We start from the raw sequence: 144,179 nt of genomic DNA on the forward strand, positions 1-144,179 counted from the left end.
AATCAAAACCACAATGAGATACCACCTCACACCAGGTAAGAATGGCTAAAATTAACAAGTCAGGAAATGACAGATGCTGGTCAGGATGCAGAGAAAGAGGAACCTCCTACACTATTGGTGGAAATGCAAGCTGGTGCAACCACTCTGGAAAGCAGCACGGAGGTTCCTCAAAAAGTTGAAGATAGAGCTACCCTATGACCCAGTAATTGCACTACTGAGTATTTACCCTTAAGATACAAATGTAGTGATCCGAAGGGGCATGTGCACCCAAATGTTTATAGCAGCAATGTCCACAATAGCCAAACTATGGAAAGAATCTAGATATCCATCAAAAGATGAATGGATAAAGAAGTGGTATGTATACACAATGGAATATTATGCAGCCATCAAAATAAATGAAACCTTGCCATTTGCAACAACGTGGATAGAACTAGAGGGTATTATGCTTAGTGAAATAAATCAATTGGAGAAAGACAATTATCATATGATCTCCCTGATATGAGGAATTTGAGAAGCAACATGGGGGGTTTAGGGGATGGGAAAGGAAAAAATGAAACAAGATGGGATCAGGAGGGAGACAGACCATAAGAGACTCTTAATCTCACAAAACAAACTGAGGGTTGCTGGGGGGAGGGGCTGTATGAAGAGGGTGGTTGGGTTATGGACATTGGGGAGGGTATGTGCTATGATGAGTGCTGTCAAGTGTGTGGGCCTGATGATTCACAGACCTATAACCCTGGGACTAATAATACATTATATGTTAATAAAAATTTTAAAAAAAGATTTTGGTGAACTGTGGTCAAACAATCTTCAACAAGGCAGGAAAGAATATCTAGTGGAGAAAAAGCCTCTTCAACAAATGATGTTGGGACAATTGGAGAACCACATGCAGACGAATGAAACTGGACTACTTTCTTATACCATACACAAAAATAAACTCAAATTATATGAAAGCTCTAAATTATGAGACATGAATCCATCAAAATCCTAGAGGAGAACACAGACAGCAACTACTTTGACCTCAGTCACAGCAACATCTTGCTAGACATGTCTCCAAAGGCAAGGGAAATAAAAGCAAAAATGAACTAATGAGACTTCACAGGATTAAAAGCTTTTTCACAGCAAAGAAAAAAAATCAACAAAATTAAAATGCAACCTATGGAATGGGAAAAGTTATTCATAAATTATATATCAGATAAAGGGCTAGTATCCAAAATCTATAAAGAAGTTATCAAACTTAGAACCTGCAAAACCAAAAAGACCAGTTAAGAAATGGGAAGACATGAATAAACATTTCTCCAAAGAATCCACACAAATGGCTAACAGACACATGAAAAGATGCTCAACATCACTTATCATCAGGGAAACACAAGTCAAAACCACAATGAGATACCACACTTGTCAGAATGGGTAAACTTAAGAACTCAGGAAACAATAGATGTTTGCAAAGATGTGGAGAGAGTAAGTAAATAAAATCTTAAAAAAAAAAAAAAAGATGTGGAGAGAGGGTAACCTTCTTACACTGTTGGTGGGAATGCAAACTGTGCAGCCACTCTGGAAAACAGTATGGAGTTTCCTCAAAAAGTTAAAAATAGACCGGCAATTGCACTACTAGATCTTTATCAATGGATGCAAAAATAGTGATTCAAAGGGGCACATACACCCCAATGTTTATAGCAGCAATGCCCACAAAAGCCAAAATATGAAGAGAACCCAGATATCCATTGACAGATGAATGGATAAAGAAGACGTGGTATATATGTGTAAAGGAATATTGCTCAACCATCAGAAAAAAACAAAATCTTGCCATTTCCAAGATGGAACTTGATGGAACTAGAGAGTATTATGCTCAATGAAATAATTCAGTCAAAGAAAGACAAATATTGTATGACTTCACTCATTTATAGAATTTAAGAAACAAAACCAATGAACAAAGAGGAAAGGAAGGAAACATAGAATAAGATTAAAAACACACAGAGAGGCAAACCATAAGAGAATTAACCCTAGGAAACAAACTGAGGGTTAAAGTAGGAGATATGGGTGGGGAGCTGGGCTAATAGGGTGATGGGCATTAAGGAAGACACTTAATACAATGGGCACTGGGTGTTACATGCAAATGATGAAGCACTAAATTCTACCTCTAAAAGTAGTAATATACTATATGTTTAAATTGAATTTAAATAATTTTTTAAATTGTGATGAAAATACATGAAAACCACCAAGGGATGACTAGGTAGCTCAGTTCGTTGAGCGTCTGCCTTCGGCTCAGGTCATGATCTCAGGGTCCTGATATCCAGTCAACATGGGGCTCCCTGTTCAGTGGGAAGCCTGCTTCTCCCTTTCCCTCTGCAGCTACCCCTGTTTTTTCTCTCTCACGCTCTATCTCTCAAATAAAGAAATAAATAGAATCTTTAAAAAAGAAAAGAAAACCACCAAAAAGGGCAGCCCTACCATCTGCCACCTGCCAAAATGTCTGAATTTGCCCATAGAAATCTACATATTTTAATATTTAAGTTCCTCAGGCTTTCAGAGCCCTCTTGTGAGAATGAGAACATTTGTTAGTGTCAAATAGTCTTCAAATTGGGTTTTCCAGGCATATGACACCTAAGACATCATGGCATTATCATTCTTTGTTCTTCACCCTTAAGCACCTGATACAGCCTCAGAATCCTCAGGACAGATTCCTGGATAGCCATCACAGTGGGATTGGAATTGGTTAACAAAATGACACCTATTTGCTCTCCCAGCTCTAAGGAGATTTAGTAAGAGCTGGCACAGATCATGATATTCATCTGTTTGATCTCAATATAAAATAAGGCAAATAATCAGAAAAAAATCCCTATGACAATTTTGGTATTATTAATGATCCAAATTTTAAAGTCACTCTAAAGAAAAATATAGGTGTAATATGGGCTTCTTAACTCTTGAGAGAAATTAGTAATATAAAATTAAAGAAAAACACAAATAAACATTCATCTTCATAGGAATTGATTTTGTGAATAAACGCTGCATATCCATTTTGAACATTGTCATACAAGACCCCAAGGGAATTGAAGAAAGACATATGCTCTGTCCTAATTGAAACTCCTAATCATAGAGAAAGTTCTGCTGTTACGTTTTGGTACACAAAGTACCGTTAAGAAACTCCATAAAAATATAGACCCAGGACGGAGAAATTAAGAATTTTTTTTCAAGTAAATTGGCAAATAGCATGGCATAATATAAACACTTAACTGTCTTAATGAAGTGTTTCCCAAACCTCAATTATTCCCATACTGCCTTCATGATTTTATCATTTATACATACTACCTACATAATTATCTGAGGTTTAAAATGATTAAAGTATTTTATATTTGAATAGTTTTAGCTTTATAAGAAAATTGTGAGGATGTACAGAGTTCCCATATACCTCAAACCCAATGTCCCCTATCATTGACACCTTTTATTAGTATGTAATTGTATCTGTATATATATACATATATATGTATATGTATATAGTATGAAACTAATTATATTACTCATATATTACTATTAACTGAAGGCTTTAGTTTATTTGCAAATAGTTTTTACTTAATGTTCTTTTTATGTTACAGTATCCCATCCATAATGCCACAGTATGTTTAGTTATCATATCCCTCTAGGCTGCTCCTTTTGGCTACTGTAGTTTCACAGACTTTCTTTGTTTTTGAGAACCTTGACATTTGGGAAAAGTATGAATCAGGCATTTGGTATAGTGTCTCTCAATTGGAATTTGTCTGATGTTTTTCTCATGATTAGACTGGGGGTATAGGTTTTTGTCAGGAAAACCACAGAGGTAACTTGCCTGTTCTTGTCACATTATATTATCATATACTATCAATATGATGTCTCTGTTGGTATTAATATTTATTTTTCTCTGCAACCTTATCTAACTAGTAGAATTTGGATCACACATTTGGTTGGCTGTTTATGCTTTTCTAATTCATTTATAACTATTTTGGTGTTTCAATTTGGGCAATTTCTGTTGACCTATTTTCAGGTTCACTGATTTTCTTCACTAATTGGTAGTAGGTCTACTGATAAGCCTATGGAAGACATTCTTGTCCCTACTACTGTAATTTTACTTCTAGCATTGCCATTTGACTTTTCACTTTACTTTGCATCTCTCTGCTGAAATTGTCCATTCATTCATCCTTATTGACTGACCTCTCCACTAGACCCTTTAATATATTAATCATGATAATTTAAAATTGCTGTTTGATAGGGGATTCCTGGGTGGCTCAGTTAGCTAAGCATCTGACTCTTTTTTTCTTTTTTAAGATTTTATTTACTTATTTGACAGACAGAGATCACAAGTTGGCAGAGAGATAGAGAGACAAGGGAAAGCAGGCTCCCCACTGAGCAGAAAGCCTGATGCAGGGCTTGATCCCAGGACCCTGGAATCATGACCTGAACCAAAGGCAGAGCCTTAACCCACTGAGCCATCCAGGTGCCCCAAGCGTCTGACTCTTGACATCAGCTCAGGGCATGATCTCAGGGTTTTGAGATCAACCCCCATGCTGGGCATGGAGCCTGTTTAAGACTCTCTCTCTCTTTCTAGCTGCCCACCCCCCCCAAAAAAAATTTAAAAAAGGAAAAATTGCTGATAGTTCCAATATCTAGTTTATATATAAATCTGATTTTATTTATTGCTTTGTCAATTAAAACTACATTGCTCTTTGCTTGGTTTTTTGTGTGTCTTGTAATTTTTACTGAAAATGTGTCATTGTTAGAGGAGAGTAAAGACTGAAGTAAATAGAATTTATTTTTGAAGTGGGCATACCTGTTCTTCTGCTAGTCTTTTAGTGAATAGAGACAGGGAAAGGATTTTATTATTGCAGTGGTGCACTTTTAGGACATTGCTGGCTTCAGTTTCCTCTCCTGCCACTGTTTACGGTGTGGGCTGACTTGCTAGAGGGGTTTTCACTATGTTCCTCTTCATTCTTCCACTGTAGGCCTTCCCTGTAACTACATTGTAGAGGCTCTCTCTCCATGCTTTGTCCCTTCCCCAGCAGAAGATTGCTAGTGCTTGTTATTAAGTGCTTGCTAGTCCAATGGGTGAGGGGAGCTGAGTCCACTCTTCACTTGATTCAGCTTCAGTCTTAGGCAGACTATGTATCACGACATCTCAGTGATCTTTTCCCTCCCTCACAGGGAAGAAATTTCTTATGATCTAGGCCTAGGAGATTTCCTGTCCCTGCGAAGATGTAGAGTGTTTCTCTTTTCTGTTTTCTAAGCCATGAAGAATCTTGGCCCATGTGATGGGATTTACTGCCCTTCCCTCAATAACATAGGGATTTTTTCTTTTTTTTCCCCCACAGAGAGTAGCATCTAGGTGGGCTCTCTGCCTTTCCTGTAGTAGTGACTCCTCCCCTGATCCAGAACTAGACCATGAGGCATGTTTGCTTTCTCAATTGCCTCTCATCTTCTAACCTTTCTTGTGAGCACCCAATGGAGAGCTACAAAGAAGAAACTCTGAGTAGGCGCAAATTCCCCTTGTATCTTTAGTTTCTAGGGGTTCTATACTCTCACACTTGTCTACACTTCATCTTTAGAAACTTTTAATTGAAACTTATTTTATTTATGGCTGAATTCTTCCTGCCAACTTGCATGGAAGCCCCTTCTACCCATGATATTTCACTTAGGGTCAGGGTTATGACCTCTAATACCTGAAAGCACTAGTTGTTCCTTTAACTTCAGGTTGGTTGATTGACTTGCAACCTTATCTCTCTGACAGATTCAAGAAAATTTATGATTTTGCAGATTACTATGCTTCTTTTGATTGCTGGGTTATAAGCAATGCCTTTCCTAGATTTTTATATCCTAAGCAGAAATCACAAGTCCCCAATATGTTTGAAAATGAATGCATAATAATTTTCTAATTTTCATCCATATCCACCTGGGCTCATCTACTTTGCCACCAGCATTATAGCATAAGACTTTGTGGGGCACCTGGGTAGCTCAGCCAATTAAGTGTCTGCTCTTGGCTCTGATCATGATCCCAGGGCCTTTAAATTGAGCTTTGCTTTGGGCTCCCTGCTTAGATAGTCTGCTTCTCTCTCTCCCTTTGCCCCTCTCCCTCACTCAGGTTTTCTCTCCCTCTTTCTCTCTTGCTTTCCCTCTCTCCCTCTCTCAAGTAAAAATAAAACCTTTTTAAAAAAGAATCAGACTTTGAAAAATGCTGATATACTGAAAGAAAAATGAACTGGATATCAAGAAACCTGCATTATACCCATTCTTTTTCAATAATTAGGTACACAGGATATGGAAAGTTGAAGTATAGTCTTCTCATATGCAAAATAAAAGTACCATATCAGATTGATCTCTAAGATTTTTCCCAGCTCCAACTTCTGTTATATTTCATATTTTTTGTATGGAAACATATTTTTACTTGTTTATAATTACATATATGCTGTTTATTGAATAGGGTTGAAGTCAGAACTCAGAAAGACAAATTTTCCCTATAAGCAATCTCCTGGAAGCAAGTTAGGTACTTGATAAATTACCCTGAATGCTAAGTGTTACTTGAGGAAGTGAAGGTATTAAGCAGACCATGAAGGTGCCTGTGCTTTACTGGCTGAGGAGTCCATTAATTTCAACAATTGATTAGATTACTGGCAAAATGTAGATAATAGTAACTCAACATATTGAAAAATTATTTAAAAATTAAGTTTGCAGTAAATATTATCCATAGAATTGTACCTCAGATTTCTAAGAGGAAGATGAGTTTATAATTCACATGAAATATCAAATTATCCAGAATATTTTAATAAAATATAGGTATTTATGTATTCTTTTTATTATTTATTTTTTAAACTAAAGAGAATATCCAAATAAATACTGCACTAATGTCAGTGTTAATATTAATCTTTCAAGATTTCTATTTGTCTTGATTTAAAGCATAAGTAAAAATTAGTTGTTGAAGTTTTATTAAAATAGGAAAACACAAGATTTAATATAGTTTATCATAACAGAAAGTATTTGCTAGCATATATATTCGTGGGCTTGCCATCTCACTGGTTCTCTCCAGAAGCAATATCTAATTTTAAATCTACATAGACTCTCTTTTTCTTCAAGTAAATAAAGTAACTTTACCTAATAAATTTTGACATAGAATTTATGTGAATGTCAAATATTATATATTAGGAATATTTTCATTTATCCAAGTAAAATGCAGGTTTTTATCTGACCATGCCACTCGCCTGTCATCCTAAACATTCCTTAATTATTTAAAAGAGTACTGCTCCTGATTGATCTATTGGTGGTTTCTAGGTGAAATGCGAGGCTGGTCCCTCAGTTTCCCAAAGCCAGACTTGAGCCTTCCAGATGTGCTGTGTTTTAAACCCCTACCCTCTCCTTTGTGGTGTGTCAAACCCAGTCAAATTTGTCTTGTGCACACTGTTCACAAAATATCAAGTATGAGGATACAGTGAGGCATATACACATATATGAAACAGTTGTTGCTTTTAATATGCTAGCAATTTCAGGGAAAGGAGAGATAGGCAGGTACAGGGTATTATAAGGATGACTGCCAAACACAATACCAACACGCTCTGTGGCTTCACATATTTTGCCATACCTTTACAAAGTGCTTTTTAGCACTGATTCTGAAACCTAACTGTCAGAATTACCTGAGGAACCAACTAAATCATAATCACCAGCTTTGGGCTTAGGAATCTGAATTTTTAGAAGCTCAACAATGATTCTGATGATCAGCTAGGTTTCACAGCCAACATTTAACAAGTGGAAAACATATCGTTTAACCTATTCCTTTCTTCTGGTAAGATAACATAACAGTGTGGAGGGAAATTATTAATGCTAGCATAGAAAAGAAAGGTGAAACTCATAGCCAAGGCTGGGGCTTGATGTTACCAGTTCTGTAAAGAAAAAGAAATGATGCTTAACATTAGCATTAGCATGGACAGATGTGTTGATTGCTTTGTTCCTTGTTCCCATGAGCCTCCAGCACCTGGCACTCTCCTGGTCATAAGACTATGACCAGGGTGGTCCAAGTTCTGTGAGGTGAAGGCTCTTGATCATTGCTTTTGAGTGAAATTCCTTCCCTTCAGATATATGTGGAAGAAGCCAGTATGCTACAATCATGGGTAAAGACAGCCTGTGGACAAAGACAACTCATTAATAAAAGTAGGTTTGAGAGAATCACTGAGAACTAATACAAGAATTCTAAGGCTCCTTTTTATGGGAAAGGGTGGTCTAAATCTCTCCAGTGTGAGAACTAATCACGTGAGAAGTAATAGGTTCACTCTATTATCTAATCTCATTTGAATTAAATTTTGTCTTACTTGCAATCTAAACTGACTTAATTGATCTATTCTTTAAATACTTATAGAGCACCAATGATCAATCATGTACTGCTTTTCGCACTTGGGAGATATAAATTAACAAAAGAGAGAATCTCTAGGTGTTCTGGTAACCAACTGCCCACCGCTGAACCACAAGTTAGTAACAACTGGAAATAATTATCTAGTTGCTTCTCTGAGGATGGGACTGCTATAGTGTTCACACCTGCCCAGTAAGTCTAGTCATTGGATTAATGGGATCCTCCATTCAATAATGATTTACGGGAGCCTAATGAACCAATCATATTAATTAATCCATATTAATGTACTTTTTAAGTACTGTGCTCCTTTTCCCAGGTACTAGATTATTGTCACACAGTTTAAATACCTCTGCTTCCAGGAGGAACTGCAGATGAGGATAAAGAGAATGAGGATAAAAAGTATTTCAACTCCCTAGAGAAGATGTCCGGCTATATGTAGAAAAGAACAGACATTATTTTCACTCTTAGTCTTGATTTTAGATTTGTCCGTGGTTACAGAAAACATTACTTTGAAGTAGATGCTCTTTCCCATTGGCTGACATGTCCTTCAGTCTCCCATTTAGGTCACCTTCCCCTCAATTCCATCAAAACTTCCTTTCAGGTAAGGACTGTAAAGACACGTTGCCCTGTGGGAAGACTGCATCCATGGCACTTTTGGCTTGAACCTCATTTGAATAAAATCCAATCTATCTCAAACTCCCGTATTGCCTAACACCATGGGGGTTTGCCAGTGTGTGGCTTTCTGTTGGCAACGATTCATATGTTAGTGAGAATTTTGTCCAATGTATTACCCCTCTGAAATATTTGTATTTTGTCTTATTTCATCTTGCAGTAATAACAGCAAGTGGGTAAAGAGACTTGCGGGACAGGAAAGCGAGACCCTGGTAGGTCGGCACTTGCCACAGGTGTGGTCACCGGCTCAATCCAAATGTTTCATCCTGCTTCCATGAAACCTTGCTATCCACCAAAGATACCGAACCTTTTTTAAAACTTTAAATCATTCATGTTCACTGTTTGATATTTTTTCTTTGTTCTTCATATTAGTTCCTGTCAATGTAGATATTCTTAGGAAATTCCAAAGGCATAGACAGCATAGTCACTAATAGGCTTTGTGTATATTCATAATCATGTTCTTTTTTTTAAGTATTTTTTTGAAGATTTTATTTGAGTGATTTATTTGAGTATTTATTTGAGTGATTGAGTGCTCACACAAGCAGCAACACAGGGAGAGGGAGAAGCAGGCTTCCTGCTGAGCAGAGAGGCCCTACTCAGGGCTTAATCAATCCCAGGACCCTGCAATCATGACCTGAGCCAAAGGCAGAGGCTTCACCAACTGAGCCACCTAGGTGCCCCATAATTATACTGTTTGGACTATAAATTCCCTAAGGAAAATTGTTTTGGTTCATCACTCTTTTTCACTCTTGAAAATGAAAGATTTCAAAGTGCTTCTTTCAATGTTAGTTTTAGCTAGCTATATTTATCATATTATAAATAAAAATAAATTTTTGATGTATGTATTGACTAATTCACTTAAAACTGCAATTATAAATCCATTGTATGTTAACCTAAACAACATTTTCATTAAAAGTAACTCCATTTTCCCAACAAAATAGAGAACTCTGGCATTGTTTAAATTATAACAAATCTTTTTAATATTGGGTTTTATTTTAAAAAATACAGCTGGACTCTCATATCTGCCTTTATATTCAATCACACATCACGTACCCTCTGGAGGATTCCACTGCATACTAATAAGAGAAAGAGAGTGAAAAAGGAAAACAAAATATTAGTTACATTACAGTGAGTGTTTACTTCACCTTCTCAGATCCCCTGGGAAAGTTTCAGGGATCTCACAAACACTAACCATTTTGAGACCATTGCTCTCAGTGATAGTTAAACAAAAAGAAATATCAGTGGCATTTTACTGTACAGCCATCTATAATAGAAAAATAGTATAGGAAAGGTAAAATTTAATATGTCGTTTGTCCAGTGATGTAGCTTAATATTTTTTTGCTCAGGGGCAAAGATGTTTAGAGATAGACTTCCCCCAGCACCTCCAGTCCTGTTGCCCCCAAATTCTTAGATTATGCTTATATAACCAGAATGGTTCTGATGGGTGGAATATGAGTTAAAGTCTTAAAGTCTTTATTATCCCATCTTTTAGGAAGGGAGTTCATGTCTCCTGCCAAGAACCCTTCAGGCAGGTCGAGGAAGTCTATAAATTCCATTCAAAGTGAAGTTTTCTGTGTTTAAAATAAAATACATAAAATTACAAAGGATAAAGTATAATCAAATACAGGCATCAATATATTTATATTGAAATATAATAATCTTTTAATAACTCATAAAGTAACAAAACCTAATGAGAGGAAAATAGGCAATATTATGTCAAAGTAGTGATATGCCTAAACTGTATTTCAAGAGATCTGAACAGTGGTAAGGTGATATGAAAATATCTCCAATTTCTATTAGGACAAAGTCAGTATTACTACTATTTTTGTGGTTTGCTGCCTTCATTCAGAGTAGGTTAGTAAAAATTCAAATGCAGTCTTTTAATTCATCTTTTGTAAACTCTCTGAATTCCTTCTGTAGATGCCATTGAGATCTGTGAGCTCTAGGTTAAGGAATATTCTTCTAGAGAGCAGTGGTTCTCAAAATGTGATCCTAAGATCAGAAACATCGCAATCACCTGGAAATTGTTAGAAATGAAAATTTTGGGTCCCATCTCAGACTTGCTGAATTAGTACTGGGGGTGGGGTCCAGTCATCTGTGTTTTGACAAATACTGATACACACTGAAGTCTTAGAAGGCCATCAACTCAGGAGCAAAGTATGACCTGCATTAAGGAAAGTGGAGATAAGCCAGATACATAGTCAAGACCTGGAGCAAAATGGAATTTTTTTTTAAGGTCATGCAAAATTCCTTGCACGGAGGGGCACCTGGGTGGCTCAGTGGGTTAAAGCCTCTGCCTTCAACTCAGGTCATGATACCAGGGTCCTGGGATTGAGCCTCATATCAGGGTCTCTGCTCAGCATGGAGCCTGCTTCCTCCTCTCTCTGCCTGCCTTTCTGCCTACTTGTGATCTCTCTCTGTCAAATAAATAAATAAAATCTTAAAAAAAAAATCCATGCACGGAAAGATGCGTGAAGGACTCATGGGATGCTAATAAAATAGAAGAGAACTTGGAGATCATCTCCATCTGTTCCAACAGTGGTCTCTCATTTCATGTGAAATGATAATATCTCTGTGTTAATAAGTATGTTGAAAACTTTTGAGTTTAAGCATGAAAATTTTGGTTGAATTTGAATGAATGAATGAATGAATGAACGAACAGTGTTACAATCAACTATCTGTTATGGATATACATAGGGATGGGAGGAAAATATCAACCCTCAAGCAACATATATCCCAAATACATCCAGGATTTTCATCTATAAAGCAAAAATCATTATGACTGAGATAATAAGGAACTTTCCAAAAGTCAATACTGAATGAGTTTCAAAGCCTGAAGGAAGAACTCAGGATATCTTACCCATTGTCTGATGCTGATGTTCTGACATGGATTACGGCAGTAGCTTCATAGCCTGTACTATGACATTTTTATACACTCTAATCCAGGCTCTTCTCCAAAGGACAGAGTTGTGCCTCAGCAAATGTTAGCTTGCAATCTCTGGAGATTCCCAAGTGAAATCTAAATCCCCCTCTACAGAGAGGGCAGGGAGAGACAGAAAGAGGTGGCCATGCCAGAGTGGTAGGTGGCAGGTTGAAAAATCAAGGAAACTTAATGACGCTAGTCTTGGGTGGTGCATGGTGAGTAGATCTCTGCATGTGCCCAATAATTTGGAAAAGTTTACATAGAACCCTTAACTGGGCTCGGCCATGTAGACCATGCAGAGGGTCTCAACCACCTATTTCCATCTCAAGTGTCCTAGAGCAGCTTCTAGTGCAGGGAAGGTAAGCAGAGCGTAAGTTCTTAAAAAAAGGGAAAGAGTAAGGAACTTCCATTGTTGGGTCCAGATCACAGTCTGTTGAGTGGATGTGACACATCCACTCGAGGACCTCCTCCAGCAGCAAGATTTTATCAAGAGCTCTAAATGGTAAACGACTTCTTTAGAGCTGCTTGCTGTATTCTATCCACTAATTGAGGACGGGCAATTTAAATTCTTTCTAAGTTAGTCTAAAGAGTGCAAACCCCAGAGAAGACATGAGCAATCCTTTTCTAGATAGACAACTTGAGACATTGAATTGAAACAATGTTACTGAATCTAAAGATAATTACATTCCCAAATATATAAGAAGAAGAAAGAAGGTGATTGTTTCCTGAACAGAGACATATAATTCAATGGGACAAGTTACAAAGAAAGTTAGCCTGGGTGGAGGGCAGCCTAGCAGTGTATACTAATGAATAATGGGGAGCAGTCTTCAAAGAAGACAGTGGAAGATTCATTACTTAGGAAGCTTTGAATAATTTCTCATGGCAAGATTTCATTTCACAAAGCTTCAGGTTGGATGATCCATTTGTAGCTTTTGTTCCTTATGAACTTAGTAAACTTTAAAGATCGTGTTGTTTAAGCCTTTTTGTATGGCATATTGTTCAAACCCCTCTAATAATACCAAGTAACATTTAACATAGATCTTGAAATAGGGAAAGAATCCTCTTAAAGGTCATTTATTTTCCATGTATTTTATTTAAATATTTTCTTATAGATACATATTATGAATAGGGAAATTAAAACTACTCATGAAGCTTTTGCTACAGAAGAATACTAAGGTTAAATTAAAAAAAAGATCTTGAACAAAAATTATGGGGACTTTTCAAAAATATCTCAAATGGTCAAAGAATATTTAACCTACACTACATAAGTAAGAACAGAGGGAAATCATAGTGAGGAGAGGTCAAGGTTAGTATAGGAAATACGTGCTTTGAAATAAAGACTATAACAGTGAAAGTGCCCTTATATTTGTTCTTATTATTCTCATGAGAAAAGCTTTTGAACAGACTTTTGAGTCTTACATGAAGAAAAAAATGGAGAGGTCTGATCCAACCACTGGTCTCATCCAGTCACTGTTACAAATTAGGCAGTCATAACAAATTTTTTAAAAATGGAGAAGTCTAAATTAAATGACTCATTACCCTGAAAAATATCTCATGTTCAAAGTCATTATATTTTGGTTGGGCCACCACTGCCACAACCATTCACCCAGAGTCAACAAATAACTCAATTAGCATATCTGGCAAAGTTAATAAAAACCCATAAAATAACTTCGAAAAGAAAGGACTAGAGAGGTCATGAAATCACAGGAAATATAATCATAAGTTCTGGATTTGGAAGGGAGTTTAGTAATCCTGTATTGTTTTTTAAAAGATTTTATTTATTTATTTAATAGAGAGAGATCACAAGTAGGCATAGAGGTGGGCAGAGAGAGGAGGAAGCAGGCTCCCCGCCAAGCAGAGCCCAATGCTGTGCTCGATCCCAGGACCCTGGGATCATGACCTGAGCCAAATGCAGAGGCTTTAACCCATTGAGCCACCCAGGCGCCCCTAGTAATCCTGTATTATAACCATTTCTTAACATTTTTCCATTTCTTCTTTTTTTTCTCTTCTTGTCTTACTCTCTATTGACTGAGCATATTTCTAAACTCTACGATCACACATGCCTACCTTCTCAAGAAGGAATTCTGAACATAAATTTAAGTTTTAAGGGCACCTGGGTGCTCATCTGTCTTTGGTTCTGGTCAAGACCCCAGAGTCCTGATCTTGACCCCATCATCAGGCTCCCTGTTCAGTGGGGAGTCTGTTTCTCCCTCTCTCTCTCCACCTCTCTCCCCGCCACCTACTCAAGCACTGTCTCTCTCTGTCTCTCTTTGTCAAATAAATAAATAAATAAATAAAATCTTCAAATAAATAAATAAATAAATAAAATCTTTTTAAAAAATCTGCTTTTATTAATGGCTCAAAGTTATCAACCTAAAGAGTGTACTGATTTTCTATTGCTGTGTAACAAATTATCACAAACTTAGTGACTTGAAAAATACTTATTTATATGCTCACAGTTTCCATGTGTCAGGAGTCCGTCACATTTTAGCTAGTATTTTGTGCGACCTTGGTTTCAGAAGGCTGAATTCAAGGTGTGGGCTGGCTGTATTCTCATCTGGAAGTTGATTAGGGATGTTCTTACAAACTCCAACAGGCTGTTGGCAGAATTCACTTCCTTGTGGTTATAGGACTAATGTCCCTAATGTCTTTCTGGCTGTCATCACAGACTTCTTTCTTCTCTAGAGAAAACACTTAGATCCTTGCCAGGTGGTCCCCTCTATTTCAGGGAATGAGAAGCTTTGTCATCTCAAATTTCTTTCATGCTTCAGTTCTTTCTAACTTCTCCCTCCAAGACCAGCTCATGAGATTAGGTCAGGCCCACTTGAATAATCTTATTTTAAAGTCAACTATGTCATGTAGCATAGCTTCTTCCTGGGAGTTAAGTCTATCATATTCATTATGTTCATAGAGTTTATGACAGGAGAGTGGGAAATTTTGGGGGTCATCTTAGAATTCTGCCTACCACGGTTTTACGAAATGGTGAGAACACAGACTTCGAAGTCAGATAGGAAGGGGTTTAAATACCTAACTTCATGAACTCTTACAGAATAGGTGCTTAATAAATACTTGTTGATTGAATTATGATTGAGCGAAAAAATGAACAAATTAACAAGGAAATTTATAAATAAATACCTAACCTTCAAAACCTATTTCATCATCTGGGAAAGAAACATAATGGCATTTAATTGAAGAATACTTATAAAAATGAAAAGAAATTATACATGAAAAGTTCTTTGTGAGTGCCTGAATGGTTCAGTCACTCAAGCATCTGACACTTGGGACACCTGGGTGGCTCAGTTGGTTAAGCAGCTGCCTTCGGCTCAAGTCATGATCCCAGTGTCCTGGGATCGAGTCCCACATCGGGCTCCTTGCTTGGCAGGGAGCCTGCTTCTCCCTCTGCCTCTGCCTGCCACTCTGTCTGCCTGTGCTCACTCTCACTCCTCTCTCTCTGACAAATAAATAAATGAAATCTTAAAAAAAAAAAAAAAAGCATCTGACACTTGATTTTGGCTCAGGTCATGATTGGACTCCACACTCAGTGGAGAGTCTGCTTGGGGTTCTCTCTCTCTCTCTCTCCCCATCTCCCTCTGCCCCTCCTGCTTATATATTTTCTCTCTCTCTCTCATGAATAAATAAAATCTTAAAACAAAATTCTCACCTAATTGGCACTCAATAAATCAGTATCTATTATTAATCTTTCTACAATGGCATAATATCTGGGTTTGTCATTTCTGTAATGGCTTCTAATTTCCCTACTTGCTGTGACGATCTGCTGCTAATACCACACTTTGAAGTTTTGCTGACCTTCTCATCCCTTTTTCTTCTTTTTGCTTTGTTTATAGAACTTATGACTCAATTCCTTTTCTTAAAGTCTCATAGAACTGATAGCCAATCACACTGTTTTTTCCTTATGTTTGGTAAATTAATTACATCAATCAGATAATAAGGAGCCACACCAACAAAAATATATGTTCCATATATCTTTTTCATGCTATGCATCACAAGTAGGCTCTGGATCTCTTTCATGTATCAGAATCCAGGCTGATGGAAATGCTTTCATTACAACATTGCTGATCTCAAGGCAGAGAGAGCGAAGACACATGATGCAACCATTCTATGGCTTTTAATGCACCTGCTCAAACATGGCACTCTTTTCCTTGGGCACTCTAAAACATATCATCAAGGTTTACATCAATGGGATGGGAATGTACCATTCTCCCTAAAAAAGGAGCAGCAAAACTTTTAGTGTACCCAATCACATTTCAGCGCTCATTTTTGTCTATTTGACTATTTCCGGTTGTGCTGCTCATTTTTGCTTTATATTCAGGGGCTCTTCTGTTGCTGTCACAACACTGTTGGTTTGCATGTTTGTGATGCTTTGTGGAAGAAGGACTATTCAGTTTATTTTAGAATTTGTCTCAGGAGATATATTATTTTAATAAAATCATAACTAAAACTAATATTCTGAAAACTATCACCTGATTATTTTTTATTTTTTTATTTTTTTCACCTGATTATTTTTAAATACAAATCTTAATTTAGAGATTTATTTTTAGTGTATGTTAGCCACTTTTATTTACTGACAAACCATAGGAACACTCCATTCAAAACCTTCAAAAATTAGAAGGCAATTCTTCAGAAATCACATCCAACAATAGCATTTATCAGAAAGTTAAGTGAATCAAAAGTACATTTACCCCATGGTACTATTAATCATTTATACTTTCAATTTCTATTCTCAGATAATTTCAGCAAAATTACATCCATCAGTTCCAATGACCCATAATAGACTGCATTGTTATTTCTATTGCATTAGTTGAAGAAACAGAAGGTGCAATATAACATAAAGACTTGGATAAATACAGAAATTTCTATGTACTTCATTTTTTCGTATCAAAAGGGAATTGGGTACTTCTGACTATTAGACCAGAGGTTAGCCCCCAAATTATGTACTATTAACTAACGATATATATTGACCATAGGTCAAATTATGCCCTTGAACCTAAGACAATTTTATTTTTTTAAACCATAGAAGACACTTCTTTGACAACATGAAGGGATTTTCTCTGTAGTCTTAAATGAGTCCTTAATTTTATCTGGGACACAGAGGCCCTCTAGTGGCAGGCATTAGGCATTTGCACTGACTATTTCTAAAGATTGGTTTCAACTTGCAAGACACAGACAGGGCCATTTAGGTGGACCAAACCTTGAGCCTCTTTGAATTTTTGAGGCCCTCGGTGTCCATAAAAATGACCAAAAAGAAGTCTAAAAATAATATAATCTAATGCAGTGCCTTTTAAGTTCTTTAGCACACACAAAAAAATACAATAGAATAGAGTTTTGCTCTTTAAAATGAAAGAAGAGATTAAAAAATATTAATTCACTGTAAGCTTAGTGTGCAATCTATTAATGGGACCAGATTTAAAGGGATACAAGAATCACTTCCAGAAAAGTCTGTCCATCTTTGTGATTGTGGCACAGCTTTTTTCACTAAGAAAGACTTTTTTAAAACTGTATTTCATGTTCCTCTGTTACTCTGAGGCCTGGGTCAAGGGCTCCTCCTTCCCAACAATTGCAGTTCCCTGTCTCAGCTCCCGACTCCACCCTGCTTCTTGTGAAGAGATAAATTGTCTTAAAATACGCCCATAAACTGAAAGAAAAAGTCTTGTATATTCAGCACAGAACAGAGCCTTCCCTGTTCCCCTTCTCTTTCCCTCCTATGCTACTCTGTGTTCTGTGCTGAGCATGAAAAATAAAAATAAAACTGACAGTGCTTAAGACAGGAAGTAAATCACCAGCAACGTCCTCAAACTTCCATGTGCATAAACATCCTTGAGGGATTCACTCAGAGTACAGATTCCTCAGTTCTGTAGCCAGTGGCACGGATTTAGGGGGCTGACCCATGGTTCTGTCAAACCGGGTTTTAACACCCCTTCAGAGTTTTCCTGCGGTCATTTGGCTAGAAAAATGATTCTTAGCCTTGGCTGCAGAATCAACTGGACACCTTTGGAATTCTGATTCCCCAGACCCACCCCAGACTACTTAATCAGAATTTCTCAGGATGGGGCCAGATATCCCCTACTGATTCTAACGGGCAGCCTATCTGAAAACTACTGGGCCAGTGCACGGAAGCAGAGATGTCTGAGTTTGATCAACCAAAGACTACCAGAGACTCAAATAAAGTTCAACAAAGTCAGGGTTAACTGACTCATTGCAGTACGGGAGATTGCTTGCCACAGGAACAGGGGTGTCTCAGTAAACAAGAGCAAAGATAGAGTTATTTTAAGACATAGACATAGGGTGGAGTTGAGTATTTGCATGGGCTTACAGCAAAGCAGCGTTTGTGTAAAGGGACTAACACTGGGTCCACACTGCAAACAGACCCAGGGTCCTGGTCCCTTGAAAACAGTAACATTGAGATCGACGTGTGATGTCGTAACCAGAAACCCTCTCTCTGAAACGCTGCACCTGGATCATCAGCGAAGACTGCGATTCTGTGTCTAAAGGCCTTAGGAACCTCCTGGCAAGAGAGGAATATTTCTTTCTTACTGATGTGATTTCAGAAGCAAAGTTTGTAAGAGTCTGTGATTTTGAAAAACCATGTTTCTCAGTGAATAAAAAGGCAACAGTTACTCAAAAAAAGGGACACGTTACAGCTACAGTATGTTCCTGGGAGAAATATTGAATCCTGTTAATTTTGGAGTGGGCTTCATCTCTGTCTGCTAGTATAGACTGATAAATGGCAGGTCAGATGTTCACAGTCCAAGCTCACTTTTATCTTTTTAGACATGACTTCTGCCCTACAGGGTTGCTTTCAGAAGGAAAACAGAAGAGGGTAGGAGGGTCATAGCCTGTCAGCACATAAATGTCACACAAGTATTAATTCAACAAGACTTAAGGAGTGCCTACTACATGCTGGGACCCGGAAGGGTATGAGAAATTCAACCATGAACAAAACTCAGTCCCTGCCCTCCGGATACTTGCAAACGGGCTGGAGAAAAACACAGGTAAATAGGCAGTTACAACAGAGTATAGAAGAGCTGTAACTAGACTTTGGAATAGCCATGAGCAATGAACCCAGTCTTGGGTTATTTAGGGAACTGGAAAAATGTTACCCGAGGTTATGGAACACAGAGGACTATGGGGGTGGAGTCTGGGGGTAGAACCAGGGGCAGAAAGTGATAGTAGAGGAAAAAAGACTTTGGAAACAGACTTATTTGGCCTCTAATCCAGGCTCTAGCACTGACTGGGTATCACTGTAACTCTAAGTTGCAGGTTGTCATCTGGAAAGTAAGGATAACAAAACAGAAACATGCATGGCGTGCCAGACAGAGGTCAAAGTAATAAGATTACATCAACGAACAATGGACAAGCTCTCTGACCCTTGGAGAGGTGCACAAAGCTGGGAGTTTACCAAAAGTCAATAGGAACCGTAATTGAAATGTAAATTATTTAGCACGTTAGGTCATAAATGCAGAGTGAAGGAAATTGGTCACATCAGCAGCAAAGGCCTGGGACAAGGGGCAAGCTGAGAATGTCAAAATGTCTGTCAAAGCGTCTGGACATGTCACAGAGGCATTCTCATGGCATTGAGTCCCAGAAGCCATGTTTGCTCAGCGAAAGGGGAAACGCACGCCTGCATGTCAGCCACTACTTTGACCTCACTCAGCATTTCTCTTTTCTTCCGAGCTATCACTGTTCTCTACCTTTCAGGGGCCTGAATTCGAACCTTCGACAAACTTCTCATTCTACAGCACAACTCTGGATTATAACTCAGAGGAAATTTCTCACTGAAAATATTTCTGAGCAAGTCATCAGAGAGTCATTGATCTTTCTCATAAACACTGACACCAGTTGGGGAATTTGAAGTTGGGCCCTCTTTTGCTGATGACGTGCTAAATTTCCTTGGGCTTATTCTGCCCCCTTTCTTTTATGCCCTGCTCCAAGCCAAAAGTGGATTGAAACAGTAGTTCTCAACACTCTCCCTTAAGGTCGATGGCACCCTATTCTAAAGTCCAGTGATAGCATTTCCATACTCTCCCAACACCCACCCCCTGACTGGAACCGTGTGGAAGGAATTTTGCTTCTCATATTTACTGGGGTGGGGGGGTGCTGTGTGCATTTGGTGGGCAGAGGTCAGGGGTGCTAAATGGTCTTCAGTGCATCACCAGGTTCAGGTTACTTAAAAAAATATTTTCCATTCAAAATGTCAATAACAGCACACCCCACAACAAACACTGGGTAGGAAAATAGAACTTTCCCCACAAAATTTAGATATTTTGAAAATTGGATTATGGTGCCTTCAAAGTCTATCTAACTTGTCTGCTACGAGGTTTCTATCTTACTCTAAAATACTGCAGAATGTACAATGTAATATTGTGTGTGTACATTTAAGCCACATTTTTTAGGAATAATCAATTGTAATCATGAATTTATGTTACAGATATAGTATGTATTTGATTAAGATAACTATGGCTTAACACCCTAAGTTTTGTTAATTAGAATAATAAATGTTATAAGCTTTTATTTGGGATATTTAGTGCTTAATAATTAGCAAAATGATGGTTATAATGGGTTTTCATTAGTGAAATTATGTTATTCAGATATGTAGATTGGTCTGAATGGTAGAAACATTCATACTCCTCTGTGGTATAAAACTATTTTTATTAAATTATTAATAATTGCTAAATAAATATCCTGTTTCGCAGCCACTACTTTGAAGGGTTGTTGATGTGCCTGATTAGCCAAATTGTGGCAAAGTAGCTCTAACCATCGGTGGCTACTCATAGCTACAAATAACCCAGTATTTGTGCATCGCCAGTCTTGTGTTTGGTAACTTTGCAGTATTTTCCTAAGCTGTCAGTCTCTTAAATAAGTCGAAGAGAACATTTAACCAACTGAGTTGGGACAAATATCAAAGAGGTCAACGTCACACTTTCCTCTCACCTCCTGCTCTTTTCCCCATTCCCATCCTTAAACTTCAAGACTATTTGTATCACTGATGTGAATTAGAAATGTTGCTTGGCAAAATATGAAGTAGGATAATGGGGAAACAGATATGTCCATTGCCTTTCTTTCTTCCCCTTCGCGTGGTGGCATCACGCTATGTTGGAAGCCGAGCCAACAGTCGACATTTGAATCCTGGCTCTGTCACTCACTTATGACCTCAGGCAAGGCTTTCAATGTCGGAACTCCAGTTTCCTCTCAGAAACCGGCGGCTCTGTACCTACCCCAAGGGGTAGTGGGAGTATTAAATAAGTCAGTGCTTGTAAAGGGCTGAGCATGAGGGGTCTGGTTCATTACAGCAGATAAACTAGGTGTTGATCTCATTCGCCGACTCTTTCTTTCTTTTTTTTTTTTTAAAGATTTTATTTATTTATTTGACAGAGAGAGATGACAAGTAGGCAGAGAGGCAGGCAGAGAGAGAGAGGAGGAAGCAGGCTCCCCGCTGAGCAGAGAGCTCCATGCAGGACTCCATCCCAGGACCCTGAGATCATGACCTGAGCTAAAGGCAGCGGCTTAACCCACTGAGCCACCCAGGCGCCCTCATTCGCTGACTCTTTCTTTACACAGAAAGCATATCCCCAGGGAACTGTCTCTTACTCATTTCTGTGCTTATAGTGTTGAACAGATTGCTAGAGCCAGAATTTGTGTTCAATAGATATCTATTGAATAAGTGAATTTAGCAATTCTTGCACTGGGATTTGGCTTTATTTTGACACTGTAAGCTCTCTGACAAGCTAGAAACTGTCCACATGTCTGATGTATTATTTCTCCTTCTGATCCTTTTAAAAATGGCAATGCCAATGGAATATATTCTATTGATTAGTAGAGAAATAACTGTAAAAAAATTAAGCCATATATTTTTTTTCAATTTTTTTCAACTGAAAACAATCCAGGTTTATCTTGCATGTAGAATTTCATGTTATGTGCCTCAAGTTAATTCCTTTTTGTGAATTCTTTAAAAATCCTGTTTTTCTAAGAATCTTCATAACCTGATGATTCGAATATAAAATGGCAATTGGCATTATAGAGCAAGAAGCTTTAAAATGCTTTCAGCAAGTAATCCCCATTTGAAAAATGTATCCTGATGAAATAACAATTCACATACTTGTGTAGAAAAATGGCCATTGCTGTATTATTTGTATGAAAAGAAAGAAGTCACCTGAGTCACCACAAAAGGGGAACATTTAAATTAATTATGATAAACAATCATTGAACTCTTGGGTTTATACCTGGAAGAAATAAATATATATGTTCACTAAAAGCCATGCACAGAATGTTCACAAAACGCTGTTCATGATAGCTCAAAATTGGAATCTACTAAAGTGTTCATCTGTAAATGGAACAGATATGCAATGTACTGTATATTCATATAATGGACTAGTGTGCATTAAGGAACTACTAAGGAGAAATAACAAAGTATTGCCACATGAAAAACATGGTTGGATTTTAACAGCATAAAGCTGAATATAAAAAAGCCAGGCATAAAAGAATATATACTGCTTCATTTTATGTTTTTAAATTTTCAAAAATTGCTAATACTAAAATGGCATGACTATGGAATGGGATATTCAGCAGCTATAAAAACATTTTAATATATTAGAAAATGTTCATAATTTAATGGACAGTAGTATTTAAAGCTGTATGCATAATATATAATCCCCATTCTGAAAAAAGTCACATATATATGTATACATGTATACATATTCATATATATATATGGCCATGAGAAGTATCAAAATCTTAATGCAAATCCTGATAATACTTGGAAAAATTAAAGGAGGCTTTATCTTAAAGGATGGGCAGGAGTGGGGGAGCCACAAGGTATCGATAGGGTGGCAATAAAGCTGTTGCTTCCCTTAGTCCTGAAGAGAGAAGAGGAGGAGCAGATCCCAAAATCCAGGAGACAGTTGCCTAGAAAGGAGAGGTGGCCTTTGGGTGAAAGATCCAGGCTGGTCCCAACGAATTTGAAGGGAGCAAGACAGGAATAATCTAAATCACTCTCCTCTCCTTGCCCGACTTCCTGCTGGGGCTTCCATTATCCAAACCCAACAAGAAGACAAAGGAACCGCTGATGTGGTCCATACAGGTCAGCTGACAGAGAGCAGGGGTGAGTGTGGCCCACTAACCCCATGAGGTACAGGATCCCTATCAGACCAATTCCTTTGATAACCTGAGTGAGTTAGTGCCCAAGAGATACCCCCCTTTTTTTTGTCTATAAACGCTTATATTATTTTACTGTTGCAGTAATATATGCCTGTGTTTTTTAAATTCTGGAAAGATGTGTCAGAGACTGTGTGTGTGTGTGTGTGTGTGAGAGAGAGAGAGAGAGAGAGAGATTGAGAAGGGATGAGCGCCTGTGAGGGTATATATGTGATGTATGTGAGTGGATTCCTGTGTGAGAAGAACGGGTATTTGCGAAAGTGAACAGGTAATACGTGTATTTTATTTATGTGTGTGCATGTCTGTGGAGGATGTATGTGAGTGAGCATATACCGAGGGGTGATTGTAAGTGTGTGTGAGAGGTAAGAGTGGGCTGTGTGCTCAGACATGTGTTGGTGACAATGTACGCATGCCCGTGAGGATGTACAGATGGACATGAGACTGTGTACGTGTAAGGGATAGTTAGATGTATTCAAGGGCGTTTGTGAGAGGTGTGTAGGAGGGTATGTGTACATTTGAGTGGAAGCGCCTAGGTGTGGGGGAGATGAAGACATGGACGGTGTGAGAAGACGTGCTTGAGCAAGGAGGTGCATGAGTGTGGCGGTATGTGTAAGGTGATTTATAGATAGTATGTTTGTGTGTATGAGTGTATATTTATACATCTATACACATAGCAATAGAAATATTTCCTTCTAGGAAAAAAAGAAAAACTGGAAGAAAATACCCCAAAATGTTCATAATAGTAATCTTGAGTGTTGGAACAAGGATCCTGGCTATGTCACTCACTTATGACCTTAGGCAAGGCAATCTTTGGAAACTCCTTTCCTCTCCTGTAAGTTGGAACAATGTACTACCTCATAGTGGAGTCAGGAGGATTCAATCAGTTCATGCTCGTAAAGGGCTAAAGGTAAAGTGTCTGGCTCACTCCAGGCGATAACTCTACTTCTCTGCTACTTTGTATTCAGAAAAACAATGAACATTTCAGTCTGTTTTCTTCATTCCAAGAGCACATGAAAAATATTGTACCTTTCTAGAAACATGTAAAAGTAATACATATCTTGATGACCAAAATGTGTCTTAATAGGAATATATTTGAAAATTGGAATCCTCTTTGTTCAATATGTAGCCAAATAGATATCTAAGACCTTGGTTAATTGGTAGAAGGAAATCTTGTCTTTGAAATTCAGGGCCACATGAGTGTTTAATTTTTCATGTGATTTCATTAAATTTTCTGGTATTCAGTAATCAAAATTAATACCACTGATGCTGACAAGCCAAGGCCGTGATGGTCTCACCTTAATGAAATGGTAATACGACTATAATAACCCATTCATATCACGTTGTTTTAGCTAATGCTGAAGTCCCAAAGTTTACACGCTAGACGTTAACAAGGATTATCAAAGATGAAGGGGCTTTTTTTCTTTCAGTTCTGTGTTTTTTACAGTATTTTTTAACGATGAACATATAGGGCTTATACAATAAGGTTTCTATGAAAACTGATTTAAAAGTACGTTGTTTTCCTACATTAAAACGCCCTAAATCCCTTCACTGGTCTTTCACTTTCTCTGCACTACCTCATTTTACTAATAATAAAATATGAGATTTTTCCCTACCCTGAGATTCTATTTTTTTTTAATAAAAGAAAATGTTGTGGCAGCAAATGGCCGATGTTACTCTATTTTTAATTTATTTCAAGCTTATTTGTTTCCTTACTGATTTACTATCATCAGCATCCGGTCTCTGCAACTCAATTTATTTGGTATTGTTAACTGCGGGTTCCACAGTATATGCATAACGTGAATTACTTGCTTGGAGTCCTGCATAACTGGTTTGCTTTTATGTAGATAACAATAAAAAAAGGGATTTTGTATATCATCTCTTTCCTTCCCACTTAGAAAACAACCTCTGCATTAAAATGGAAACACAGCAAACTCTATTACAAATGCTATTAAACTTGGCTGAACTCAAGACAGTAAGTCTTGCAGAAGGTACATCTCTGAGCCACGAAGGAGCCCTCAAACCCGAGAACGCTTTTTATGATCTGATTACTGCTCTTCCACTGTCTCAACTAGCACATCCATCAGAGTCTCAGCTCAAGCAACTTGACTTGGAAACTCGCTAGTAAGATGTTGACAGAAACCTCCTTCAAAGCAGCTATGGCCCTTCCCTAGGGCAAAAGAAAGAACGAGCGGGTGTCACTCGGCCGTGTCAAACCACTGCTGGGGCTCCGTGAACACCTTCTGTTCCCACTTGAATTTGAGCTCTTCGGCGAGATCCCTCCTGCCGATCTGGCAGAGGTGACGAGCCAGAAGGCGAACTTTATCGGTGGCTTTGGGGAGTGACTTTTTCCAGAAGCAAAGAAGCTCCTGGATCTGTTCTGTGAGGTCACCAGGGCTCTTGAGTCTGATGAGCTCAACGGTGCTGCGGCGAACCGGGAGGGACGAGGAGAGGCGCGCGGCGTTTTCTTCCGAGAGCTCCTCGGCCAGCCAGTGCAGCAGGTTATCCCACAGGGCACCTGCCGGCACACGCAGAACACGCGGCATCAGGACTCTTTGACCGCGGCAGTGCTGATCTCACCCTCCACACCTGCTCCCGGGAACGCTGAGGGCTCTCTGCTTCGGCCTCTGAACGGTGGAAAGATCTGGACCCACCCCCAGGGGACAAGTGAAAAACTTTGGATCCGTGGCATTTCTGGGGTCTTCGCCTGAAGGAACGACTGATTAACAAGGACTAGAAATGCTTCTCAGATTTTTAACTCCCCTGAGATCCAGGATGGTTCGTGAAATGAATTTTACACTCTACCCCAGATAGTCCAATTAAGTAAAACTAGGGTAGAAGTAAAATTGGGCATTTTAGGGGTGCCTGGGTGGCTCAGTGGGTTAAGCCTCTGCCTTCAGCCCACGTCATGATCTCAGGGTCCTGGGATGGAGCCCCACATAGGGCTCTCTCCTTGGTGGGGAGCCTGCTTCCCCCTCTTTCTCTGCCTACTTGTGATCTCTCTGTCTCTCTCTGTCAAATAAACAAATAAAATCTTTAAAAAAAATTGTGCATTTTAAACAAACTCTGAGATGATGCTAACACTGGGGTCCCCAACCATACTTTGAGTAGCACTATGTTAAAGGAGACTCCTGGGCTCAAAAAATGTTTTCTTAGTTAGTACTAATCTGATGCATAAATTGTAACCGCAACTACATAATGCTCTCACCACCAACCCCAAATATACACACACACAAAGTCACCAAGATTCAACCCAAAGAGCAGTTCTGTGGACAGTCCTTTAGACCAAAACATTTCCCCTGGCCTCTGGACCATTTACAGCCACAAACATCTCCTTTGAATGCATCCTGTATTTCAGTATACCTCTTCCCTTATCCTGTGACTTGTGTCTACCAACTAAACTCATGATGCCATTTTTCTGTTGTTTGGCTGTTAAAGTTTCTTTTTCATTGGGTAACTCTGAGCCATCACGCTCAGTCAAGCCCCTGAGCCTCCCATCCCCCTGCCTCTCTGCCCCAGCCTGCACCACTCTCCAGCTAACTCTTGCCTCGTCTGATGTGGAGCAAGAATTCTGCATCTGCCATCTTTGATTCCACGATTCCTTCTCCCTACCCATTCACAGAAATTGCACATAAATTTGTGAATCATGCCACTTTTCTAGGAAAGCTACTCAGGAAATAGAGTCCACACATCCTCAGGCTTCATTCTTCAAATCCCCATTCTGCTTCCACCCTGCACTATAGGCTCATGAATGAGGAGGCCTTCCTGTTCCCATCCACACCACCTCTCTCCTGCCATTGGCTGACGGCAGCATCAGTAACCCTATTGATACCCAGTCATACATCTGACCACATGGTTCCTTAATCTTGTCGACTTCAGTGACCTGTGCTGTGATTCCACATAAGAAACTGACTTTCACGGCCAATACTCATGTTTTATCTCCCTCCAAGGGATCAGTTTCTCAATATTATGGCTGACCTCTACTTCCTAAACTTCCACAGCTCTGCCCCTGTCACTTAATATGCTTCTTGCCCCTGTCATTGACACAGCGAGTCCTTGGATGCCCATCACTCATCTCTACTGAGTCTTGCCTCTTACTATCAGAAGCTCGGGCTGTTCCCCATGATCAGCTATGTACATCAACAACCGCCTTGCAGCCATCTTGGAATCTGTTGTCCGTTTTAGTTTTCATTGTTATTAATTTACCAACTGTCAATCCTGCTTTACTCACCCTGCATTCAACTACTGAGATCTCCAGGGTTATGAAACTATGCCAAATGTCATCAACTAGCCCTGTGTTCTGTATACCAGTCAAGCCTTTATAGCAGTGAACCCACCCATTAAAATTTTTTTTTTCCTAAATGCAATTTAAAATTTTCCCAGCAGTGACCAAAAACTTTTCCAGCATCTTTAAGCCCGAATCCCACTCACCTTCTGTTTCACTCAGCCAATGTCTGTTTCTCCTAATTCACCCAAATTCATTTGACGTGAGTTCTCTTAAAGCTCATTTTCATTTAGAAATCACCGTCTTACAGAATCTCACTCCTCCATGTTTGCCAGATTCCATTCCCTACAGTGTTCTTCTTTTTTTTTTTTTTTTTGTAAGATTTTATTTATTTGTCAGAGAGAGAGAGGGAGAGAGAGCAAGCACAAGCAGACGGAATGGCAGGCAGAGGCAGAGGGAGAAGCAGGCTCCCTGCCGAGCAAGGAGCCAGATGTGGGACTCGATCCCCGGACGCTGGGATCATGACCTGAGCCGAAGGCCGCCGCTTAACCAACTGAGCCACCCAGGCGTCCCCCCTACAGTGTTCTTCACCAAGTAATTTCCCTTCACACCTGTTCCTTCAGTCTCCTCCTTACCATGCTTCAAGCCTCCCCTTTCCTTGCTTCTGCTACTGTTTCAAGCCACCAGGCTTTCCCCATCTTCCCTTTAACCATAAGATATTTGTATGCCTAATGTAAACTCAGTGCCACAAGTTCATCATTTCGGCTCACTCCGCAAGCCCTTGTTTTACAGGTGATATGCTATCTGTTATAACCCTGTGGAATCCTCTTTCTGATCTTCCTAGTACCCTCCTGATTGTGACTCAGAGCTAACGACTCTCCGTCTGCAGCTTCTCTGATTTCCAGAAAGCATTTCGCTCCTTCCCCTGGGTTCTACGGCCTGTCCTGGTTCTCCTCCTCCCTCTCTGTCCCCTCTGTTGACTCTCATCCTCCTGATTCTGATGAATTACTACTTCCTCTCTCAGGCCTCTTTTTTCTCTGTCCTCTCCCCCCAATGAGTTTGTTCAGGTCATGCTCTCAGGGTCCTGGGATCAAGTCCTGTGGTGGACTCCCTGATCAGTGGGGACTCTGCTTCTCCTTTTCCTTCTACCCTTCCCTCCAACCCCACTTGTGCTCAGCCTTTCTCACATAAATAAAATCTTAAAAAAAAAAAAGAAAAGAAAAGAAAAGGAAAGGAATATCCCAGCTCGGCTATAACTTTATCTTTGGCTTTGTCTCCCTAAATCTTGGCGGGCATTTGCAATATCCATCTCCTAATTGTCTGTACCAGTATATATCACAGCCAATTCAAGCTACAGGTTTCTAAACTCAAAAATCAACTTTGCCCTTTTTCTAACTAGATTCTTCCTTCACCCTACGCACTTCTTAGTGAATGTGACCACTCTGCTGAGTGAGCTGAAACATGTTACATTATTCAAATTTCTCAATGCTTATTTCTTATCCCCACACCCATGTCCTAACTCTAAACCTACCTCAGATACTTCCCCTCCTTGCCAGCCTAACTGACAATCTCAGTCATGCTCCGCTTCTCTTTTCTGGGGTATCACAAACCAGGACTTTAACTCCTATCCCTGCTACCAGTTGCGACCCACTTCAGTCTTCTATACATTGAACAGTTTTCAAAGTCTCACCCATTCCTTGTTAGTAAGTTTCATAGCGGCTCCTCCTACTGTCTGAATGTCCTCTCTTGGCATTTAAAACTTCTCACAGTTTTGTCCTGCTCTGACCTCGCTTACCACCATCCTTCCTGCAGCGGCTTGGTTGTGAGAGACCTCACACCATCACAACCTAGGACTTCCTCTACACACAGGAGGGATGATTGCACTCTTGCGCTCTCCGCTGGTTGTTGGCAATGGCAAAGAGAGTGCTTTTCTGTAGACATCAAATTCTTCAAGAGGTAGCAACCCTACAAAACTTGCCAGGTTTTCAAATACTACAGCTGGGTTTTGTTTCCGTTTTCGGTTTTTGTTGTTGTTGTTGCTGCTGCTCAAGATTTTATTTGTTTAGTTGAGAGCAAAACAGAGTGAGCAGAAACAAGGGGAGGGGCTAAGGGAGAGGGAGAAGCAGACCCCCCCCACACACACATACATATCCATGCCCCACCCCCCACCTCCCGCACCAAGAAAGGAGCTGATGTCGGCTCCATCCCGGGACCCCAACACCATGACCTGAGCTGAAGCCAACACTGAACCAACTGAGCCATCCAGGTGTCCCACTACTGCTGTTTGTTGTTGTTGTTGTTGTTGTTGTTGTTGTTGTTGTTTCAGATTTGCTTTGCGGGGTTTTCTCAGTTTGGGCTTTGGTAGGTTTAATTGAGTTTTTCTACATCACCTGTTCTTTGTTTGAAATGGTTTTTATTGTTTCTGAGATGGGGTATAACACTAAGGTTTATGCCTATTCTCACATTTAATGTAATTGGGTAAAGCCTGCACATACAATCCATACAGATAACCCCTGAATGAAACTCTGTGCCATCAGTGGTGGCCCGACACTGTAGTCAAAGCAGACTCATTGGTATCTTTTGAAGACCAAGATCAAATAATAAATTATTTGAAGACCAATAATTATTTTGTGACCATTAACATTATGAAATGATTGTTTCAAAAGCTAAAATAGAATAAAAATGTCAAATTCTGGGGCACCTGGGTGGCTCAGTGAGATAAAGCCTCTGCCTTCGGCTCAGGTCATGATCCCAGGGTCCTGGGATTGAGCCCTACATCAGGCTTTCTGCTCGGCAGGGAGCCTGCTTCCTCCCTCTCTCTCTGCCTGCTTCTCTGCCTATTTGTGATCTCTGTCAAATAAATAAATAAAATCTTTTAAAAAAATGTCAGATACTACCTTGAAGTCCACATCATTGTTATATAATGGAATTATGTATACCCACAATCAACTATTAAATGTTTCTTTTTTTGTGATTTCATACCAACATACCTCTATTTAAAAGCTATTGGCCTTGAATGTAGAGTTGAAGTGACCACACTTAGATCCATGAATTAATTGTCAACATTTCAGAACAAACTGTAGTTGTTTATTTACCAAATCAAGCAATTAATATTATCTTAGCAGGGCTCATATTTCTTAGAGATTTTAACAATTTTAATTACACCCATATTTGAGAATATTTTGGTTTATATGTGTATGATTTCCAAAGGAAAACTCATTTATTAGGCTGATGAATGTAATTATTCGTTAATTGCAAAGTCACTCTCTCCACCCTTTTTTTTACACAATCCACATAGTATAAAATATAAGAGGAAAAACAATGCCCCTGTAAGGAGGACTAAGCAAATATTTCTTACCTACAGGATCAGTAGAAATTATTTTGGTACTCTGTGGGCGGTTGATCAATTTTTTATGCTATGGGAGAAAAAGGACACAGAATAAGCAGAAGAATTCATTAATTTGTGAACAGGCTACAAGTAAAAATCCATCTGAACCTCACCCCTATTTGAAAGAAGTACTGAATTGCACACCTTGCAAAAGTAGATTGTATATTTGTGTATGCATGCTTGGCAATTGCTTTTCCTAAGATAAGGCAAAATATATTAACCCAAATCTTTCAGCGAATTTAAATTTAAGACTACACGTTTAAATATTAGCATAGCAGTCATGTTAACTCAGAATAAATATTTTCCAGCTAAAATTTGAAACTGTGAAAACCAACGAACATAAGAGCAAGCTACCTGTATGCAGCAAAGGCACTATTTTATAAAAGCCCTGATGGGGAAGGCAACTTGCCCCAGCACTCAGCACAAGTCCTGAGTTCTCTATCAATAATTTTCAAGAATGAATGAGTGAGTCAATGTGCATACATCATGCCAAAAATAATCATGTTTTTGTGCAGATATTATTTTAAAGCCAGTATTTTGTCAAGAGTATTCAAATATATAATCATTACTTTATTTATTATAATTTATTTATCTCTCTGGTCTCAGCTCTGAAATGTGATTTATTGAAAGAAAAAATCTCAAAAACCTGTATACAAATGTTCATAAGAGCTTTGTTTGTAACAGCCCCAAAATGGAAACAATTCACAATTCCTGGAGTAGTGAATGGTTAAACAAACTATGGGACATTCACACTATGGGGTGCTCTTCAGTAATAAAAGGGACCAATCACTGATACGAGCAACAATTTCCTTGGTCCTCTCCCCAATGGTTGAGTGAAAAACTCCAGTCTTAAAAGATCTTATATTCTATGATTCCATCTATATCACATTCTTGGAATTACAGAATTATAGAGATGGAGAATAGATTAGAAATTGCCAGGAGTTATGGATGCTGGGAGATGACCATAAAGCATCAGATAAATAAATCAGTATAAAATTATAAAAATGATAAAATGATTAAAAAAAATCAACTATGTGCTTAAACCTCACAAAAAGAGAGGGAGAGAGAGAGAGAAATAGCAATTTAAGCAAGTAGCACAAGGGAGATCTTTGTGGTGATAAAATAGTTCTGTATCTTGAATGCAAGGGTTACACAATCTATACATAAGATAAAATGGCCTAGAACTATATACACACATTATATCCATGTCAACTTTTTGGTTTTGATGTTGTGGTGTAGTTATGTAAAATGTAACCGCTAAGGAGAATGTGGTAAAGGTTACCTCAGACCTCTCTGTACTCTATTTTCCAACTTCCTAGGAATCCATAATTATTTCAATAAAACCCTTTTTCTCCCCCATAGAGTAAGTTTAAATACCTTTTAATTTTTGGAAAGTTTTGGAAAATACAGATAATCCTGAAGGAAAAAATACCTTCTACAGATAATTTTCCAAATTTCAGGTAGGTTTTTAAAAGGTTGCCTACGAAACCTGACATAGATTTCCACGTATGCACATGCACTTGTGACAGAAAATGCTACAGTAGTAATTTACAGTGGAAACAATTTTGCATGTATGCACTGTAAAGAATATTTCAGTGATCCTACTTAAGGTACTGCTGTGAACAATAAAGTTGTTGAGGAGCTAATAGTTCTCATTAATATTGTCCAGATGGTCAAAATAATACACACATAAAAGCATATGAACTAATATATTAGAATCCATACAGAATTTCAGAAAATTAAGACTGGTAATCAAAGTTAATTTTTTAAAATATTTTATTTATTTATTTGAGAAGAGAGAGAGAAAGCACACAATGGAGAGGCAGGAGAGGGAGACTCTCCACTGAACAGGGAGCCTGACAGGGAACTCAATCCAGAACCCCAAGATCATGACCTGAGCTGAAGGCAAGCACTTCACCCATTGAGACACCCTGGTGCTCCTCAAAGTTAATTTTTTTTTTTTAAAGATTTTATTTGTTTATTTGACAGAGAGAGATCACAAGTAGGCAGAGAGAGAGAGAGGAGGAGGAAGCAGGCTCCCTGCTGAGCAGAGAGCCCGATGGGACTCGATTCCAGGACCCTGAGATCATGACCTGAGCCAAAGGCAGCGGCTTAACCCACTGAGCCACCCAGGCGCCCCTCAAAGTTAATTTTTTTTAAGATTTTATTTATTTATTTGATAGAGAGAGAGAGACAGCGAGAGAGGGACCACAGCAGGGGGAGCAGCTGGCAGAGCGAGAAGCAGGCTCCCCACTGAGCAGGGAACCGATGCAGGACTCAATCCCAGGACCTAGGGATCATGACCTGAGCTAAAGATAGATGCTTAAGGACTGAGCCACCCAGGCTTCCTTCAAAGTTAATTTTTAAGGACAATGTATTCATACAATATTTAATGACACCAATTTTTATTGTGAAAAAGTCATTAGCTATAAATGCCTCACTCCTATAAGAATTTCTCAAGCACAAATGCCTCTACCATTTAAGATAAGAGGTGAAATTTTTCTTACATTTGAATATTTTCCTCTCTAAACTATCAAATTGCCAAGTGCCTGATCAAAGATAGTCCTCACATAAGCTTCAATACTTTTCAAAATAAAAACTCCTTTTAAATCCTTGCTTCATAACAATGATACAAGAATAATCTGAGTGTGTTACCCTAACATGTAGCTCACTGGTGGTTCATAGGGAGATTTCAGTCTAAGTGGCTAAATCTGAATGTCGTATTCTGTAGATATTCCTGTCATAGACATCACATAAACATGTTTATACATTTTCTATTAAGAAGTTTTAATGAGGGGAAACAAGGAACTAAAATAAGAACCACAAAGGTTCAAGTATATTAATACTGTGGAATTGCAAAGTAAATACATGTAAGTTTTTAAAAATCAATTATGTGCTTAAACCTAAGCAAGTGAAGGAGAGTCTGTCTTTCCCATCAAAGGGCACATGGCCTGGATTGAGCCTGAGACAAAAGACACTGTGTTTCTTTTTTGTATAAATAATTTCCCCCTCAGTCCTTCTTTCTTCAAAAATGTCTCATAGAGTATGATTCTAGTGTTTAAGAACATGCACTTTTTCAAATACATGAAAATTCAAGCCCAGTTCTTCTGACACCGACCATAGATGTAGTGAGTTGGAGCAGCATGGAAATCTCTGCCTCTTAGACTTTTAGCCTTGAAGGCACTATGCTGGTCTCCCACTTGGCCTCTTCATCAGGGATGTTGAGTGCTCCCTTTCCCTCCTTTTTCTTCCTTTTTTTTTTTTGCACATGATTTTTGTCTGCACTATTTTTGCCTTGCACATCATCTTTCAAATCCCACTAGTTCTCAAGGTCAGCTCCAGGAAGAACAGGGAAGCTTCTGCTTGTCCTATGTCCCTCCCACAGATTTCCAGATTCGCAGTGGGGTGTTTGGCTTCCTGGATGCCTCCTTGGTGGCCCTGACTCTAATTGTGTCCTACTTCTCTCTTCCCTCTCTTCCCTGTTCTAATCCAAAGGAATCATTCTGTTGCTTCTTCTCAGCTTCTACTATTTGGTAAAGGAATGTTCTCTATTCTAAGAGTGCCTGCTTTTATATTAATAGTGTGTATTTTATTTTGCTGAATACAATTTCTTAAATGCCATGTTCGAAATGTCATTACTCAGGGAGATTGTTGGCAAAATCTAAACCTGGCTCCCTACTGCTCTATAAAACACACCTACCCTGTAAAAGAGTGTAGTGGGGTGTAAGTAGCAGCTTTCCCTTCACCATTAGCCTCGAAAAGGCATCAGTATAAAATGATAAGTAATTCAGATACATACAACTGTGTCTTATTTATACTGCTACATGCAGTGCAGGTCTCATTAACTTAAAACTGGTTAAAAAAAAAAAAATTGGAAGCCAAGAAATCCATTCACACCTGAAATGGTATTGTGTCTTGAGTTTTATAGGCCACTGTTGTTAAGACTCCTTCAATTATTAATCTTTCCATGTTGCCTAAATACAACCCTCTTACTGAATTCTTAAAACCAAGCAAACCATTTTTCTTAAATTTTATTTATTTATTGGACAAAGAGAGAGATTATAAGTAGGCAGAGAGGCAGGCAGAGAGAGAGGAAGAAGCAGGCTCCCCGCTGAGCAAAGAGCCCGATGTGGGGCTCAATCCCAGCACCCTGGGGTCATGACCTGAGCCGAAGGCAGAGGCTTAACCCACTGATCCACCCAGGCATCTCAAGCAAACCATTTTTTAGTTGAGCTCATATATGTAGCATCCTGATCTTTTTTGTGCAACCCCCCAAAAAAACAGGACTTGAGCATATTTATTATTTTACTCAACATTATTTCCCAAGGCACCTTCAAAAGTTTCCCTTCATTATGCTTTTTACCACTCTAAGAACCTGCTATGAACCTCTATTTATTATAAACCTCTATTTATTAGATTGGAATGTCTTTGAGAGCCAAAAAACATCTTGTTCCTATATTAATTCTTTACAGTGCTAGAAATGGCATTATACACATAGGGTAGTATAAACTGTTTATATGACGTTATCTTCTCTTGACGTGAATGATCTCCTACAAATCCTACCATATTTTTAAGGCAGCTGTCATATTTCACTTCTTTTATCAACTTCTCTAGTCCCTGCTTTCATATTTAGGAATTAGGTACTATCACTTAATTTATCTTTTAACATAATGTTGTCTTGTGTTGTTGCTAATACCATTCATATATGTCTGTTTTCTTTCCCCAGTTTGGCTTTCAGCACTCTAATGTATCCTTTTCCTTTTTCAAGCAAATGAATAGCTTTGTTAATATGGCAACCTTTTTTCCCTTCCTAGTAAGGTTTTGGCCCCAAATACTTATCAGTTCTGCTATGTAAATGAACTTAAGGCTGGACTACTCACAGAACGTTGAAGATACCTATTCCCTATTCAGTGTAGGGTCCAAAGTAGACAGTCCTCACTTTTCTTCCCCAACCCTCAACAGCCTTTGTAAATATCTCTTTCATCCTATGTCCAGAATCCCTGAAATGCATCAGGGGATTCCATCACCCTGTATAGAATATGAAGATCGTGTCTTCTGTTCTAGGTTCCATGTAAAACAAAGCTGAGTTAGGTTCTCCAAGCAAGTGGACCAAACGGTTATGTCAGTTAATGTGTCACTGAAATACAAATTTTGTACAAAACATATCTCTCCTCCTTTGGCCTCACCCAGAAATTAAAGTCTCAAAATATAGGCAATACCATTCTCTGCTCCTTCGGATTCATCCATCCTCGCCCTATCAGCCCCATTCACATCGCCAGCTGTTGTCTGTCCCTCGTTCAGCTTCGTTAGCCCTTGCTGCGTGGGGCTGTCTTCTAGCAGCCACGTAGCTCCTTCAGCACCTCCAGAGCTGGAGAAACCCAATTCTGAGTCTTACAAGTCACACCCAGACCCAAAGTTCTGGGGGAGCTATCCGGTCACACACAAAAGGGCAAAGCACCTCGACATTTAGAAATAACCGAAGTCTAGGTACCTGTGCAACTCCTGCATGAGTTTACAGTCGAGGCCTTCATTCTCTTGTGTGAGAACATTTTCAAAAAAGACCAAAAAAAAAAAAGTTACCTCCCCAAACAAACATTTAACAATCCAAATTCATACTGAAGTCATCAACCACAGACCAACCGTTATAGAACCGTAGTATAAGTGAGAGGATAACATGTAGACAGAGAAGAGAAAAAAGGAGAGAAAGAAGAAGAAAACACAAAAGGCTCTATACTTCCAGCGTCTCTATGGTGTCTGTCAATCTCCATCATTTGACCAGAAACCACCGGCTGGAAACTTCTGATCCTCCAAGATGACTTATTTGCTTTTCTCTATCTCCTAGACTAGGTTAATCAATGCCTCCCTGCCATCTTTAGAATCTCTTGGGCCTTCTCTTTGGCCTTCTTCACATTATTTGGTCACTCCTGCACTCTGTCTTTTGGATTCTAAAAATGATCCAGGGTGCTTTCCTCGAGGCCTTTATATGGTTTTTATTTGGATGAGCAGACTGTCCATTTTCCACAGCGGCCTCCTATTCTCCATATAAGCTCTTGCTTGCACGTGAGAGCAAATTGGAATGTCCTCCTGCATCTTGCTGATGATTGGAAGCAGGAATTGCTTGAAATCTTCCTCAATGAGGTCTGGTAGTTTGGACTGGCTTAATGGTTTGATGATGATCAAGGGCTGCCTTTTTCCTGCTACCCCAGAACTATAGTATCAATGTGAGCAGAGAAGCAGCAGCATAACGGAGACCCAGCTGTCAACCAGAGCTCTGCATGTTGAGGCCCCTTTCAAGACATGACTGTGCCTTTGTTTGTTTTTTATTTTTTATACAAAAATTTTAAGATTGTTTGTTTGATAGGGAGAGACAGGGAGAGAAAGGGAACACAAAAAGGGGGAGATGCAAGTTTCCTCGCTGAGCAGGGAACCCAATGCATGGCTCAATCCCAGGACCCTGGAATCATGATCAGAGCCAAACGCAGACATTCAACCAACTGAGCCAACCAGGCATTCTAGTGCCTCTTTTTAAATAAATCTTTAGGCCACGATGGAGGATGGAGGTGCTTCTGCCCAGGGTGCAAGGTCAGAAAACCAAAACTTAATTAATTTTTGTGTCCCTGTAAATGCTCTGCTGAGCAGAAATCCAGTATATTCATCCAGCCAGTCCTCAAAGGCCAGGGCAACTTTGGGCCTCTCACTTCAAACAAGAGCAACTATGTGACCACAGACAATCAGATGTTTTCCATTTGTCTCTTCCTTGTTCTTTAGTCATCCTATAAAAACTTCTTTCCTTCTACCACATTTTTTTAGGTTTTTATTTATTTGACACAGAGAGTGAGATCATAAGTAGGCAGAGAGGGAGGCAGAGAGAGGAGGAAGCAGGCTCCCCGCTGAGTAGAGAGCCCGATGCGGGGCTCGATCCCAGGACCCTGAGATCATGACCTGAGCAGAAGGCAGAGATACTTAACACATGGAGTCACCCAGGCGCTCCCTGCTTCCACCCCATTTTTGTAGATCTCTGACACTGTCTACTTCATGATGTATTGAATAAAGTTTACATCACCTCAATTGTCTTCTTTAATCATTTTTAATACCTCTTTATGGACTTGCTGCTCATAAAAACTATTATATTCTTTTCTGTATCTTCTTTTATATCAGTACTTATATTTATCAAACAGTTGCCACACCATACCTCAATAAATATGTCATAACCATGAGGACCCTCTGTAAACAAGCATAAGGATTTTTATCATCATAAATTTGAGGTCTGCAGTTTCTGTGGGGACTGGGCTGCTCTGCAATGTTTTTGTGTATCCCTGAAGATTCTTTTCACTTTCCCTTCAGTGGATAGTTCAAAACTTCACTACTCTTTGCAAGACCTATACCTTGCTCCTAACTACCACTCTCTTGACAAAGGGGTTTTATTTTCTCCTCACTGAGAAAGTAAAGCAGTAGTTCTCAAACCTTAGGGTTCATGTAAATTAATCTGAAATAAAAGAAAAAAAAAAAAACTAAGCTCACAGCTTGATTAAAACAAAAACAAAAACAAAACAAAAACAAAAGCTCACAGATTGATTCACTTGGCCTCAGACAAGGCCATATTCACACCAAGCCAACTGGGTGACTCTGATATTGAAGTATGGTGGCAAGAAAAACATTATTTAGGATCTACACTGGTTATCAACCTGGATCCCAAATGGATCCTACCAAGTGCATAGAAAAATGAAAGAACTATCTTTGTTCAAAACATGACAAAGTTTTCTAATACCAGGACCAAAGTGAAATTTGGCTTGCTTCTTACATACCTAACACTGTAGTAAGACAGTACTCATAATCACGGCTAATCCATAAATTACCTCCCAGGGGTCACACAGATGACTTGGCTCTGGTGCCTACCTCCTCCTCCAGAAACTCTAGCTTCTGGCACAGTCCTTTCCAAGTGCTCCGAGCAGTCTCACAGGCTTTCCTCTGAGCAGCCACACTGTTCTGCTACGTACCCCTCAGTGTTCAGCCAGGGAACGCAGCCACCAGCACTCCTTTTGTAGGCACAACAGTTTCCCTTCCTGGGGCTTCCATGGGCAGTGCCATGTACTGTGCCATGATGGTTTCTACGCATATGGCACTTTTGTTCCGGAGGTGTCATATAAGCACAGTTGTCCCGCACCAGGGGTCCGCTGTGGGTTTGTTCTGCAACTCTGCCGTCGTTCTGACACATCCTGACTGGCTCCACACGGAGCTCATGGTTGTTCCTAGGTTCTTCCAACAGGAAGCCATTCTCCACTAGTGGCCGCCCTAAATCCTCCTGGTAGGTAGGGCCTGTGGTAAAGTGTGACAGAAAGAAGAAAGTGGCTCCCTACCCATCCATCCTGTTACATGACAGTAATGTTGTTTGTGCCCTGATGTGTCACAGAGTTTAGTGAATGAGGTCTTCCATTTTTAAATTAAAAACTTTCTCTTTAGGACACAATCATGCATCTGAGGGCCTAAACTGAGAAATAGATTTCTCTAATAACTATGGCACTCTATTTTGATAGCTTCTGATGCTTCAAATACATATTAATATGTTGTGTATTTAAAATAGAATATCTAATATATATTTATACATATTTAATAAAATATATTTATTTGCTTAATATACAGTTGACCCTTGAATGATTTTTTTTCGATAAATACAACACAGCACACTAAATGTATTTTCTTTTATTAATAATTTTCCAAATAACATTTGCCTTTCTCTAGCTCCCTTCATTGTAAGAATATAGTATTAATCCATATAACATATAAAATATGTGTTAATCAACTGTTTATATTAGCAGTTGATTATCCAATCAATAATAAGTGATTAGCAGTTAAGTTCTGAGGGAGTCAAAAGTTACATGTGGATTCTCAGCTGTGCAGGGCCAATACCCCTGGTCCCCACATTGTTCAAGGGGCTGTACATAAATACGTATGTGTATATACACATATACATATAAATATATTTATATAAATATGTATGTGTGGTCTTAAGCAAATCCACCCTGACCCCTGCAAATAGAATTCTGTCTGGCCGTATCGCATTTATTCAGTTATTTCAGAACCTGTAAACACAGGTTAATTTCTTACCCAGAACGTACCTCAACTTTCATATAAATAATCTTCTAGGCTGATAGACTCTCAGCAACCTTTTGTCAGGCAAGTCTGGAACTCTCAGAATTGATCCTGCTTCATAGTTACTTACAAATTCTTTTTTTTTCCCTTGGTTGTCTCATCTATCTTTGCCAAAAATATGGTGAGGAAAATGAAGGAGCTCTTACTGATTTCCTTTCTGATAGTGGGGATAGCAAGGTTCAAGAGGGGTTGGGGTCTCATGGCTGGGACCTCCGAGAGAGTGAATGGAGGGTTGAACCTGGCTGTGATTAACTCTAAAGCTGGCACTTTCTTTCCCTAGTACAAGGCTACCTGAGCATGCAGGCCCTGGGGAACGTCTGTGCTTAAACCCCACTCTGTCAATTGTTGGTTCCTGAGAGTCTTTTTGTGCCTCAGTTTGTGCCTTAAATTTGCTATCATTATCATATGTACTTCTTAGGTGTGTAGTGAGCTTTAAGTGAAATAAAATAATGCACTTCCGTTGAAATAAAATGAAATAACTTAGTTGAGTTCCTTGCACACCGTGGGTACTCAACCAAAGCCACTTGCTTTGGGCCAAAGCTGTCTTACAGAACTAGAGTCTCACATGGCATGCAGAAAGGCTTTATAAATCTCCCAAAGTCTAACGCATAGATGACTGTCCAAAGTTCCATTTGTTACTAAAGTGAATCCTATAAGTATAGTAAAGCAGGGCATGATCTGAGTGTTATCTTGACACAAAAATACAGACCTTCCCTTTCCTGGTGGCCTCACAGTCAAACTGGGCTCAGGCACTGCTGACTATCTAGTCTCTGACAGAGCTTAGAAAGAAAGGTAATGTTTCCATCTCGGCCAGGATTCACCCTCGTTATATTGAGATTTCAGGATGCTTAGGGTGGTGCCAGTGTTAATTAAGTTAACCTCACTCTAGAAACATGTGCAGGAAAACAAGAATGAGAAACAAGGCAGTGCAAACAACTGCCTGGACTGTTGCCTTTAGGGATGATTTGTGTGATAAACGTAAGTCATCATTGTGTATGAGGACTAACTTGCATCAAACGAGGGAGTTCAGCAAAGATGATGGGGAGACATTCCTGCAGAGACCACCATAATAATTCACAAAACTTAATATAAAAGTAAAAAAAAAAGGGTGGGACTCAAACAATTATAAATCCTTCCCGTTATTTCACACATACTTTGAAGCAGTAAGTGGAAACAGTGACATAATATGATATTTTTGAATCCCATAGGAATATCCTATTTGGGGGCACCTGGGTGGTTCGCCCACTGAGTGTCTGATTCTAGGGTTCGGCTCACGTTATGATCTCAGGGTCGTGAGATTGAGCCTCACCTCAGACTCCGTGCTCAGCACAGAATTTGCTTGTCCCTCTCCCTCTGCTTCTCCTCCTGCTCTCTCTTTCTCTCTCTCAAATAAATTAATAAAATTTTTTTTTTAAAAAAAAGGAATATCCTATTTTAAATTGCAACAGATTCTAATTCTAAAAGCACCCACAATAATACTATTGCTATGGGCAGATATAGAAATAATAAGTAGAGGTTTTCTCTTTAATTTCTACCTGTTTGCTAGTTTTGGGATCTCTACTAGAGAACCAGTTTTTATGTTAAGAAACATGAAAACTTTCTGACCCTTGAAGCACCATTTAACACAGGTGCCACCTGGACTGCAGATCAATGTCAGTGAAATATAACAAACAAAAATGCCATACTGATGTTATTATTTCTTATTTACTCTATGGCACTTCGGTATAAAGAGACCTCCACGAGTTCACTATTATGATATCTTGTGGTGACAACTTCTCCATCCAGTCCTAACTCCCACATCCTTCCTACCTCCACATACCTGCAGATTTTTCTAGTAAATGAGTTATTTATTTTGTAGCCAGAAGATATCCAAGTGAAAGTGGATGAATCATAATGCACCAAGAAAGTATATATAATTAGAATATTTATGTGTATCTTTAGCATAGATTTTACCAGAAGCCTTTAAGATACCCCTAACTAAATGCTGGCATTCACTGTTTAGTCGTACTCTGTTCTTAATCTTGCAGAGAGGCGTCTGCAACTAAGTAATTACTGCCATTTGCTTAACTTCAGTTCATTTATTGCATCATAGTAGGAAATTGTATATTCTCTATCTATCTAATGCACAGTGTCTATGGAATTCTTAATGGCTTTTCATTGTAAATAAGTTAGATAGAATATTGATCAAAGAAGTAATCTGGTACAAATGATTAATGTTAGCATAAAAATTCATGTGGCAGTTATGGGTGTAACATTAACACCAAATCAAACCTGATCTAGTATTGATGTAGAGTGAGGGCATACTGGTGTGAAGAACTCGGCTAGACTTCTGGTTTCCAGTCAAGCATGTAAGAAGCTGGAAGTTGCCACTCTGTCCTAGTAAGTAAAAAACGCTGAACAAACTGAAAAATCAACAACTCTTTTTAGATCCATCAGATAAGTGAGGTCACAGGGAGGACCTCTGTCCCTGAAACTGAAGACTGACAGGTGAATACAGAGAATCACAACTTACCAGAGCAGAAACCCAGGAGCAGAAACTGCCTCCGGATCCAGTGCCTAGTAAGGAAAACTGAACTATAATTGACAAATTGCTGGAGACTTAATGAGGACACATCTAAGAGTTAAAAAAACTTTGGGGTGACCCAGTCAAGGGGGACTTACACACGTTTGTGAATTTTACTTCCATGAACCTCAAGCAGGTTGTCACAGTGAAAGCTAAGAAAAATTCCCCCTGCTCTCAACAGGGAGAAGGGAAAAAGAGCCATTTTTAAATACACCAGAGAGTTCTGTTCTTCTTAACAAAGTCTGAGCTTGGTAGAAACTGTATAACCAGAACCTAATCTGCTGGGGTTTTGTTAGAGTCTAACTGACTGGGGAGGGAAGGGAAAGGCCCAACTCCAGTTCTCTCTGACATTCTACATGGGGGAAGCCACCTCTAGTCATCCCATTCCCCAGGCTGGGGAGGATACAAGGGATACTGAAGGATGCATGTGAAGTTCATAGCCCAGAAGAACAAGATCACTGAATACAGAGGCCTCATCATAAGACTATAGAACACCTCTCTTCACCCAAACCTTACACTACGTTACTCAAGGCCTATTTGTAGTAGTTCCTTTTGCCCAGTACATTGTGTTCAGTTATCATGAAAAAAAATGACAAGACATACTAAAAAACAAAAAGACAATTTCAGGAAACAGAGCAAGCATCAGCACCAGACTCAGATATGGCAAGGATGTTAGAACCAGCAGACCAAAAATTTTAAAAAACTGGGATTAATATGCTAAGGGCATTAATACACTAAGGGCATTAATATGTTAAGGACATTACATAAGAGCAGATGGGCAATGTAATCAGAGAGGTGGAAATTCTGAAGAAGAACCAAAAAGAGATGTTAGAATTCCAAAACATTGGACGCCTGGGTGGGTCAGAGGGTTGCCACTGCCTTCAGTTCAGGTCATGATCTCAGGGTCCTGGGATCGAGGCCCGCATCGGGCTCTCTGCTCAGCAGGGAGCCTGCTTCCTCCTCTCTCTCTCTCTCTGCCTGCCTCTCTGCCTACTTGTGATCTCTCTCTGTCAGATAAATCAATAAAATCTTTTAAAAAAAGAATTCCAAAACACTGTAACAGAGATGAAGAATACCTTTGATAGGTATCTCAGTAAATGGCTGAGGAAGGGATTCCTGAGCTTGAGGACCTCTCAATAGAAATCACAAAGTTAAAAATGAAAGAGAAAAAAAGAGACAAACAGAACATCCAACAACTGTGAAACAACTACAAAAACCATACATGTAATAGAAATTCCTGAAGAAGAAGAAATATATAAAGGGACAGAAGAATTACATGAAATAATAGTGAGAATTTCCACAAATGAATGTCAGAGATGAATCCACAGATCCAAGAAGCTCAGAGAATACCAAGGAGGACAAATGACAGACAGATACAGAACTATTATTATTTCATTCCAAACCCATGACAATAGTTTGAATAACTGTCATCCCTGTTTCATAGATGTAACTTTTCCAAAGTAACACGGTCTTGAATCCTAGGTCTCTCTAAAGCCCTCACTGAAACAATAAATCCTATTGCCTCAGGATAATGATATCAGCTACTATTTCTTGTTACTTACCATAGATAATTACTCTAACCATTTAACCGTTATATAACCTCAGTATAGTCTGCTCTATCTACAACCTTGTGAGTTAGTTGTTGTTATGTCTACTGTATAAATGAGAAAACTGAGGCTTAGAGAGGTAAAATAGTTTGACCAAAAATATTTAAACTATCACTTGTAAGAATACAGATCCATTATTTTTAATATGTAAGTTAAAACTTGCATGTAAAGTGAAGGTTGAAAGAATAAGGTAAGACGTTCATCCAAAATTCTAGTACTTCTTGTGTTATGCTCACCTTTCACATAAAATCAACTTTACTGGTCTTGACTGGGAGCCAGGATTAGGTGAAGGGAAAGAGCTTAGCTCAGCTCCTGATCATACTACTTATTAAACTTGGGATCTTAAAGTATTTGCTTTATACCTCATTTTCCTCATTTACAAAATGGCCATGATACTAGTACCTGCTTCATAGTGCTATTGAAGTGAATATTGAGTTCTTTTTTATAAAAAATTTTAAAAATTCTATTTTATTTATTTATTTATTTATTTATTTAATTTTAAGTAAGCTGGACACCCAACATTGCCTTGAAATCACAATCCTGAGATCAAGAGGCATATCCTCTATCCATTGAGTCATCCAGGTGCCCCAGAAACACTGAGTTCTATCATGTAACTTAAAGCAAGATATTGTGTGTAATAAATGTTCAAAATAATAGTTGTCATTACTTAACATTTTTCTTTTGAAAATATTTTTAACCTACACAAGTACATTTTTAAAAGAAACTGATATTTTAGTCATAAGTAGAAAAACAATTTCAGTTATATAATGACCTGGAAACCTTAAAAATAATAAATATAAGTATGTGTTATATTTATATTTATTTATACATAAATATATATTTATATCTATAAAATAAATACAATTAAAACAACATTTTTTGGGGGACGCCTGGGTGGCTCAGTTGGTTAAGCAGCTGCCTTCGGCTCAGGTCATGATCCCGGCGTCCTGGGATCGAGTCCCATATCAGGCTCCTTGCTCGGCAGGGAGCCTGCTTCTCCCTCTGCCTCTGCCTGCCATTCTGTCTGCCTGTGCTTGCTCTCTCCCCCCTCTCTCTCTGATAAATAAATAAAATCTTAAAAAAAAAATTTTTTTTTGAATAAAAAAAACAAACAAACATTTTTTTTAAGATTTTATTTATTTATTTGACAGACAGAGATAACAAGTAGGCAGAGAGGCAGGCAGAGCGAGAGAGAGAGCAAGAGGGAAGCAGGCTTCCTGCGGAGCAGGGAGCCCGATGCGGGGCTCGATCCCAGGACCCTGAGATCATGACCCGAGCTGAAGGCAGCAGCCCAAACCACTGAGCCACCCAGGCGCCCCCAAACAACCTTATTTAATTCTGTTGCCAGCCAAGATTTCTGAGCCAAAGAATTGTTCTCTGCTTGTTAACAGGGGAGCTTTTGTGTAACAGAGATGTAAAAATTTGCTAACACTAACCCAAGATCTACTCAGAGGGTCAGGGAAAAGATTAGAGAGCGAATAACTCCCTCACATGTGAATCCATTTTATTTAAAGCTGGTGTGTTATCATCCTTAAAAAAGAAGAAGGGTTGGGGGGGAAGCTCTTGCAATTTGGAAAAAAACAGTATTATGGAACATTCCCTTTTATGTGCTGGGAATCATACTTTTTACTATAAACATATATGGAAAGTATTTTTGTTCTTTCAAAACTATAGCAAATACTTTGAGGAAATCTGAATTATAAATCATGAACAAAAAGCAAGGAATGTGAACTTACAACCTAAGGCAGAGAAAGCTGGAGCCTTCCTCATATGAAAGGGAGAGCGATTATCTCTGCTCTGAAATGAGGTGTGATGGACTCTTGTCACCACATGAGTTAAACAGAGGACCTTATCGAGCTGTTCAGAAGTGACTATGCATTTAACATCAAGATGATAGAGAAACTCTGGTTCTGCCTCAGAAGCAGAAAAATGCCAAATAACAAAGGAAATCACCAGTGGAGGTTATGGCAGCTCTACTTAAAAGCTCGGTTTCAACACAAAGTCCAACCAGTCTGGCTCTCTGAAAGGTCTGGAATTGCCAAACACCCTGAAGGGGTAAAGAACATGAGAGGTAATATGACATGGTAATAAAAGTGGCAGATGTAAAGTCAGCAAGGATCTGGCTTGCTCAAGGAACACGGGGACAGGGAACAGCATGAAACAGGAATGACTTTGAAGTCTGGGTCCTAACACAGCCTCTGTCTGGCCCCAGGAGGTGGGACAAGTCCAGGCAAGTCATCTACACTCTCTAACTCTGAGACAGAGTTACCTCCAAAGTATGTTGAGGGTAGATGGAAATAAAGTCCACAAAGAACATGACCTACCCTGAAAATTCAGCCGGCTGTGGCAGAGACACACATAAATACGTGTAGGCATTTTTTAAACCTTGTTTTTGAACATATTAACTACAGACAGCGAAAATTGAGTTAGTAGGTAAATATAAAACAGAGGGCTTGGTAGTAGATGATATTAAGTAATAATTGCTAAGGTGGGGTAGCTCAGTGGGTTAAGCCTCTGCCTTCAGCTCAGGTCTAGATCTCAGGGTCCTGGGATCCAAACCTGTGTAGGGCTCTCTGCTCGTTGGTGGGGAGGGGAAGGCTTGCTTCCCCCCCACTCTCTGCCTGCCTCTCTGCCTACTTGTGATCTCCTTCTCTATCTCTCAAATAAATAAATAAAATCTTTTTTTTAACGTAATAATTGCTAATATCATTGGTGTAGCAATGGTACTATGTTGTTGTTTTTTTTTTTTTTTAAATCCTTACCCTCTTAGAAAACACACAGAATTTTTTTTACAAGTAAAAGGATACTATAGCTTTAAGTGATTTGCTTTAAGAGATTCAAACAAACAAACAAACAAAAAAAAACCCCAGTGGTTTCAGATGAAACAAGAATAGCAGAGGCATCTGGGTGGCTCAGTTGGTTAAGTATCTGCCTTCAGGTCAGGTCATGACCCCAGGGTGCTGGGATGAAGCCCTGCTTAGTGGGGAGCCTGCTTTTCTCTTTCCCTCTGCCCCTCCCCTTTGCTCATGCAGAAGGGCTCTCTCTCTCAAATAAATCCATAAAATCTTTTTTTTTTTTTTAATGGCACAAGGTGCCATGGCACAAGGTCCAAATTCATTATGTATTTTCTGTTTTTCTGTGCCGCTGAAAATCTCCTTCCCACCCCACAAACTTTTAAAATAAATTAAAAGACTCCAGCATCAGTCAATACATATCCTTTTGTTGTTTTCCTTGTGGATATTCTTGTAATTGCACAGTCAGTGTAGAACTTCCTGAAGGCTTAGGCAGAAATGCTTGGCCCACACAATAAAAGGAAGTGCTTCTGCACAGAGAAATCTGAAGACTGGCATAAACCCACAGAGAACTAAGATTCACATAAGGGGGTGCGGTGCGGAGAAGGTTGAGAGCAAGACGAGCTGACCGAGAGTCTAGCTTGGAGATAAATCCAGAAATTAACTTTTTTTTGGCGAAATGAAATTAACTTTTTTTTTTTTGGAAATGAAATCAGACTGCTGTCTATCTTGGAAGAAATCTCAATTCTTATCTTTGTTTGAGCTCAGGTCTTTCTCAGTCTTAAGCTTGGGTTCATTTTCCTGCAGTCAAGTTTATGTTTTTCTTTTTTCAATATAGTTCTTTCAAATGCTTCTTAGAAAATGGCTCTTTTTATTTAGGGTTTTAACTTGATGGTGGCTTTGTCAAGAGGAAAGGAATAAACATCTCTCAGATTTAAGAAGTCAGTCCTGAAGGGAAATAGCTTTAGGACCTTGGTAACCAGATAGACTAATTCAAGAAACCCCAGCTGATCTGAGGAGCTGGAACAGATGGAAGGAAGGGGCTTTCAGGGATGGTTGCAGATAAAACATGAGCGAAGTTCTGGAGAACTCAGGAACTATAGATAGGACATACATGGAGCCAATAAAGAAAAGTTGTCAAATCAGTCTGGAATGGATAAACATAATTTTGAAATGAATCTCTGTGTTCATTTTTTTTTTTAATCTACCAAAGGGTAAAGCAGTACATATACCACAGTTGTAGTGATGCTCAAATGACAAAATATACAGAGAACCTCCAACATGCCTGGCATACAGCAAACATGGGCTAAGTGTTAACCATCGCTGATATACATGACACTTTGCTCCCTCTTCCAAGCAATTCTGGCAAAAGCAGATGCCTTGGATCCAAAAATGCAGCTCTGTGGGAGATACTATTGACTTTAAAAGCAGCTCAACAAATCAAAGGTACATAACACTGTTCAAATTTATAGAAACTACCTCTTCTTATTGTTCTTTATTGCTTAAATTATAATCCCACTATGATTTTGTCCATCGTGAAGACCTGTCTAAGTGCCTGTTTGACTCAGAGCATTGTTTTTTTCTAGTGTATTCTAACTTCTGGATTCCAGAATTAGATTCTTCTAATATCTAACTCCAATATTCTTCTGCAGACTTTTTTTCAAGTTTCCTGATCTTTTTGCTTTCTTTCTTTTTCTTTCTTTCTTTCTTTCTTCCTTCCTTTCTTTCTTTCTTTCTTTCTTTCTTTCTTTCTTTCTTTCTTTCTTTCTTATTTTTTCTTTCTTTTCATTTTTCTTTTTTTTGGGGGGGGGTTATGCATAGGAGTAGCATTTCCAACAGAAAGAGTGATATGAATGTTACTGGGAAAGGCCTGGACAGCCACAAACATCTCCCTTCCAGGTATGGCCACAACTGCAAAATCCCCACATTAGTCATTCCTTTGAAAGCATGACAGGCTTCTGCTAAATGTATTAACTATTAGCTGGGAAAACAAACACGCAAAGCTTTTGTGGGCTAGTAAAACTCTTTCTTCAACTGCTTTATCACTTTCCCCAGCATGCATTCATTTATTCATTAAACAGTTCAGCACAACATTACTGAATGCATACCCGGGAGATGGGATTATGAAATGGTACGAACTATGCCTCCAGCCCTGAGGAACTCAATTATCAGAGGAGACGCTAGGTATCTCAGTGAGGGGTGCCACCATTGGAATCAGACAAACTGGATTCCAACAGTAGCTTTGCCATTTGCCAGCTATTTTCCCTTGAACAAACGGCTCTGTCCCTAGGTTTCTTCAATGGCTTACCCTTTCAGTAAATGAGTTAATATGCATAAATGCTTTATCGAGTTACTCGTAGTGAATAACTTGATAAATATGAGTAATTATCATTATTGTTAGGATTATACAAATAAAAATGATAAGAGGCCATCCTTTCGTATCTATTCAAATTGCTACGGTCACAGACCAGGGCAGTGTCTAATTGCGCCTGGAAAATTTAAAGGCTTCTTCCAAAGAGATGATAACAGAGCTAAGTGTGGAGTCAGTTCTGCCCCAAGGGCAGAAATGGGACCATCCGTGGCCCTGAAGCAAAAGACACCAATCATGGAAATGTAATAGGAAGGGGTTGAAGGATAAGTAGCCCCCGCTTTGTGAAGGGCCTTACGCACCAGGTGAGTGGGTTGGACCTTGATGGACAGATAGGGAGTGCCATTTGATAAGTTTTAGAAGACTGATAAAATCATACATTTGTTTTTAAGAAAATCACCCTGTCAGTTGGGTGGTGTAGAGTCGTAAAGGGGACTGGTGATGAGCCTTCAAGGAGAAACTCACAACCAACCATCTATTGCTTAGGACCGTATTAGGGTGAGTAGAGACGAAATGCCAGTTTGAACACAATTCCAAACTAAAGTCAATGAAACACTATGTTGTATCATAGTGCTATGATCATGTTGTATCATAGCACCGTCGCTCAAACCAGCGTCCTGCGAGTCACACTCAGAAGCACCCCTCCCCAACAGCCTCTCTCTCTCTCTGTCCTGCTACCTCCCAACACTCCACCAAACAAGTTCACTCTATCGCAAAGTCCAGTTGGTCCCAAATCCTAAATCTCTCTCAATTTCACAGAGACATTTGGTTGATATAATAAGACATTCAAAGCTCACCATAATTTCCCCCCAATTTATCTCCAATGTGATTTTTCCAAATATTCCACAGTAGCCACACAGATCTACACATTGTCCTTTCTTGAAACATATTTTATGCTTTGCCACTTCTAAGTTTCAGCTCATGCCATCTGTCTTGTGTGGAATCCACTGCCTCTTTCCCGGTTCCTTTCCAGAACGCAGACATTCTCTACATGGGAAGTGTCCCAGGTCACCTCAGCCACAGGATTCCCTCCCCTCTCTGAAATGTCCTAGCACTTACCATCTTGTCCATTCATTTGCAGTTAATCATCAGTTCCTGTCCTGTGATATTACTAGATTGTTTTATTCAATTATTATTTATCTCTTGCATTGTTTTATAACTCTTAAAGTATTTATACTTTATTTCCTGAACTGGATTGTAATTTCCAAGAGCTAGGGCTTTGACCACTACTGCTATTAACTTTTAGGCCCTACATAATATCTTTTATGTAGTTTAATATTTAATTAATATATTAATTAATTAATATTTAATTAGTATATGTTAATTAACATATTGGCTGACATTTCTACAGAAAAAAAAATTACAGTTGGAGTTCATGAACTAGAAATTGTCCAAATTAATAAACATCATTTTTTACTTACTAAATATTAGGAGAATACATGTAAACATGTCAATTACTTTTTTGTTAAAATTTTCTCAGTGAGGGAAGATTTTATGTGTTTCCTTTGTAGAAGAATTCTTGAAATCCACAGGACAATTTGCAGCACAATTTCTGGTTGAGTTATTCTGCCCGCTGAGCAGAGAAAATCTTCCTTTGTATAAACAGTGAAGGAAAGGGGGGTGAAGAGAAGGGGAGAGAAGGAACGGAGAAGGAGGAGGGGGAAGAGATGGGGAAGGGGGGGGGGAGAAGGAGGAAGGAGGGGTATGAAAAGGAAAAGGAAGGGATAGATAAAGAAGAAGGAGAAGAGCCAGAGAAGGGAAAGGTTCTCTTCTGATTAAATTGGTGGGGCAACCCCCTTCTAAAAAAAGGTTCTGCTTCTGACTAAAGCAGTTTTGATCGTTTTCTCCCTTAAACATCTCATATACAATAAAAAGTAGATTTTTCAGTGACATGGTCAAGGCTGTCTTTGAAGGTCATTCTGATGGCTTAGAGGAAGGTAAGATTGGAGGAATGGAAGGCAGGTCAGGGAAGAGCCAAGGAGAGCAAAGGCTTTGTAAAATTTTCAAAGGTTAAAAAAATAAAAATAAATTTTAAAAAATTGACATGATATCTCTACTTACCAAGATTTTAGTGACTTTCTTCTATAATTGATAAGGAGGGAGCACAAAGCAACATGTATATTATTACAGTTAACTCTATGGCCCTGGAAGTCCAAAGTGGTGAGAAGGTGGTGATTGTGGAGTAAATCGTGTAGCAGCCTCTGCCTGCTTCCTCCCTTTGACAAAGCAAGTTATTTAATGTGGTGAAAGTAAGTGTTGAAGCAGTACCATTATTTACTAGAAATCACATGTCGTTTAAAAAAAGTTAAAAAAAAAAAAAAAGAGGAAGTTCAGGCTAAGCAAAGCGTGGGTCACCAGATGGCTTACGTAAATATGTAGGTTAGGTACAGCTGGGAAAGAGGGGCCCCCCGACAGAATCCCACAGAAAGAGCCACCAGACCCAGAACCCTTCTCTCCTTCAGAGCAAAACTTCTAAGCAGACAGGAAGACTAAAAGGCAGTCACAGCTCAACGTAGCGCAAATAATCAAATGGAAGTCACCTATGTGACGCAACTTCAGAAGCACACATACGCACACACCACTTCCTTCCACCTAAAAAAAAAAAAATCTTTGAGAGTGTTTTGAAACTTGAGAGTACAAATAGAAATGGTGTGAACTGAATTCACTAGAATATTTTGTAAAAGAAGGAAGTTTAACAAACAACTTAGGAAAGACTTAAAGACAAATCATAGTTCTTTTCCATCGTATGTTTTCACCAATATTGGTTATGTGACCATTTTCAGAAAATCATATTGAAATGTGAATTATCATGAGGACCCTCTTTATCATTCAAACTGTTTCCCCTCTCTCTGCCCCTCCCAGGAGCATCAACCAGGGAATCCTTGATTAAAATTCATGCCCATGGCTCCCTGGGTACTTACTGTTTCCCTCACCACAGGGCTCTCTTGGCCTCATGGGTAGAAGAGGTTCCTGTCAGTCACAGTGAAGCCTGTGCTGGCTATCACATCCATAAGCACACACTGCAAATCCTGTCAACCCTCCAAAGCTAATTTATTTTCCTTCTGGACTCTTCTCACTTTGCTCTTCACACTTGGGGTATTTAAGATAAAAGCTCTACTTATGAATTCATTCCTGTAACAAACAGTATTTGAGCACCTAACCGATGGCAGGTGCTCTTCCAGGCCTTGGAATTCAGCAATGAACAACACATAAAGGTCCTTGCCTTCAAGAAGCTCGTGTTCCCATTGTGAAGTAGTAGTGCTCTTCTGATAAACATAGTAAACAAAGAAATAAATGCTTTAGAGGAAAGGAAAGAAAAAAAGCAGAGTTGTTGAAGGAGGATCAGGAGTGTCAGGTTGTATGGGAAGGAGTAGACTGAAGTAAGAACTAGAATCAGAGTAGGCCTCTGAGAGAAGGGGAAATTTCATCAAAGAATTGAAGGAGGTAAGGGTGTTGGCCTGGCTGGTATCTGCTGGATGTGAGAACATTCCAGGCCAGGGGAACCGCTAACATAAGGACCTGAAGCAGAAGCAGCTGTGGCAAGTTCAAAGACAGTAAGAGGGTCATTGTGGCGAGCGTTGAACAAGGAAAGAGTATAGGAGAGAAGGTCCTAGAGTCAAGAAGGGCCAAGTTCATACACAGTCTTTTACTGTGAGTGAAACTAGGAGCCATTGCAGGGTTTGGAGCTGAGAGAGGAAATGTTCTGTTTGATGATTTAGAGGCTCATTCTGCTCTCTGAGGTGACAGTAGTCTGTGGAGAGGTAAGAGGAAAATGAGATGATACATAAGAGAACACCACTGTGTGTCTGGTCCATGGGAGAAAAAAAGTGTTTGTTGAATAGATTGATATATGAACGAATGGAATATGGAAGCTGAGGAATGAGACACATTATTCCTCACAAACATGAGGTAATGCATGATATGTTTTCACATCTTTGGAAACCAGACAGTACATTAAGGTCCAACATTAGAATTATGTGCATGTGAATGTGCATGCTTCCATCTATATATGTATGTATAAATATTTACTGCGCATCTTCTGTGTGAAAAGCACATCCGACAAATGCCTTCACCTAATTTACATGTGTGCATACTGTAGTGTCCATTAATGCTAACCTCCATATAACAGGGCTACTTTCATTTCCTGAAAAATAGTATCTTCTAATACTGTCAAGCTGAGGTCAATTTTTTTTTTTTTTTATAATTCTGAACTTTATAGAAGGAATCTGTTCTTACAAACTAAAGGTCATGGTTTCAATTCCCACTTAGGTATATTAGGTTGAAAAGAGGGAAATTTTTCTATAGCCACAGATTTTCTTCCTCAACCCATAGAACTTCTAGTAAATAGGCATGAAAAACAGCCAAGAGACTAAATCTGGAAAGTCCTATACAAACCTATCTAGAAGAAAAAGAAAGGACAGTGGCTATGAACAGTGGATTGATACATGAAGGTCAGCGGACACATAAAATATACTATGTTTAAACATGCCAATATAGTTTCAAGATTATCAGTGTCAGGACTGAACAAATCTTAAGGTTTGAAGAAATTGTCTCATTCATCTGATTGTCCATAAATAATTATCGAGCATGTACTATATGCCTGGCACTGGAAATGCAAATTGAACAGGATAATATCTGTGCCTCGGTTATAACCACATGCATTTCCAACCAGAGTAACATCACCCTCCCGGAGAGAAAATACACTCTAGGGCAAGTTGAAAAGACTTCACACTTTCAATTTATAAATTGCCTATTATATATCTGTGATATTAAAATTTAATGGGGGAGGGTTGATTAGAGGGAGAAGTGTCTAAAAAAGACTCATTAGGAGGGCAAAAACAAAAGATTGAGAAATATTTGTCTAATGGGAAATAAGTGATTATGATAAAATCCAATAACTGCAGTGATAGGGAACATGTAGGGTGTTGGGGAAGACACACCAAGCACACCAAAAGGGGAAGTCAAAGAAGGCTTCCTGGGATAAGTCACACCTCAGCAGAGTTATAAGGGGTGACTGGTAGAATATGTTCAGGCATGCAGGTGCTGAATGGTTTGCTAGAATCAAGACAGAGGAAGGGCTTATGCAAAAGACCTGGACAGTCACTCACATATACTTTCGCTGAGCAAAATCCACATAAAACCTTAGGCCATCTAGCTTGGCTACTTTGGCTCACTGATTCATGAAGTCAGATAGGCCACAGAGAAAACACTAAAAACTGAAAGTTGAATTTGTGTTGCATTCTGGACCTCAATTCTGTCCTTTCTTCCATTAGAGGCTCTTTTCCATCATTTGCCATCATCACAGTGAGGCCCTCACTCCTTCCTGCTGGAGAATTCCAACAGCTCCCTGACCTGTCAACCCAGTGTCACTATAGCAGCAGAACAACAGAGTAAGCTGACGAAGTCATGTGCTAGACTGAGCCACCCAGAGAATGTCCCCCATGTTGCCTTCCTCCGTTCTTGAAGCTTCACACAGATGCACAGCAACCCCCCTACCCCAGCTAATTGTTCGTAAATGAGACTGTAAACCACTGGTTCAAGAGAATTTGAGTATCCCATGAAGTCCATAGTTCTTAAATTTTTAGAATCTAAGGAACGCTATAGACCTCTCCCTCATTCATTCAGTTGCAAATATTTAAAGTACCTACTATGTGCCTGGCGCTGTTCTAATCACTGACAGTGCAGCCAGAATAAGGAAACAAGGTCCTTCACTCATGGAGCTTGCTTTCTCAAGGGGCAAAGTCAAGTGGAAAATATGTGAACAAATAAATAAATCTAATAGTTTCAATTAATTGTCAGAGTTATGAAGTAAATTTTAAAAGGCTCAAGTGTTAAGAAGTGACTGTAGATAAGGAGATGAGGGGAATAATGGTAGGGGGTGATATGTCAACTGAAACCCAAAGGAAGAAGAACCAGCTATATCCGAGCCCCAAGCATAGTGAGTAGCAAGTGCAAAGGCCCTGAGAGGGAGATGAAAATGCACAGAGGGAAAACTGATAGTGGATATACACTTACACAGCTATACTGTTTTTAAACATTTTTTTTAAGTATAAGTGATTTAATAGATTCTGCTACCCTACCTATGCCTTCCAGAAGCCCCAGAATCTCCTCCAAATCAGGAAGTAAGGAATGAATGTCTCTAGAACCCAGCACCTTGGCTGTAATGGCTGCTTTCAGTTTGACCAGAATCCAGGTCATATCATGCATTATATAATTTTCCTATCACCTTTATGCTAAAGCATAATACTCATGAAATTATTCAGCAACTTCAGGGGTGAACATGGAAGTCCTAAATATACATCTTATGCCCTTAAATTTATCCAAATCCTGATTTTATCTGCTAAAGAGACAAGAGCAGAGAGCAGTTGCTCATGTGGGAAGCTGATTTTCTAGGTTTGAATCCTAATCAGACACTTACTTAGCTATGGGACCAGGAGCAAGTTGATGAAAATTTCTATGCCTCAGTTTCCTGTAAAATGAGAACAGTGATGTCTCATGTGCAGATTTAATAATATGGGATATGTAAAGCACTTGAGAGACATTAGAAGTTATTATAGTGGTTACTCTATGAATTATGAATCCCTGTTAAGTTATGCCTACCACCTCCTGTCTAACTAATTCTATTTCACCATAACATATTTTTTTCTTTATTTCCATTGGTCAAATTTCTACCAACTTACAAACTCAGATAAAATGCTATGCCCACCATGAAATTTCTACCAGCATCAGCTTCTAGAAAAGCTTTTTTCCTCCTCTGAACAACTATGAGTACAGTTTATCCCACTAGCCTAATCATTTATTGTCTTAGAAGGTGATTTTGTATATAGTTGACCTTTGAAGAACACAAGTTTGAAATGCATGGGTCAACCTATACACTGATTTTTTAAAAATAAATACAGCATATTTACAGTAAATGTATTTTCCTTATGATTTTCTTAATAATATTCTTTTCTCCTTTATTATAAGAATGCAATATATTAAACATGTAGCATACAGTATGGGTCAATAGACAGTTTATGTTATCAGTAAGAGTTCCAGTCAACATATAGCTATTAAGGGTTAAGTTTTGGGGGAGTCCAAAGTTATACTCAGATTTTTTACTATGCAGGGCGTGGTACCCCTAACCCCTGAGTTGTTCAAGGATCCACTGTACATGTTTCCCATACTGTTGTAGATTGCAAATCATTTAGAAACACACTGCCCCATAGAAATATAGTTTGAGACAAATAAGTAATTTGAAATGCTCAAGTTAGCCACAGAAAAAATTTTTTTAAACAAAAAAATTTTTTTAAAAAAAATTTTTTTAAAATGTTATTGGGGCTAAGTGATAATGTATTTTATTATATTATTTATATTATATTTTGATGATATGTTTTATTTAACCCCATAAACAAAATAACATAATTTATCGTAAAATAAATATAAACAAATGATTAATGACTTACTTTGTGTGTTTTGTACTGTATCTTTGAAATCTAGTGTGTATCTTTGAAATCTAGTGTGTGTTTTACACTTATAGCACCTCTCAATTTGGACTAGCCATATTTCAAGTATCCCACAGACACATACGGATAGTGGCTGTCATTTGGGACAACACTGTTTTAGGGCATGTATTATCCTCTCTATCTATGTATTTTTCACAATGCCCAGAATAGCACATATCCTATTTCAGAAGTTCAAAAAAAATTTGTCAATTTATTAATTACTTTAATAATTAACTTAAAATCAGTATAGAAATCTAACAGTAGGGGAAATATATTTCTGTTATTCATAACACAAAAAACCAAAAACATGGAAAAATAATTTTAGCATCTTTATAGAATAAGTTTGCTCATGGGAGTGATAAAATGAATTTTCAGTTATGATTCTCATTAAGAAAATACTTCAGAAATACTAAGTCCTAGATCATTGAAGAAAATAATATGCACAGCAATAAAACTATTTGACCTATTTGGAGAAACAACTCAATCTTACCTTCCTGATAAGAATAGGAATAGGTAAGAGTGCAGGATTTGATAAATATTGATGAAAATGTTTTGAAGTTGTTTTCCTGCTCACTGCATGCCTTTTCCTAAATATGTTGTGTTCTGAAATATATTCAGTGTTTTCATAAATGACTTTCCAGTTATCCCAATGCAGTTACAGAAAATGAATGCCATTATGTCCGTAATCATCATCAAGACCAGATCTATTTGAATTGTTCCTGGTAGAAAGTGAAAATCCCAATAGGTTTTCCACCACTTTAAAATTGTAGCTACTCAGGCACCTAGGTGGCTCAGTGGGTTAAGCCTTTGTTTTCAGCTCAGGTCATGATCTCAGGGTCCTGAGATCGAGCCCCATGTCAGGCTCTATGCTCAGTGTGGAGCCTGCTTCCCCCCCTCTCTCTCTGCCTGCCTCTCTGCCTACTTGTGATCTCTGTCTCTCTGTCAAATAAATAAATAAAATCTTTTTTAAAAAAATTGTACCCACTCCTTCCTTATCAACTTTAGACCTGTTTTTCTTTTTAACCTGAAGTATCCATATGCATGAAGTATAGATTATGGTAGAGAATCAAGAAGAATTAACAAAATATGTTAATTAGGGAAGTAAAATATCTTACCTTTGGCAATTTCAATGGTAATTTGCAAATTGGCAAATGATGATGGTTTTCATCAAGTATAAGAGATTGATCCAAGTTGTGGACTACTTTTTCTTTAGGTATTTTATAAATTACAATGGTGCCTTTATAATGAGGGCAGCTATAGTTTCCAAATTCATCCACCTCTTTGATCTGGAGTTCCAGCCTGGGTTTTCTTTGTAAATGAAATATAAGCTTGAAATCTTTTTCATAATCCTTCCCATTGCCTAAAAAGAAGTAAAATACATTTGTTATTATTAAAATATAACACTTCTTCTTATTTACTTTTTAAATCTAAATAATTATTTTACTTTTTATAACTTAAGTGATTTTTGGTATCATCACTTTTTGCCAAAATTTAAGCAGCAATGGTCTGAGACTGCAGACGACTAAAAGCGTTTCTTATCTATAATTGGGTCAGGTGCTCTCTAGCTGTTTCTAGATCTAAAAATCTTTGATTTTCTTTTTCCCTTCCATTTTGCTCTAACAAAAAAACTATTGGAAATATTCAGTTCTTTCTGTATTTAGAAAATTATTTTTACCTTTCAATAATTGTCTTTTTTCTCTCCCCTAACTTCATAGCATATGGAACACTAACGTGACCTCACCATAGGCATTCTAGATGTATGGTATCCACCAGCAGCATGTGGCTTTAAAATTAAAGGTGAAAATAATTAAAATTAAATAAAATGGAAAATCAATTTCTTGATCACTCCAGCCCCATTTCAAATATTCAATAGCAACCTATGTTTAGTAGCTACCTTATTTGGCAGTGCAGGTGCAAAACATTTCTACCATCACAGAAATAGAGATATTTTAGAAAAATTTTAAAAATGCAAGAGTTACTAGACTTATGTTACTGACATTTGTATTGAAACCTAATCAATTCCACCAAATAAGAGTATATCTTCTCAACTGTTCATTGTAAATACTAGAGCTTTGGTGGAGATAACTTTTGTCTCATGGAGGTTTTACCAGGACAATTTTATGTTGTCACTGAAAAAGCAAGACAGAGACTGCCATTTTCCTTAAGGCATGTCTACATTACCCTTCTCAAAATGTAAATGTAAGCTAGATTGTAACAGTGAGATAGTATGTTTCAAATTTAGAGAGCTAAATCCAAGTCCAGCCCAACTATTTATCCACACTGCAATACTTATCCAGTCATTTCACATCTCTGAACTTCTTGGAGGCTTAACTTCCTTATCTTTAAAGCAAGAGAAATAAAACTTACTTCCTAGGATTGCTCTGGGAATGAAAAGAAATAATATGGATAAAGTGATCAGCACTTAATTTTTTTTTAATATCAACATGAAGCCTTTATATAGAAGTTGAAATTTCCTCCTATTCCTAGAAGACTAAATGTTGACTACTGGGAGCTCTCTCTCATGGAAACCCTTCCCAATAAAAGAAGAGTTCAGTGAGAGATGTAGATGACACCAATATTTTTCTCCCCATTGGACTACCAGAGGCCATTTTGGTGAATCTCTAAAGCACAGTTAAATCCAGAATTTGAAGAACTCCAGGTTATGAAAGGTGTTGGAGAAAGTCTCTTCACAAAAGTTTATATTTTAGGGGCAACTTGGCTACTCGAATAATGACTCCTAGGACATCCTAGAAAAGGAATAACAAGCCAGGGCTTGCCTTCTTAAAGAGTTTCATTCCAGTAAAAAAAGAAAAAAAAATTTTGGAGTCACTAAAAATATCACTAGTAAATTAAGTAAATTAGAATTTATAGATCACTGGAGTACAACACTTGACAAAGTTCTACTCCATACTACCAGAGCTGCTACCTTTGTCCCTACAGAACTTAATAAATCTCTCCTTCTATCTTTTGAAAGATACTCCCTGCCAGGTATTAAATTACTCGTGAGGAATAATTTAGTTGCAGGATATAAAAGATTAAGGGTGAAGCATAGCTACATTGGTTCAATTTAGATCTTAAATTTGTCAGCCTTTCATTGTCAGTTAATTTTTTAAAATAAGGATCTGTAATGTAAATCTCTGCCATGATTATATATGAAATAAAGGTTAAACTATTAAGGATTTACTAGGAGTAAATAGCATGATTTTAAAGTTATAAATAGAAAGCATAGATTTTTTTTTTAAGTTGGAATTTCATTGCTGCCAAGATATGGCACTACATTTTGAATGCTCCTTGGGAAAAAATGTTTAAAAATATTTTTAAAAGGACAAGCAACACAAAGAAAATTCACTATTCTATTTTTTCTCCCACATTGTCATATTTAGAGAAGTAAAAGCAAATTTCATTTATTGCATTCCAAAATTATGAAATCAACCATCAGTTGACTTTTTGAAAACCGCTTTCTCCTCAACATATTATGTAATATAGTTCCTAGAAGACATTGGAATAGTAGCTGTTCAATAAATATTTTTCATATGAAGAAATAAGGAATTTACTTATATTTTCTGTTACTAGATAAATCTTATAGCAATATATTTTCTTCTCAGTGAGGGGAATTGGGATATTTTTCAAAGATTATGTAGAAAGTACAAGTGTAGAAATATATGCTTTTGCTTAGAGAAGTCAGATGAGTAAGTTAAAGGCTAGCAAAATGAAGAACCAGAAGAATTTTGTAAGAACCACTGGCTCAGGGGTTTTCTGTGTTCTAACACAATTCTACCACCTCGATCCGTATGCCACCATCATCCCTTGCTTGGTTTATTACAATGGCTCATTAACCATTAACCATCTCCCCAATTCTTCTTTTGCCTCTGAGATTACAACTGTGTTGGGAATCTATTCTACAATCCAACTCAGATCATGTGACTCCTCTGTTAACAAGATGGCTCCCCATTTCACTTGGAATAAAAGGCAAACTCCTTGATATGGCCTTCATGCTCAGTACTCACCTCCTATCCCGGACTGTCCTCTCACTTCCTCTCATCCACCCATTTCAGCCTCCTTGCTGCTCCCCAAACAGATCAGGCACACCTCTGCCTCTGTTTAGTAGCACTCGGAATCCCTCAGCCTGGGACAAACTCCCCTGAGATAGGATTACAGCTCCTTTCTTGCCTTCTTTAAGTCTCTGCTTGAATGCCACTTTCCCAAAAAGGTCATCCATCATGAGTAGATTTAAAATTGCAACTCTGGCACTCCCTCTAAGACTGTTGATATCTTTTCCTTGTTTTATTCATCTAGAAGGCACCTCTCCCGCATCATACTGTACATTTCATTTACTTATTTGCTTCTTTGTCTCTCTCCAGTAGAATAAAATACACACAAGGGCAGGAAATTTTTGTTGAATGAATAAAAGGGTGCTCATTCTAACATCCTACACATGTTTCTCGGAAGGGCACCTCCCCGGGCCAAAGAGCATTCAGGACAACTTTGACGCACACTGACCTCTTTAGAAATTACTAGATGTGATGAAAAGTGTAATTATATCAAATTTTATCTGCCCATTTCCTGGCACTTTCTGGATTCTGTGAGCATTGAGGGTTTAGATGACATGCAATAGGAGGTCTAAGTGCTAAATTAACAGCTGTAACCTGGAGAATGAAAACATTTATTCAGAAGGAAGACAAAGACCAATATAAAAAGAACCCAGGGGAGCATTTATCTTATTTTCTCTTAGAAGGAGAAATAAAGTACATGGCCCATGATTCCTCATTAAAAGGAATCATCTTTATTCTATGTAAATAAATATAAAATTTTTGACATTTCTCAAAGGACAGTCACCTAAACTTTTAAATTAAAATTAAATAAGAATATTTAATTTTAAAAATATTTAAAAGTTTAAATATTTAATTTCAAAATTAAATATTTTTAAAATTTAAATTTTAAATACTTTGAATTACATAATTCTATAATGTTAAATTCTTTCCTAAGTTTTTATCTTCCATTCTTCCAACAAAAACTCCTTCTAAATGCTAGGCATTATACTAGGTACTAGGTATGGAATGGTGCCCACCAACAGGACAGGACCAGCTCTCAAGGGACTGTAGTCAGAGAAAAGGACATTGATCCAACAACTAAATGAATAAATGAAGATGGTATCTATGGCCAGGTACACAAAAGAGAAGTACATAAAGATATGAAAAAGCAAGATAAGAACTGGGGTGCCTGGGTGGCTCAGTGGGTTAAGCCTCTGCCTTAGGCTCAGGTCATGATCTTAGGATCCTGGGATCAAGTTCCGCATCAGGTTCTCTGTTTGGTGGGGAGCCTGGTTCCTCCTCTCTCTCTCTGCCTGCCTCTCTGCCTACTTGTGATCTCTTTCTGTCAAATAAATAAATAAAATCTTAAAAAAAAAAAAAAAAGAAAGTAAGATAAGAACTGACATATCAGAAAAGGTGGGAACACTCTTCTAAATATGACCATCAAGGTGAGGTATAAAAGTGGAGGAGGAAGTAACTGGAGGTGGGTGGAGTGGGTGGGTATAGAGAAGAACCCTCTAAGCAGACATTAGCTGATTGTATGTCTTTGAGATTCACAGAAACAATCACAGGCTTTAATGAAAGGATGAGGTATCAGAGCTTTCCTGGGAATCTTGCTCCTCTTACAGGGAGAGGAACCCAGTGAGGCCACAGATCTGAGCAGAGGTCTCTAGGAAAGGCAAAAGAGAAACAACCCAGCATCCTGCCCTAGTCATTTCCCTTGAGTGAAATAAGTTCTTCTCCATTCCTTACATGGAGGAATTGCTCAGGCACTGGCTTTCCTCAGGCACTCTTATTTTAGCTTATGTTCTCCCTCCCCATTACGGACAATGATACACTCAGTACCATGGCTCATGAGAAGCATCCTAACTCACTCCTGTTTAGGGCACTAGATAAACACAGCTGCTCTTCCAAGTATTACAGGAAAATCACTGGCATCATTACTTTGGGTGGGACACTTCCAGTTTTTGACTCTCTCTTCTTAGAGAGATTGTCCCAGGGTAGACACTGTGGTTTCTGTTTCGGAAGCCAAGTAGAAAAGGATCTCTTCTATGTTCCTTCCTCCTCCTCCTCACCCTTCCCTTTCCCTTTTTCTGATACCCTGTCACTCACTCACTAGCTCCTGCCAGCTGACTCAGATGGCTGGGACAGTGAATGCGGAAGTGGAAAAGACAGTTTGCGCTGGGACACTTCGGGTCTTATTTCTGAGATGCCAGAAAAAAGGCAGCCTCGGCTTCAAGCTGCATCATTTTTGTGACAACAAAGAGCCAATGGAGCTTGGCTTCAATTTCCAGAATTACAGAGAAAATAAGCATCATTAAAAATCAATGAGATCTTGTATCAATTTATAAGGGAACAGAAACTATTACTTCGAGTCTATCACAAGATTCCTGGGCCAGAAATCCCCATAAAACCCATGCCTGACTTCTCCCTTACTCCTCACTTTTGCCAACAGACCTATTAGATTCTATTCCACATCAAGGAGAGAAGTTACAGAGGGGAAGTGGTTGAATTAGTAAAAAGAAATTGCTGGGATGGCAACTTCTCCAAAAAACTTTTTATCTCTTCTCTCATATAGCTGTTTTCTCTTTGTGTTCTCCTTTTTCTTCCTTTTCTCATTCTCTTCATCTTTTTTTCCCTTTTTATTTTATTTTATTTATTTTTATTCTATTTTATTTTACTATTTTATTTTATTTTATTTCTTTTCAGTGTTCCAGCATCCATTGTTTATGCACCACACCCAGTGCTCCCCATGCAATCCGTGCCCTCCTTAATACTCACCACCAGGCTCACCCATCCTCTCACCCTCTCCCCTCCAAAACACTCAGTTTGTTTCTCAGAGTCCACAGTCTCTCACGGTTTATCTCCCCCTCCGATTTCCCTCATCTCACTTCTCTCCATCTCCCCATGTCCTCCGTGTTATTCCTTATGCTCCGTAAGAGAGTGAAACCATATGATACTTGATTCTTTCTCTTGACTTATTTCACTCAGAATAATCTCTTCCAGTTCCGTCTATGTTGATATAAAAGTTGGGTATTCATCCTTTCTGATGGAGGCATAATACTCCATAGTATATATGAACCATATTTTCTTCATCCATTCATCCGTTGAAGGGCATCTTAGTTCTTTCCCACAGTTTGGCAACTGTGGCCATTGCTACTGAACATTGGGGTACAGGTGTCCCTACTTTTCACTACATCTGTATCTTTGGGGTAAATACCCAGTAGTGCAATCTCAGGGTCAGAGTGTAGCTCTATTTTTAATTTCTTAAGGAATCTGCACACTGTTTTCCAAAGTGGCTGCACCAACCTGCATTTCCACCAACAGTGTAAGAGGGTTCCCCCTTCTCCACATCCCCTCCAACACTTGTTTTTTACTCTCTTGTTAATTTTGACCATTCTAACTGGTGTAAGGTGGTATCTCAATGTGGTTTTGATATGAATATCCCTGATGGCTAATGATAAAGAACATCTTTTCATGTGCCTATTAGCCATTTGTATGTCTTCTTTGGAGAAGTGTCTGTTCATGTCTTCTGCCCATTTTTTGACATGATTATGTGTTTTGTGTGTGTTGAGCTTGAGGAGTTCTTTATAGAACTCCAAGGGTTGGATATAGAATCCAATGGTTGGATATCAGCCCTTGGTCTATAGTGTCCTTTGCAAATATCTTCTCCCTTTCTGTGGGTTGCCTTTTTGTTTTGTTGACTGTTTTCTTTGCTGTGCAGAAGCTTTTGATCTTGATGAAGTCCCAAAAGTTCAATTTCACTTTTGTTTCCATTGCCTTTGGAGACATGTCTTGAAAGAAGTTGCTGTGGCTGATGTCAAAGAGGTTATTGCCTATGCTATCCTGTAGGATTTTGATAGATTCCTGCATCATGTTGAGGTCTTTTATCCATTTCAAGTTTATCTTTGTGTATGGTGTTAAGAGAATGGTTGAGTCTCATTCTTCTACATATAGCTGTCCAATTTTCCCAGCACCATTTATTGAAGAGACTGTCCTTTTTACAATGTATATTTTTTTCCTGCTTTGTTGAAGATTATTTGACCATAGAGTGGAGGGTTCATATCTGGTCTCTCTACTCTGTTCCACTGGTCTATGTTTTTACCTCTTTTTCTTATCTATTCCCTCACTTCTCCCCCATTATCCTGCAACCTCTCATATTCATTTGTGCTGTTTGTTTTTCTTAGTATTGTCATATATTCACTCATTCATTGCATAACTATTGAAAGCTCTTGATGTACCACACTCTCAATGTGCCAGGTTCAGGGGTACATGGGAAGACATAGTCATCAGCCTCATGAAATTTACATTCCAGTGAAGAACACAAGTATATGAATGAAAAATAAGTGAATAAATAAAATCATTTCAAGTTGTGGTAAGATTTATAATGGAAGCAAAAAAGCACCAGATAAATATGAGGGTGAGAGGTAAGCAGAGTGTCTTCTAGATCAGAGAGGTTCTTAGCCACTTTTGTGCCATGGACCCTTTTGGAACTTGGTGAAACCTATTGGCTTCTCAGAGTAGTCTTTTAAATGTATAAAATGAAGTAAGTGGAAGTATACATAAGATAATTATACTGGAATATAGTTCTATGCACACATCTCTTGGGAATCCACTGATCCAAGATTAGATTCTTCGTAGTACATCAGGAAGAGTTTAGTTATTATTTTAAGTAAATTAAGAGATAACTGTAAGGTTTTAATGATGGGGCAATAAAGTATGATTTATAGTTCTAAACGGTTATTATTGTTCCTGTGTGGGATTAGATTTCACATGACTAATAGTGGAAGCAGAGGAGTATTTAGGAGGTAACTGCCCTGTTGTGTGAGAGAGATGATTCTAGCTTGGACTCAGTAATCCTGGAGAAGACTATTCCTAGAAGAAAGTCACTTAGAGTCTGTCTATAAGGATCATTCATCCCTTCGTAAGAGAAGAGGCTGGAAAGGAAGAAAGAAATAAGTGTTTTCCTCTTCCCACTTTTTAAAAGCCTCTTCTCACTTTTCTGGAAGTGTCCTTAGTCCTACAAGTTTAACAAACTCTTTCTGAAGTTTGCAGCTGTTAGCCCATAGAGGGTACAACAAGGTGTCTTTATACTTACTTGAAGCAAAGATATTTCCAGTAAATCTTAAAAGAAGCTGGTCTCCTTCTTTTACTTGGAAGGGACGCGATGGCTCCAGGGGACCACTGAACGCTTCCAAACGCAAGCCCCGAAGCACCTGGCTTAAATCTTTAGAGGGCACCACAAGGATAACTACTCTCCGGGGGTTGTCTTTCTGGTGGCACAGTACAGCACAAGCAGTGGTGCTGAGCATGGCTTCCTCTAGAGCTTTCACAAAAGAAACCAAATGGCTGTTTTCCACATTGGAAGAAAGATGAAGCACAACAAACCTGTATGGGAGCAAAGAGGCATGACATAAGGACCACCTGCCACGTCAAAGATATACTCATAACAAATAACACCCAAGGAAAGAGCCAATCCCATTCAACATTCTTCGAAATCAGGCATGCTGAAAACCCAAAAGTTAGATTTGTGAATGACGTTAACGCAACTCTTGGCAGCCCGGGAATGTTGAAACCAAACCAAATTCTAAACAGATGTTTATAGATGAAGCAATTGCCCAGTCTCAGATCAGCTCTAAATATGGCAGCATATTCTAAATTATATTTTATCTGGCATTACCAAAGAGCATTACTTCAAACTATAGAAGAGAAAGATAATAAAGATCATCCATTTACTACCAATGGGACAAAGAATACAGGTCACAATTAAGTGGGGATTCAACATTTTATCTGTGTCTCTGTGTGGTAAGGATGGTTATGAATGGACCCTGATGTGCACTGAATTTTATCCCCTCTACCTAAATTCATATGTTGGAGGCCTAACCCCCAGTACCTTAGAATGTGACTTTATTTGGAGGTAGGGTCTTGACAGAGGTAATCAAGCTAACGTGAGGTCAGTGGATATATCCTAACCCAATATGACTGGGGTTATAAAAAGGGGAAATCTGGACATAAAAATATGCATACACAGGGAACGCCATGTGAACATGACAATGGCCATCTAAAAGTCAAGGGAAAAAGGCCTGGAACAGATCCTTCCTCATAGTCCTCAGAAGGAAGGAAACTTGCTAACAACTTGATCTTGGACTTCTAGCCTCTAGAATGATGAGCCAATACATTCCTGTTGTCAAAGCCACCTAGTTTGTGGGACTGTTTTAGGGCAGCCTGGCAGACTAATAAATACGCCTTTCTCTGAGCTGGATCACTGCCCTTTCACACATTTCCCCCGACTTTTCTCCAGAGAATTACCCTACAGGAGCCCCCTCAGCCAGAACATCCCTGCACCCACAGACAAGGACTGACCGATGCAGGGGTATAAAGCCATCTTTCTCGGTCCTCATGTTCTAGAGCTTCCCTGAGGTATCAGGCTGAGATAAAACTTCTACTGAAACCAGAGGTTTTCCGATCTTACTCCTTTGCCCTACTTATTTCTTTCATTGCCTTACAAGATTCATCTAAGAGTTCTCCCTCAATAAATCAATAAATTCTCATCTTAGACTTCATTTCTGACCCAAGACAATTGTAGATGTAAGATCTTCCATTTTAAAATAAAAGCTGTCTTTAGCCATAGGATTGCCTTCTCTTTACGAGTGTCTGCTCCTCACGAGCTTGAAAAGTGTCTAAAACCCTTTTCATAATGAACTGTCTAGAAAGCATGGAAATGAGAAAGCAAAATGAGGACACAGAAATAACGAATTCAGTTTACATATACACAGTTATGAGATGAGCATAGTAGGAACAGCAAATTACTGTCTTTATGGAATTTCATAAATAAAGGTGCTATTTTAAAATTATTTGGGAGTTAAAAGAAACCTTAAACAATAGGTCTAAGTTATGAGGGCTTTCCAAAAGCACTTATGAAACTCTCATGAATGAAATTATAGACAGCGTATTCGTATCAATCCCGGCCGACGTTTGAAGCACACTCTAAAGAACTATTGGTACGCTTATTTGAAGAATAAAAAATTGAATCCTATAGTTCCATTTCTATAAATATCAATTGTAAGTCATCAGGATATAGTATCATCAACTTTTAGTGATTACCATTGTATTACCTCTCTAAATGTTCACACAGTTCAAATGCTACCAAGCCACTCTGTATGTTTCTCACCACCACATCATCCAGACCAAACCAATCACCGTCTCGGCTTCTGAATCCCAGTAGTTTCAAAGGTTCACAGGCATTGTTCCCAGGTTTTCTTAGCGAAGCGCTTTTTGTCCTATATAATGGTAACAGAAGAAAGCTGGTAAAATTTGCGTGGCATAAATCTTATTTAAGGCATTCATTCTTTCATTAAGCGAATAATTCAATGACAATACATTGCGGAATTCTATGGGCCAGTAATTATGCCAGGCACCAGGAATACAAAGATAAGAAATATACAGCCCTTGCTTTGCAGAAGCTAACAGGATTACTGTATTATCCAAACACAGGACAAGGTGATCAGTGTGGTAATTAAGGGAATGTGCAGGATGGCTTAGAGCAGAAGGAAAGGCTCAGGGAAGCTTGCAAAGTGGAAAGGTTAATATTTGTGATAAGCTTTTGAGAACGAGAAGTATTTTACTGACAAGAGTTAAGGGAAAACCCCAAAACATGAATAAACTTGCTGGTAAGTACAAATGCCTTAGGAGAGCCAAGATTAGTAGAGGTGCCTGATAGGGGAGATCACAGACTTGGGAGCAAGAGTTTCTACTTTCAAATCCTGGGTAAATCTGCATCTTATTAATTATCCAATCATGGACAAGATATTTGTTCTTTCTGTATCACCGTTTCCTTATTCATAGTATGGGGAGCAACATCAGTATCTACATCATGGAATGAAATCAGTATTTGTAAAGCACTTATAATTATACTAAGCATTAATGCCATTAATATTCTCATCGTAAAAAAAAAATTCTCATCCTACTTCCTACAGCAGACATAGAAATTAGCTTTCTTGTATAGTGCTCCTTCCTTTTTAACCTACTCCACTCAGATCCCCTAAAAGGGGCAGTTGTATGTATCATGTGCTACCTTCCATCAGCCAGAGCTGGACTGACTCACAGTAGACCAATTTTAAGCACTGAAAAATATTTTATCCTTTTTCTTCGGAATTTGTCTAAGAGGCTCAGAGATTATAACTTGTCTTTTAGCTGCACTGCCCTGGATTATGAAAATAATAAGCACAGAGATTAGTAAGAAGGGAAAAATAGAGGAGATGTTAAAAGAGAAAAGGAGAAAAATCACAATGAAAGAATTCATGTAGTCCTAGAGATGGAATTCATGTAGTCCTAGAGATGTCCTTACAATAAACCTTTCTTTTCCTGAATTCACTTAAATGGGTTTATATTACTCACTGAGGAAGAAGTCCTCCATACTGACCATGTTGGAGTGGAGAAAATGGTCTAATGATGCTACTACTCACGAGGGTTTCAGAACCATTTTTGCTAGCTACTTAGAATGAAGCCCCATTCCCCCATCTTTATTTGTGAATAGAATTAGTTATGGTGGGGGGTGTCTGGTGACTCAGCTGGTTAAGCATCTGCCTTCAGCTCAGGTCATGATCCGAGAGTCCCAGGATCGAGCCCTGCATGAGTTTCCCTGCTCAGAGGGGAGTCTGCTTCTCCCTCCGTCCCTACTCTGCTTTCATGCTCTCTCTCTCTCTCACTCTCTCTCAAATAAATAAATAAAACCTTAAAAAAAAAGAATTAGTTATGGCTTTAAATCTACCTTAGTGTTACAAGTTGAGCTGTCTTATGACATAAATGAGGAACTTAATCCTATTTAAAATGTCCACTCTGAAAACTTTAGACTCTTCTGATTCCTTCAGGGAATCGACTAGTTTAAAATAAGGGAGATAGTGAAGAAATAGCATTTAGTTTTGGGGTTTTGTTTTAAAACTACAAATACAGTGAATTTTGTAATCTTTTGAAGTTAATAATTTATTAACACAGGAAGATACACTCAAAGTGAATCCAAAACTTTGACCATTTAGTAGAAACTGGCTTAAAAAATGTATTATTGATTTCTTCTTCTTATGACAATTCTTACTTTTTTTTCTATCAATGCCTTAAATTTTTGTGGGGACTTATAGATTCCTCGCTGTAGTGTAAATGGTGCTACTCCAGGGTCAAGGTGGATATAAAACCTGAGCTAAATAGTGCATTTGGCATTCATTAATACATTTGGCAAAAAATACAATTTTCCCTCATTCTGATCATATGATAGGACTGCCCTTCCTTTTTTAAAATTATTTTAAAATTTAAATTCAATTAATTAACATATAATTGTTTATTCATTTCAGGGATGCTAGGCTGTGATTCGTCAGTCTTATGTAATACCCAGTGCCCATTACAACACACACTCTCCCCAATGTCCAACTCCCAGTTACCCCAACCCTCCACCCCACAGCCCTCCAGCCACCCTCAGTTTGTCTACCTCTCTGATTTTGTCCTGTTTCATTTTTTTCCTCTCTTCCCCTATAATCCTCTGCCTTATTTCTCCAGTTCCAGATATCAGTGACCTCATATGATAATTGTCTTTCTCTGATTGACTTATTTCACTTAGCATAATACACTGTAGTTCCATCCATGTTGTTGCATATGACAAGATTTCATTTTTGAGGGCTGTATAATATTCCATTTTATATGTCTCTATCTCTCTCTCTCTCTCCCTCTCTCTCTCTCTATATATATATAGATAGATACAGATAGATATAGATATCTAGATATCTAGATCTATATAGATATATCTATATATAGATATATATCTATCTATATATTTATACATATATATCTCACATCTTCTTTATCCATTCATCTGTAAAAGGACATCTGGATTCTTTCCATGGTTTGGCTACTTAGACATTGTTGCTATAAACACTGGGGTGCAGATGGCCCTTCGGATCACTACATTTGTATCTTTCGGGTAAATATCCAGTAGTGCAATTGCTGGATCATAGTGTAATTGTATTTTCAACTTTTTGAGGACCCTCCATACCATTTTCCAGAGTGAACTGCACTTCCTGTCCCCTGTGGTTGAGTGGGGCCATATGATTGATTGTGGTTAATGAACGGTGAATGCCACTTGGAGACCAAGCATTTAATTACTCATGTGAATCTATCCAAAGCTTTTTCTTCTGCTACTTGACAGCAGCCAGAAAGTGGCTGCCTTTCAGCCAGAGTCCTAGAGTAAGGATAACCAAGGAGCAGCCTGCCTTTGATGACAACACAGCATGTGTGAGATATAAAGATTATAACCAGCCCTTGGGAATTCAGGCTTTTGTTAATATGCCATAACTTAACCTAGCCTGCACTGTATAGTGCATCATCCTTCTGGTCCCAGTGATCTGCTCAGGGATGGGTTTGTAATTGATTTAGAGTAAGAATAATTCTCAGGGCATTTATGCATATCCATGGGGAAGCTTCACCATTTCCACTGGACATGCAGGTATCAAGATGTAGCTATCGCCAGCATGAGGAACAAGAGAATGTCAGAGAATGGAATTGGCACAGAGAAAGGAAGAAAGAGAAGAGAGAGACTAGGTAATTTCTGGTTTAAGAGGAAATGTAAAGATAAACATATCCCCAGACTTTATTTACATGAACCAAAGAATTTCTTTCTCAAAATTTTGAGCTTCCTTTTCTGACACTTAAAATAAAAATTTAAAAACCCTTAATGATATAAAGATCAAAATTAGATTTCATTTTTTCCAGCTTTATTGAGATGTAACTGACATATTGTAGAAGGTGTACAATGTGGTGATTTAATACATGTATATGTTGTAAAATGATTATTATAGTAAAGCTAGTAAACACATCCATCACTTCAAATTCAGACTTTAATGTGATAATGCATATACCTCATCTTGAAATTAAATGATTTGGCAGCATCCTTGCTTATCCCAGCTGTTCCTGACAACTCTGCAAACAAACCCTTCCTTATCTATATGCTATTAGCAAACTTCCATATCTAGTATTGCCTAATAGCGAAGAGCACCTGCTCACACTCCACGAGACATTCTGATGTATTAAGAGATCCTTAAAACAGAATCAAACTTTATTAAATCAATTTATTTATTCAAGAATAGTTGACCTTGCTATTTCTTAAGGACTTTTTCTGTTTCAAAATTTCAGGCATTAAGGGAATTTTAATTGGCCTATTTATGTTCAAGTGTTCAATTATAATTAACAGAGACATAGAAAAACATGAAAAATCCCATTATCTTCACATAGATGGAAAGAACAATTTCCAGAATTTGTAATACAATTCCCCAAAAAATAAAGTGTCTGGATAGACAAAGCAGCAGATGTGCACTCCAGACTGCCCTTTTCAGGTCTAACAGTGCCCCCAATACATTGCTCTGAGATACATGCCACAAAATTAAAAGATACTCAGAAGATTTTTCCCAAGATAAAAAAAAAAGTTCTGTTCCAAAGCTCCACAAATAGAAATAGACATTGCTGGGAACTTTTCAAGGATAGTTTCTTTTTTTTTTTAATCCTTTTTTTCTATAGCAGTTTTAGGCTTACAGCAAAATTGAGAGGAAGGTACAGAGATTCTCTATCTATCTCCTACCCCCGCATATGCATACCTAATATACTATCACTATCCCCCAACAAAGCAGCACCTTTGTTATAATTCATGGACTTACACTTTACACAGCATAATCATCCAAAGTCCATAGTCTAATTCAGGGTTCACTTTTTGTATTGTATATTCTATAGGTTTGAACAAATATAGAATGACATGTACCCATCATCATATTATGCAGAGTATTTTCACCTCCCTAAGAATCTTCTGGACTCTGCCTATTTGTCCTTCTTTCACTCCAGCCTCTGACAATGCTGATCTTTTTACTGTCTCCATGGTTTTGCCTTTTCCAAAACCTCATACAGTATGTATCATGTAGACTTTTCAGACTGACTTCTTTCACTTAGTAATATACATTTAAAATTCCTCCACGTCTTTTTTGGCTTCATAGCTCATTTCTTTTTGGTACTGAGTAATTTTCTATTGTGGATGTTATTTATCCATTCACCCACTGAAGGACATCTTGGTTGCTTCTTTGACAATTATGAATAAATAAATTATGAATAAATTATGCAGGTGTTTGTGTGACATGTTTTCAACTCTTCTGGATAAATAGCAAGAAGTGCTTAGGAGAAGAATATGTTTAGTTTTGTAAGAAACCAATAGTTTTCCAGTTGTACTATTTTGAATTCCCACCAGCAATGAATAAGAATCCCTGCTGCTCTACATCCTCACCAGTATTTAAGGTTGTCAGTATTCTGGATTTTGGCCATCCATTAAGATGTGTATTGATGTATCATTTTTTGCTTTAATTTGCATCTCAGTGATGACATACATAAAGCATCTGTTCAGATTATTTGACAACTATCTATCTTCTTTGATGAGGTATTTCTTAAGGTCTTCGGACCCTTTTTTAATTAGGTTTTTTGCTTCTTATTGTTTAGTTTTAAGGTTCTTTGTATATTCTGGAAAACACTCTTTTATCAGATGTGTCTTTTAAAAATATGTTTTCCCAATCTGTGACTCATTTTATTTTCTTGATATTCTTTCCCAGAGCAGAAATTTTTAATTTCATGAAGTCCAGCATATGAATTATTTCTGTCAGGAATCATGCCTTTGGTGTTGTTATCTAAAAGTCATCACCATACCCAAGGTCATCTAAGTCTTCACTTACGTTATCTTCTAGGAGTTTTATAGTTTTGCATTTTACATTTATGTCTATAATTATTTTTTTTAAGATTTTATTTATTTATTTGACAGAGAGAAATCACAAGTAGATGGAGAGGCAGGCAGAGAGAGGGAAGCAGGCTCCCTGCTGAGCAGAGAGCCCGATGTGGGACTCGATCCCAGGACCCTGAGATCATGACCTGAGCCGAAGGCAGCGGATTAACCCACTGAGCCACCCAGGTGCCCTTATGTCTATAATTATTGTTATTATGTCTATAATCCATGATGGGTTAATTTTTGTGAATAGTGTAAGGTTTGTGTCTAGATTCAATGTTTTTTGCACGTGGACCTCTACTTGTTCTAGCACTGTTTCTTCAGAAGACTGTCTTCTCCATTGCATTGTCTTTTTCCTTTGTCAAATATGAGTTAACTATATATATATATGTGAATCTATTTCTGGGCTCTCTGTTGGGTTCTGTTGATCTATTCACCTATTCTTTCCCCAGTACCACACTGTGTTGATTACTACAGTTATAAGGTAAGTCTCAAAATCAGGTAGTGCTCCTCTTCCAACTCTGTTCTTCTCCTGTGTCAGCTATTCTGGGGAATCATCTCTTTTTGATTTCTTAAGTTACATGGTAGTTTTACCGACTGGTCTATTTTATTCTCATGTGATATGACATATCTATTTCACAAATATTCTCATATATGACTCTCGTATATGTTACATTTGAACAAGATCATCTTAAAACCAACAACATTCTGCAGAAATAGCATTTTTCATGAAGAAAAATGTTTTCCCATTTGATTCTATAACATGTTTTTAATATAATATGGAATAAACTTTTATTGAATAAGTTAATGTCACCTTTTATTATTGTCAAGATAACTTTTCTGGTTCATAATTCGATGGCTTTTTCCCAGAAATCTTTCAGACATAAAGGAATGTGGTGTAATAAAGACATTTAATTTTTTTATTTAGATTATGTTTGGGCCTCAACTAGATTTTATCTTTTTAACTTTATGAGGTATGGAGTGCTTCATTGTGTTCCTATTTCCACAGAAAATGTTCACCTATTTTCACCCTTTGATGAAAGAATGTTAAACAAACAGCTGGTATAGGGTTTCATTTTATTGTTGTTGTTGTTGTTTTAAGATTTTATTTATTTATTTGGCAGAGAGACAATGAGACAGAATACAAGCAGGGGGAGTGGGAGAAGGAGAATCAGCCTTCCCTGCTGAGCAGAGAGCCCAATGCAGGGCTCAATCCCAGGACCCTGAGATCATGACCTTAGCCAAAGACAGACACTTAATGACTGAGCCACCCAGCTGACCCCCATTTTATTGTTTTCTGCTCCACTGGATAGAGAAAATGCATCTACCATATCTAGCGCTAATAACAACAGAGCCTATTATAAAATACTAATTTAACATTGTTTAAAAAAAGAAGGATTACTAATACTATTTACATTTCCACAAATTTATTCATTAATTTATTTAACTCATACAACATTTATTGAGCACCTACTATGTTGTACTTGTGCTGAGTGATGCTAAATGGAAAAGAGAATTTAATAATACTATGGTATGATATAGGATATGCAGAAAGAATGGGACTGACACAAAGAGAGAAAAAATCAGTCCCTCTTGGAGATTTTAGAATGTCTTGACACGTAAGGAAAGAGTTGAACTACCACTTACAGAATAAATCAGAGTTCTTCATGTAAACATAGATAGAAAAAGGATTTTCTAGTAGAAAGTGTATATATACTGTAGCAAAGAAACAGAGAAAAAAAGAGAAATCTGCACTTTGGCCAATAGAGTTGATGACAAATGGTTATCTTCCTGCTACATAGAAATGCTGGACAAAAACTCTCTCTTTCTTAAACACACAGACACACAGAGAGCAACTCAAAAGCCAGAAAGGAAATCCCTTAGGTCTGGAAATTAATAAAATCTCAAAAAAACTAGGAGCACTGGTGGTTCAGTAGGTTAAGCGGCTGCCTTTGTCTCAAGTTACAATCTCCAAGTCCTGGGATAGAGCCCCAGAGGGCTCCCTGCTCAGCAGCGAGTCTGCTTCTCCATTTCCCTCTGCCACTCCCCAACCCCCCAACTCATGCTCACTCTCTCTCCCTCAAATAAATAAATAAGATATTTTTTAAAAGAATCTCAAAAAGCTAGAATTCTCTTCTCTCCCTAGGGAACATGAGCAATTGATTCTACGGATACTTCCACAGTCATCAGTCTCCTCCATACACACATGCTGCCCCACCAACCATGCACTCACACCAGGTGTGGGGGCTGGAGCTGAACATATTATCAGGCAGGTTATATGCAGCTCCTAGCTATTAGCTGGAACTAACTAAGTCATCAACCTGGAATCCCAAAAGGACAGCAGTGGCCATGAAATGAGAAACAACAAAAACAACCAAACTCTCTTAGAACATGGGCTCAAGAAATCAACAAACACGCAAAGCAGCTCTGGGCAGGAGGGAAGGGGAGAAGAAAAGCTGATCTGACGAAAAATCATAATCAATACTTGGAAATAGAACATTATAGACAATGTTCTGGATTATACCATGCTAATAGATAATAGCAAACATGTTAATAGGTAGGTGATAGAATAATCTGAATGAAACCATAAAATGAGTGTGTTTACAATGATTAAGGAGATAAAGAAAGAAATGGAAAGCTTAATGAAAAACACAGCATCGTGGAAAAAATGATTTTTAAAATAAAGCAATAGCCTTTTAAAAATGAGTATTACAATGAGTGAGATGAATGGTTGAAACAGCTGATTTAAAAATAGTAAAATATTTTAAAAATGATAAAATACATGACAAATCTAAGGAAATCACCTCAAATATAGCATAGATGGTATTAAAAGTATTAGAGATTTGTATAAGATGAACAATAGTATAGATTATGTTTAACCCATTTATATCTATTTAATGTAACTGCTTATTTTATTTAATCATCTTTTTCCTTTAATATCCCCATGCTGTTTTCTTGTTTGTTTGGGTTTTTTGGGTTATCCTTTGCCATATCGACTTTTCCTTTCTGCATTTTGCTTTTATGAATGAGACTGAGGCAAGACTAATGTTATTCTTTTTTACTTAATCTGTTTCTGCTAAATGGGTTGTTACAGAATTGTTTCCTTTAAACGTACATTTCCATTTCCCAAGTCATGCCTATGTAAGCATTGTTACTTTTTTTCTTTTTCATAATTGTGTCTAGTAATCAATCAGCACTTTCTAACTCAAGGCTTTAATCAACATCAAGAAATGAAATTCAACTATGCCTTTGATTATTGCATCTTTTATGGTTGTTTTGGTTGTTCCTTTGATGGAAACCATAATTATTAGGTGACATCACTTCAAATGATTCCTTATCATACCTGGGTTTCTTTTCATCTCTGCTTGTTATCTTTCTATCTCATCCTGTGTCCTCATCTTGCTCTGGTGTATCCTGATGGCCTTCTGCCTCTCAGAAATTTTGCTTACTGGATACTACTGTTTCCAAAATAGATTCCCATAATACTCTCCAGGGAACTGGGATTCTCATTATTCCAGTTACTGTGAAATGTCAAGACGATGTTCTCCTTCCCTATTTCTATAATTTGATTTTTGTGGTTTTGTTCTGTTTTTGGAATCTTTTTGATTGGTATTAAGTTTTTTTCTCCCCCTTAAGAAACCATGTAGGGCTTTTTTCCTTAATCTTGAATAAATATTCATCCACACACTTCCATTTTGGCAACCACTTGAATCTCTTTAAGAGATTTAGATCTGGAGAGCAGATCCATGTGCATAATTTAGAAATCAATTTTCAGTGTCTAATCATTTCTACTGACTATCATTTATCTGGATTACCACGTGTCATCTTTTCCTACCTGGGATAACTGGATTTTAAGTGTTTTGAATCAATTAAGTGTATGAAAATGTGCCACCGTCTGCATGATTTCTACTAGGGCTCTTATTGTCTCTATTCTTATCCCTATACTTAGGGGAATTTCAGTTTTGACAATGAAAAATGCTGTCTCTAATTTCTCTCCGCATTCTACTCTGTCATTTCTGAGGGATGTGGAAGTATAGCAAAAGGGGAGCAAAAGAACACTGATGTAATCAGTTCCCAAAGATGATTGTCTCTGTATTACAGAGATAAATTTATATTTCTCAAACTATGGGAATAGACAACCAAGGACAGACAAATTATTTTTCTATCATCTTTCTTACAAAAGGAGAGGTTTTGTTTGATGATGGAAAATATGTATCAGTCACAAATTATTTTTTATAAATCCTTTGCCATCCATCCTCTACATACAGTAGAAATACCAGATTCTAGCAACAGGTTACTGGTAAAATCCATTTTAAGAATTAAGTTCTTGTCTTTACGAATATATATATACGTATTTCAGGAAATGTCTAAAAGACAATGTCTTAATCTATTAGCCTGTACATTTTAAATTGGAAGCTCCAGGTTACTTTACTTTACCATGATACACAGGAATGTGGATTAACTAAACTACAACTGTATGTATGTGTGTATATATATATATATATATATATATATACACACACACATATATATGCATATATAGAGAATATAAATATAATAATTATATTTATTACATGAATTATTAAATATTATATTTATTATATAATAATTATTATATTCATATATAAATATATATATTTCTCAAGTAGGAAAAGTACGTATCACTGGATCACATATATATTTTTATGCCCTCTCTCACTGATCTAACATGAGGGAAAGTTTAATTTCTTCTCCCAGCCATAACCTGATGTTTTACTATTGCCAGTACCCTAAATTGTAAACATGGTGGGAAAGGACAAATAATCCTCTTCTTAATTTCCAGCCTTGCAGCCTCAAACTAAATAAATGATAGCTACTCAGAGTCATGAGTAGATCTAGAGATATGTGGGTGCATCCAAGATTGCACCACTTGGTAGATACAGAGACTTGTACAAGTTCTTACGCATACTGAGTTTCAATCTTCTCTCTAATAAAATGAAAATAAGATGGTGGGTAGATTGGATAAGAAGATATACACAGGAATCCTGGCACACAGAAGCTTCTTAATGAATAGTAGTTAGCATTTCAATTAAGTGTCTGAAGTTGTTTCTCCCTCTTCCAGTTTTTCAGAGGAAAACAAAACCCTTTTCCTTCAGAACTGAAGAGTAGGAAATTCCCTTCTACATTTTTCATTAGGAAAAGAAAATAAGTATTAAATGAAAGGATAAGGGGACGCCTGGGTGGCTCAGTTGGTTGGACGACTGCCTTCAGCTCAGGTCATGATCCCGGAGTTCCAGGATCAAGTCCGCCTCGGGCTCCCAGCTCCATGGGGAGTCCGCTTCTCTCTCTGACCTCCTCCTTGCTCATGCTCTCTCTCACTGTCTCTCTCTCAAATAAATAAATAAAATCTTAAAAAAAATAAAAATAAAAATAAAAAAATAAATGAAAGGATAAGAATTAGGATCAGGATTATTCTGTGTGTAGCCTATTTGTTGATAACCTGTCCTTTGAATTTATTTCTGGCTAGTAACTCAATATGCGTATTTTTCTTATCAGTGGGGATTTTAATTAAAAAATTAGGAAAGAATCTACCTATATGGCAAAACAGACTCAAATTTAATTTGCTTTGGAAAGGTTCAGGTTAATTCTTTTCTGACATTTACAGAACACTCTTAAATATAGAAATTAAAACCACTATACCACATCTTTATAATCAACCATATCATAACTTCTTTGAAAGCAAGATTTAATTTTACTTCTTCTGTATCAGCCTTATCACATAGCACACATTTGGGCATGTTACAGCTAAAACTATTACCTTTTATGAATCCACAGTATTTTATTTCTATATTAAAATGTTTCATAATATTTTTTTCAAAATTTTTATGTATTTTTTTATTTGACCAAAAGAGATCACAAGTAGGCAGAGAGGCAGGCAGTTGGGGGTGGGGGGGAAGCAGGTTCCCTGCTGAGCAGAGTCAGATGCGGAGATGGAACCCAGGACCCCGAGATCACCACCCAAGCTGGAGGCAGAGGCTTAACCCACTGAGCCACCCAGGCACCTCAAAATGTTTCATAATATTTTAATACTGATATTTAAATATGTGACATAAAATTACATTTTTCAATTATTTACATTTCTTTGTTTATCATCAAGTCAGAGATAGTAAGATTTAACTCACCGGTTGAGGTATAAAGGTATGATCCTATTGGTCGTGGCACTAGCTGTTCTTTTAAGATCTATCTCAGACCCAAGGGTCTTTTTATCAGGGTGTGGAGCACAAGGTAGGAATACAGTGACTGGCTTCTGGAAAGGATGTATTGATGGGTGCTTAACATGGATCAGAGGGCTTGTGGATACTACCGGGTAAGAAGTATCTTGCTGTGTTTTTAGATACGCCACCAAGGATGGGTCAACTGGCTGAACCTATACAAAATAATACATATATTCATATATTTTAATAACAAAAGATGCAAAGTATCCATACATTACTAAACCAATTTTCTGAAAATTTGATAGAACCTAGTTTTATATACTTCCTTGTGCAGTGTTGATAGAATCAACACTGCATTAATTTATAAAAAACACAGCATTTGGTCCCCTTTTTACAAAGTCTTTCTGAAATCTAGGTTCCCTGTCCTATGTTATAAATAACTGAGAAACACTCTTAATTGTAGGCAACAAAATGACCTAGAAAACAAAATAGACATTTTACATAATTTCTAATTAGAACTGTTGTTAGATCAAGTGATCTTCAGAAACTAGAAAAACAAGACTATATTTATTTGTTTCCTCTCACATAAGAATGGCTAATAAAAATAGCTAGCATGATTCTAAAATTTCAAGTTTATGGAAAATATCTACGAGTAAATTGCTCATCATATGGTTTTTTCCTTACTTTTTCTTTCTTGCAAACCACTTACAATAACTGGGAGAAACAGGCAAGCAAGGGGGAAGAGTCAGGCTGTAAGAACAAGAAATACAGAGAAAGTGTATCTTCTAAAATGGGCAACCACGTTCCATTACATCTTGTGTATACCTTGCAAATAGTGTTTGTATATTTTAAATCCTCATTTCAAAAAAGGGTTGTTTTATAATTAAGTATAATGAAATATTCAGAATTATAAATATTTTCATTGATTAGCCTCCTGTTTGTCATCCTCTCAGATGCAAATCTTGACTCATAAATGTCCCAATGTCTGGCATCAGTTTTATCATAGATACTCAACATATATTTTTGTCAATAAATAACATGAAGGAGACACACAAACACTCACGTAGCTAAGAAAGTTTTCAAATACAGCAGGGATTTATTTCAGAATGAGATTCGCTATGCTCTAAATTATCACTTTATCACTAATAACACTGTATATTAGGTCATTGGAAGTAAGAGAAGAATTCATTTACTGGTATAATAAAAAGCTGTATCTTCTTTATCCTTTTTGGATCATGTTTACTGACCCACAAAATCTATGAAAAGAAACTGACCAGTTTTGTTTTGTTTTTTAAGATTTTATTTACTTATTTGGCAGAGATCACAAGAAGGCAGAGAGGCAGGTAGAGAGAGAGAGAGGAGGAAGCAGGCTCCCCGCTGAGCAGAGAGACTGATTCGGGGCTTGATTCCAGAACCCTGAGATCCTGTCCTGAGACAAAGGCAGAGGCTTAACCCACTGAGCCACCCAGGCACCCCGAAACTGACCAGTTTTTAATATTTACCTTTAATTGTACCAGCACTGGTGAGCTGAAAACTCCTGGAGGATAATTTAAGGACACTCGGGAATCCATGCTTGGCTTAAGAGTAAGGCCTTTCTTTGTTACGGTGAAGGACTCTTTCTTTAAACAGGACACAACAGAAAAGATACCCAACTTGTACACTTTCACTTCAGCACAGGTCCCCTGTATGGATTGAGAACATGAAAGTACCTTAACACAGCACAGTTCTGGGAGTATCTGCTGTACATACTCTATCTGCTATCCCTGTAATCTCCCACAGTTGGGAAAGATTACATTAACTCCGAAGGGTGGTCATCTCATGAGATGAAGCAGAGGTAGATATTAGTTTCTCAAATTTGAACTACATGACAGAAAAGAGAGAATTAAATATATTTTTAAAATTTAAATTAAATCCCCCCCAAAATGTATAGTGAATGGACAATCACAAGTAGTGTTTTCACAAATATTAACTATTTTTGGAATCCTCTCTTCATTTATCAGAATAAACTTTAAATATTGGTCCTTATCTAGAAAATTGAACACTGTTTTAGGGAATCCCAAACGTCATCATTTGGGTAGTTTATGCAAAAGCTAGAGCACCTGTTCTGTCAGCAAATTCTTCCTTCTGACAATTCACAGTCTCTTAGTAAATTCATTTTCTCTGTTTCTCTCCATGCAGTGGAACAAATGACTGAAAATAGATATTGGTGTTTCATTTTTACATCGTGACATTTAAATTTGTAATGCATCTATGCAGGCACATATTCAAGCTTTTTTATCACACAGAAAAGGAACTGAGTACATAAAGGAAAACAAAATTATCTACTCATATACTCACCAAAGCTTAAAAATGAAGAGGAAGATTTAAAAGTCATTTGGTCTATTCATGTCTCCCCAAACACCAGCCTGGCTCCGCCCCAGCCTGGCTCCGCCCCAGCCTGAGTGGATAATCATGCAGACACACACACACACACAGACACACACACACACACACACACACACACACACACACACACACATTTCAGGGACAGTCACAATGGAGCAATGGAGAATAATCTGTCATTTGAAAACTAAGGAAGACATTTCACAATATCACTTCATGAATCCGTCCTTGGGAAAATTCAGGGTGTGATGAATGTAATTGATTGGCTGAAGGGAAAATGGTGAGAGGTAAGAAAAAAAGTCTTCCCGGAACTGATAGTGGGTTGTGCATTCAGAGCCTACTTGGCAGATGCTGGGAACCGGAAGTGTTTTTAAGCAGGGGAGTGTCAGGAACAGAATTCTGATGATGGTTTGTTTATCTGACTCCAGAATTAGAATTCTTAAATGTCCTAGGAACCACACAAAATTTTGGAAGCAATCCAGAGTTTAAAAATTTTTGAGCTAAAAATAGGGATAACTACCATTAGAAAACTATAAAAAGTATATGCTTTTATATTTTCCAGTAGACAATGGTCCTCTTATTTTGTTTTCCTTCTTGCTCTTATGATCCATTTACAAAATATCTTGCTGTCCATTTTGTGAAAGTCCCAGGCACCGTCAACCATTTTTGCTTTTATAATGACAGTCACACAGACTGCTTAAGATTAAAAAGCCACAGTCAAGGGCAATGCAGACCAGACTATTAGACATACAGTCTTCCTGGACTAAATATAAAATATGCTAGTGACATGAATTGGAATAAATAATTAGAACAGGATTCACTTTCATATTCTACTCTATAACCTTGTTTGTAACTCAGAAAAGACAAAAATCAGAAGAAGAAGAGATATATTATAAGGCATTTCTTATTTAGTGGAATTTTAAATATTTATTCCTTGCCCTTTTTTTCAAATAATAACAATTTTCATAAAGCTAAAAGGTCAAATATTCTGTTTAAAAATAAATTCAGTGGTCCACAGAAGAATCTTTAACCTTAGTTCCCATCAACTCTATGCTGAGTTTAATAACTTATATAGCCTGTCTTCAAAACATACGAATTTGTGACCATAGAGAAACTCAGAGTTACTATAATAAGTTGACCGTGAAAAATGGTAATTTATTAACTACTAACACGTGTTTATAGGCTTCCTTTTATCTCTATATGTGCATTTATTCATTTAATCCCTATGACCCTATCAGGTGGAACTAATATTGTATTCATTTTTCAGATAAAGATATTAAGTCATGGAAAGGTTACATAATATACCCACACCAACATAGCACGGAAGTACAGGAACCAGATTTCAAACCCAGCTTATCTTCCTCCACAACCCACATCCTAACTACCACATATACTGTCTTCTGTGTATAAACAAAACACAATTTATAGACTTAAAAACTATTTCAAGGAACACACACACACAATTGTTCATCTTTTTTTTTTTAACATATTTTCCCAACTCATGAATGATAAAAAATAAAGCTAGTGTTATCTGGGGATTCCAACATTCTTAAATTTAAACAGAGAGTCCATCACATTTAAATGTTAGTCTATTGGTAGTCTAAGACATGAAGCTAATTAAGCCATGATTTTGATTTTGTTTCCCAGGTGAAAACACAACAGTTGCTGGGTCCTAGACCCAAGTTCTTCATTCTTAAGTTTGGCTGAAGATTTCTGCTCTTTGACCATAAAGATAAAAAGATAGCAAAAAGTTTGTGGACTCACTGGTGTTAATCTAATTAACCCTTCCATTTTTTACCAATGGGATAATTATAGATACACACAATTTGGTAGTCCGAGTAATATTTAGTAAAGGAGTCGAAGAGCAAATGTAGATGTAGCCAAGGATTTACCAACCTTATAACTTCCTCTCATTCCTTCCAGTGAATTTGGGGTTAGGTAACTTGATTGAAGGTTTATGTCAGACATTTTCACCATGATGTCTCTGTAATTTCCCCTGTAACGTGCAGTAAATGGAATTGCAATGCATATTGGAAATGGAATTTTTTTTTCCATATCTGAACATTCAACAGCGATGACATTACTGACCAACTCTTCACTATCGCTCACTATTAAAGAACTCATGCTGTTAACTATCCGGCATTCTAGATGTTGTAGAATATATGATGGTGCCGTAATGTAACAAGACACTTGGGGGCTGGTATTACTCAGCATATCAAAATACCTGCAGGAAAAAAAACAATTTTTCCAATTACTTATGTATTATATGGCTAAATGCCATAAGAAACTCTTAATTGTAGAGAACAAACAGGTTAATGGAGAGAGGTGAGCAGGGGATGGGCTTAAATGGGAGATGGGTGTTAAGAAGGGCACTTGTGATGAGCACTGAGTGTTTTAAGTAACTGATGAGTCACTAAATTCTAGTCCTGAGTCACTAAATTCTAGTCCTGAAACCAATATTACCCTATATGTTAACTAACTATAATTTGAATTAAAAATTTTTAAAAATTGAAATAAAATATAAAACAAATATATAAATAAGTTCAAGCTCTAGAGCCACATTGTCTTCCTGTGAATCCCAACTTTTCCACTTACTGACTGTGCAACCTTTAGCAAGGTACTCAGACTCTCTGTGCCTTAGTTTATTCGACTGCAAAATTATAATAAAACAATACCTGTCTCATAAGAAGGCTGTGAGAATTAAATAAACTAGTATATGTTAAGTAATTAAAAAGCTATGCTTAAAACATAGTAGGTATTATATATATGAACTATTATTACTATTGACATTACTATTATTATTTAAGTGGTTGATTTCTCCATTGTGTTCATTTTACAATATGAATCTGAAGATTGTTAATGCTTCTTGAAAAACCAAGTACTAATACCTGAATCATTAACTGAATTTTGAGGAAAGGGGATAAATACATATCTGGTATTGGAATTATCCAAATGCATTATATCAAATGATGTTTATTATGTTTTTTAGAAAACCCAAGAAAGGTACAAAAGTACTGTGAACATATCATTAACTATTAAAATTAGAAGCAAAATATTTACAATCCTTGAAGAATTGATCCAAAAGTTTATTTTGACCATTTTTTGTACTCTTGCTTTTTATAACCATCACCTTTGCCAGAGGTTTTAGGGTCTTAAACATTTGATTGAAATTTGAGATCAGTCATTGTTTGACTTTATACATCAATAATTATTATGAAAATAGCCAATATTTTAGCTATCTCTATGGACCAGGTTTTAGGTTATGCATTATTTCTTTTTTTTTAAATTTTGTTATTTTTCAGTAATCTCTCTTTCTGACATGGTGCTCAAACTTGCAACCCCCAGATTACGGTTTGCATGCTCTACTGAGAGAGTCAGTCAGGTGCCACCACATTATTTCATTTAACCCTCACTAGGGAGTCAGACAGGTACTTTTTTACACCTTTTACAGATAGGGAAACTAGGCTTAGAAAATTTCACTTGTTGAAAATTACACTGATGGCAGATCTATAGAATCAATAATTGAATCCACCTATATTTAGCACAAAAGCCCAAACTCTGATAAAATATCCTCAAATCATTCCAAACCACTGGCTTCTTTATTCATTACAAACTGAAATTAATACCTAATTCAGAATAGTCTGAAGAAGGAATGAGATAAAATATTTAAACTTCTTATAATAGGGGGTTAGCATAAATTTCATGCTCAATAAATTACATCTCTATATTAAAATTACCAGCTTGAGTTTCTCCTCTTCTTTCTACTTTTCATTTCTTGTCAGTGAAATGGCTAAAATATTGGCAATATCAATGAGAAGATCAATACAAAATAGCATGCTAATACCCACTTGTAGTATAATCAGGTTTTAACTATTTTTCAATTCTTAGTGAACTGAATTTTATAATGCCCTCTAACATAGATATTTTTTAAAAAACGTTGAAATTGCAGAGATTTATTTATTTATATTTATAATTCTGAACCTGTAAAGTTGGAAGAAAAATTACTCAGTGCATTGGTTTGTTTGTATATTCTCTAATGATGGTACTTCAAAAAAATGAGAAATAATTTCTGAATTGTTTAATAGAGAATACAGTGACCCAGCCTTGTATAATTTCAAAAATAATTTTCTTCCATGCCTTGAAAACTGTCTGCACTAAAAGCACAGATGAGGTGAGGAAAGAGAACCATAAATACTTCCGTTTCCTCTAGCCTTAGTCAAAGAGATCTAGTCCCGCAGCTAAAGTAATCAGATTGGTTTGTGTTACTCTTGTTTTCCTTTAAGTCTGTAAACACTAGGACAAGGACACTAGACGAGATAGGTTTCTTACAGAAAGTTATCCAGGGAGGAATCACAAGAGATTCCCAGCGAGGTTTTGTTTATGATACACATATTTTAAGTGGCCTGATGGCTTCCTAGCCTGAAGGATTGAAAGGACTAGTCATCTTTATAAATAACGCAAGCCAAGCACAATCGGTTTGGGTGCTACAAAGAGGAAATCACCAAGGAGGGAACACCTAAGGGAGGTGTTAGAGGGAGTGGTTCAGCAGTGACTCATTAGCTGATGCTTTGAGTCATTTCTGAATGTGAGAATATGAAGTGTTAATTTTTTCTCAAGTGATATGGGCAACTACATATTTACTAATTTAAGTACCTCTTTTGCAGGGGCAGTAATTCTTTAAAGCTATGGGGTCTGTCAAGCTCTGAATGTACTTCCAGGACATCTATAAAATTCATTAGATTCTCAGCCCTGTAGGAACCTCACAGATGACCTAACTCAACCTCTTCGTTTTAATGATGAGATAAATAAGGTCAAAATAGCAAAATGAGTTGCTTGAGATTGAAGACTCAGTTGTGGTGTTGCCCTGGAAATTGTACCGCACACCTAAAAAGAGCATCATATGTCATATGTCATGGCGGAGAGGGGTTAAGTGAAGGTCGGAAGCACGTGGGAGGTAGAGAAAGTGAGGGTTGTTGAGAGTGAAATCAATTGCACACTCACAATCCACTCAGCATGAACATGTGCAAAGGAGTGTGGTGCTAGGCTCTTTATGTGACTTTCTCATTTGACCTTACCAAATATACCCAGAAAGTATATGTTATTTCTGAAAAGAAGAAAATAGGACTGAAAAATGAAGCAAGTTGAGCAGGATCACAAAACTAGCATGTTTTTTAAAATAAATAAATAAATAAATAAGGAGATAAAATTTAAGTCCATCTGATTCCCAAAGCAATGATTCTTTTCATTACTCCCCATTGTCTTCTAAGAGTGTGATCTTTGCAGGAAAACTTTGGCTGTGAATATTTTATTTTATTTGGACAAATAGGGATGATTATCCCCTTGTTTAAGGGAAATAATTCATAAAGTATATCTGTCAATTTCAACTTTTTTTTTTTTTTAAGTCAGGGGCTCTTTGAGAATCTGGTAAAGGCTCTGTCATCTCTAAGAAAATAAAATAAATATGAAAACATACATTCGGTTTTAAAAACTGCCTAAAGTTTACTCATGCCCCCTAGAATCTACAGACACAGGTTAAGAATTTATGATAATTTATAAATAAAATAAACATGAGAATTTATTTGAGGATACAGCTAAAATAAATCTGAGGCTAGAAAATGTTTTCCTAGTATTTGAACTTTCCACAGCTTCCTAGTTTTTTTCTTATTATAATTGAAAGAGTAGTGATTTAGAAGAGCGTTCATGTTCTGGACAATTGTTCATTTAAATGACTTTCTTCTATAGTGGAATCCTCTTCCTTTAAAGAAACATTTAATGTTTGTTTCCTAAAATTTTAAATAATATTGGTAATAGCAGTCACATAACTTTACCGGGGATAATTTAAACAGAATTATTGATTTACAATATATTATGGAGATCTGAAATGGAAAAATAAAATCATCATATATAAAAATTATGTATAATAACTACAGAAACATGCTTATCACCAGGGATATACAAGTACCTCTGCTTTACATTTACTTACTCCTTTTCCATTATGTTATTCTTTTGCTTTAGACTCTCTGAATCATTAGAAAGAAGATTATTCTGATACTTGCTGGAGATATCACGTGTTACTGAGGATGTGGTAATATCTTCTCTTTGGCTCTCTGAGGTCTCTTGAATTTCTCTTTCTGTTGTCTGGATTATGTCATGCATCTCTTCCCTGTTGCCATTTGTGTTCTCAACAGTCATGTGTACTGTTTGTTCATCGTCTTCATTTTCATCATTATCAGGGAACATTTTGTTCTGTGACTCCCCTCGCTCTATTACATCTCCATTCAATGAGGTATTGTTTTTTTCCCCCACTGATTCTGAACTCATATGTGCTTTATTTTTTTTTAACTGGACCTGGTTTGTATAAGGACTTTGCTCTTCATTTGTGGGAGAAACAGTAGCTGTTTCTATGACATTTTGTTGCCCTCTTGCAGCAATGTCTGCTGCTTTGATATCGTGAATGGTGGACATTGTCTGCAGTGGGGTACATTCATCATGCATGCCGCATAAATTACACATCTCCTTTTCTTCTTTCTTTAGAAGTGTAGCAGTGCTCCCCAAATATTCGTTTATTTTCATGAGACAGTCTATGAAAGTAGAGATTTCTGCACACACACAGATACATAAAGAGAACAAAATACAAAACTGAATCAAATTATATTTCTCCACTGACATCTAATGAGGTATGGCAAGATAACCTTAGACACCTATCAAGACCCTTACCAGGCATTTAAACCCACCTCCCTCTTGAAAGACAAGTCATTTGCACAACTGTCACTCTTTTAACACACTTAGGAATTGGGGACAAACTGCTTCTTACTGTAGTGGCAAAGAGTAAGTCTAATCCCTTCTGCTCATAAAAATGCTTTGAATGTTTAAGGCAGACACAATGACCCCATCACATCCATAAAACTCTTCAATTGAAATCAACATCTTCCTCAATAATTCCTTGATGATTTAGTATGATTTTGAGAATTGTTCTTCTCCTTTGAATGTACTATATCATTTATCAATGACCCACTTATAATTATTTGCATAAAATTTAGCAAAACACTTTGGATGAGACTTGGGTAGCCGGCATACCACAGCTACACTATTTCTACTGGCACAGATGTTACATTTTATAAGGTGCTTTGTTGGCTGCTGTAGGAATTAAGTTCTGTTTACACCATTCCTCCTGCTGAGCCTGTGATCATTTACAATTTTCAAATTGGCCTTCCAAAAAATAGCTCCAACTGTACAGGTTCTGAGTCTCTGATGAGAACATGCACTGGCTACTCAGAGGCTGCTAAACCAAGTCAAACCTCTTCATGCTGATGTAGACCCTCCCCATGATGTGCTCTGATATGGTCTCTCACTCCATCCCCATGTCCTGCCATTCTCGTCTTTGTCCATCCTTCCTCTGAGGTTACAGCTCACAGCTGAAGTCATCTGACCACTTCTTGCAGGCTTAGCAACTCTCCAATCTTTAGAATTCAATTCTGAACTAAGGAATATGTACTTTATAGCCCCATAGGTCAGTACTTTAAGAATCATCATTAAATCATCTTTTGAGGGACACCTGGGTGGCTCAGTTGGTTAAGCAGCTGCCTTTGGCTCGGGTCATAGTCCCGGCGTCCTGGGATCGAGTCCCACATCGGGCTCCTTGCTTGGTGGGGAGCCTGCTTCTCCCTCTGCCTCTGCCTGCCATTCTGTCTGCCTGTGCTCGCTCTCTCCCCTCTCTCTCTGATAAATAAATAAAATTTTTTAAAAAAGTCATCTTTTGATGAGACTGGGTTTATCTTTGGGCTCCAATCTGACAACTTGTGCTTTTTTTTTTTTTTAATGTCTTGTACCTAAGACTGTCTTTATTTTATTTTCCTCTTCTGGAAGCAGTGTCCTTGTCATTTTCCATGAATAAGTATTTGTCTCAATATGTTGCCTGGGACCTTGTTCAATTCTCTCCAGAGACTGGAGTCCTGGCTACAAGCTCCAGATGCTGTTTTCTGGGTCATGCTGCCTTTGGGCAAATTTCCCTGATGCCTACCAACTGCCCCCTAGATAATTTCTTAACATTATCCCCTGGATTCCTGATTGATAAGACCTATGCACTTGCTTTGACACTGTATTATTTCATGATAACACCCACCTTTTTATCTAGAGTAACTGTGGTTGTCTGAGATCATATTTATCAGACACAGTATTCTTCCTGCCATACTTCTCAGCAGAACCTGCTCCCCTCTTTGTATGTGTGGGAGGGAGATCCAATTCTATAGCTCAGCGCAGCCCAGTCTTTCTAGTGCTTTTGCAATAATGGTTTCAAACGCAAGTAATTCTACACATGGAATATCATATTCCAATCTAGAAAAACTGCTTGTTCTACCTCAAACTAGGGATGTTTTCGTACCTTTAATCTTGGATCCTGTTAATAATAACCATGCCTGGAATGCTCTTTCAAGATTCGTAATTTCCAGCTGCGTAAATCCAATTCATTCCTTAAGCTTCAGTTTAAATACAGCATCTGGTCCAGCAAAGTTCCCTATTTCCCACTCTGAAAATGGAATCTTGCCTGCTTGTGAAGTCTTAATGGGCTTCCTTTCTATGTCTTTAATGGGACTGGCCTTAATGCCCCTTGCATTATTGTGCATTTGTCTTACCTGATTTCCCCTAATATATTGTTGGTCCTTTGTGGACAAGTCTCCGTCTTAGCCTTCTTTGCATGCTCCTTTGTACTTCTCAATGCGACTACCCTACCAACATTTCTTTTCTTTTTTTTTTTTTTTAAGATTTTATTTATTTATTTGACAGAGAAAGAGATCACAAGTAGGCAGAGAGGCAGGCAGAGAGAGAGAGGAGGAAGCAGGCTCCCTGCTGAGCAGAGAGCCCAATGCGGGACTCGATCCCAGGACCCTGAGATCATGACCTGAGCCGAAGGCAGCGGCTTAACCCACTGAGCCACCCAGGCGCCCTACCCTACCAACATTTCTTAGAGAAAGAATAAATCAAAGAAATACTTGCCTTGTCTCCGGATACATTGATTCTCCTTGTCGAGCAGTGCATACAGCTGCTGGCAGGTAGAGAGCAGAGTGCCTGCAGCGTGTTCCAAGAGTTGGTGAAGGGCCCCACTGAGCTCCTGACCCAGAAAGACCACTGTGGCTATCCAAGTGGCCCCGCCAGACCCTTCACCAGGGTTCTCACCCAGGAGGGCCTGCTGTAGCATCAGGTTTTGTCTCCAAATCTGCTTCAGTATTTTTCCTAGTTTGCTTGAGCCCATGTCCTCTGAATCCATGTAAGCTCTAGGAGTGGAATGCTTCTTTTCTGCCAGCAAAGCCTAAAGGTTTAGCAAATTCAAACTTGGCGATAGTGCTTCAAATCTAGGAGATGATCCAAGTGAGCCAGCCAAGCACTTTCTTGCAATATAATAGTTTATTCAGCTTCTTGTTGACCAGTGAAAAGTTACTAGGTGACCAAGGAGGGGTGTTCCCACACCCTGGGTGCCACTGTGTACAGAATAGATTAATCACAGGAATAGAACTAGCTCACACCATTCCACTTTCCATGTAAGAATTACACATTCAATATATATATGGGAAGCCCTGCAAGCCTTTCAAGTTTGGAGGCAACAAAATAAAGATTCTGTTGCAGGATGAGAACTATTAATCAAAGGTAAACCTTTTAACAATATCGCCAACAAGATTCCTATGTGATATTTCAAAATACTTATGGATGAAGTAATACGACATTCGAATTGCTGCCAAACAATCTGGGAGAGTGGGAGTGGTGTGCAGATGAATTAAGATGGGTTGCTACTTACTTGTTGAAGCTGGACATGGTTATAAGCAAGGTCATTACGAGTCTCTCTAATTAGCATATATTTATATTTTTTTTTATAATAAAGACTTAAGAAAAAGATTTCTTTGCTGGGGCAAGTCTATTGGCATCGGTTGGGGAAGATCTAATTAGTACCTTCCTATAGGGCAAATCTGCAGTATGATTGAGATAGGTGCTTGGACTCTTAACTCTGTGATACTTTCTCTCTAATTACATAAAATGCCCCTTCCCTAAAATAAAGCAAACCCAAAGGGTGACTCTCTCTGAACTAGTAAGGACTCTGCACCCTGTATAATTAAAAATCAAATGCAACAAGTTCTCATTACCACTGGCCTTTCAGTTGGAAATTACGCATGAGGCCATTGCAACACAGGACATGATACAGGAGAAACTTGGGGAGGTGTTGTGGGGAGAACCCAGGACAGCCTGCTTCCTCCCATCCAGTCCCACTCCCCTCTCCTGATAAGAGAGAACACAGCACCCAAGGGACAGGGCAGTACCTTCCATACAGACACATGTTCTCTCAGAAGTACTTGGTGAAGTGAAAGCTTTCCAGAGCAGAGCCAGACTGCTGCTTTCCACAGCCATTGCATCATCTCATCTAACTGGGGAATTCTTAGAGCCGCACTCCTGATGCCTGGAAGACAAGACAGGGAGACAAAACCCAGTGAATAAATAAGGAATGATATCACAGGCCTAAATACTGTCCCAGCTGCCCAGAGCCTTCAAGGAAAGGAAAGGAGAAGTATGCAGCAAGGTATCAAGTTTGTGCAGAAGTAGGGGCGCAGTGAACCCCTGTTCACCAAAAAGGTGATCTTTTTGGAGATACAAGTTCAGACCACATCATGGGTCACATTGTTTTTAAATTTTACACCTTCTTCTGAACACTAAACATTTTCTTGTTCAATTTTCTTTACTCTTGTTTTCTTTCCTTTTCCTTTAACTCCTGAAATAAGTATTTAGTTATTGGTATTAGTATATATAATGGCTTTAATTCGGTGTCATTTCTGAAAACTTTCTATAGCATTTACTGTTCTTGCCTGATAAGAGAGCATTTACTGCATTTACTGCCCACAAGCTGTGGGCTGGGAATGGGGTCTTTTAGGACTTGGGAGAGAGGCAGACCCATAACATGCTATGAAAATGCAGCTCAGCCTGTGCTGTGAGGTAGCGCAAAAGCAGAAATAGAAAGATCGTGGAAGCTTTGAGGTGTATCAAAATAATTCCAATTAGAGGCCTGGGAACTGTCTGGATTAGGAGCTAAAGGACAATCTGGATTTGAGTAGGCTAGACAATAGAGAAAAGGCACAATCCAGCATAGGAAATTATCATACGATCAAAGGTGGAAAGGCATGAAATGACCCAGTGTGATCAAAAATGGGAAAGCACGGCTTTAGGGGAGAATTCAATAAGGAGTCAGAGGAAGTGACAAGACTCTGATAATTAAGGAGAATCAGGAAGAGAAGGTTGGAATTTTGTTTGGTAGCCAAAAGGGAGACATTAAATATTTTTAAACCAAGCTGAAATATGACCAATGCTGCACTACGATGGTCAAGATGGTCGAGACCCAAGAGGGAGGAGGCTTGAGGGCCCATGTTGGAGTAGAAACAGTGCAGCCAAGGGAAGGGGATGCCTCAAGAGGGGGTTTGTGGTCAAGTGACTGCAACTTACTAAATCATTAGTTAGAGGGACAAGAAGCAAATGCATTGAAAATCCATTCATTCATTTATTTGAGAAAAATTTATTGGCCATTGGTGCAAGAACTGTGCTTGGTGGTAGAATGTGATTAAAACTTTCAGTTTGGATGACTGGCTAGGTGAAAAAAAAAATCATTGAATTAAGAAATTTAGAGAAAAAAAATTAGACTGGATGGGTAGAAAATTGGATTAATTTGGGATTTGTGGAGTTTGAGATAGCTTAGGACAGTTCTTCGAAATGTACTAAAAATTAAGAAAAAAAAAAACAGAAAAATCTTGGCATATTTGAATGTCATCAGCAAACAGCCAGCCAATGGGTGAATCCATGGAAGTAGAAGAAATCAGGAGAGATTTACACCATTCATGTTTTGAGTGTTGGATAGAACTAATAGTCAAATGATGAACACTGGAACAATACTCATTTGTTTTCCCCCTTCTAGATATGTGGGAAGATTTTTTCTCAGGGCAGAGGAATTTAAAAACACCAAAACATTCCTCCTTAGCCTCATTGACATTTGCTATCTTCAAGTCCAAACTTGCTCTCTGTCTGGCTTCCCAAGAACATATAATACTTGCAAAGTTAGACCTACCACAGGCCATGCTACCTTTACTTGTTAAAACAAGCATCAGCATGTTCCTGCCTCTTGTTTTCAATGAACTGATGTCACTAACCATGGAAAGAACTGACATTTGCCATCAAGATTTGTGACACCCACAGACGTTAACTGTGAAAATTCATCTTGATGGATTTGACATTTGATTAACATCTTCATTGTGGCTACTAGTTATTATCACTACTAAGACTTTCTTTTACTTTCTTTACTGAGAACTCTTTGCTTTCACTGACATGAAAAAAACTCATACACAGTCGTGAACGCATACCAAACATTATGTGGTTGAAAAGCAACTGTTCTAATGTTAAAAGCATCACAGTGAGTAGAGATGAAATTCAAGTTGAGTAGGTTCTTCACTGATTTACTACCTGAGAAAGAAAACTCTGCAAGAGATGAGGAATCTGTTGATGCCAGCCAAACAATGTTTGAACTGTGATATGATAAAGTATGCCACTTTCCACGGAACTTACCGTGAGTAATGAATGGTTCATAAGTCAGATGGAAGCAAAATAGTTACATATGCTTGAGGTACCATGAGTTAATATTATAACACCTGATTTTTGTTACTTTCTTTCAGTGCCTGCAGTTGCCTATATCAGAAATTTTGGTGCAATAAGCACAGACTACATTTGCCCCATTGGAAAACTCTTGTTGAATTTCTGTTTATTTTTTTATCTGCTTCAGACAAGCTCATACAGTTGCATGATGTGTGGAAGGAGTAGGAAAAGTAGACATTTTATTTTTGTTACCCCCAGAAATTTGTTATAGAATTCTCAGTGTGCTTATCAATTTTTAAAAGTTTTTAAAGAATAAGTGGTAAAAATCGAAGCTAAGACTTCTAGTTCAACAATATAGGTTAGATAAATGTTCTGTCTCTGCTTTCTCCCAAAATGCCACTGGAGAGGATAAATAATATATAAACCTTCAAGGACAAAGAAAACAGGTGCTACACTGATAGACAAAAGATGTCAACAAATATGTATTTGTTGATCTTTAGGAAGATCAAAATCAGATAGACAAGCTAAATGACTTAACCGAGCAAAGAGAGAACCTCTAGGGGTAGAAAATAGGCCAGTTCTCGCCATGGGATCTCAGAAGGTCCCAGGAATTAGAGACTGTCAGCATCACTGACTATGAGAGTGAAGTGGGGAGTATAAGCAATCGAGGTATAATTGAAACTCAGTTTTGGGAGGAGGTAGATTCCCAAATCCCTTTCTCAGCCCCGAGTAGCCAGACAACATTCTCTCCTATATATATCAGAAGCTAGAGATTTTCTTTATGAAGAAGCTGCAGCAGGAGGTAGGAGGCCTGGACTGAGAGGAGAAATGGAAGGAGGTGCTATGATGATGACAAAGGTTAAGTAAAATGTGAATATTTATAGCGAGGTCCCACTCTATTGTTCTGCTCCCTTCTAAGAATCGAGGTCGGCAAGCATGACCTCTCAGGCAGATTAGAGGTTTCCTTTCTGGAATAACTAAACACCCAAAGAGCAAAATCTATCAATTAATGGAGCTGTTAGTGCCCCTCCTCCTACTCCCTACCCCCAAAAGTTTGCCCTGTCCCCAGGTCATCAACAATGAAGCATCTAGGTGGTCCATCATAAGGCCCACCATGTGTATATAAAGTTTTCTAAAGATGCTTCTAATGCCTCATTTTAAGAATGTAATATCATGGGGCACCCGGGTGGCTCAGTGAGTTAAAGCCTCTGCCTTTGGCTCAGGTCATGATCTCAGGGTCCTGGGATCAAACCCCACATCTGGCTCACTGCTCAGCAGGAAGCCTGCTTCCCTTCTTCTCTCTCTGCCTGCCTCTCTGCCTACTTGCGATCTCTGTCTGTCAAATAAATAAATAAAAATCTTAAAAAAAAAAAAAAAAGAATGTAATAACGAACAAGGGAGTCAGGCATTGGAAAAGGTCTCTAATATAATGTTAGACACTTAAGCAAACATGAATAAAGAACATGAAAAATACAGCGAACACAGGGAAAAGGAGAAAATATCAAATAAAGCTATAATTAACATCCTTAGAGCCTGGGATATGAGAAAATAATGCATCTACAAAACAAAACAAAGCAAGAGACTTTCTAAAAACAGAAACATTTGGACAATGAGAAAGAACTCATACAAATGTAAATAGGACAACAGAAATTTTTCAGACTGGTATATGGGTGGAAATAAATAGTTGAGGAAGTCTTCTAGAAGGTCAAACAAAAAGACAAAGAGACAACAGGGGAAAAAGGAGGTTAAGAAAAATTGGTGGTTCAATCCTGGTGGTTCAACTAATATGAACCCTAGAAAGAGAAAATTGAAGGAAATAAATTATCAAAGGAGTAATATAAGAAAGTTTCCCAGAACTGCAGAATTTCATATTCTGGATAGAAAGGTCCCAGAACAATACATACAAAAAGAAAATCATAACTGGTCATGTCATAAGGAATATTCAAAACCCCAAGAACAAAGATTCTAATAGCCTCTGAAGAGGGAAAATGGTCACTTTTATATCAAAAGGCATACTTCTCAACAGCAACCCTAAGACCTAGAAAATAACAGACTTGTGACTTTAATATTCAGAGAGAAACCTCTTTCTTACTTAGAATTCTGTTTCCCCCAAACTGTCATGCAAGTATACTGGGGTACAAAAAAGAAAATTTGCTATGATGTGGTAGAAGGATTGGCTAAAGCTATAGTGATAATCATATTGCAGTAACGTGACATTGTGATTTATCCTAAGAAATACAAATTTGGTTTTAGATACCTTTTCTGGAACAGAGCTACTAAAACCCTTGGAATTTCTTAAGCAGTGACAGCAATCAAGGTGTTCTTTGTTATGTTAATGAAGTGGCTTTTGGACAGTCCCTGCTGTTGTCAAAGGGCTGGTTGTCAAAGTCTCCCCTCAAAGGAGGCAAGAGAGGGTGGAGACTGAATCAATTACTAATGGCCAATGATTTCATCAATTACACCTACGTAATGAAGCCTCCTGTCAATTATATTTCAATACAGCTGGAAAAAATGAGCGATATTTTTTCAAGTGTGAGCGGTTGGGGTCACCGTGATGGCTCAGTTGGTTAAGCATCTGCCTTTAGCTCAGGTCATGACTCCAGGGTCCCCCCTACATGGGGCTCCCTGCCCAGCGGGGAGTCTCCTTCTCCCTCTCCTTGTGCCTGCACTTTGCTTGCTTGTGTTCTCCCTTTCTCTGTATCAAATAAATAAAAGCTTAAAAAAAAAAAAAAACAGGTGTGCCGGGTGGGGAGGGATTTTTCAGGTATACACATATCAAAAAATTTGCCCACTATGTACATTTTCTTGGGAAGTACTAGGGGATGTACTCACAAAAAACAACAGTTAACAGAAGAAAAAAAGTCCTGGGAATCAGGAGCTAGAAAAGCCAGTGAAGAGAGGGACAGGTGAATTAAATGCAAAATGAAGTCCAGGGTCAAGGTCCTTAACAGCTCCTAGTCCGGGGTGCGGCTGTCATCTGAGGGTCCAAGAGGGTTGTCTACAAGGGGTAAGTGGAACTAAAGAACTGTCTGAGTTTCAACCAGTCAAAGAGAAGTTTTGCAATTCTATTGGAGAATTTGGGGGAAGAATTACATATAACTGAGCAAATGAAATAAAATGAAGCAATTAAAAAAATGAAATTCTAGGGGTGCATGGGTGGCTCAGTGGGTTAAGCCTCTGCCTTTGGCTCAGGTCATGATCTCAGGATCCTGGGATAGAACCCCACATTGGGCTCTCTGCTCAGCAGGGAGCCTGCTTCCCCCTGCTCTCTCTGTGTGCCTCTGCCTACTTATGATCTCTCTCTCTGTGTCAAATAAATAAATAAAATCTTTAAAAAAATGAAATTCTAAAGGAAAGGAAACATAATCATAGTACACTATATATTCCTGCTATGGATAATATTTGTACTGCCATAATAACAAAAATAACTCTAATTACTCTTAAGTAATACCAGTGATATTAGTACATTACCAGGAGGGTACAGGAGACATATATGTGGAAGAATGAGTATAATCAGATGGATATGAGAGCAAAGGCTTATTTCTATAGCAGGAAGTGAAATATTTAAAAATAAATCAAATATTTAAGAATAAGAGGAAACTAATATTTAAGAGATTTTTAGCAGAAGAAACTGCTAAAAAAAAAAAAAAAAATGAATGTGTTTGCCCCTGGTGAAAATTGTGGGAAAGAGTAAAGCAACTCCAGACCTCTAAAGGCCAGTCACTTCCTGCTGGGTTCAGGTGTTGTTAGAGACTGGCCTGACACTCACAACTGGGTCCTGGTATTCTCCTGCTGAACACCAAAATTTCATAGAACATCCATACCCTACAAGGACATTCTGTGACTATAATAGATCAAGGCAAAATGAAAACCACTTTATCTATAATCATGTCTAAACACAAACTAGATACGAGCATTGTCCTAGCCACAAAATGCCAAACATCTCCACATTTAAGCTCAAGACTACTTCTTACCAATGGTAGTTTTAGTATTTCTCTCTAGTCTTCCCTCCCTATAGATAAGATTTATGAAAATACCCAATGATAGACTGGTCCCCATTTCTAAACAACTTCTTACCCACAGCAACAAACGACCTCTAAACCACACAACCAAAGCCCAACCCTATAATGAGTCTGTTTGACTAAAACATCCCATGGCTCTCCACAGTGTGAGTTCTCCTTTACTGAAATGAGTAACAGCTCTAGGTGTGTTCCTGACAGGTGTGTTCCTGGTGGCATTTGACTATAGGGCATTGACAGATACTTGGGTACTTCGGCTGGGAGGGGGAAAGGAGCAAGTGCTACTGATTTTCTTTAAAGTTGACATGCTATTGGTTCTTAAAGAACTGTATACATGCAGTACTTTGATACAAATGAAATTCATATATTAAAAAAGAACTAACACCAAATATTGCATTTATATTACAGTTGCAAAACATAGCCACATCAAGTGGGTTGCTTCAGAACACTAGATTCTTATTGACTTTTTAAAGAGTATTTTGTCATTTGGAAATGCTTGGAATTCAGTGGCAGGTGTTCAAGAATTAACTTAAATTACAAGTAGTCAGTTGCACTTGGCAGGATCCTCACACAGAGGTGGAGTAATTACCACCTGGTAATGGCCTCATATCAAATACTTCATCTGAAGCGCAGAGCTCTTGATATAGCAGAAGGTCTACAAATGTTTGATGATTAAGACAATGGTGAGATGTGATAAATAATCCATGCATCCTTTTAAAAAAGTCATTAGACTATGTTCCTTAAAAATTAATTTTTAAAAATTTCTTAATATTATCAAATCCTTGGCCAGGGTTCAAGTTCCTTGAAAAGTCATAAACACCTTATTTTTCACACAAGTTTTAAATATCGGACTCCAAATAAAGTCCAAATAGACAACTAATTCCCTGTTAATGATTTTCATATAAATTAAAGAAAATGATAAACTCATTGAAAAAAATGCCAATAACAATGGTCATAGAGGGGCACCTGGGTGGCTCAGTGGGTTAAGCCTCTGCCTTCAGCTCAGGTCATGATCTCAGGGTCCTGGGATCGAGCCCCACATCGTGCTCTCTGCTCAGCAGGGAGCCTGCTTCCTCCTCTCTCTCTCTGCCTGCCTCTCTGTCTACTTGTGATCTCACTCTGTCAAAAAAATAAATAAAATCTTTTTAAAAAATGATGATAGAGCAATTTAATTATAGGTTTGAAACTTGTCTTTCATTTTGCCATTTTTATATGTGATGAGAAGTAGAAGTAAGGGTTGATTTAAACTAAGGTATCAGATTTACAAAACTACAGCAGACATATTTACAGAGGTAGCTACATTCCTTTATATGTAAATAGTCAATTTTTACCGTCCACTTACAGTCAAATTATTGAATTTGAGATGCCTTGTCATACCTGAGAATTTAATACTGCAAGTCCTCCATTGGTAGGTTCTATAGTCAGTATGTAAAGAAAATGGTCTGTAAAACTGTCAGGGACTATAGTTGAATTGAGAAGTAATTAAGGATATTTCATTATTTGGTTAGCAAAACCTCCTCTTTTAACAGCATTAATGGCCTCTGAAATTAATACCAGGGTTTAGATTACAGCTTTGCAACACTTCTCTGTTGAGTCACTGATGTGTTTGTAAGGATTCTGACTCTTCATACAGTCATGGACTGATGACATGAAACCAATTAAATAAGTTTTTATGTGAAATAAAAACGAGATAGTTTTCCTCTCTGCCAAAGTTTTCTGAGACACATTTTCAAATGAGGGTGTGCCAGATGCATTGCTACTGTGTACTTTATGTTGTCCCAGTATTTTTGTTTAAGATTTTGTTTATTTATTTAAGAGAGAGAGAGAATGAGCAGGGAGACCAGCAGAGGGAAAAACGGGCTCCCCGCTGAGCAGGGAGCCTGATTCAGAACTCCATCCTAGAACCCTGAGATCATGACCTGAGCCCAAGGCAGACACTTAACCCACTGAGTCACCCAGGTACCCATGGTGTCCCAGTTTTTTTTTTTTTTTTTTTTTTTTTTGGTGTTTCAGTATTTAGAACGTGTTTCTATACCTTCCTCATGGCTTGACTTTTTCAAGGGTGTAATTAGAGTTTTGAGGGTAGTTCTGGCAAAGAGAAAGAAGTACCTGAAAGAAAGAGATTCTAGAAAGAAGAAAAAAGAAGGGTCTAATATAAACTATATAGTCCTCCAAGCTCACCTCCATGTTCCCTCCTTTCCTCCAGACAGTCATAACATAATCTACCGATAGAATACGACTGTGCTATCCTAGATGTCAATTCCACAAAGTGACCTTTCACCTGTACTCTAAGTCATCTCTTGGAGACCTTATTCTTAAACATATCATATAAGGACTCATCTCTTGGGAAGTGAAATCACCATCTTGTTTCTCACAGCACAAAAATAAAATTGCAAGAAACAAATTCTTCAGTGGGAAGCACACCCTCAACATCATGGAAACTCGATTTTGAAGTGAAGATAGGATGCTGAGGGATGCATTATTTGCTGCTTTTTGGAAATAATAGAGCTCTTCCAATTAAATATGGATAGGCTAAGACCACCTCAGAAGGCCACAGCATCATCTTCACCAGGAGAACAATATTATACCCATTCAATCCTCAATCTAGGTATGTTTGTATACCTAGAAATACACTACACAATACAAACAACTTTGTATAACTTAGAAATAAAATTCATTATAAATAGAAAGTATTATGTTCTTCAGAACCACAACTTCCTCCCCACTTAGACCACTGTTATCTTGACACATTGATCTGAGCATTCAACTGCTGTCTTATATTATGTACATCCACTACAGATATGAACCATGTCCAATATCAAAAAAAGTTATCAATCTTTTCTTTTTCTGTCAATTCCCCTTTCATTGCTCTGATTTCCAGGTTCCAGGCCACCCTAGGATCTCAGCAAGTAGCAATGAATGGAGGAAGATGGCCATAACTGGCCCCAGTCAAGCATTTATATTACAAAATTATCACTGGCATCTCCTTTCTCGAACTATTTCCCTCTTGCCTCTCCCTTTCAGTGTATCTTCCCTGTTCTTCTTCTCTTGCTGCCTTGAATTAACTGCCAAGAATCCCTTGGATAAACCCATTTGCACTAGAGTCTTGGCCGGTCTGTGAGTTTCCTCACTAGCATTAATGATTTTTTTTTTTTTTTTTTAAAGAATGAATCTGCAATAGTACCTCTCAGTCTGTGTGTTAGGTCTACACCATGAAGTGATATCATCAGGAACATTTTTGTTTTCTGTCCTTTTGAACAATGTTATTTAGCAAGGCATGGTTTTTAGAGTTTCGTTTCTTCATTCAGAATTAAGCTATACAATCGTAGGGGAACTTTATTTGATTTTTGAAAACCAAAACAGGAGTAAATTAATTTCTGTTCTCATGAAGGATTCACATTTGTTAGGACACAGGCGATCCAAGATGGTGCCACCTTTTAAAGATACTTTTACGATTCCTGATAGACCCAGATAGCAGCTCCACTGTAATCCCAGGTTCCCATAGTGAATTAAATCTGTTTTGGGTTATTTAGGTCACATACTGCATAAACGCCCTCTGTGTCATTTCTCTGTAAAGAGTGAGTGTGCTTCAGTTTTCTCTATAATATACATTTATTTTTGGAGCTCATTAAACAGGTTACAGAAATTTAAGTAGGTCTAGCCAGTAGACAGAAGCTAAAGCTGAAGTTAGAAGTAGTCTCTGTGGTATTATCTAACGCAAGAGGAGGGTCGTTTTTAACTCTTGGCTGCTGCCTTCAAAGGAACTAAGAGCACTATCTGAAAATCAGGTCTGAAAATCAGGTCTCCGCTTTTCTAATACACTGTGATTGCTTCAGAATATTAGTTTTGTTTTAAAAGCAATAAAAGTGATTCCTATAAGCAATCTTTGTCCAGGTAGGGGTGGGAGTAAGAAGATTCTAGTTTAAATAGTCTAGTCCACTTGGTCTTCCCCACCATCCCTTCATACTCCCTTTGTTGCAAATACGTGGTGGTAATTCCTCCTTGATTTTAAATGGGTTTGTTTTTTTCTAAAGTCTAAGATCATTCCTGGAAAAGAATAAGCTAGGTGCTTAGGGATTAATTATTTAACTGCATTTTAGTAAAGGTGCCATATGAATTTATTTGATTATACAGGACAGTACAGTAAGTCATCACCTCTGTATGGGAAACTTCCTTATGCTCTGAAAGAGTTAACCCCTCTGTGCCTCATTTATATCCTATGTGGGACTAATGTTCACAGGAGAAATATGCCAGTGTGTTCAATACTAGAGGACTTCTCTTATTCCGAATGTATAAGAGAGAGGATGCATTCATGCATGGAAAGGGCTGACTCCTCTGTTTGGGTACTTTTGAAAACCACAATTTCATTAATGGAATCTTCATACTTTTAATGATAGCTTAGAATAGTAAAAAGGAACATTTTTGAAGGAATTGATGGTTACTAATTCAACTACTGGTAGTACAAGGAGCCTTCAGCTTACCTTGTGGAATAAGCTATAAGATTTTAAATATACATTTTTAACACATTCAGAATATTCTCAGTAAGAAATTCTACATTTTAAAAAAGTACCAGACTCTCAAATATTTTATTTTACTTCATTTATTCTCCCTTCAGCAACAAGCATTAAACTTAATACCTGCCAACAGAATCTCAATATTCTTAAGAACCCAGAAAGTAGAGCACGTCAGTATAGAGAGCAGCGAACGTGTTAGGAATTAAAACACACACACACACACACACACACACACTCGAGAAAATACTTTCAATATAATTTTCAAGAGGAAGAAGTGATCCGCGGGAGGGCTATTCATGTGAGTATAGAACTGTGTTTTGAAGATTTTTGCAGCAGTTGAAACCCTTATCCTTGTTCAAAGGAAGAAATAGCAGTGTGTTTGTATGACCTTGTAGACTGATATTTTGAGCCATTACTTAATCCAGCAGCTGTGGCAATGCCCTTTTGTATGATACAAAATAAACAAAGAAGCAGAATATAATAAGGCAAGTGAATTCTTGAGCAAGTCAGCTATGTGCATACAGCCTAGTTTCCATAGAATGTTAACTGTTTCAGTGTGAAAGCGGTGATAGATTCTCTGCAGTTTTGCTGTGAGATTTGGGCCTATAATAGATACTGCAGCCTATTTGGGGGCAACTTCTCATCACCCGTGAGCCATGACTAGCACAGACAGTGAGATGAGATCATCATCCATAATCCACTTGAGAAAAGCTAGGTGTTTATCACCAAATCTCTAATGAATAAAAATGAGGACAAGTGACCTGCTCATCTACATATTACAGAGAACAGGAACCCCAAAGTGAGATATTTGCCTGCCAGTGAATATTGTGTGCTGAGTATTCTTCTGATCCTGTATGTGACTTAGAAGAAAGAGTTCTTGCCCTTGTGGATCTTAAAAATCTAACAGAAGTAGTCAAACACTGCATTTAATAAGAATCAGAGGAAACCAAAAATTTACATCAAAAGAGCAAACCAGCCGTGTGTTATCCAGGGTTTTAGAAGAATTAATGCCACAGACTAGACAAAGAAAGGAAAGGGAAGAAATGGCCTAACAGCACAGGCAGGCAAGTGAGGCTCAATATATATCGATGTAGACATCCTCAATGCAATTACAAACCTGAGGCGAAGTCCCTGACTTGCAGAATGGGCAGTGGAACCACAGATGTACCAAAAGCACAGCAGTCAGGAGAACCTGGGGGTGAAGCCATCTCCAAGGATGCAGCTGAGCAACCACGACATCATTCCACCCATCATGTAGGTAGACCAAGCACATCCTGTTTCTGTGGGGACAGGAACTGTGACACAACTGACATCTTAAACCTAAAAAAAAAAAAAAAAAAAAAAAATTCCTCTGGGTTATATATCAACTTTTGTTTAAAAATGAATTTTTTCTGCTCAATCCTTGAATCTCTTAGCCTGGTAAATAAATATATTTGGTGGGCCCAAAGAAAACTCTGTGGGTGTGTGTTTGAATGAAAATGTAAACATGGTGGGTTTTTGGTTTTTGATGGGGGGCAGGGTTGGCTTTTGTTTTTGTTTTTGTTTTCTGACACAGTATGGAAGGTACTGGAAGAAACAGTTTTTCTCACACCTGCTGCTTCTCTAGGGGATCCTGGGATTTCTACTCCTCTGTGTTGTCAACATAACATTTTTTCCTATGTTTACTCTCAAATGATTTTCTAGAATACAAAAATGGTAAACCAATGGAAGTATGTAATATGAGATAATTACTTTCATCCTCTTGAGATTCAAAACTTTTGACCCTCTCATATGCTTTCAGAAAAATGCTGTTTTTGTCCTATGACTGATTGCATCTAACAGATAAAATACAGATTCCTTAGAATTTGAATGGTATATCCTTTGGAGATCCTCAATACAAATAAAATGGAGCTTTATAATAAAGCACTTTGTCAGCTCAGATCTCAAGGGATTTCCCATACCTAGGGAGTTCCTTCTTTAAATATTTACAAGAAAACAACAGCAACCACCTTCAAACAGCTATGTACTATACCAGAAACACGACTGGCTTTGAAATATATGCGTATACTCACACATTCTAAAATGTGTTCCAGGTATTGTAGAGAAATAAAATCCATCTCTTTTGGTGAGTCCCAATAACTTCCAGTTATATATCCTAAATTTAACAAGATACCCTACAAATATGTTCACTTGTTACAAATGTTTACTAAGCGTCTACTATGTGTCAAATACTTTTAGGCACTGGGCACACAAGTACCTTTCCTCATGGAGCTGATAGTAAAGTGAAACACACATCCTGTTTGTGTAGTTCAGCCTGCCAAGAGAGGCTCACTAGCTAACTACTTCAGATAGACTTAGATAAACTATTTCTAACGCGGTGTATTCTGCCTTTATTATGTATTTTTGGGGAAGCTTATCTTAGTGCTACGGGTAAAAAGACAGTTCACAACCTGTTGCAGCATGTAAAGGTTATCTGATATTTCACAACAAAATTAATACCAAATTCTTTCAGCACTGATTGTTTTATTTATCTTGAGTGCTAGAATAAAGTAATTGTTAACAGTTAGGCTTGAAACATCACTCCATTTCAAAATAATTATGAAGACTATTCTCCCTTGTTGTCAAGCATATCTGTTTTGATGATACTATGCCATGATACTATACCAAAAAAATGTGTTTTTAAACTGGTTGTAGCTTCACAAAACATTATAGTGACTAAAAAATTGCAGATATGTTTAGTATCATTGTTTTCCCCATAATGAATTTGGTCTTCTGATTGGTTAAAGGTCCGTTTTTATGATGTCGGATCACTGAATGGAATTTTGAGTTCTTGGAACTTCAAAAGGCTCATTATGTAATATAACATCCAAATCTAATTTGAAAGGAAATGCTTCACTAGTATCCATTTCCTGTGTGTCTGGTAAATAGTTGCAACTTTGGATACTCTGTCTTGCTAATGCCACCTCTTTTTGTCATTCCTGTATATGTTCTCTTGTAATTAGATATTGGAATGTTGAAATCCAATAAGCTTAAACTTAAAAGGAATCATACAATTCCAGAGCTGGAAATCTGAGTTTGCCCTAGTCCCACCTTCTTACTTTATGATGTGGACACTGAGGAAAGAAATAGCCACATGTATGAGGAGTTACTATGATGCTCATCTGCTGCCTCCCAGTTCCACTTCCCAGTTCTGGTACCTGGCTCAGTCCTGGACAGGAAAGATGTGTTCTCTTAGATAAAGAATCATGAATTGTAAACTCTATGCGCTTCCTTGAATTAGAACGCTTAAATTACTCATAACTCCTTTAAGTATTATTTATTTCTAAAATGTGGCCAGTAATTTGTAATCATGGTTTGAGGAAACATTTATAAACACATAATCATATATATATATAATATATGATAACCTACATTATAATTATATATATAATTTATTTAAAATTATATGGCCTTCCTATTCCTCTTCCTTCCAAAACAAATCCAAATATTTTAGCATTCTTAAAATACACTCATCAGCAATATGATCATTACAAATAAAACCAGAAAGAGCACAAATCATACAAGGAAAAAGGGGGGAAAAATGACCAGGAAGGAGGTAAGTTCATCCTTTTTTTTTTTTCTTTTAATTCCAGTATTGTTAGCATACAGTGTTATGTTAGTTTCAGGGATACAATGTAGTGATTCAACAACGCTATGCATCACCCAGTGCTCATCACAAGTGGCCTCCCGAATCTGCATCATCTATTTCACCCATCCCCCCCACCCCCACCACCGCCCCCTCTAGTAACCAGCAATTTGTTCTCTATAGTTAAGGGTTGTTTCTTGGTTTCTCTCTCTCTCTCTCTCTTTCTTTCCCTCTCTTAATTTGTTTTGTTTCTTAAATTCTACACGAGTGAAATCATAAGTATTGACACTTCCATTGCCTTTCATCCAGGTAATGACAGGATGAAGCCTTTTGGGTCTTCCTTTTAGATGAAAAGAGGTGGAAAACATTTCTCGCACTGCATTCTGGATCATTTCAGCATATAGATCTATACGTAAAGGACACTAAAATAATGAACAAGGCCTCCACAAGAAGCTTTTTAAAGAGCATCAACATTTCTGCAAATTCTTATATGGAGTCCAGTGGAGCCATTTGGACATTACATGGTACTACTGGAAAATAATTTTGCTTTAGGGCAAAAGAGTATTAATTTAGATATGTGTATTATAATAACCTCCATGAAATAAGAATAGAGTTTGAAGCAATTAATAAAATGAAGATTTGCTTACCTTCTTAAATTAATTGAACAAGGAGCCCATTTGACTGATGTGGCCCTAATTCTGTGGGGGCCTATATAAATAAACCAAAATCTAAGTTTATAAATGCCTCAAGAATATGCAATCAAAAGGGTAAGGAAAACCAATCCCCAAAGCCAAGCAGGCTTTAAGCTCTAGACAATCAAATAATTCCCCTTTTTGCTTCTGTATTTCATATAAGTTTTTTTCCCTGGCTCCTGATCGGGGAGTGCTCCTGACCACCATGGGTTAGGTTTTCCATGATTTGAATATATTTTTCTCAAATAAATCCTTAAAAATTTTTTAATGTGCTTCAGTTTATCTTTTAACATTTCTTACAGTCTTGTTGATATATTATAACAACTATGCTTCAGACTAGAATCGATGCCAGCTCACTCAATATTGTATTGTAAACAGCAGAATGAACTATAGCTCCACCCACTTGAATTCCCTGGGACTGGGTGGGCAAAGTGATACTCTTCCCAGGATATTCTTGTCATGATGCCTTCACTCCAACTGAAGGCCCCATAGGGAGACATGAAACGGGAGGGGTTCCCCTGGGTTTTCGTCAGTGTGGTCTCAGGAAAACAGGATTTTCTCCTTCTAACTATAGGACTGTGTAGTCATAGCCTGGCTCCTGAGAGGGAGGGCAGGTTACATAAACCACATAAACTCTACAGACAGTTTTGTTGTGGTGTAATCAAATTATGAAGGTCAGTTTTTCTAAATTAATCATCAGTTTATGAATTTCCCCTTTTTTTCCTTTTTGGTGTCAGGCCTTACTTTCTTAGGGTACTGACATTTTTCTTTTGCACGCATGTTAGTCCACGTCCTCCAAGAAACAAATTCCAGTATCAGATTAACCATGCTAGAAATTTATTAGGGGAACTGTCCGTGAGAGACAAGGGTAAGGAGCTGGGAGAGGCCTTGCCCTGAACTCGGGTGAAGGAGAGGGAGGGGGAAGGAAGGAAAGAGAGAAGGAAGGAAGGAAGAAAAAGAAGGGTTGATTCTAGGCAGGCCTTGTAATTTTAAGGAAATTTCAGTATGGCGGTGACAATCTGGGAGGTCTTGAGCCAAAGGCTCTATTGCCAGAGGGAGTCCTGAGTCTCCCAGGAGCCGACCTGCCTTAGGATCGCCGCCACACCCAGTCATTGGCTGGAGGCCAGGGGAAGGCGTGGCCAGCACTTGGCAGCCAAAGGGCTGTATTACTTGTACTCTGAGCAGTCAGAGATCTAAGAGACACACGGTCAGACCCACCACAGCAATGTGCATGTAATAGCCTTACTTGGCCCTGAATAGAATTATTTATACTACTTTCCATTTTTGTTTATTTAATGTATAAGAATAATCACTTTTGAGTGTTCACCATGTGACAGATGCTGTGAAAACCTTCACATGCATTATATCATTTCATCCTCACAAACACCCTGTTATTATTCCCATTTTACAGAAGATTACTTAATACCTCTCTTGCACAGACAGGCTATGGTGGACTATCATGTCATCTTTAAATGGAGAACCATGTTTCCCAGAATACCCTCATCTATATGGTCCCCCTACCTATCGTTAGCCAAAAGAAGAACTTGCAAGATATTTGAAAGTTGGAAGTGATGCAGCAAACATTATTCTTGGCAAGTTGTTTTGCTGCAAGATGGGGTGATTGAGAGACAAAGCTGTGATCAGTGGGTTCCATGAAGGTTCTAGTTCTCCTCTGCTCGCACAACACATCTTTTACAACCTACTGGCCCTAATGATCAACGGGGACCTCATGTATACCTCCAAACACTTGACTGTGGACCGTAGAGTTGGCCTCCACAGAAAAAACAACCTTCCATAAAGCTTCCCATGGGATCCCCTTTTATGGTTCTAATTTAGCAACTGACTGCTCTTGGTTTCTCAGATTGGCTGTTCGCTAACCACTCTGATCTACTAAACTCTGTCTTCTAGACTTTCACTCCTCCAGCTCCTCCCACAATTGTAAAGTCTAATTCCTATCATAAAACCTTTTTCCCAGAACACAGAGTGATTCTCCTCCCCTGCATGAACCCTGACTGATAGAGTAACAGTGCAAACATCTGTTGAATGAATGGGCAATGTAGGCCTAGCCCAGGGATTAAGATGTAGGCAGTCTTCAGAGTCCAATACCCTTTGTTTTGGATTCAAGTGAGCATAATTTGTTAGTTTCAAATACCAAATACATAAGAAGAAAATGTGACTATAAATTATTGAAGTTAAAGTCCTTCACTGGTTGTTTAACATATAAGAGTTCATCCAACTACCCCACAATGTGTGAGACAAGAAGCCACATTTTTGTCCCCTGAAATTAAGTAGGTATGAAAGCCTATAAATGTACCTGGTCGAGACTCCAGATCTAGGTGTCCTAAAAAAGCAGAGGATAACATTTTAGTCAAGAAAATTTTAAGAGCAGGCATTCTCAGTCAAGCCTCTAATACTAAAAATGTTTCATGTGTCTATAATTGCCTATAAAATATATCTTCAAGAAACTCAATGGAGTTAATTTAATTACTTAATAATTATTTAGGGGTGCCTAGGTGGCTCAGTGGGTTAAGAGCTCTGCCTTCGGCTCAGGTCATGATCTCAGGGTCCTGGGATCGAGCCCCGTATTGGGCTCTCTGCTCAGCAAGGAGCCTGCTTCCTCCTCTATCTCTGCCTGCCTCTCTGCCTCCTTGTGATCTCTGTTGCCAAATAAATAAATAAAATATGTAATAAAAATAAATAAATACATATTTATTTTGTCAACATATCAATTGAGTGTTGAAAAATATCTTTAAAAAAACAAAGGCTTTGTCATAATTTTTATCAAGCTGTTTTTTTTTCTGAGAGTAATTTTATAATATACTTCTTTCTTTTTTGCTTTTCAACTTTAATTTTCAATGATACAGAATCAAAATGCCCCAAATGTGTTTTTCTTTCTGCAAACCTACCTCTTTGCTAGCTGACATCCTATTACATTCTGCCAATAGGCGTCGCTACAAGGAGTTCAGAGAGAGGGGAAGGCAAAGGGTAGGAAGTGCCTCCCTCCTCTTTCTTTTTTTTTTTTTTCCCTCAGCAGCACCTGGTAGTGGCAATCTATTTGACTGTGTGTTCTAGAACAAGGCTCATCAATTGCCTTAAAGAAACCAGCACCAGCCCGGTAGGCCCCCTGAGCAGAGGTCTGAGCCTGAGTTCTATGAGGCCCCTCCTCTAAACTGCTACTCTGGAAACCTCCTCCTTTTGCCTTTTGTTCCCATAGTCCTTGGGGCAGTACATGCTCGCTCTCATTAGCTCTGAGTTTACCCTTGGGCTTCCCGCTTGCAGGCCTCCAACACCTGTGTCACCACTCTTTATCTTCAGCCTTTCTTGATAAAGCATTGAACGTGAATTCTGTTTTCCTGTCTAGAACCTGTCTGATACATTCATTATTACATGGCTTCTAGCAAATACGAGGGGTTTAGATTTTCCCTGCCTCCTTCTTCTCCTCCAATATTTAGGACTGTTTTTGAGGTTTTCCTTAGATATCCTCAAGGAACATCCTGTCAGCTACTAATGAGGTACCTGCGTTTTTCCTCAACCTCTCAGTTTTTTTGTGATGTCTATTGCCAGAGCCTGCTGAAAGCTATGAAACTCTGATCCTGCTGATACGCATCAAAGGTGAGGTCCTCCTGGATGGTCTAAATGGTGATCCATTCTACTAATTCTGCAGCTCTACAGACTGCTCACTCCTTGCTCCAAAAATTTCCAGCATAATATAACTTCCACTCTCCAGGACTGCTTTCTTTGATAGCCTTTACTTATGACTTTTCTGTTGGGTTTTCAGTATCTTTCAGACTTGAAGGGCACAGCTTTCACTTACAGTTCTATTTTATTACTAGTGCTACCCTCCAGCAGAGGTCTGAGTCATGGGGCTGAGCTGAAGGGCAATCCGTGTCACTGGCAGAGTGAGCTACTTAGAATTACCCACACTCACAAGAGGGGAGTATGTTCCACCCCCATGTCTTCCCTACTTCAACTAGATTATCGTCAATTTCATTAGTTTCATTTTCATTTCCTCTGAAGATTTCATTTGAACAAGGGAATCTTCTGTTACAAAACGATTTTCAAAACTACTGGCATAGAGCCTTTAGGTGTACCCAAACTTATCCAATTACCAAGATAAAAATACCTAGGTTTCCAGCTGAGGCCCCTGCTATAAATGTAAAAAATAAATAAATAATAAATTACGTGGTCTCTGGTTCTTAGGATTTAATATAAAAATTTCTCCCAAGGTTTATAATCTTGGAAAAAGAATAAGTGTGCCCTTTATTTGTTGAAGAATATTGCTGTGTGTACATGGTCTCTTAGGAAACACAAAGCCTATGTTCCTTGGAATAGTAATTATGGGTCCAAAGAAGTTAGAAAAGGTGGGGAGTGATATTTAGTACTTTGGAGGTCTCAGTACAAGAAAAACTTCCATTGGTTAAAATGATCAGACATGAGAACCCCCGGATTTCACTAGTTAAACAAGAGAAAATTAAGAAATGTATTGAGCTTCAGATATCTCTAATAAGATGTTGTACTTTGCATTAATATGCATTAGTTCCAAGGAGTAAATGAAAATTGCATGTGAAAGGGATTTGACAGCTGCAGATTTCTAACAAAAATGACATGTAGATATTTGCAGAGCTCTTCTTAATAAAAGTGAGTACCTGGAAAAAGTTTGATAATACAGAAAAGTAAATGAAAGTACAGAAAATTAAAAGTAGTCAGAACCCTATATTGATGGGAGATATATAAAGGCTGGATTTTAAAAAATTGACTTAATTAGGGGCTGCTGGGTGGCTCGGTCGGTTAAACATCTGACTCTTGATCTCAGCTCAGGCCTTAATCTCAGGGTCATGAGTTGGGGCTCCTCACTGAGAGTAGAGTCTGCTTAAAAAAAAAAAAAAAAAGCTGTATTTCCTTCAAAGTGGTTAAATTCACTATACATTAGTGTCTGTTAGTCAAAATAAGCAAAATGTGGGAAAATTTTAGTCTTTAAACATTGAGCAATTTACTTGTGATAGTTGTAATAATTTCTGTGTGGTTCCAAAGATTTTTTAATATTTTTTACAAAGGAAAATGGTTCTTTTTTTTTTTAAGATTTTATTTATTTATTAGAGAGAGAGTGTGTACAAGTTGGAGGGAAGGGCAGAGGGAGAGGGAGAAGCAGACTCCCCACTGAGCAGGGAGTCTCATGTAGGGCTCTCCATCCCAGGACCTGAGATCATGACATGAGCCAGAAGCACACATTTGATCTGACTGAGCACCCAGGGCCCCCAGGAGAAATGGTTCTTTGTAGATATTTCTGTGATTTTTTTTTTTTTTTTGATGTAGTCTATCCTCACAGATTTTAGAATGGATTGCTCTAATGTAGATTTTTCTCTCATACATTATCCAAGGTAATCTCACAGATAGTTATATTTAGTTTTTTAAATTTATGATCCATTTAATCCAGTTGAAAGAAATGAAACTATTAATACTTTAAATGAAAATTCCTTGACCCTTATAGACATATACTATTCACAGATTCATCTGCATAAGCCTAATGTTGAAACTTCATGCTTTAGCACTACTTATATCTTGATAGCACCATAAAGACATAGCGAGTATTTTGATCTCTAGATTGATCCAACAATAATTTCTAACAATTTGGTAATATTTTTGAAGATGTTGGATGTAACTTTCATCATGAGAGCAAGATCCGCCCTCTCCCATCCTTCTGAAGAAAGAATGGTTTGTTGACTCAGACTTCATGTCATTCCAGTCAAGTGGCTCTCCTATTCAATTTCTAGCAGAAAGATTGCTTAACATAATCCATTCTAAAGCTAAAAAACAATTTTTGGTAGGGATCTATAATTCAATACCTTACAGCTAGTGACTCTGTGACAAAAACTGTTAATTTTCCCCAAACAGTCATTCTCTCCTCATTCATTTAGTAAGAGAACCCTGGAATTTTAACTGAGTACATGGATACCCAACATAAGGATTTCATTTCTCAGCCTCCCTTAAATTTTAGGCCATAGCTAAGGATAAAAATAGTGAGCGATTTCTAGATCTGTCCTATAAAACAGTAAACTGTGCATTTTCTTCTCCCCTTCTCACCATCTGGGGTGTGGATGTGATGGCAAGAGCTAGAGCAGCCATCTCTGGCCATGAGATAAATTCCACATGTTGATAAAGAGCTTATGTGAACTCAGAGAGGAATAAGCTTCTGTATTATTTAGGGAAATATTATTCTGACTTTTGTTGCCACATCCCAAGAAGTAGCATAAAATCCCAATACATAGAAGTCCTATAATGGGGATATAGAATAGAGTGTGAAATTCTGACTCAACTAAGTATTACCGATATGAATGTGACCAAATTACTTAAAGTCTCTTATCTCAGGTTCCCTTCCCTTCAGTGAAATGTGGGTTGCTATGAGGATCAACATACTTAATCCATCAAAGTGCTCACTTGTGTAACTGACATAAATTAAGCCTTCAAAAATATTATCATCTTATTGTTAGACCAGTATGTCAACCCATTTAGTTATACTGATTATTTCTGGCAAATAACTGTTTTAAGAGTTTATTTGGAAGTTATTTCACAAATTAAACTAGTTAATTAGTTATATGTCACAAGTGTATTTTATTGAGCTCCTTAGGGCTTATAGCAGGATTTGTTATCATTCATTCACAAATTTTCTAAGTTAAATTTTGTTTTATAGTATAAACTTTGTGATCTCCATTTTTGGCTGCGAGTTGAGTTGGATTCTAGAATTGATTTTAAAAAATTTTTTAAAAGATTTTATTTATTTATTTGACAAACAGAGGGATCACAGGTAGGCAGAGAGGCAGGCAGAGAGAGAGGGGGAAGCAGGCTCCCTGCTGAGCAGAGAGCCTGATGTGGGGCTTGATCCCAGGACCCTGAGATCATAACCTGAGCAGAAGGCAGAGGCTTAACCCACTGAGCCACTCAGGTGCCCCTAGAATTGATTTTTAAGTAGAAACCTCAACTTCATCCTTAGGGACACCTTATTTCATTTCCACGAAAAGGTGGACACACCTTCAGTTGAGGCTCATAAACTAGAAGCTCTGTAATTTTCTTTTTCTTTCTTTTTTTTATTTCTTTAAAGATTTTATTTATTTATTTGACAGACAGAGATCACAAGCAGGCAGAGAGAGAGGAAGGGAAGCAGGCTCCCTGCCAAGCAGAGAGCCTGATATGGGGCTGGATCTCAGAACCCTGGGATCATGACCTGAGCCGAAGGCAGAAGCTTTAACTCACTGAGCCACCCAGTCGCACCTAGGCTCTGTAATTTTCATTCTGGTTTGTCATCCCTGTTTCCAGGTTGAAGTCTTTGGACCTTGAATAGACATCTAGAAAAGCTGCAGCTTAGAAGCATTTTAAAGATCATTTCCTTTAACTTACACCCACCGAAAAAGTCTCAGTAGCTTTGCTATAAGAAACAATAGTCAATAATCTTTGAGCATTACATATAGGATGTGTGGTTCCCTAATTAAACTCTATCAGCTTTTCTAAAAGTGTGGTTCAGCAAACTAAAGGCATTACACAAACAGATGGTTTCCTCATCCAATAGACCTAGGAAACGTTAAGTGAAGCAAGGCCAAACAGGTTTTTCGCTGGGTTTTTTTTTTTTTTTTTTTTTGGTTTTTGGTTTCAGTTTTGTCTTATGGACTCCTGTAAAGACTTAAATAAGATAATATGTGTCATAAATCTTTAGGAGAGAGTATTGAGGAAAGCATTTTCAAACTTGATCAAGTAGCTCTAGTTTCCATAAAGCATTACGTAGACCTAATGCAAAACCATAGTTTGGAATTGCTAATTTTATGACTGGCTTAAACAGGATCATTTGGAGAACTACATGGGTTCTCTGTGGGCATAACCATACCATTAGGTTAAGTCATTAGTCAAATACTTTTTTAGATCTATCTTTGCTCCTTTAACCCTTTTAGACTATGAAGTCAAATAATGACCATTCCTCAGGTCTGATTCTGGCTTTCTCTTTTTCCTTTGAACCTTGCCACTGCACCTTATGGTTCTGATAGCCAAGAACATTAATTTTTCAAGGTTTTGATATGCTGCTTTGCATATAAAGCAAATCTACCTGCTCTGAACTTAGCATGATGTTAATGTTCTTGTGGAAGGGCTTGTGGAAGACCTGACTGATAATGTTTATTGTTTTTTTTCTCACAAGCTACTGTGAGTAATAGGATTATTTTCAATGTTCAAAGATGCCACAAGGAACTTGTGAACTAGAATTTTAAATGTGTAACTAGACTCCTAGAAATCATAACTAAACTCCAAGTTTCAAGAGCTATTAGAAGAAACGTGAATCAGAACATTGTTGACTGTATTACTGATGCAATTTTCAAGATGTGTGAGGGGGTAGGTGGATGACTTTGAAGACTTGGGTCTTGTTATTGTTTTGTATTGTTTAACTGGAAGGTTACAGTCATGTGTAGGCCTGTACCCAGGAAACACCTCACTCAGTGAAAGATTTCTATCAATAACACAGAGATGAAAGCTGCTGTTAAAGTCTGTTATCTGGACAAACCTTTGACTATGGATGCAAGAATCCATTTAAATACCCCAGCTCCAGTCCTTACTTAAATTAATAACAGTCTGGTCCCAAGGGGAGGTGGCTTGACGTAGTAATTGCACTGAGCAAGACCTATGCATCTGACAGTGGTACTAAGCTTGAGCTCCAGCTCTACCATTTATAAGGTATGTGACCTTGGGCAAGTTAGTTAAACTCTTAAACCTCTAAGTAACCTCATCTATAAAATGAGGCTAATAATAAAATCTAATTAATGGAGCTGGTATGAGGATTACGAGAGATGGTTTATGTACTGGGCCTGTGCGTGGGTAGTTAATAAAGATGACCCCAGCATCAATAAATAGGGGTAGTATTTAATAGCTATGACCACCCACATGCACACATGCCGGCACTCCTACATCAGTGAGACCCCAGCCTTGTCGAGGGAGTAACATGTTCTTTTCACAGCTTGTCTCTATCAAGTGTTATACTTGTCCTCTGGCTCTTATCTATTACTCTTAGCCATGCTCGATGTAGTAGGAGCAGCAGTTTGCGGCTCAGCTTTGAAAAAAGGAAGACCGCAGTCCATACATCTGTAGTAAATGTCAGCTATGTATTTTAAAACTTGCTAAAGACTATGGACTGAATGAGGGTTGTGAATTAGGCACTCAAGTCTTTTGAGAGAAACCTAAGCAGCGGTTATGAGGGGGTGGTGGTAGAGTGCGAATAGAGTTGGGGAAACCAGGAGAAGAAAAGCCAGAAAAACGACAGCTACACCCATCACTTCAGAGACAACCTCTCCTCTCAATCTCTTTTTCTGATTGACCTGACCGTTGAGAGGTCTGTTCTGGCAGCTAGCAAATGAGGGAAGAGGTGAGCAACCGCGAAAAATAAGGCTGGTCCTCTAACCATGCCCCCACAACACCACCCCAAGGAAGCATTCTGGACCAGAAGCAGGCTGTGGGAAAGTGGGTGGTGACTGAGGACAGTATGTTATATATTGAATGAACTATATTAAAGTTAGTCTGTTATGCTAGATCAGACTGGACATTTTTATCAAATAAATTAGACTCTTCTTGGGGCCCCTGGGTGGCTCAGTGGGTTAAGCCTCTGCCTTCTGCTAAGGTCATGATCTCAGGATCCTGGGATCAAACCCTGCATCCCAGTTCAGCAGGGAGCCTGCTTCCCTCCTGCCCCTGCCTGCCTCTCTGCCTACTTGTGATCTCTGTCTGTCAAATAAATAAATAAATAAAATCTTTTAAAAAAATAAATAAATAAGTAAATTAGACTCTTCTTTTCATTGACACAGATCAGAAAATCTAAGGAACCTGTCCTATATTTCATTCACGGGCAAGAGTAGAGTAAATCCAAAAAGCATAGTTTGGAAGGGACAATGAAAGAGAGACCAATGTTCCTTACATTTAATTATTGTTTATTGAATTCAACTAGTTCAATAAAGTGTTTACCCATCTGATGATAATGTTTTACTTTTTACTTGAAAATGCACTCTGCTCTTTAGGAAGATAGCTTAATGAATTAAATTGGTGTCTTTTTAAAAAATTATAACTTCAATAAAAATTGTCCTTACTTGGGGCATCAAGACAAGTGACTGATTCCAGTGCTGTTTTCTTTTCTTGTATTTTCTGGAGACGAATGAAAAATAAAAACAAAAACCTCCTTTTTTAGTGTCCTAGTAACTACAATAAAAAAAGCCAAGCATTCATGGCCGATTGAATGCATGAGTAGTAGTTCCTTTACAAGTGAAAGAAGAAAAGTTCAATCAAGCATGACTGCCACAGTCTCCTTAATATGCTTATAAAATGTACTGAGCAGACACCATGGATTCTGATTGCTAAAGCAGATTGAAGTTGAAGTAATGTGGGTATGAGAGTTTCCACAGGAAAAAATACAAAACCATTATACAGGATGCTACTGAAGCCATGCGGAGTGAAGGAAATGCAAACTTGAGAGTTAGATCTTTGAAGGTCAGTGCACCTGCTGTTTGGCATAACTGAGATGGTATGTCGTATTTCACACATAGAGAATGATCAAATGCAGATAGATATTTTTTCTTAAAAATGCATTTTAAAGAAACTGAGAACACTACCTTTTTAGACAGAGAAACAGGATATATGGATCTCTCTCTCTCTCTTTTTTAAGATTTTATTTATTTATTTGACAGAGAGAGATCACAAGTAGGCAGAGAGCAGGCAGACACAGAGAGAGAAGGGAAAGTGGGTGGTGACTGAGGACAGTATGTTATATATTGAATGAACTATATTAAAATTAGGGCTCAATCCCAGGACCCTGAGACCATGACCTGAGCCGAAGGCAGTGGCTTAACCCACTGAGCCACCCAGGCGCCCCTCCCCCCTTTTTTTCTAAAGTAAGAACCTCAGACACTGAGGGCATAGAAGCTGCTAGTAACCAATGTACAAACTATTCGTGATGAATGACCCTTTAAATCCCGTGTCCATTTGTGGCACTCTTAGATATAAAGACGGTAACTGGTTAGCATCTTCATTGTCAAATCTACCAAAACTTTTACAAGAAATGCTGGTGCATTCTTATCCTATGTTCCCCTTCCTCCAATATATTTTTAATTATCTGGTTTTGGGGAAATGTTTGAATTTGTTTATCTAACACAAAAGAGGTAACTTACAGTTAAACACACACACACAAAAATTAAAAAAACAAAAAACAAAACAAAACGAAAAACAAAAAATGAATCTTCCCTAACATTGGCATCTGTAGAAACTGGAAGGATGAATTGACTCAATTGTCCATTTTGTTTCCCAAAGCCCAGAGGCATCAAATTCTAAATACCGAAAACTTTTATAAATCCCTCAAAAAGCTGGTGGATTAGTCATAGCTATTACTTTAAGTTACAATCTACAAATGTACATACCCTGAAATTTCTGCAGATTAGACTGTGTACTTCTTTTGGGTAGGTGGAGTAGAAGCGTGATTAAAAGAGTGGTGCCTAGAATCATATGTATGTATGTGCTATCAACTGCTACATTGCAATTAACTTCTCTGCATCTCATTTTATTCAGTTGATATATTGGCATAAAAATAGTACCTTCCCGCAGGGGTTGTTTTGAAGATTATATGAGATGAGGAAATAATTTCATTCTCCTCTGCTTCAATCCCTTCAGTGATTTTCCATTGCCATCCCAATGACTCCTGATAAAATCCCCAAACCTAGACATGGCCCATGAGGCCCTACGTGACATAGGTGCCTGTCCTTCCAGCCGCGTCCTGTCTACTCTACCTACATCCTTGCTCACTATATACCCGAAAGACCTTATTTCAGTTCCTCCAAAGTTCCTACTTTTGCTGCCTCTGAGGTTTGACAAATGCTCCTCTTTGCCAGGAATCGATTTCAGTCCTCCCCCACACAAGCTCCGTACACACAGCTCACGCCCACCCAGCCTTTACTTCTCAGTTGAAACGTCACTTGTTTCAAGAGGACTCTTCTGATTAACTGGTCAAAAACCATTCCTCTCCCCTTATTTTCTTGCATATAATCTTGTTCATTCCTTTTCTTTTTCTTTTTCTTTTTTTTTAAGATTTTACTTATTTGACAGAGAGAGACACAGCGAGAGAGGGAACACAGCAGGAAGATTGGGAGAGGGAGCAGGGAGCTCTCTGTTGAGCCGGGAGCCCTATGTGGGGCTTGATCCCAGGACCCTGGGACCATGACCTGAGCTGAAGGCAGATGTTTAACAACTGAGCCACCCAGGCACCCCAACCTTGTTCATTCGCAATACCAAAAATATTGGGAGGGGGTACCTGTTTGAAGTGAATGGAAAGGTAGACAGGAATCAGGCAGACAAGGAATCAAATATTACTTGTAGTCAATATGTCAGGTTCTGGAAGCTATGAATATATTTAAACCTCCCATAGGTGTTACAGCTTGGAAGAGCTGCACAGAGTTCCCTGACAGCAGCCCACACTATAAGAGAGAGGGGATGAAGGAGTGGGGTTCATGTGACCAGGACCTTTTTCCAAATATACCCAGTAAATAAGATACTCCACTAGCACAGGGCAGTATGTAAGGATGAGGAATGGGGGCAAAGAGAGGCAGTAGGGTTCAGAACTCCCTCTGCTTGAAGGAAAGATTGGTAGTAGGGGAAGAGCATTTCCTCCATTCTCAATTACAATTTATTAACATAAAGCTCATGCAGTGACCATTTTTGAGGTAAAATATAGACAAATATCAGCAAATTCATATGGTTTAAAAATAATCACTCAAGCATATGTTGTGTACACCTGTAAATATGTAAATGCATATATCTGCCTGCATAGATATACTATGTAGTATGTAGTGTATGGAATATACATACACTCTACTATGTGTTCTATATGTAAATGTATAATAGTACATGCATGTGCCATATATGCATGCGTATTTGTGTAATAATTTGTGTAATATCTTCCTGTGCTATCACAGTGCGAGCTCAAAAACATAGTGAGACATGTCTATGTTTATCTCTGCATCTCCGTGACTCATCACATCTTATAATATCCACAAAAATTTAGTTGAATGAATAACAGTTACAAAGTGTTTAACATGTTCTTTAACTTACTTTAAGAATGCAGTAGATACTAGATTAGGCTGCTGCTGCTTCTGTTGATAAAACATTCTTAATATATCAGGTACTGACTTTTGACCTGGGCTATATGTTTCTAAGACCTCCATTTTGGAAATTCATAAGCTTGCCTCATAGGCCACTCATATAGCTTGTCTCCCACTGATCATAATTTCAGGCAAGATCCCATAGTTGCAATCTTCACAGCTCCTAAGTTACAACCTCAAGGAGAAACAGGGTGAGTGAGACTCTTCCAGATGAATAGAATGTCTATCCTGTCCAGAAGGGGCAGCTGCGTTTCCAGTCAATTCAGACTTGCTTTGTGGGAATGAGTTCAGTGTTATCAGTCATTCTGATTTTTCAAAAGAAGCTGAAAATCCATATTTTAATATAAAATCTTCTCAATTTGGGAAACTAACAATTGCTAAGCTCTAAGCTCCTGAAAGATACTTGGAGTTCATGCTGCCCATAGTTAGTTAGTTTGTGACCTTGGCTTTTATGGCAGTTGTCTTGTGGTATGAGGTTTTATCAATCCCTTCCTTGTTTTTTGTTTACCTTTTATATGGGTGTTAGTCTGTGCTTTTCAAATTAGGTCTTTAATAGTTTAATTTCATTGCTGTGTAAGGGATCTATTTCTAGCTGTTGTTTTTGTATTTCTAACCTCTCTACCTTTTCCTTCTTTAAATCCCTCCCCCCTTTTGTTTCTTGAAGTCAGAGAGCTGTCAAAGTTAATTATATATTATAAGGGTAGCATTTTTAGCAAAAAGGAAAAAAAAAAGGAGCTATACAAGCATTTTCAAACTATAGCACAGATAGAATTTTCTGGCATGTTTAGTAAATGGAATTTTGGAAAGATAGGAGAACAATTGACACAAAAAGTGAAAGTAATGATTTTATACTCAGTGGATGTACTTCATCTGTGAATCCACTGGGCAATAATTAGTTTCTCTGGAATTCCTTTTAACAATAATTTTTCCTTAAGGAACTTTTTTTTCATAGAAAAATAAAATTAGATATTTATGTTAGCAGTTGTAGAGACTACTGGAAGTCAACACCGCTAAAATGCAATCATTTTAGGATACACAAATCTTTCTTAAAACCATGAGAAAAAAAAAATCACTATGACCTAAATAAGACATAATACAAATCACTTAGAATTTTTATTATATGCATATGTGAAAATGCTCTTCGATAATTTTTTAGATGTAGATTTTGATCTAATATCACACTGTTCTCTTTCCTTGACTTTTTGCCGAAACGTAGTGTAATCTTTTTAAAGACATTGGAGATGACGGTTAAGCTCAACATGTGTTGCTCTGTCCATAATGATGACAATATAAACACATGTGGTCAAGTTCATGAACATGCAGACAATGACAAATTATAGTATGACCACTGCCTGGCCAACCGCAGGTCATCTAAAGATGAATCCCCATTTCAGAAGTCGTAAACTGTAAAATACATATCAGCATCCATGAAATGCTCTAGTCTCTACTGCCTAAATAAGTTTCTGAAACATTAGTTTTATAGGAAAACTTATTTTTAATTTTATAAAGTTTATTTTTAAGGGTTTATTCGTTCATTTGAGAGAGAGAGAGAGAGAGACAGCAAGCATGTGAGTGTGGGGGATGGAGGGCCGAGAGAGTGAGAGATAGAATCTTAAGAAAACTCCGTAGGAGGCCTGCATGGGCTCAGTCTACCTGAGCCAAAACCAAGCGTCAGCTGCTTAACCTACTGAGCCACCCAGGCACCCCTATTTTTATTTTTTTTTTATATCTTTGAAATTTTCCAGTCTAAAATATAAGTTGTATACAGGGTAGCAAGAGAGACAAAATTCTCATATAAGATTACATTCACAATTTTTATGAGTAAAGTTTTCTTTGCACAATTGAGGTCTTTAGTTAGAGTTGGGTATCTGTCTTCTCTCCTGTGAGATGCAAACCCCTAACGATCCTGTACTCTTTCAGACCACAGGAGAACAATGAAGGCTTTGAGGAGATACGAATTCAGAGGTTTGTGGGGACCGCTGATTTTAAGGCTGACCCCCCAATTTGCTTCTGTCATTCATCTTTCTTTTTCTCTGCTGCCACCAGCTTTATTCAATCCTTTTACCAATTCATATAGTTTATAGGAAAATGTATATTCACTTTTTAAACATTTAATAATTTCTGAAAATCTTTTATTTTATTTAATTAATTTTGTTTTTTTAAGACTTTATGTATTTATTTGAGAGAGACAGGGAGAAGGAGAGCAGCAGAGAGGAGCAGAGGGAGAGGGACAAGTAGACTCTGCCCTGAGTGCAGACTCCATGCAGGGCTCAATCCAAGGATAGTGATATCATGACCCGAGCTGAAATCAAGAGCAGACACTTAACCAACGTAGCCACCCAAGTGCCCCCAAACTTATATTTTGAAAAAAGTTATTTCCACAATCTCATCAATGTTTGGCCAAATTTAATTGACCGAGTATTTGATGTTTCTCCTTTGCGTACTTTACCGTAGACGTCCATTAGGCAGTTCCCTTACGGTGAGAAAGTTAATAAAACTTTCAAAGCAACTCTTAAAGCTTATATAAAATATCAAGTATTTAACGTAATGAATATAAGTATTTCCTCTTAATAAAACAAACATTTATTCAAGGCCCTACGGTGGCACTTCAGGGAATTCAAATAGCAATAAAACATTCTAAGTACCCTGAAGGCCAGGCAGACTGACAAGAGTACTCCAGTAGAAGTAATGAAACTTCAGGGAACACAAATAGTAATAAAAAAAGCTCCTCAGTGCCTGTAATACAAAATCCCCTAACATCAGTATGCCAGTAGTGGTAAAAACAAGGGTCAATGGGAAAATCCAAGAGAGAGTATTGTGTATTTCGGAACATAAGGCACATCATTTTTGCCCCCAAATCAGGCATCAGAAAAGATATCCTTCGGCCAAAACTTTAAAAATCTTCTTTGAGGGGCATCTGTCTTCAGCTCAGTTCATGATCCCAGGGTCCTACTCCACAGATTCCCTGCTCAGCAGGGCAAGTCGACCTCTCCTTCTCCATCTGCCTCTCTCCTTCTCCACCTGCCTCTCTACCTGTTCATGCTCTCACTCTCTCTCTCAAATAAGTAAATAAAATCTTAAAAAAAAAATAAAAGCCTTCTCTGAGGAAGAATTCTTGGGGAAATTACAGACTTTGAATTCACATTATCTGGGTTCAAATCCTTTTCTCCTTACTGTACTTAGATGAAATAAACTCATTGTCTCTGTTTTTTTCACTGGCTAAGAAAGGATATAATGATAGTATGTACCTTCCAGACTTGCTACAAGGATTGAATGTTAAAAAGGTATAACAATGCCTGGTACCTAGATTCTATGTATTACAGGATTTTGACCCTGCCACCATTATTATCCTAATCCAAACTGTAAACTACCCGAACTACTGAAGTTGGGTGTGGGGTGTGTAGCCTGAAATATCCTCAGTCAGTCATAGTTTAGGATAACATACAAAGGTCATCTGAGGGAATTGGTTTAAAAATCAAATGGGTGAAGATATTTAAAATAGATTAAGTAATTATGTATGGAGATGTGACTTCACAATTGTAAATGTCCTATGTTAGTGCAAGCATCCTTTTAAAAAGCATTCAAAAAACAAAAAAAAAAAACTGTTTTTTACAAATGGACATATTTAAGATGAATGAGTGAGAAAAAAAAAACTTCTTTATATAATGCAGGTGGAAACCTGTGGTTTGCAGTAACATCCCTAGTGACAGAAACATAAAAGGATTCAGAAAGTTAGATTTAAAAAAAAAAATTAGGGGCACCTGGGTGGCTCAGTGGGTTAAAGCCTCTGCTTTAGGCTCGGGTTGTGGTCTCAGAGTCCTGGGATTGAGCCCTGCATTGGGCTTTCTGCTCAGCAGGGAGCCTGCTTCCCCCTCTCTCTGCCTGCCTCTCTGCCTACGTGTCATTTCTCTCTCTCTGTCAAATAAATAAATAAAAGCTTTTTAAAAAAATTTAGACACAAGTGAAAATAATATGCTTTAAAAAAATGAAAATAAAACGTTGATGATTTAAAATGTGGCTCTGGTGATGCCGTTATTGATGTCAAAGTTGTATGCTAAAATGTGAATAAAATTATTTTATAAAATATGAATGGAACAAACTGTTTATATGTTAATCTATAAATTTATTTTTATATTTGCTTATCTAAAATGAATTAAATACCGTAAATAGACATATGCCTATTTTATCTATATTCCTAAAGTTTTATATTTGGAAAAAATAATATTGGGCTTTCCTTTACAGAAAAATAGAATACTTTAAACTCTGTTGTGTGTATGATTCTGGGTAGCATAGATTTGGAAAGGCGGTGGGATTTGAACCCAGTTTTGAAGAATAATTGAAGTAAAAAGAATGGAACAAAATTTACTATGGGACTACTATTTTCTAGGTGTCTTAGATAAGCAATTAAATTAAATTCTCGTAGGTATTATTATTCCCATTTTACAGATGGGGAAATTGAAGCTCAAAAAATTTAACGAGTCTTTTCAAAATACCACAACCGACATGGACAGGCTTCATTTCCAGATGGCCTTTTCAATTCCAGCGCTGTGATTTCCCTAAAAGGCAATCCAGTGCAGAGGGTGGATGCCGGAGAAGACTGGTTTGGACTTCTCTTTTCTATATTTCCTAACTGATGTAAATTACTCAACCTCTCTTTCTTAAGCTTCTTACCACAGGGATAACAACACTGTCTCTTTAAGGAGCTGTTGAGATAATTCAGTGAGCTTTTACAAGTTCTGGGAATAGCAAGTGACACCTCAATACTCTATGGGAGTTAGCCTCCAAGATGTAAGGAAAAGGGGGAGGAGGGAAAGGAGGGAGAGGAGGAAAAATTTCCACTCTGTCAAATTACCTCTTCCAAAAGCAGAGTGTATTCTGGGTAGGAGGAATAGGAGGAGCAAAGACCCAAAATCCGTCAAGGGACACAGCTTAGCCTTCTGTCTGACTAAAAACTGAGGAAATAAGGGTGGGACTAGGTCATTTTGGAATAAATCCAACCTAGATGGAAATTACTGGGAATATACACTCCAATGGCCTTGGCAGTAAACAGATATCATACCTCAGTTTTTATGAAGTTAATTTTCTCACATACTTTGCTTCCTGAATGCCTCTCTGTAAGGGCTGCTAAGTAATTTATAGTGTATGAATACAGCCTAGACATATTCAATTTATACACTATTGATCACTTAGCCTAAATCTGGATTAAGCTTATTTTTATAGAATTGGAAAAAGTTCTGACTTATAGAGTTGTTTTATACATACAACATGTATTTTAGATGTTTGGCTGGAATCTGATATGATGAATGAACAATTAAGAGAAGAGAACTTTTGACAGATTTCCTCAGATACCTTTTATTTTTCTTCATACATTAAGGTTCTTAAAACCAGAATGTATTTTAAAAACAATGTATACATTCAGCGTGGGACCACTGTTTTTCCTTTACTTCCCAGAGTTATTCTTAAATCATTGGTGTGCCTTACAGCTCTTAACTTTATTTCCCTTCAGAGAAGATTGTAAATCCAGAGGTTGTATTGTATTTGCTACTACTGTATCCTCAAATCATCAGGCAATAAGTGTTCAATAAATTTTTTAAACAATAAATGACTGAATACTAATCAAGGAACTAAGATACTGTTGCAAAGACACACAAGGTCCCAATTAGTTTATAAAATCTACCCGGAGAAGTAACCTGAGGCCAAAGCAATGCTTGGCATTCTGAGACACACCATTACTAATGTTTCTGTTCATTTATAACCTACCTTGCTCAGAAAAGGATTGATGATGGCTTACAAAAATAAAAATAAATGACGATTATGTGAGAGCTCTTGAAGAGAAAGAAAAAAAAAAAAAAGAACAAAACCCAGATTAAGATCCTCAGATGAAGCCACATAAATACAATTATATGGGAATCCAAAGAAAAGGATGCTTGAGGTTCAGATAATGTCAAGAAAATTTTCTGGAAACGGGGTTTGCTATGCCGTATTCATTTCGAAGACTTGGAGATTTGGTGTCTCTGGAGCTTTTTAGAGCTGCTTCAGAGTCTTCCAGGCAGGAGGGGGCTTTTTGGTGGGAAGTATTTTGAAGAAGATGACGCCTACCACCAACCTGGGCTCCTGGGAAGGCTTCTACATGTTGGACCTCACCAATTATCTAATTTTTATAATAAGCTCACCACTTTCCCTAATTGCTTCACTTTCTTCAACAGGTACAGTGGAAAGATAAGGATAGTTCATCATTCAAGGGAGAGAATTTCAGGTACAGTCTGTGAAGAGATGTTTATTAAAGAAAAAAATAAAGGATTTGGCCTTTGAACTCACTGGCAAAAAAGTGGTATTAAGTTTTGGGAGATATCCAAGTGGGTGTTTTGTCCCCCCCCCCCCCCCCCCCATATCCCCTTTCTTTTGCTGCCTCCGTGTTATCACTTCCAGGAGCAGAATGTCAATGTCCAACTCCAGTGGGCGATGTCTTTCCAGGATCTAACCATCTCAACTACCAGAAGGACTGGGGGCATCCCTCCCCTCCAGGTGAGAAAGACAAAAAGGGGGGGGGGGTTTAGAAAATCAGGGAGTAGGCTGTGTTTCTCAGGGTTAAGAGTTCTGATCTAAATAGACAATCACTGCCGTCCCTTCAAGTTGTGTCGGCTTGGCCAAGTTGCCCTGTCCCTCCGACACTTCAGTCGGAAAACAGAGCTATTAATCCCTTCCTCACGCACACCCTGTGCAGGAGAATCCTACTGGGCTCCGACTAATCTGCTCTGAGCTTGGCAGGCAGATTCCCGGGCCCACTGAATGCACCTTTACCAAGTAGCTGCCTGGGAAAACCAGCGCCCTAGATGAGTCTTGAGTTTGGGAAATGCTGAGGTAACGAGGAAAGTACTTAGAGGGATACTAGCAATCAGCGCTGGTGAGGTTCCGCCCATTTGACCAGCACCCCCTCTCTCAGAGCGCAGGGGGAAACCCAGGGCGGGCGGGGGCCGGGAAGGGTCACCCGCATCTCCCTCCTGCGAGGGTAATGCCCTCGCCGATCTTCGCCCCCGGACGCGCCCCCGCAGGTATCCCAGCCCCGCCGGCCCGGGAGCCTCGCGGCCGAGGTGCACCAGGTGGCGAGGGTGCCAGGCGCGGCCAAGTGGCGGCGGACTGAGTCAGCCGCCCAGCTATGCTGCGGAACCAGGGCGGCCTGCTCCGCCGCCCCCGCCGCTGAGCCCCGGCTGCCCCCGCGCGGGACGCCGGCCGCCGCCCCCGCGGGCGGAGAGGAAGCGGCCGAGGCGCGGCGCGAGAGCACCTGGGCAGGCGCCGGCGGCGGGCGCGGCGCTTCCGGAGCTGCGCGCGGGCTCGCGTTCCCCGCGCTCCCCGCCTCCAGGTGCGGCGGCCGCGGCGCGCCCGCCCGTGTGACAGCGCCGCCCGCGCGGCCGCCGCCCGGCCCCAGACGCGGTGCGGGCAGCCGGCGGGGACCGGGGAGAAGGAGGCCCGGCGCCTGGGACCGACGGTGAGGACCGAGTGAACCGGGCGGAGAGAGACGCCGGCGCCGGGGCTTCCCCGCCCGCCTCGCCTTTCCCAGCTCGGCTGCCCGCGCGCCAGGCGAGTACCGGGGGCCGCGGGTGGGCTGGGCGGGAGGCCGGGGCGGGGCCGGGCGGGGGCGGAGGGTTCGACCGGGAGCCCGGCCGGGGCTTTTCGGCACTTTCCGGGTAAATTTCCAGAGCGCAAAGTGCTTGGCTCTGGTTTCTGCCCCTTGGATTTCCCTCCCGCGTGTGGGCGTCTAAAAGGAAACCAGAAGCGGGTAAGTGATATAAGAACTCCTTACTAATGTGATTTGACCCGGGAGGGTGAGAAGCCGCACAGACAACCAGGCACCTCCTCCAGCACCCCGCACCCCCAAATAAAATGAAGCTGCCCCTTAGCGAGTTTCAGGCACCACCACGTTATTTACTCGGTGGAGGTAATGAGTTTGCTCGGGTCTCTGTGCTCCCCCGCACCCTGCTTGTTACACACTTTAAGAGGACAGGCTTGTTAATTAACTTTAATCACAGTCATTTGGCCTCCACCTGCCCGAACCCAACACCGTACCCGGGGACCTGTCGGCAGTGAGTTTACTAGATTGATCTTTCTCATGTTGTTTTGGAGACGAGTTTCTCGGGGGGGAATGGGTGTCCATCTCATTGAGTGAAGTAAGTTCGCCCAGGCTTGTTTTCTTAAGACACTTTCCTCCTCTCCTTTCGGCGATCTGGAGTTATTTTGATTTGGGGGAAGGCTAAGTGAAATATGGTGAACTATGTCCTTTGATAATGAGAGGAAAAAATAGACTCATGACATTTTAGGTTTTTGCAAGTTTGTGTAGTGATAGGAACTTTTTTTTTTTTTTTTTTTTTTTGAAAGGTTGTCCTTGAAGTAGACTGCTCCGTGGATTATATCCTTCTGGTTAAAAAAAAATTGTATTGAAAAAGAAACTATTTTTAAAAGTACGTTTAATCGGATGTCACTGTGATTACCAATAATAGTATTGTACTTACAAGCTCAGTATTGATTTCCCCCGCACTTAAGCACTCTACACCCGCATGAGTTTATGGAACTTTGCCCATAAGTAATTGGAAGATGAAGTTTTGGCAGTTTTAAAAAGGAAGCTAACTTTTTTAAGGTGGGGAAATCCTCTAAACTTTTAGTTATGACTTTTATAGACTTACAAGAGAAATACTGAAGGAAAATTCTCATGACACGACACTTGAACCGTGTTTAAAAAAGAAAGAAGAGTGAAATGGGTCATGGAACTAAGTTGGAGCCTAGAGTGGAAATGTCTCCCTGGCTCCTTTTTAAACATATAGTTAACAGATAGACATTTAACAGATAGACATTTAAAGTGGGTCCTAACCCCACCAGTGTTTTATATAGATTTGGTTTGTTAGTACTCAGAGGTTTATTTAAATTAAAATGTATCTAGGGGAAAGTCAATTGACTTGTTAAAACTTACTTATGTGGGTGTGTGTTTGTATTTTTTTCTGTCCTCTCTAAACCTGTTAGATTTTATATGGATTGCCCATGAAAGGAAAGTTGATTGTGTGTGTATTTTTTTTTCTCATGGTATATATAAAGATAAACTCTTAATCATCTAATATCACAACAAGCTTCCAGCAGTGACTCACAGATTAATGCTTTTCTATTCAAATACTCTTAGTTACTGTGGTTAAGTGTAGGACACAGATTACAGTAAATTGTGATTTTATTTTTAAAGATTAAAAAAAATTATTTGAGAGAGAGAGCACGCAGGAGGGGTGGCAGGGGTGGGGAGGAGGGGGATGGGCAGGGAGAGAGAGACAAGCAGACTCCCTGCTAAGCAGTCTGATAAGGGGCTCTATCCCAGGCCCCTGGGATCAAGGCCTGAGCAGAAGGCAGACACTCAACAGACTGAGCCATCTTTGTTCTGCTGAATTGCAATTTCTTTGGAAACTTTTAAATTAATATTATGGAACTATGAAGTTTTAAAAGCCCCAGGACTCCGAGTTCTAGACTTCGTGATATCCAAGAAGTATTTTGTTTTGTTTTGTTTTGGATTTCTCCCCCACCTTCTTCAAACTTTGAGAAAGTTTGGTGAAAGATGTTTTGAAATTGCCAAGTATTATGATGGTCTTCGCTTTCATAGCTTTCTTTTAACAAGAGTTTTTTTTTTTTTTTTCCTCATTTATTTATAGACTCATTTATTGGATCCAGTCTTGGCACTTACTAAACTGAGGGATTTTTGGAATTATTTGTAAAATATTAATTATGTAGAGAACTTTTCATTAATATTGGAAATATTTCTTAGCTTTGACCAAATGAGAATTGGTGAGATTTAGTAGCTATGAGATGTCTTTTTAAGCTTTACTGTGAAGACCTGGACCCGGGTAGTTTGTCATTTTAGTTTATCTTTTTTTTTTTTTTTTTAATAGTATTGGCCAGGTTAAACATATAATGATAGTTAAACCATTTTGCTTGCTTTTTTCCTTATTTGAAGGAATAATCAATGTTATTCTCTTTATAAGATCTTTTCTAGTTTAAGTATAACGTATTTGTTTACCCATGCTATGGAGGGATAAAAAGGAATCCTGATCTGGGTTGTGTCTTCATTTGATCAGCTTCAAGAGTAAAAACTACTAGTGTAGAGGTGGGAAGAATTATTTTCCTCTCTGACACCATTTGTGTACAAAGGTGGATGGATAGCTGAGGGCATACTGAGGAAAGGACTAAGAAGGTGGTGAACATGCCCTCATGTTTCTCACAAAAATGGGAGGCACTAAGGGACTCTCTATAGGTTATATTACATAGCTTTAACAAAAGGAAAGAATGGGTAATCAACGTGAAGCTGGAGAGATGAGGAAAGAGCAGAAGAGAGGTGTGGTCTGCATGCCCATTATCAGGTGACTTAGGCTCATGGAGGTGGTGATGGTTAACAGTCATTGTCAAGTCTCTTTCACACTACCCTGATGAAGTCTGGAGTCTTTACACTGTTACTCAAGGCCCTTCAGAGCCAACTCCAGCTTCCTTTTCTGGCCTCACCTTTCATTACTTACTGAACCTTAAGTTTTCTCCAGCTGTTCCCATCTCCTTGCTGTTATTACTGGAAGAAATCTCCCTCTGTGCCCCCTTTATGGAGTTTCTTCTGCTTCAAAGAGGGCTGCCTGCATCTCCATTTCTTCTTACTCATCCTGAGATTCTCTTGCCTAACCCCTTCATGGATGGTTCCATCCTCAAAGCTCTGAATGGCTGCATATTTCACTGACTTTCATGGATTTAATTTGGGGTTTTTAGAGTTCCCTGACACTCATGAAAAATGATGGTTCTACTTCTTTATGTTATTAACAATAAAGCGATATTTAAAATGTAAGCCATATGAAAGACAAAGTCACAAAATTAGATTTTTCTTAGTATTATTTAAATGCTTTTTGGGGATATTATCAGAGTGTTCCAATTTCAGCATTCCTTCTTTACTGGGACTTAACTGAGGGGTAAAGAAATGGCTGTTTGCCTGTGTGCTACTTTCCTTTGCTTATAGATCTTTCTATACTCCTTTAGATTTTTGAACTCTTTGAGAGAAGATATCTCATCTTCACTTTTTTTGTGGCACTTGACACTGTTCTCAGATGAGGTAATAGGTAACCTTGAACTGCAAATATTTCTCACTATTATTACTCTTGGAGAGAGTAGTTAGTGTTCCTCAAATATTTATTGAATGAATAAATGTAAGTAAATGAGTCAGTAAGTTGGGAGACATTTGCTGAGATACCCTCTTTTCTTAAGAAAAAGAGACTTTGACAATAATGGAACCAATAGGAGTGAGCTCCCAAATTCAGCTGGAAAAGAGGTCATGGTGCTATTTATAAATGCAAAGAGAGGAAATGTTCACAGTAGGCTATTTTGAAACATCTGGTTGTTAGTCTAAAAATGCGACTCAAATTCAGAGAAATCGTGGGGTATATGTTTATACTAAAATTTTAGAATTAAAATATAATGTATGATAAAATGCACATAGCATTAAGTGTAAGTCGTAAAATTTCCCAGTTGAACTGCAGCATCATGCTAGTTTTGACCTGAGTAAATGAAAGGTATGTTCAGTGTAGCATGAAATGGAATAGAATCCTGAAGAATGCGTGTTGGTGTTCTTATCAAGAGATCTAAGTGGTCTGGTTCTCCTTCTTGCAGCTGGCACCTGGCAGAAGCAGCGGCCCCATCAGGGGCCCACAGGTGGGAGTTCTCCACTATGATGCAGGCTTTGGCTTGATGCCTTTTTACTGTCCCCACTTTTGTTCTTGTAGAAGCTTGGCAAGATGCAACCTTTCTGGTTGCTCAAGAATTATGGCTCTCCTTCAAAGATCTGTGAATTAGAACTGAAAACAAGTTTCAAACGTTAGTCAGTTAACTTAAAAATCTAGATGGACAGCTCGAAAAGAGAAAGATTTACTGACGCTAAGGAGATTATCCAGCACTTAACTATGAGATTATTACCTGAAACACCTAAAGCTAGGTACTACTTAACCTACTAGTAACTTCTCGTAATAAGTCAGTGAATTATCACTCCTAGCCTTTACCAGTTGTAGAAATGGATATTAAGTTCTAGATTTTTGAAAGAGTTGTATTTTTGATTTCACAGTAAATAATCAAAATATAATTTAAAACAGTCCTTGCTCCGTGATCCAGGCTACAGAATGCTTTTGCCCAGGCTTTGGCTATTTTCAGCTCAAACCTTTCCATCCAGCAGACACTAATTAAATGCTGATTGCTTGCCAGGGACTGTTATCTTTATGCATATTTACTTATTTTACTCTCAGAACAGGCACTATTGTCATTACTGCTTACAAATAGATGACAGTGGTGAGGCACAGAAAAATGAAGGAACTTTTGCAAGGTCATTTAGCTAGCATATGGGGAGCTAGGATCACTGGTAATCCCTGTGCTCTGTGTCCCAAGTCTAGTTTTCAGGTGAAATCCTCATTCTCACTAATCTAACCGCATCTCTATATTGCTAAATTAACAAAACTGTATTTACTGCTGTTAGGTGCACTGTAGGTTTATTAGAAGAATAATTTACAGTGCTAATTTAAAGGCATGTAATTTTACCAGGTAGGCAGAAGAAAACCAGTCAAACCACGTGTAGTATACAGTATATGACCAAGTGCAAGATTGTTACAAGTGAGTGAATAATAATAGCCAACACTGATTGCACATTTACAGTTTATGTCCAGTACTGTTCCATATACCTTATATATTTTACTTGTTGAATCCTAACGAATCGTTTTAATATGAGGTATGTTATCCTCATTTTACCTATGAGGAAACTGAACTTCAGGGCAGTTAAATAACTTTTAGAAGAATACAAGTTAACAAATGGGGAAGGCTGGTTTGGAATTCCAGTGGCCTGACTCCAGAGCACAGTGCTCCTGCCTGGGCAGAAGCAGGGATGGAGTAGGTAGGGAAAACTCATGGATGTGGTGGTCCCTGGTTGTAAGATTTGAATTAGCCTCTAAAGGAGAGGAAAAAAAAAAGTCCTATGTATGTACAGGAAGTTCAGTTTGAATAAAAGCTGAGAAGTTGGTCCAGACCTTCTAGTCTCTCTCCCTAGCTCCTTGTTGTGCTGCACAAACGAAAGAAAACAAATCATGTAACATAAAATTTGCCATCTTCGCTATTTCTGAGGGTACAGTGGGGTAGTAAGTAATTTACATTGTTGCGAACTAGATCTCCAGAACATTTTCATCTTGTAGAACTGAAATTGCACACCCATAAAACCGCTCCCCCCACCGCCAGCCCATTCCACTTTCTATGAATTGTTCTACTTTAGATACCTCATGAAGTGGAATCCTTCCGCATTTGTCTTTTTGTGACTGCCTCCTTTCACTTAGCATCTTGTCCCCAAGGTTTATCCATGTGGTAGAATATTGCTGAACTTCCTGTTTAAGACTGCTTAGTATTCAATTGTCTGTGTACACTGCATTTTGTTTATCTGTCAGTCAGCATTCAAATTGTTTGCACTTCTCTTTCTGCTTCACATTTAAAGTTAAACTTTTATGACCCTATTGTTCCAGACGGTCGAGTACCGTCTGGAACAATCCTTCAGACTATTCTAGCCACACTGTCCTTGTTTTTACCATCACTGTTGACTGTTCTCATAGACAGTGACTACTTACTTTGGTTATATTTGATTATTTGATTTTGACTTCATACTGTGGTGGTATATATTGTCACAGTAGCTGTCTTTCTGCAGTGATCGATGCAAAATACATGTTCATCAGCTACATTTTAAGTTACTGTTGCTGTATACAGTAATTTCAAAGATTTTTCCCATAATTTATGTCATTTTGTCTCAAAATCTCACCCTAAGTAAAGGTAAATGAATGCAGGCTTCCATATGTAACCACTTGCATGGACACACACACACACACACACACACAAACTGAAAAGATATATAACACTTGAGCTTATAAGACATGGTATATTGAAACAGGGTTTTCCCAGTGACTGTAAGTGCTTATGCATAGCTAGAGAGTCAAAAGAGAGGAAAAACATGAAGTGCTTGGTACCACTCTATTGTTAAATCAGTTATGTGACTATTAGGGGGCATCATGGTTAGCAGCACAGATCACGGAAACTGACCCTTAGAATTCTGGAATCTATCCACTGTTTATCTGCTGTGTAGCTTTGGGCATGGGACTTTCCTCCCAAGGAAGCTTTGAGGATTAAATGCGATCTTACAGAGATGGTTTGCAAACATCTGTAAATATTGGTTATTAGTAGCGTGTAAGCCTGGGGGAAAATGAAAGAGGATGGCGGTGTTTTCATGGGTGGGGAGGAGTAGTGGTCAAGGTGGGGAGCATGGCAGGGAAGGTTAGGGCCTGCGGATGACCACAGTTAAGATAGATGGCCAGGTTGGGGAAACTGGGCTTCCTGTAAGGGATTTGGTGGAGGTAGTTTTGCCACAAGGTAACTATGTGAATGGGTGGTAGGAGAGAGGTGCTAAACAGCCGATTTTTTAGTATTTTGGCAGCTAAGCACTCAGCTAGAAAACTAAGGATTTTAGGCTTTCGACCCTTTGCAATCTGTCTTATAGTATGGGATGGAGTAATGTGACAACAAGCACATTTTCTCTAAACCACTTCCTCTTCTACATGGTTGTGGGGGAATAGTCAAATATCATCTTATGAATACTGGGAGTTAACATCTTGGTATTAAACATGAGTTTACTTGATATGCACATGCCATCATATGTATTTCTTGTGACTGTATTGTGTACTGAGGCAAGGTGGAATTCTGTTACAACCTGTAGCCTGAACTAACTAGTTCAGTATGTTATCCATATGGTTTCTTAAAGGATTAGCTATTTCTCCACAGTAAGTTTATTCTCAACTCGAAGTCAGGGACATTTCCCTTATCTATAGTACCAGTCATCCTCTGGGGGTAACTGATTATTTGTAGAGATTTAGAGGACTAAAAATTGTATGTGAGGTTTCTACCTTGGTGATCATTGCAGGGTGTCCTAAATCAGTTTTCCTATCTACTGGTTTAGTCATTATGACCAGCGAAAGCATTTTTTTCCCGCACATTTCTGGGTTCTCCTTGGGAGATAGTTCCACTCCATTGGGAACCATTATTCTGGAATACAGTAAACTCTCATTGTTCTTCAAATCAGTAAGACTTGTATTGATAACCTTGGGAGTTTCATTATTCATGTGGCAGCCTAATTCCGTTTTTATTTGGTAGATATTTTGTAAGGTTCCTTTTGGGTTTTGTGATCCTGTGATGGTTAAACCTACTTGAACACATTTGTAGTTTCTAAATATTCTAAAGTATGTTTCTGATTTTTAAAAGGTGTGTTTTAAAAGATGGGTTAAGGGTGCCTGGGTGGCTCAGTTGGTTAAGTGACTGCCTTCAGCTCAGGTCATGATCCTGGAGTCCTGGGATTGAGTCCCACATCGGGCTCCCTGCTCGGCAGGGCATCTGCTTCTCCTGCTGACCTCTCTCCTCTCAATCCCTCTCTCTCTCCCTCTCAAATAAATAAAATCTTAAAAAAAAAAAGATGGGTTAAAATTATGAACAAATTTAATTGTATGGTGCTACTTTTTTCCCCCTCTCATAAGGTATGAAAGTTAAGCAAATAGGATTCCAGAAATTGTTAGCACTGTGTACTTCAGTGACTTCATGGTTTTCAAGAAGTGACCCCTGGTTTTCAGTTGTTTGTTTCCTAGCTCAACTAGGGGATGTGACCAAGATCCACTCCACTGGTAGTGGGTGGAGGGATGGGTGGTGGGGAGTGGCTCACTGAGGTGGTTTACCCTACTTGAGGCACAGGATCAGAATAGCTGTCCCAACTCATGAATTTTTAAAAGCCCCACTGGTGGATTGGAATGCTTCCACTGACCTCCTGCTAACCTCCAACTCCTAATTTGAAGATCTCTTTAAGTGGTTAGATGGATTGGAGAAATCTGTATGTGAATCCTGTCTCTGCTTCTGACAAGTTTGGTGACCTAGACACAAGCTTTAACACTTTGTGTGTTTTATACTTTCTGTTTTAAATCATCTGAAAGCTGGGAAAGTCATTCAGCAAACATTTATTGAGTACCTACTATATGCCCGACAGTGTTCAAACATGAAGGCTAGAGCAGTGAACAGTACACAAGATCTCTGCCCTCTTGGTATCCATGGATACTAGGTTGTAACAAAGCCATAAGATAGAGTAGGAGTAAGGAATAGTGAGGCAAAAGGCCACTGGCATGCATGGTGGGAGTAGGGAAGGCCTCTCTGAAGTGGCCACATTTAGCAGAGACCTGCTAAAGTGAGCCATGGGTGTTTGTTGAAAAAGCAGATTTGAAAGAGATGTGAGGGTGAGAAGTGAGCTCATGAGGTGGGAATAAAACAGGCCACCTTGATGGCAATTGAGTGATGGCTGTGGTCAGCCAGGGAATATGAAGTTGGAAAGTCCTATGGAGTGATTGTGGTTTGACTTTTCTTATAAAATGAATCCTCCCACCTGCTCTGGTGAGACTGTACTATTATATGTATGGGGGGGGCACAGGACAGAATCAGGGATTTGAGTCAGGAAGCTATTGTAGTGGTCTGAGGTGGACGAGATGATGGCCTGGATGAGGCTGTGAGCAGACGTGGTGAGAAGTAGTTGGTTCAGGATGGAGTATCCAGGTTGAACTCAATAAAATAATAAGATCTTGTGTTATTAAGTGATATTCAAGCCCGGCATGGAGCAGGGAGTCCTAAATATTATTCCCTTTTACTTTCTCTTGAAAATTGGTCAGGACAGGATGGACAAACATGGAATCACATCTGTAATGCCCACTTTTTGTACATTCCCTGAACATGTACTACATACACATTGTGCACTATGTTTATAAACAAATGATTTGACTGGCATTTATGGGGCAGCTTTTATGGGTTGGGCATCATCTTGGCAGAGTTATTAGTTTATTATGGGGTAGTAAATAATAGGAGACAGATTTTCTGTGTGCAGTTCTAAATGCTTCACAACAGACATATGAAATATGTATTATTATTTTTTTACAGGTTTTTATTTATTTGACAGCACAAGTAGGCAGAACAGTAGGCAGAGGGAGAGGGAGAAGCAAGCTCTCCACAGAGGAGGAAGCCTGACGTGGGGCTTGATCTAGGACCCTGGGATCATGACCCAAGCCAAAGGAAGCCACTCACCAACTGAGCCACCCAGGTGCCTCTGAAATAGGTATTATTATTATTACTTCTGTTTTCCTGATGAGGGGAAGCTGAGGCCCAGAAAGGTTAACTATTTGTTTAGGCTCACAAAACTAGTAAGTAGAGGAAGTAGGATTTGACTCCAGGTGTCCAGCTCCAAAATCTCGGTTTTGTACTTCAGTATCCTACTTCTGTAGGTTACTATGGAATGCATCAAATATGATTCAATGCTTTTAAGAAGTAAATGCTGTAGGAGTACAGAGAAGAGAACTTTTTGTTCAGTAGAGGCCTTGTAAAGGAAGTGGCATTGAGTTAGACTTCAAAGAATGGGGAAGATTTCAGCTGTGGGGAGATAGTGATGATAGGGATGGAAATAAATAATTATAATGATGGAAATGTATGTCTACTAAGGACTTAACATGTAGTAAGCACTGTTTTAACAATCTTCTTCAGTACAGTGGTACCCGTAAGTGTTTCCATTTTATGGATCTGGAAACAGGCACACAAACATATACCTGTGTTGGGGCATCTGGGTGGCTCAGGTGTTAAGCGTCTGCCTTTGGTTAAGGTCATGATCTCGGGGTCCTGGGATGGAGTCCCACATTGGGCTTCTGCTCAGCAAGAGGCCTACTTCTCCCTCTCCTACTCTCTCTGTTTGTGTTCTCTCTCTTGCCTTCTCTCTATGTCAAATAAACAAATAAAATCTTTAAAAAACGGAAAACAAACCCCCATATGCTTGTGTTTATACTGCTAGGACGTAGAAGAGGTGGGGTTTGCCTCTGACACCAGACTGATGGGCAGCGGGTTAGGAGGGGCATTCCATCCTAGAGGGGAGAGTGATGCGCTTAAGCTCAGGTGGGATGGTGTCAAGTATATTTGGTGAATGTGAGGAATTTAAACTTGTAAAAATTTCCTGCACATCACTGGTCATCTCTGGGGTATGTTACAAGTACATATTTCTGGGCCTGTTATCAGCCACTATTACTGTACAGAAGATCCACAGACCAGTATCATGGAGAACTACTGACCTAGATCATAGCATGTATGCCAGTGTGCCCAGGTGGAGGCCAGAATACAGAGGGCATTGATACCATTTTAAGGAGTGTACACATGGTAGCCTTTGATGGAATGGGCACATCTGTCTCTTTGCATATGACGTGCATATGGGGTAGAGGCCTCTGCAGAAAGAACTGGATCTGTGAACACCCTTGAGTGGTCAGACAGTTAAAAAGTCTGGTGATTGGAGGATGGAGCTGACAAAGTGCAGAGAGGATGGTAGGGCCTGTGGGGAGGGAGCCTCTTCCAAATCTTGAAAAGGAATCAAGTTCATGTTCAGCATATGGAATGACAGCAGAGGGATGGTTCTGGGTATTTGGTGTATCTGTCCTTGATTCAGCTACCCAGGAAGTGTATGTATATACTCCAAGGGAAGGAAAGGGTATTGCGTATAAAACTTACATGCACGCACACCACAGAACTAACAAAATGGGGCTCTCAACCACTTCTATGCCTACCATCCTCCCCTATCTCTTAAATGTATCCCAAGCAAGTGCTCTGCAGAGTTCTAGGATTCCAGTTGTACATGTATCTGAAGAAAGGAGTGATCCATTGTATTTTAAGAGGTTGAAAGGAAGCCTTCACAGAGGTGGTTAATACCTGCCTGCCTATTCAAAATTTTAAATTGGGCACAGGATTTTCCAAAATGTTCAGATTTGCAGGCAGATGGAACATATGCCAGAGGAACGGGGCGATTAAGCAGTTTGTTGTTTCAGGAATGATAATTAACAATAATGAGCTACAGTGAGCGATGATGCTGGTAGAATGTTTGGCACAGTTGAAATTGAGACTGGAGCTAGTCCACAGAACACCTACCTTGGTAGTGGGAGGTACGGTATCTGCACATAATTGCTGTTTACATCAATAGTAGCTGCCATTATTGTTGTTATTAGACTGACACAGGACTGTGGTAGGACATGGTAACAAGCTTAGACTTTATCCTTTCGAGGATGAAGAGGGACATGCTAAATTTGGATTTTCAGTAGCTCACTGATAGCTCATCGTCTCCATAGACCATGCTGAGGGATTTGTTTAGAGACTGTAATAATCCAGGCAAGAGATCTAATGAGCATCTGAACCATAGCGGGGTAGTGTGGATAGAGGAGTGTATTAGTCAGTTTGGGCTGCTGCAACAAAAATGCCACACACTGTTGGACTTTAGCAAAACAAAACAAAACAAAATTCTTTTTCTAACAGTTCAGGAAATGGGGAAGTCCAAGATCAGGCTGTTAGCCAGTTTGGCAACAAGTTATTTCCATTTGTGATGTAAAAATAAATAAATAAATAAATAAATAAATAAGATAATATATGTATAAAATAATTGTATAGAACAAGAGTGATATATCTGAGTATTAGTTTTATATATAGTGTTGAGGTTTAAGCTTTCTTCTTTTTTTTTTTTTTTTTTTGGTCTTGACATTTCTTTATTTTGACTGTGACAGAGGGACACCTTATTGTCAAAGTCATATCCTGCCCTACATCTCATTTGTATTTTCTTTGCTTCTGCAGTGCTGCCTGAGTACAGTACGTGCTTTCCCTTTTTTCACATACCTGTGTGTCATTGTTTGCTGATTTTTAAAGAGTCGAGGCAATGGCTTTTGGGTGACTGGCAGATAAAACTTGTGGTGTCGAAGTTGTGCCTTTTGTTTATTTATTTGATAGACAGACAGACAGAGATCACAAGCAGGCAGAGAGAGAGGGGGAAGCAGGCTCCCCGCTGAGCAGAGAGCCCGATGTGGGGCTCGATCCCAGGACCCTGAGATCATATTTCTGAGCTGAAGGCAGAGACTTAAACCACTGAGCCACCCAGGCAACTCAGAGTTATGCCTTTAGGAGAGCTATTTTGATTTGTGATTTCCAGAGACATTGTATCAACACTTTTTCAGATCAGTTTACCTAGGTGAGGGGTGTCTCCTTTGGTTATTTCAGCATGTGTTATGCATGTTCTATACTTTTTTCTTTTTATTGAATGAAGCATAACATCCAGAAATGTGCACACATCCTACATTTTCAGAAACTGAACACAGCTGTATGAACAGCACCTAGATGAATTGACCTTTTAAAAAATTTAATGATGTTTTTTGGGAGAAAAATGAACCTATGTGAATCTGCTATTCATAAAAGAAAATGTAACCTTTAAACCTTTTCCTTTCCCTTTCATATTAGTTTATTTCCTGTTATCTAATGTGTTTAAGAATTACCTGGTCTTATCTTGTATATCAATATTGTACATAACATGCTATTGCATTTTTTTTTTTTTTTTAAGATGTTATTTGAGAGAAAGAGCACAGGAGCACGGTGAGGGGGAGTGGCAGAGGAGAGGGAGAAGCAGACTCCCTGCCCCACCGCCTGCCTCGAGCAGGGAGCGGATGTGGGGCTTGAACCCAGAACCCTGAGATCAGGATGTGAACCGAAGACAAGATGCCTAACCAACTGAGCTACACAGGCGCCCCAAATGCTACTGCATTTTTTAAATGGAAACTCTTGACCTGAAAAATAAGTTTAATTGTGCTTTTTAAGATAGTCTTTGAAGAGAGTGTATAAAAGAAGAAAGTTGTTTATAGCTAGTTACAGTTAAGAGAAATTATCTAAAATTTGGAAATCAAAAGAATGTACAGCATGTTCTTTCAGTGCCTTGTGTGGGGGTGTTGTTTAACAGGCCCACCCGAAGGGTGTTTAATTCTCATCTTGTGCTCTACTTTTTATTTACTGTTTAGTTAGAGCCCTGAACAGGGACGCTATCTGTTAGCTTACAGATTTTTGTCTGGTAAAGAGATAACCCCAAAGGTTGTGGTTTTATTTCCTTGCAGGACATTAACAAGTTTTTTAAACCTAACCCACCTATCTTAGTCTAACACTTAAAAAATAAGTCTTTTCTGATTGGCTGTCTAAACCTGTTCCCATAGATGCTCCTGGAACTAGCCTTACCATACTACTGGTTCCCTCATTAATTAATGGGTTGAATAAATTATTTGGCACATGGTCATTTTATATTTGTGGGAAAGTCATTTTTTACCTTTTTTGAAAATCATCATTGGATACTACCATGGCATTTCTCTTCTGTACTTTCACATTGTACCTAGGAATTGACTTCTGAGGACATGCACAGTAATGCCAAAGATTCTAAATTCTGAGGGAACTAAAGTAATTATCCTCATTTCTGTTGCGTTTTTTCTGAGAAAGTTTATAAGGTATAAAACTAGGTTTTAATAACTAAAACGCCCTAATACATTAATATTCTCTTTTTCTCTCTCTCTCTTTTTATTTATTTTTTTTTTTGTAGGCTTAAGCACATAAAACATTCACTGTGAAGAAAATAACATTTTGAGACATTTTTCTGTCACAAGTGGTAGAGGAAAAACCAGAAGTGCACTCTCCTATGTGTGTACCTCATTTTACTGCTTTTGATATGTCAGCTTAGTAATGAAGCCACCATTATGTCCTCAGTCAGTGAAGTAAATGTTGATATCAGAGATTTCCTAATGAGCATTAATTTGGAGCAGTACCTCCCACGCTTCCGTGAGTTTGGTTTGAATACTGTGAAAGACTGTGCAGCAGTGAATGATGGTTTGCTACACAAAATTGGAATATCACCTACCGGACACCGGAAGAGGATACTGAAGCAGTTACAGATAATCTTGTCAAAAATGCAAGATATCCCAATATATGCAAATATCCACAAAACAAAGAAGGACGATGAGACTTCAGAGGATCGCCACAGTCCATCTTCTGGTCAAAATACCTCCACAGAATTTTCCGATACAGGTGACATGCAGGTGTCTGGCCTGACACGCTGGGAGACTGTCACCAAAAATCTTGATCGAAATGACATTGCAAATAGCCAGTCTCTTAAATCAGACGATGATCTGTCTCATCTTAAACAGAACTTTCCTGTTCCAGGAGAAGAACCACACCAGAATTTGAGTTCTTTCCAACATACTCTACTTGGTAATGAGAATATCAAAGCGGAATCTTTGATTACAGAGAAAACTACGGATTTCGCAGTTGAAGAACAACAAACAAAAAGATTTGAAGTGATCTCGGAAAACGCGAGCAAGCTTCCTGATGTAGAGCCTGAATGCCTTTCTTCCCTCGGCTGTTCAATATCAGAGGCACATTCTGGAAATGAAACTAATGGTTTAACAGAAAGATCACCACCATCCCCATTCTTTCAATTTAAGGGAGAAATGGTTGTTAATGATTTGTATGTTCCGTCATCTCCAATCCTAGCACCTATGAGAAGCCGTAGCAAGTTGGTTTCAAGACCATCTCGGTCTTTTCTGCTAAGACATCGGCCTGTGCCAGAGATTCCAGGGTCAACAAAAGGAATTTCAGGGAGGTAAGAATTTTTATGGTGAACTGTATGTATTCAATTTGGGGGAATTTAGTTACCTTTAATACAGATTTTTAGTGTTTGAAAATTTGACGTATATTAATTTACCTACTCAACTAACATTTTTTTTTCCTTCTTTTTAAACTAGAACATGCCATTTCTTTTACATATTGTTTCTCAGAGTCTTTTTTCAACTTATAACTGCCTGGGACTCTTTAGTTTTCTCCCATGTAATTGGGGGAAATTCCCTTCAATTTTACCTGGCTGTTCCTTCCCATACTTTTCCCTCACACTTGGTATTATATTCTTCCACGAGTGCAGTTCTCATATTGAAATTGCTGATTCTGTCTCCTTACTGGATTCTTTGTTCCTTGGCGGGGACAGCCTTTCTAATGTGTATATTTCTACTGCCTGCCACAATGCGCTGGCATGAATTAATAATTCAAGACACATCTGAGGAGCTCCTGTTCGGGTGCTGGTCACTGCGCTAGGTGCAAAGGAGAGAGGGAAGAATAAAGGCGCTTGAGGTGTAGTGTAGGAAACAGACATAAAAAACATGGTCACAGTGCAGTGTGAAAACCAGTTCACTCACACCAGAATTCTAAGGAGGGGCCCCCCAGCATGTTGGGTTCGTAGCCTTTGAGGTAACTGTCGGGCTTAAGAGCTGACTTAACAGCAGGGAGAGCTTTCATCCCTTTCTCAAAGTTACACCTAAAATAGTTGTGGTTTTCTCCGGGGTTGTGGTGGGATGTTTTTTGACTAAAAGCTAACACTCGTCTCTCTGCTGGGAGTCCTGAGGTTGTTCAACTGTTAACTGCTGTCGTACTAAATGCGATTACGGATTTCCTGCATAGGCATTTCTTCAAGATCCTCCGTCCCTGCGTGCATCCACTCTGTCCCTACTGTTGGTCCTT

The 144,179-nt window shown here is 38.4% G+C and overlaps 2 protein-coding genes across 19 annotated transcripts in view; one reads left to right on the forward strand and one right to left on the reverse strand.

Moving 5' to 3' along the window:
- Nucleotides 1-24,194: 24,194 nt before the first annotated feature.
- Nucleotides 24,195-104,588, reverse strand: DTHD1 (death domain containing 1). 3 transcript variants are annotated; one of them, XM_082728953.1, is made up of 12 exons: nucleotides 104,360-104,588; nucleotides 92,402-92,538; nucleotides 91,089-91,401; nucleotides 88,081-88,696; nucleotides 83,994-84,321; nucleotides 81,218-81,397; nucleotides 79,683-79,927; nucleotides 67,844-68,008; nucleotides 65,827-66,116; nucleotides 57,813-58,057; nucleotides 30,704-30,761; nucleotides 24,195-25,638 (listed from the first exon to the last, which is right to left on the reverse strand). In XM_082728953.1, the coding sequence occupies exons 1-12, from the start codon at nucleotides 104,448-104,450 to the stop codon at nucleotides 25,319-25,321; spliced, it is 2,988 nt and encodes a 995-aa protein (XP_082585079.1). In that variant the 5' UTR covers nucleotides 104,451-104,588; the 3' UTR covers nucleotides 24,195-25,318. The 3 variants fall into 3 exon arrangements, with proteins under 3 accessions (XP_082585079.1, XP_082585080.1, XP_082585081.1); XM_082728954.1 differs by lacking the exon at nucleotides 91,089-91,401; XM_082728955.1 differs by lacking the exons at nucleotides 24,195-25,638; nucleotides 30,704-30,761 and adding an exon at nucleotides 51,352-51,805 and having other exon boundaries at nucleotides 91,089-91,570; nucleotides 104,360-104,507.
- A 23,387-nt stretch (nucleotides 104,589-127,975) lies between these two features.
- ARAP2 (ArfGAP with RhoGAP domain, ankyrin repeat and PH domain 2) overlaps nucleotides 127,976-144,179 on the forward strand; it is a 188,265-nt gene continuing 172,061 nt past the window's right edge. For 3 of the 16 annotated variants that reach the window (XR_014311239.1, XR_014311240.1, XM_082728931.1), the window contains exons 1-2: nucleotides 128,064-128,283; nucleotides 142,216-143,271. Coding sequence is in view for 14 of the 16 variants with exons in the window: in XM_082728931.1 (XP_082585057.1) it covers nucleotides 142,370-143,271 (902 nt within the window). In the remaining 2 variants the exon portion in view is untranslated. Of the gene's footprint in view, nucleotides 128,284-128,323; nucleotides 128,479-128,613; nucleotides 128,783-129,074; nucleotides 129,158-137,732; nucleotides 137,908-142,015; nucleotides 142,124-142,215; nucleotides 143,272-144,179 lie in introns of those variants that run through there. The other 13 variants (XM_082728935.1, XM_082728940.1, XM_082728939.1 and 10 more) reach the window with 12 other exon arrangements.

Source organism: Mustela nivalis, assembly GCF_964662115.1.
Source record: "Mustela nivalis genome assembly, chromosome: 4".
Classification (NCBI taxonomy): domain Eukaryota; kingdom Metazoa; phylum Chordata; class Mammalia; order Carnivora; family Mustelidae; genus Mustela; species Mustela nivalis.

What these genes read in the sequence shown, in the direction of transcription:
- DTHD1 (XM_082728953.1), bottom strand. Translation starts at nt 104,450, where the DNA reads ATGGCTTCACCCCCAGGTTCTCCTGACTGCTGTGCTTTTGGTACATCT. An exon ending in AGTCAGGGACTTCGCCTCAG is followed by an intron (nt 92,539 to 104,359) that starts GTTTGTAATTGC and finishes CTTGTCTTCCAG; the next exon opens with GCATCAGGAGTGCGGCTCTA. An exon ending in AACATGTGTCTGTATGGAAG is followed by an intron (nt 91,402 to 92,401) that starts GTACTGCCCTGT and finishes CTAAACCTTTAG; the next exon opens with GCTTTGCTGGCAGAAAAGAA.